General features: G+C 44.8%; 2 protein-coding genes and 1 non-coding gene across 4 annotated transcripts in view; 1 reads left to right on the forward strand and 2 right to left on the reverse strand.

Moving 5' to 3' along the window:
• Positions 1-66,247: 66,247 nt before the first annotated feature.
• HS1BP3 (HCLS1 binding protein 3) lies at positions 66,248-117,487 on the reverse strand. Of its 2 annotated transcripts, none has more exons than XM_032684116.1 (7): positions 117,148-117,487; positions 112,168-112,333; positions 102,772-102,994; positions 100,363-100,585; positions 78,426-78,577; positions 77,790-77,925; positions 66,248-67,990 (listed from the first exon to the last, which is right to left on the reverse strand). In XM_032684116.1, the coding sequence occupies exons 1-7, from the start codon at positions 117,189-117,191 to the stop codon at positions 67,768-67,770; spliced, it is 1,167 nt and encodes a 388-aa protein (XP_032540007.1). In that variant the 5' UTR covers positions 117,192-117,487; the 3' UTR covers positions 66,248-67,767. The 2 variants fall into 2 exon arrangements, with proteins under 2 accessions (XP_032540007.1, XP_032540008.1); XM_032684117.1 differs by having other exon boundaries at positions 102,772-102,979; positions 117,148-117,475.
• TRNAS-AGA lies at positions 117,332-117,413 on the reverse strand. The gene has a single exon. It is a non-coding gene; the product is annotated as a tRNA-Ser (tRNA).
• A 19,558-nt stretch (positions 117,488-137,045) lies between the features above and the next one.
• Positions 137,046-144,179, forward strand: part of GDF7 (growth differentiation factor 7) — a 7,156-nt gene continuing 22 nt past the window's right edge. The window contains exons 1-2 of the mRNA XM_032682888.1: positions 137,046-137,376; positions 139,809-144,179. The exon at positions 139,809-144,179 is cut by the window's right edge and continues 22 nt beyond it. Of these exons, the coding sequence (XP_032538779.1) occupies positions 137,046-137,376; positions 139,809-140,731 (1,254 nt within the window). The 3' untranslated portion in view covers positions 140,732-144,179. The remainder of the gene's footprint in view (positions 137,377-139,808) is intronic.

Here is a 144,179-nt window from a genome sequence, read left to right on the forward strand (position 1 = left end):
ACCCGTGCCCTACAATCTGTTTGAAAGCAATTCCTGCTTTTTATCTGAGAAACCGATGGTGGAAAACATTGCTTGCATGGAAAATATTGTCTCGGTCATCTCTTGCCCAATGGTTTGTTTCCTAACTCTGATTAACCAAGCTAATACTCATAGTTCCTTGGCACTACCTGAGTGTGAGTCCCCAAGGAGCTGTCATCGACTGTTTGGATGGGTCTGCACTGATGAGTCAGAGCCGACATGTCTGTGATGGACTGATAAAAGGAGGATGACACTTGAGGCAACAGAAACCATGAGAGAGCCCCACATATCAGCTTTTTTCACAATACTTTCACCAGTGATGGAGGAGAAAAGTGGAAAAGGGAAATACAGGAAGGAGAAAGGCAATAGGAAGAAAAACAGGGCATGAATCAGACAGGACACAGAAAAAAATATTTCCAAAGCAGAGAAAAGTGGCACCCACACAGAAGTCTGCTCTGCTTTGTCCTGCTTACTTAACAGAAATGCTGCAGGCTTCCCACACCTCTCTTTGTTACTGATGACTGTGTGAGAGATCCAGGCTGTTTCAGCATGTTGTTCCTCCTCACTACTGGACTCAACCTGCTGCTTGATCTTCCCTTGGGAGAGTGACAAGGTGGAGGCAGGGGACTGGGGGCCCAGGACATCCTTCCTGCAAGGTGAGGGAAGGCCAGCAAGACTGTGTGCATATAGGAAGGGACAGGCTTGACCAAACTGTTGTTGCTCTGTTACTGCCAGGGTCTGATGCTATGAGCAAGGCAGGATCTGAAGGGGAGGAAGGAAAGTCTCTCAGACTACCAGAAGTAGATCCTGCTGTTTAATCTGGTTTCACTCTCCTCTGAGGTTTGTAGGCAGGAGTCAATGGTACCTGTGTGGGAGCAAGGGCATTGCTGCACCTGTGATGGGAAGAGGATTTTGCTCAATTAGTCCAAGAGATTAAATACCTCTTTACAAACCTGGCTGGAAAAGGAGAATAGCAACTCATTTCACACACTTTGTGTTTCTCTGGGGCTGAGGTCCAGCAAGCTCCAAGAAACCCCTCATCAGGGAGAAAGCTTTTGCTAGTCTGTGTCTTCCCAGACATTGCTCAGCCCAGTTAGCCCCAAAAACTCATGGAACTATCATTGCAGACCATTTGCTGGTCTGGATCAGTGCCTGCTTCTTGCATATGTATTTGTCCTTTGATCCATCCCTAGCACCATTGCTGCCAGGACCATAACTGGGCTTTCTCCATTGTTGCAGTTACAAAAGTGATTAAAGCTGCAGAGGATGCAGAGCTAGAGCCAGGCCAGGTTGTTTCTCCCCTGAGACTGGTTTTTATCTGCATGCTATTTTGTTAGAAATCTGCATTCAGGAATATATTCTTTGCTGGCTATGCTCTGCCTACCTGCTGCTGGCCAAACATATTGCTCCCAGGACATGACAGCTAAATGGGTGCCAATTCAATTCTGCTGCTTTCATTTCTAAAGCACTGATGTTGACCAGCTCTGACACAATCAGTTGTCATCCTCACCTCCCCAGGTTCATGCCATCACTGCTGCCCTACGCAGGTTCACAAGCCCTGATCCACTCTCCAGACAGGTGTGCTCTCAACTCCACTGTGCAGAGCAGGACATCATGAGGCCACCTGCCCTAGAATGGCTCACCCATCACAGCTGCACTCTTGTCCTAAAAACAGGGTAGAAACACAGAAAGTGCCTGGTGGGGATAGTCCTTAATTCATACCCTATTCAGCAGTTGTTTGTGAGAGTGTTATACGGTTTTAAGACAAAAACCATGCTGGCAATGGAGCAAATATTCTATTGCTATGGCCTGTGCCCTGGTCCTATTTATTTGCTAAATCAGACATGACCCAAATTATCTAACTTCATTAAGCTATGTAGGGAAAATATCAGGCTAATTCATTGTAGAAGAGAGGCCCTCACTCTGGGAGTGTTGCAGATCCTACCCAAGGCTCAATAAAAAGCCTTGGGTCTCTTGATGTTGGAGGGAAGACAACAGGCTATATTCCCTGCCCAGCTCTGTACCCCCACGAGGGGTGTTCGCACCCACTGGGCAGCATTTGTGCTGCTACCTCTGTGGTCTCTTGCTCCCAGATGTTTCACAGACACATCAGTTTACAACTAAGCAGTCACATTTTTACCAGGACATCTTCTGTCTCACTGGTTCTTACAGCGCAGGATCTGGGCAGGAAACATCTGCTTCAGTGACTGCAGCAAAACAGGGAGTAAACACAACCCGTGCATAACAAAGTGGTGTCCGGCAACAAATTTTTCTATCAGAAAGAGAATTGAATCTACTCGTTTCCCTGAATCCTGTCTGTTTCCCAGTTAAGCCCCAACAATTTCAAGCATTCCTGGCATGCAAGGAAACACTGCTGACGTCAGGCAGCCAGAGGCTGGGAAGGGGGGATGGAGCTCAGGAAGTCTGGGCCCCTGACAATGAAATGTACACTGTGTGGAGAGTATATTCTGCATCATAAAAGGGTTTCCCTGAAGCTCAAGCTGTCTGAGACAATTTTCTATTTTAAGTCCCCAGCTGTAGCCTGAGGAAGGGGCAGCGGAGCACCAAGTGACTCATCCATCCTGTCCAAGAGAATCCCAAGGTGGGTGATTTCCTGACTTAGGAAAAAAAACAAGACACACAGTTGCTACTGTTGCCAGGGGGGAACCCAACACCATCTGACAGGGACCTCAGTGAGGTCATTCAGTAACCCAGACGTAACGTTCATCTGCCATTGGTGCCTCATGCCATTGGTGCCCGTGGGCTACGGGCTCTCTCACTGATGGGTCCATTATGCTGGAATAGGTCCACAAAACGGGTGCAGGTTGCCCCACCACAAAGACCAGCTGCAGTCAGGTTGTGCCAGTGGAGGAAGTGGTTCCCAGTCACTGGCACTGTGCTCTTCCTGGCTGCTGGATGCAAAGGGAGCCTCCCATCCGAGCTCTGCCACTCCTGAAGGCAGAATGTGGTCAAGGCGATCAAGTCCATCCCCGCACTGGTTCATGAGCTACATAGTATGTCAGTATCTGCTCACCTCACAGAGAGAGTTCTACAGCAAATTTTTCAGCAGAGAAAGGTTCAAAGTTACAAAACACCATCATTCACTGAATCAACGTTGAATCATGTCCATACTCAGCATAAAGGCAGACTTTAGCCACAGGAGTGCTTAAACTGCTGACTGTGATGAGCAAAGGTGTGAAGGTGATAAAATATAGGGCAGCATTAGCTTAGCTACCTCTATTTAAACCCAATTATCAACAGCATTCAAGTTTTACATTTGTACTTCAGCCTAAACTTAATGTCATTTTGTATGTTTAAAATGGGATTAAGGAAGGCATTTTCAAAATTTTTTGGGTCTCATTTCCCCTTCATTGAACCATTCAGTGTTTCAATGGAAGCATCCCAGAGAGCACAGAAAAACAGTAAGTTTGTATCTTACCAGAATCACTGCAGTCAGACATACAAAATGCTGACCTGCTAAAAATTCAGTGCTCTGATTCAATCACACTCACATCATATTAATAACTTAACTTTTTACAGGAAGGTTTCATATTGGATGAGACAGTTTTTATTGTGTCACTTCAGTTTCATGTCAGATGGAAAAGATGCAGTAGGTCACCTCATCTGTCAGAGACAATACAGTTTTTGAGAACTCGGTCTACTTCCTAGTGAGTAACATTTGCAACCATTTTCTGTAGCAGATTATGCTAACCTAAAAATCATTTCCATTTGTTTGACTAGTTTTGCATTAGCTCTGAATTAAGCATTGTATTTAACTATGCATTCCACAGCGAGTCCTCTTTTCATTTTATTCATTAGAGAAGTAAATTTCTACTTGAAATATTTGGTAAACAAATAAGATAAAGTACCTTTGTCTGCAAGTGTGCTGGAGATGCATTCCTCACTAATGGTGTCTTTATGGAAGAAGTTTGTAAATGTTTGACAGAAGAGGTGGGATTTGTCCCCCCAACTCCAGATGTTCACACTGTAAATTTCTGCCTACGAACAAGGAGTCTAGACTTTTTATAGTCAATGGAGATATACAGGCATTTCAGGATGCATTTTCCCTTAACCTAATGTCTGCAATGGCTCTGATATTGCACCCTGAAAGTACCTGTTTCTTTCCCCTGGCTGCAGAGGGAACCTGAAGTGACTGATGCAGGTGTTCAGCCTATGTCTGCACTAGAAAGTTAAAATGCCAGGGATCATTCTTTGGCACTGAAGATGAGGGGCAAGGAATGGCATTAAATGCTCTTGCCCTCAGAAGTAGTGAGGTAGTCCCAAAGTGACTGTTACTGGCCTGACCTGAACCTACCAGGCCTTTGGGAGAGCACTAGGTGACCCACATTGAAATAGTGCTGGGGACTGTTCAAGCAGCTGGGATGGCATAGCACTGTGGACACCCACAGGAGGAAACCACGGTAGTTGGCCCAGGAACAGACATTTATGTTGTAGACACGCCAAATAATAGAATTGAATCCTACCAAATGTCTTCAAGGTGTTCAGGTCCTCCTCTGCTGCCTTCACGGCCTGTAATTGTGAATAATTTGGTTGCTGCTTAGATGCTATTGGTGTTTCTTCCTCACAGACTATGGTTGCTAGTTAATATTTGGCTGCTTTGACCTTTCCTCTTATTATTCCTGAAGCATAAAGGTATTTTTGTCAGCGCCTCCACCTCTTTTCACAAACCATGCAGGAAGAGGATGGCTCATTTACGTCTGTAGAGGTTTCCCTAAATGGATTTCCCACTAGCGTATTTGTGCTGCTGGAAGGATTAAGCTTTTCACTTACTATGTGGTGACTACTAAAATAATGGGGATAGGATTGCAAGATCAAGCAACGCCTTTGCTAAACCCGAAGGACTTCCTGAGTGAACTTTTGCTGCTCCTTTGATGTCAGCACATGGCTCTTCTCATCCACACCAGAGTCAATTGCCAACTGCACCCACCAAAGCACCAGCATCCTTTTGTGAACCCTCAGTCTAGTTGGAACATTAGTTACCAATATAGTGGAAAAAACTAATCCTTTTTTTCTTCTAGATTTCATAGTGGAAGCACACTCTTTTATGTTTACTTTTCACGCAGTAAAACTGGCTTATCTGTAAACTGTTTCATTATTTTGATGTAAAATTTCTCATTTTTCATCTTTCAGTAGCCCTCTCTTGTGTCTACAAGACAGAAATGTCACTGTCACAAAGAGCTATTGCTATGGGTTTGTACCATGTATGCTAAATTATCAAAGACAGATTCAGACCACAGTTTTAGCAGTGCAAGAATAGTATGACCATGACCAGAGTCTGTCTGCTGGGGAAATAACACCTGAATTAATTTCATACAGCTGGGGTACCTGACTCTTCACATTTTTTGGCTTTATCTCAGCAGTTTCAGTGAGACTTCTTCACACAGTAGCATAAATGAGAGGCAAGTCTGACCCCAGGCAGTGAGGACAGACAGAAATGAAAAATAGAACTCAAAACCAAGGAATTGGTGTTTCAGTTCAACTGCAACATAAAAAGTAATAGAAATGAGATGTGAGAATCTGAGGGGAATCTAGAAATCCTGACATGGCATTGCAACTGTTTCTTTTTAGCCTGAAGTCTCATTCTTTGATGATACATTACTGAGTAATTTTATCTATATGCCTTCTCTTACATGTAAAAATATCAGTATTCAATTAAGGAAGCTTATTTTTATGGTGAGTGGTTAGATTTTATTCCTGAAGCTTTAAAACGGAAGAAAAAATATTGATAGGAAGAGTGCTCATATATATCACAGGCAAAATTCCTAAAGACAAGGATTTCTTGAAAATTGGTCTGCAGACCAATTTTTTCACAAATGAGAAAAGCCATGAAAAATGATAATCCATATTAATTAAATCTTTTGGTGTTAGAGAACAAATGGAGACACATGTGAAAGCTGAAGGTATTTGTAATGTGACTCAGTCTTTTTGCCTCTAGGTCACAGCTTCAGAGTTGGTGTGGGCTAGTAGCAACTGAAAGTCATTATTCTCTGACAGCTGTTTGGAGACCTCTGGGAAATGAGTTTGTGCTATCCTGCTAGCAGTGGTAGTGACTGATGCAGCATCAAGTAATCTATCCTCCCTGTAGGGGGTAATTGGTATTTTCCTCCATGGTAGCAAACAGAGAGTCTGTAGCTAAAAGAGGCATAGAGCAAAATTACCAGCCTCTCATTGTATCACCAGCATCAGCCACGTTATTGTTTTCAGTCCCCAAAGTGCTAATGCTGTGGGCACCTTGTCACCATGGGATCTGGACACCGAACACAGGCACTACCAGCAAGATGCTCCTGTGCCCCAAGGAGTCTGGTATTGCTTTCCTTATTGGTAGTGCTCCTACAGAAGGAAGAGCCGTGGAGGGGAAGGGATATGAACCTCTCCAACCTCCCTAAGTTCTGTCATTACTCCATCCCACACGTGAAGCCTGCGATGGCACAGCTTCTGTTCATTTCTGTATGTGGAACATGGGCACAAAACACTGTAAATGACCTGTTGGTCAGCTTCCTCCTGCTCACCGCCTGACTCCCCTGCCAGTCACTCCTGCCGTCCTGATATTTTGGCTTGGTTTCTTGACTGGCAGCATCAACTTGTGGGCAGCTAGCTCTGGTGCACATCTGAGCGCACAATCATGTTAACCAGAGCGCCCAAGGCAGCTTTAGATGGGTTGCTGAAGTTAAATATCAACAAACTTCGGATGAGGAAAAGCTGGCAGAAAGCATTTGGGCCTTGTTGGCATTTTATATTATTGTAAATATTTTGCAATTTTTTTGTTTGCAAAAATTTGCTAAGAACATGTTTCCATCACATGTTGTGGTCCAGTACTAACACTCCCCAGATTCAGGTTTCCTGTCCCATTGAGCTTCAATATTAGAGACACTGACTCACATCACAGTTGAAGCTATCTCAGTTTACTCTGAGCGTGTACAAAAAGCTGTGGTCCAACCTCCACCGAGGTTTCCTGGTGGAGGCTGACTGATGAGGGGATGTGCACCCAGAGAAACTTTCCTGGCAGACTTTTCTTCCCATGTTTTTTCCGTCTGCCTCTCCGTGCTCTCACACTCACTCTGTTCCATGACTGACATAGTCTCCTACAGACAGTGGTTCACTTAATTCAAAAAGAAAGGTTCAAGCCAGACGCATTGCCCTCTGGAGAGGCCTGTCTCACCCCACTGACTGAAAGCTGCTTGGAATGATGTGGGTCTTTGAGGTGTCTAGTAGAAGGAGACCTGCATCTTAGCATATGCATTTCTAGAGAGAGTCAACAAAATAGAGCTAATATTCAGAAGAGGGAAAAAAAAATACTTTGAGGACCTGGAAAAATATATTTAAAGAGTTAAAGTGATCAGTTTGATTTATAAAGGGAAAGAAGATTTAGTGGCAACTCAAGTTACAGTCAATAAAAAGGTTACAGTGTTAAAGAGCTTTTTAAATCTAATGGAGAAGGACATGACAAGAAGCAGCGGCTGGAAACTGAAGCCAGACAAATTCAAGTGCAGTCTCATAAACTGTAACTCCTATAAAGCACTATGCAACCAAGGGGAAATTAAGTTTAATGATGATCCTGACTCAGAGTAGATCATTACTGGGAGGTGGCAGCTGTGCCACCATCTGCAACAAACGTTTAAGCATTGAGACTATCTGGATGTTGTGATCAGACTCAAAAGGTGGTCAATTGGCCAATGTATGGTCTGAGCAGCCACAGCCCAAACCTGGGATCCAGTTGCGTATTGATAGGTGCCTCATGTCATTTGAGGAGTTCTGGGCAGTCAGAAATCCACATGGGACTGGCCAGACATGGCACATGGCCTACAGAAGACCCTTTGGGAGTAGAAGCTATAAACTCGGAAGGATACATTATTAAATCTGCAGGGATGCTGGACTATGAAAAGGAGGTGGCTGAATCTAGTCCCAGTTGAATAGAATCCTCTTACAGACAGAGGTGAGCTCTAAGTAGGTTGTCCAAAAATGGGGGTCTGAAATAAATCTGATTAACCATAACAAGAAAACACCTATTTATCTCCGTACATTGCAAAATGAGAGCAGGGAATTTGGGTCAGATGTTGATATCTTACTGTAAGCATCTAATGCAATATGACGTTAGTCTTCACAACAAATTAGCATTCACAACAATGTCTTTAGATATCTTGGATTCTAAATTGAAAGATTTTAGCCTTTTCATCTGAATTTTGGACAGTAATAAGCAACCAAAGGCCAGAAATTAAATGTTTTACTTTAGATCAAACTAAACGAATAAGCTAGATAACAAAAGTTATTCCAGTGTTCTCGGTGAAAGAAAACCAAAACACCATACAGCCATTGAAATCAGAAGTGCTCATTTGTCTCCCAGAAACAGCCCAGGCTGACTTGTGGAGTTTGATGAATAAGTACTGATGTGATATGTATTGCTATTCCTCAGAAATCTCTTTGCTTGAATATAGATTCCCAGCAGTTTGATGACAATCCCATGCCAACGTGTATGCAGTTGTGCAATGTCCAAGCACAAGACTCTGCAAGTTGCTCAGCAATACACAGCGAAGCAATCAGGAAAGAAAAGTGGAGGAAGAAATAAACCAACCCACTGTAAGGGAAAGATCAGAAAAGATCATTTGCTCCAGTGGCCTTTGCCATTGTGTTGACACTGTAGCTAAGGCAACAATAACCTTCTGTAGCCCTCTGCTTGGACTCTTCGGCTGTAATAGACAATCATCTCCTTTGAATAACAGCACTTTCAACCACTCCTGCACAAGATTAGTGCATAGTCTGGGACTGAATCACGAAGAAAAGTACAGAGAAGTGGAAGCAAAGACAAACATCATCACTAAGGCTGGTAGAGGTGCAGGACAGTGAAGTCAGCTGGGTCTGGGGAAGCAGTACTTTGCCCTGTGCACACCCAGGGCTGTGGAAGAGCTGTGTGGTGCCACACCCTGCAAACACAGTGCTGCAGGACTTAGAGCTGACAGTTTGCAGAGGTACACAGAGGTCAAGATTATTTTTAGAGGCCTAAAATTAATGGTCTTCTTTTCTGAGTCACTGTTTGTTTGGGGGTGGTTTCTGCTAAGAAATGCACGACACCTTTAAAGGTGTGTTTACTTGCTGTACGTGCTGGTTGGGCTTCAGAAGGCAGACATACTCAAAGAAAAGGCAGTATCTGAATCAGTCACATTGTCTTTTAGGACAAGCAGATTATCACATTAAATTGGCCAAGTGCTGGAGTCCAAGATGTTCTATTGTCCACAAAGGAAGGTGGGCCATGGTCTGTGCCATGCCATGGCATCTCCTCTTGAAGTGGTGGTGAGGAAGGGTTTGGGTGAGATCCCAAAGTTCATGCCAGAGACAAGGGGAAGATGCAGTGTAGACTCTGACTGTAAACAGCAGTATCAGGCCTTTGACCCGGGCACTGTAACTGCACAAGCTGCACTTTCAAATTTCTAAAAAGTGCTAGTTTAGGTTTATTTGAGGGTAACCCGTTCTTTTCAAACAACTCTCAGAACCTCAGGGTCACCAGGAGCCTAGGACTGTACCCTTCTGTTTTTAAGGACAGTGGGACTAGGTGGTCTGGACCTAACCAGACCGTGACAGCTGTCCTCAGGAACAGAAAATGTGCTCTAGATTGGTTTGTTTGCCCTTTAGATGAAACTGTGATGTCTGAACAGCACAAATGAGACTCACAAAAGTTTGTCAGTCAAAGCTCTGAGGAAATATGTGTGGCTTTAAGGTGTCAGCAAAGCCTATCATTGTGTTAGCAGGTGTTGCCTACAAGTCCCTTCTCTCTCACAGGCTTCCCCTAAGCTGATTAACTATTTTAAACCAATGTTGCCTATCCTAGGATTTTAATATTTCATCATAACAGCTGGAGTGTGCCTGGAAATTGAAATATCTCCCAGTCAGAAAGAGATGCTCTCCTGACCCTAGCCTCAGAGGGGATGGAGGGACAGGTGGCAGTGTGAGGTGGTTGAAGACACTCCACTGGAGTGCTGCAGAGTGGACTTAAACCCTTGGAGCACAGTGTCTGGGTCTACAAGTGCTCCTCATGTGCTCTCACCTGAGCTGGTCCCAAGCTGAGCTCTTTATGGAGAGAGTGCAATTGCACTTAGGTTTGGCTACTGAATACACAGGGTTCTTGTGAATCCCATGGCGTCCAGGTCTTGACAGAGTCAAGAAGATGGATGTGTAACTCGTGCCTTAGCCCCAGGACCTGGAGCCTCCATGAGGGCTCCCAGACTCTGGAAATAAGGCAGGAGTTACAAATCCACTTGACTCTATCAATATCAGAGCATTGAGTCAGCTCCCACTTAGATACTGCAAAAACTCAGAAGCTAAAACACAAGTGGAGTTTAAACGACGCAGATTGAGGCAGAATAAGAGGCTGAAGTTCTGGATCTAAAAATTCCTCACTTCTGGTGAACTTTGGATTGCATCTACCCTTGTTAGAGTTGGTGCACTGCAGAGTGTCCTTCAGCTAATGCCACAGCATCTCATCATGCCAAAGACCACATCTGAGCCCTGTGACTGAGTATTCTTCCTTTGCCTTCTGATGATGGGAGGGCTGCTGTCTGGATCCTGCCCAGCTAAGGATAGAGATCCTGGCTGGGGCACATGCCCAAGCACTAGGAGGAGAAGCATCTCGCATAGGCTATCATCCAACCTTTCAAAGCAGCAGGGCCAAGGGACTCATGTGAAACCTAAGCACTGAGTCAGCATTTAAAGGGCTTCAGTACTTAAATCATTGGCAGCCATTGTTTAAAGTAAAAAATTAATTGACCCTGCTAACAGCTACCTGATGCACTCCACCAAAAATGTGCTGCTTGCCTTTTTTTTTTTTTTTTTTGGTGGGTTATGTTACCTTCTTAGGTAAAAATTTAGGAAAAAAATGTCCACAAACAGCCTAATCTAGCAGAATGAAATGACAATTACTGTATAGTCAGACAGCATGGGGCCTGTGCTTTTAATACAATTAATTTTCTCATGGCTTAAGAAATTCATTACACTGGTGTAGTGGAGACTGAAGAAGCACAGTAATGAGGTTTCTTTTGTTTTTAAATATATAAGCATTCAGATTCTTAAAGGGAAATTTTGCCTCCTCTGAGGCCTTGGCTGCTGCATTATTGAAGTAAGGCACCTACAAAAATATGTTTCTTTTCTGACGTGATATTTTTGGTTTTTTTGCTTTACATATGCCTCACAAAATTAGACTGATTTGTAAAAAATGTAAATGAAATTACCTGGACCTTTAGATCCTGAAGTTCTCTGAAAACAAAAAAGGAAATCTGCTTTGCTGTGCCTCTGTGTGTCAGAAGAGCAGGGCTTTTGCAGGTGTTCACCACACCTTAAAGGAGTGAGACACTTGTATCCCTTGTACAAATGTGCTCCCCATTTTTCAATACAGGATGATATGTTGAAGGGTTCAGAGGAGAGAGCAGGCAGTTTGGGCCAGAAGCAACCAAATCACAAAAAATTTAGTCAGCATTAAGTTACAGTCATTGTGAAAGAGTGGCAGGCAATTCTCACCTTCCCTCCCCTGGCTTTGGCTACTCACTCCCATTAGGTTGCGTGTGACACCTCAGGGCCCATGCAGTTGTACCATCAGGGAAAAGATCTGATCTCAGGTGAAAAGAAAAAAAAGAGTTTCCTGCTGGTGGATCAGTTCTCTGAACTGACTTAGTGCACACTTTTTCTCTTTTAAATTCCTCTAGCATGAATAATTTTTTGGTGGCATGGATTTCTCTTCATTAGTCAATACTGCATGGATTTCTCTTCATTAGTCAATACTACATGGGCTTCTCTTCAGTAGTCAGTGCTGGCATGTCCAGCAAATAGCTCTTCCTTTTGTTTTGGAGCAGAATGGGATTACCAAGGCAGAGAGGCAGAATGACATTCCAGGGTCCTCGAGGACCAGTCTGTGCTTCTCAGCCTTGTACTGGGTATGAGAGCTTGGCTTATTCTTAAGGGACTTGTAAAGACTTTGCAGAGTGAGCTGTTTAGAATATTCCTTGCCCACACAGTCTCAGTCCAATGTAACATCTGCAAAATTGATAAAAGCCTCTTGAAACCCAGCTTCTTGTGGCTGAGGCACAATCTCAGATGCCTCAGTGCTCATTTTAATTTGTTAACTCTGAACAGCTAATGAGCGAGGTGAGGGATGTGCCAGCAGCAACAGCCAATGGATCCACACAACAACTGTGACTTTCATGCTGAGGGTATTTATTCTTGCCTGCAGTCCTGGTGAGAGTGCAGGCTGCATGGTCCTTCTTTATGATGGTGACAACTTTGAATAGTGTCATCCCTCAGCCACCTTGTTCTTCAAGGACTGATCTCAGTGACAGCTGGAGCACTGGTATTTATCAGGACTTGGCTGGGGCCTCATACGCAGTTTGGTCACTGCACTTGCAGAAGGAGAAGCTGGAGGTGTTTCAGGAGGGAGCAGCACGAATGATTTAAGGTCTAGAAGACAAAGTTTGTGGATTCAAAGGACTTGGGGAACATCAGTCCAGGGGACAGGTGACTGCCAGGGAAAGACAAGCGTTTGACACAAGGCAAAAATGCCCTCAGAAAGGAAGGGAATAATCTGCCTCTGGGCCTGGAAGAGGGTTAGAGATTGTGAACATGAACTGCAGCAAAACAATTTCTGTTAGAAATTATGAAAAACTTTCTCAGCCTAAAATAACGAAGCACAGAGTTGGACGCCCAAGGCAAGTTGTGAAGTCTTCACACCACAGTCTTTTTTTTTTTTTAACAACAAACCAGAGAAGCACCTATCAGGATTAGTTTCAATGCTGTCAAACCTGTCTTGAGGCAAGAGATCTGCACAGTGACCTCTTGAATTCCCTTTCAGTCTGATTTTCTCTGATGCTATTAACCCATGGAACTTTGTCACAGAAAGTCATTTCTTCATGTCAAGTGAGATGCAGCCACAGGGTATTTCTGGTAATGATGTGGCACCTTCACAGTGGACAGCTGTGCTGCAGAGCTGCTCAAAGCAGGAATGCAGAGCTCACAGACACAGCATAAAAACGCAAAGCTGGAATGTGAACGAGAGCCTTTAATTAATGGTGCAGCTCTTGAGAGGGATGTCCTGCAATTTCTAAGGACAGCAAATGGTCAAGACCTCAGTTTAAGTGCCTGATCTGAAAGGGGGAGGGAGGCTGTGTATTGATTTTGGCAGGGAAACAAGTTACATGTGAGTTGTGCATTTCTCCTAAAGCTCAAAGCCATTGCAGACTCCCAAAGGACCATAAACTGTGTGCCTCGATGATTCATTTCTGTACAAAGAAGACTTGCTCCCTAACAAGACAGTGGAAACTTGTCCACCTCAAATGTGTACCCGAGCCGTCACCAGCAAATGTAGTTTTGCTCAGTAAACCTTGACCCATGATGTCTGTAACAGTTTGGGAACTCTAAAACCAAATGCATTATCTGCTATATGGCTTTTCTTATTTGGATTCCATGGAAATGCATACTCTTTATTGGGGTCTTGCACTTCGTTTGCCATCTCTAGAGGGATAGATCCTGTCTAGGTAATTTGAAAAGAGCATGCCAGGAGTTTTCTCATTGTAAACGCATTAGGAGCTGAGATAAATCTTGGACAAGCCGAGCTCACAGCAAATGAAACATAGTAGGAACAATGCAAAGTTTTCTAGTCCCACAGAGGCAGTAGAGCTGACTCTTCCATTCAAATACACATGGAAAGACTTCCATCTCTACAGGTATACACAGAAAATGGGACCATTTTAGTTTGGTATCAGAAGACTCCCCAGTGCAAAAATGATCTGGGTTTATACGCACATTTTTCAAGGGGCGCTAACCTGGTAGACAAAAAAGGGACATACGACAACCCTGAACTCTCAAAATCACACCAACTGCTTTCCCTCTGTGCTCAGTGATGCACTGCCAATCTTCATTCTCACCTTGAGAGTCACAGCTGGTCATGCGCATACAGCTGCTGCTACATACAGCTCTGTGTTTCAATGAGCCCCTGCTTCACAGAGCAGCTTTAAAGAGGCCCTGGGTGAGCCTGGGTGTTTTGGGGTACCTCTGAGAATCAAAAGTAATAAAACTTCCCTTTATATCATCTGTCACACCACTTGATGTTAGCAACTGGTATGTGCCTTGGCCACAAACAATTTCTGTAGAGTAAGAGAACTAGCCAAGCCTCAGTGGCATTTTCACCAAATAATTTTCACTAATATTTCTCTGGTTTTGAGGCAGTAAACAAAGCTGTTATATGGCAAAAAGCTGTGGGAAGAAAGACCATATTTCCAACCAGCCAAGACCGACATCATCATTTCCAGGAATTTCTTCTACGCAGGGAACACAGAGCAGCCCCTCTTTGGAAAGTCAACAGGTTACTTAAACTTGGGTAGTTTTACACATCTTGGCAAATGAATCTGGCAAAACCAAGGTGGCAGAAATCTGTGTCATTGAGACTAGAAGGGATGAGAGGTCAGAATAACTGTCTGGAGCTACGAACCACTGCTAACAGACTGTTCCCAGTTGAAATAGCTGGTCTGATGGTGTCTTTTCCAACGAAGATGTCTGCAGCCTCTGTTATTCATTACTCACTTTGAGTGGGAGTATATACCTGACCAAAAGGCTACCCAAACCCAGTGCCTCCTATCTGTACCATACACTGGGGAATAAGATCGGGAAAGCCTTAGGAGCCATTCCTGAACTGCAGCATGCCATGAGAGCTCTTCCAGTTAGCAAAGGTGGTATCAGAGTGCTCATCCTGAAAGGAAATTGCTGGATGCCGGGCAGGGAGCGGGTGCCGTGGGAGGATTGTGCCCACTGCAGGAGCAGGGTCTGGTTGCACATTCCTGAGCCCTGAGTCACCAGGGGCTGCCTGCTGACCCCTAACCCCACTCCTGCTCCAGGCACAATTTTCCTGCCCTGCTTCTGTGGGAGAGTGCCTTCTCAAAGAGGAGTGATGAAAAGCAACCACTGAAGTCTATAAAACTCTGCTTCTCTGAGGCAACACTGTTCTGGGAGGATTCGGTTGGAGGGGGCTTACAAAGGGGCTTTTCTCCTTTCCCCCCTGGTGTGGAGGGGTGGAGAGTGGCCCAAAAATTGTTAGTTTTGCAGGACATGTGAATGGCATGATGCAGCGATGGCAGACATCTGCAGAGCATGCAATGAGAGGTTTCAATCCTCATAGTTCATCAGGGGCTAATGAATGATCAATAGATGATCATTAGCCAGATGCTCCACTAGCTGCTGGTCCTAGACAGGCAGCTTGGTATTTTGGAGGCTGCTACAAGCCCAGGAATGCCTCACTGAAATGTTTCTAGCAAAAGTTTCTGTAAGTAGAAAATGAGATGCAATGTTGACAGCAGCTTCATGCCAGCTCAATCCATATGTCTGATGTGACTGCTGGTTGCAGAGAGTGCACACATGAAAGGAGTTTCCAGCCTCAACAAGGTGATGAAGGAAAGGCCAAGACCCAACTCCTGGCTGCAAATCCTGGGGCTATTTTTGGTATCTTCCTCCTAAGTTAAATGTTGTGACCTCCCCTGCAAAGTGAAATCCATCAGGAGGGGCTGATCTAAAAAGTTGTGTACACTGAGCTGTGTGGGGTTTGCTTAACAGTCAGCAGACAGACCCAGACTTCCCAGGGCTGATATAGTGTTTAGAGCACTCAGAGCTAGAGCACCCAGAGCCTTGTCCCACTACCCCACTGATCAGAGCAGATGCTACAGCACAGCAACACATAAGGCCAGGAGGGGAGGAATGCATTTCACCTAAATCTTGATGCCTACTCCATCTGAACTAGGAACCATAAATTCCCTTTCTGGTTCTTACACAGAAAAAGATACTTTTAAGATTTGGTTCATTTTCCAATAGAAGTGTAAAATGAGAGAAACAAATTGCTCTTGCTGAGCCCTGCAGCTGACCCCCGGGAGCAGAACAGGCCCATAAAACCATTCTCTATTTTCCTAGCTCTCATCTGAAAAACTTCTTGTTTTGGATATTTTTATTAAAATTACAAAACAAACAAACAAACAAACCAAACCAAACCAAACAAACAAAAAAGGAAAAACACTCTTTTGCATTCTTGTTTAAACAAGTAGTAACGGAAGTAAAGAGAGTTGATAATTACCAGATTGGCTGTCCTGCTTCAGGTATATGAGTAGTTAGTCTTGTAAAAAAGGAGCAGATGTTGCTTATTTCCAAACGACTCTGCCTGGGCTCAGGTGCAAATATAACATTGTGCAGTGATGGTGACAGGGAAGTGATAGCAGCAGGGCTGTATATGTGCAGGACAGTTAGATACCTGCTTAAAATGCTCCAGCAACCTGCAATCCCAACTGACAGGTGAATGAATTGGAGCAAAAAATAAGAAAATTTAGATCGCGTTCTTCCAGAGAAGGGGAGCTTTAGTCTTCATCCTTCCTTTACTGGCCTAAAAGGATGTAATTGTCTCAGAAGACAAGAAAACCATATTCCAGATGTCCAAAGTATTTTAGAAAGGATGTTTATGAACGACCTGGGAACTGAAGATAAACAGGCTGCACAAAAATAAGCCCCACGACACAATGGTGGAATTAACCTCTGCATGCCAGACGTCTGGGTATCCTGGGGAGCAGGCAAACAGGGGTGCACAGGCTTTGGAGTCAGCTTTAGGTGCCTGTAAGTAGGGGTTCTACTTATAGGTGGTAACAAATTGCAGTGCTGCAGAGGATGAATGCAGATCTGCTGGAGAAGTGTCTTCTGCTATTGTCTGCTTACATGATCAATTATAATGAGAGAAAATTGTGGCCTCATCGCTCATGTCAAAAGGGGCAGCCAATCCATCTTTGTGTAGCAAACACCGCCACTAGAACAAAGGGAGGTTTTACTAGTCCTTCCTTTTGGACACACATAATTTATAAACCCGCAGCAATATTTTTGCTGGAACAACACCCATGTGAAAGCAGCAATCACAATAAAAGAAATCCTCTTTACTCAGCTTCATATCCCCCCATCTAGCACATAAAACCTCTCTGCTCAAGATCAATAATATATGTTCTGAGCAGGCTGAGATCCAGCTTCCCCCTTCCGCAGACACATATTCCCATAGGGAAAGGCCCAAAGACTCGAATTCCACTTCTGAACTGTATTGCACACTCTGAAACTCAGTGAGTCTGGGCTCCGTGATAACCACATAGGAGAGATACTCATGTCAAGGACACACTGCTAAATGTCCTTCCTGCCAGCCCGGATTAAGCAGTGTCGGCCCCAGCTGACTACACATACCACAGGTCTGTGCAGGAAAAGCACAGCAACATCCACCTGCCCTCTTGGGGTGGATTTACTCCATCTGTTCGATGGTTCAGTTGGTGCCCAATGTCCAGGGACGGAGCAGTAAATTGCCTCTGCTTAAAAAATTGTCTCTGTCTCAAGAAAGTTTATGTAAATAAATAAATAAACTTATATAATATAATCTATTAAAAATCTATAATAATAGAAATATGTAATTAAAAAATAAAAAACATTTATGTAACATAAATAAAGCTTAAATAAACTCACAACCACAAGGCAGTGTGTTTAAAATAAACTGATAGCCAGGTGTTGTCCTTCACTGGGACGCTACAGCTCAGTGATTGCTGAGACTTGGGGCAATTAGCTAGGCGTGGATGAGGCTTCCATTTGGCTCTGCCTGCTTTGATGTGTCTGGCTTTAGTCAAAATCTGCACTGCTATGGGTTATGTGCAAGGCACTCTGATGTGTGAGGGCTCAGGACTGGAAACAAACCCCTTCTATCACCTCTGGGGACCTCCCATCCTAGCCAAGCTCCCTGTATCAACCTGGTCCCAGCCTATATCTCCTGCCAACCTCGGTCCCAACAGCTAATCTCCTCATTTGTTCTGTTCTCCTACACTGGCCTTTGACATCTTCCTTTCTTATCCATTACTCACACTCAGCAACTGATATTTTGGATATGTGGATCAGGACTGGAGAGACTTCTTGCTTGACCTTGCCTAAGCCACCGAATTTCTTCGTATCAGTTTGTAAGATGCAAAATTGAGTCATAATCCCTGTGGCAAACAGTGCATCATCTATTTAGGCTTCAGGGTAGGTCCTTAAATCTCTCTAGTATACAACTCGAGAACACAGTTTCCAAGTAACATGGAAGACCTGGGCCAAAGCTCTTTTCTTACTACATGTGGATGTACAAATCTCTGGGGTATGTACAAAACTTTGTGAACCTTGGTCTTAGCTGAGACCTATGCCAAGCACTAATAATGGTTGTACAAACCAGGAATTCCATGGAGATGTGTCAAAACATTCATCCTGCCCACCCATAAGCAACTTCTCTGGCTTATTGTCTTGTTCTCCTGTTAGAAAAGGGCTAATATGACCTCTGTGTTCCAGACATGCTGACAGTAAGATCTAGGACTTTTCAATATATATAAAAAAAATAAAGGTCAGGTAAAAATAAACTGACGGAAATGCTTGGCACATGGCAAAGTACAATGGAATGACCCACTTGGGAAAACTGCATATTTGACCTCTTCAAAAACGTATGAAAAATACTTCCCTGACTCATCAACTCTTTGTCTCATTTACCTGCTGTGTGCAGTTCTTCCCAGGCTAACAGGAGTCAGCTGGAATTTGGCTGCATTTGCAAAGCTGCTGCTGACAACTAACCTAATAACTCATCATTTCTGCCAGTGCCTTTATCTCATCCAGGAGAAACAATTTCACATTTAGCTGGAGTAAGGGCCTGTTGATTCAGAAAAGCCCAGTGTACCCAGTCTGTTTGTGCATTGCCAGTGGAAGGTCCCCTCAGCAAACATGCCACAGTGTCTGCAGTCTGCTCAGTGTTTACCCAGCCCATTTCTAGGGCTCTCCCCAGAGGAAGCATCAGGCATTATCATCAATTGACACTAGTTAACTCTTCTGCTCAGTGCATCCCCACAAGAGATATTGCAAACACACACATATCAGCTGGCATTAAGCTGGAAAATGACTCAGGCCCCCATTACAAACCATGTCCAGCTGCGTGCATGCTTTACTGTGGTTGCTACCTTGAGGTCAAAAGCTGAAATAAAAAAGTCTTCTTAGTACTGTATTTATAATGTTCTTATTGGCAATGAGCTAAGCTGGCTGGATCATTGAACTAATCCTTGTATTCACTGAGTGGAAACTCCAAAATGTTGACAAAGTGCTGCTATTTAATCTCCAGGAATGCTTTTTGTTCTAAACCAGAGGCGCCTAAGACATTACAAATGATACCAAGAGGCTTTGAGCTTATCACAGCATCCTGATGTTTGGAAGAGAGAAGATCCAAAGTGGAGCTGTTTGAAAATTTTTCACCTCCTGGTTTTTAACCATTGCATATCACCTTTTTGAAATAGAAGCTTTAATGGAAGTATTAGTTTTGGTTAAATACAGATTTGTAGCTCCACAGTAGGCTCAGTAGTCAGTCAGTCCTGAATGAATACACTGTTCAGTCAGAAAACTAGCTATTGGGATCAGATCTCTATTTCTGTTATTCAGAGCAAAGATTAAGCTAGTTCAAGCAAGTGTTTCACTAACTACTAGCACAGGCTGTTTTGATCTGCCTTTCTCTTTTAAAATCTCAAAAAATATCACCAAACTGCAAATGATCCTCTTCTCCATACACTTGGCCTTCATCTGGATACCAGACAAGCCAAAGGATTCCCCTTTCCATCCAGGATGTCACTCAAGAGCAAGTTCCCACTGCCCAGGAAGGTGGCTTGGCAGGCTCCTCTCACAGGGCTGTCTTCTCCTCCTGTCTGGGTAGTGCTGAAGAGGATGGATGAAGAGGAAGGCTTAAGTACTGAAGCAGCAGAGGAGCAGCCTGGAGTGAGTCCATCCTGTCTGCAGGGAAATAATTTGCTTGGTTCATCAGTGGCTACCAACATCATCCCCCAGTTCAGGCCACCAAGCAATCTGCCAAGTGATAGTTACCATTTCCTTGTGGTCAGAACCCAGGTGAGGCACCATTGCACAGTGCAGCGACCACCATCCTTTCCAGGTTCACGAGCAACGTGCTTCTGATGGGATACACCATCCTAATAGCCATAGAATCATAGAATCAGCTGGGTTGGAAAGGACCTCAGAGATCATCGAGTCCAATCCTTGATCCACTACGCTATGGTAAATGGTGTTTTTGGGGATTCTGATCAAGGGCTGAGGTATCAAGAGGGAGCAGTGCTCGGACAGACTCACTGTGCTATCACCCAAGGAAGTACTCAAGCACCTGGCCAAGAGCGCAAACTCACTTATACGAAGGAAGCCCCAGCTGCATGTCTACTCTGTCCCTGGCTTTGCTGAAACCAGCCAGAATAATTCAAATTTGGGGGTTTCAGGTTCCCTGTGGGCTTCCATTTTCCTTCTAGTACTCAGTGTTGTGTGAAAATGAGTATCATTGTTTTGAGGAGCCTGTAAAACTGCCACTGGGGACCTGGTTGTCCTTGGAAACAGATTGTGATCTCCACATGTTTCCAAATGAACAAGAAATATCTGGAGACTGAACTGAATTTGTGGGACAGAAAGAAAAGTCACTAGCCCTGTGCTTTAAAGCTGCCAAGGAAAATTCAGTTTCCTGAGAAAGTTAAGGAAAAAGCCTTTCTGATGAAACAAAGAAACCTAGCCAAGAACATTTGCAACCTCCCCAAAAGGATATGAGCTGTTTTGTAATTAAGTCCTTTCTGGATGCTTAAAGATGTGCAAAGTAAGAGGGTCCCTGGCATGACAGTAGCAATGCATTTTGTTTGCCAAAATGCCACCTTCAGTGTATTTCAGCTCATAAGTGATTATTTTCCCTGCAGGCATCTTTGAGCCTTGATACAGCAACCTTCAGCACACAGAAAAGGGGGCACCTTTCCTCTGAGCAGATTAGCAGCAGTTAGGAAGGAAACACAATGAGTTCGTTGAACAAATATTTTCAGCTCATGGCTGGTTTCTGGAACCTAAACAGTCCTCTGGAAGGGGAGCACAGCAAGGCTGGCTGTGTTTACAATCCAGATTTAAATATACTGACATACTGCCAGGTTTGGAGCTGTGTAACAGGCGAAGGTCAGCGAAAGCTCAAACTCCTTCTGACAGGTTATTTTGAGCTTAAATAAATTCAGATAAATCGTACAATGAGTTTATCTGTAGCTTTCAAAAGACTGACGTGCACCATAACAAGGCTGCAGGCTGTCAGCCAGCTGGTATAGGTGATGGTCAGCACAGCTCACGACAGAGCTCTATCAGAGTACAAGTACCTGTAATGAGTATCTTTCCAAAAAGATAGGAAGACTCACGATAAGGAAAAGTGCTGGAATATTGATGATATTATTTACACTTGCAACATAAGGCCTGCGAGTGCTTCCAAGTTCTGTCCAAAGGAGCCCAAATATGGCCATATTTTCTCAAATTATTTTCTGTCAGTGGCTGGCAGAGCCTGCAGAGGAAATGGTGCTCTGCTCAGCCTCTGCATATGGTGATCAGACCCATTCAGCCCCACAACCCCATGTCTGCTCCTGCAAAGCACCAAGGTACTCTGCCTCTTCAAAGCCCATGCACAGAGCGTGGCTGCACAGCTCAGCCATTTGCATGCTTTTCACTCAAAAAATGAAAGGATTTAATGTACCAAACCTACTTCCTGATAGTGGTGTGCAGTTTCAGTGGCACTAAAGAGGCTAGTGTTCAGTTTAGAGCTGTTTATGCTTTGGCCAACAACCACCTAGAGACCCCCCTCCACCAAATATACTCACGCATGCAAGGAGCAAATCAGGTTTACAAGGAATTTGTTAAATTATAGTTCTGCTCTATCAGGTTTATTAACTGAGATGACTACTCTAGTGTAGCAAATTATAACATTAATTATTCATCTTTTCACTCCCTCCTCTCTGCTTCTTCCATTTTGACCTGTCTTTCTTTGTCTCCTCGATTGCTTCAATATCAGCAACATAATCTTCCCCCTGTTTTGCAATCCTTTGTAATTACACTTTTACCATCATGACCTCATGAAAATCCTTCCACTGTGAGCAAAAGGAGTCAGTGATAACAGGGTTATATATTAAGCAGAGAGAAAATCTTCATTTACTTGTGTCTTAAGAATAACACTCATCAGAAGATAGGCAGACATCAGAACTGTTAATCATCAGAACTTCCCTTCTATTTAAGGGAAGCAATGATGAAGCAGTAGGAGTAAACTGGAGAAAAACCCAGCAAGGATCACACAACATTTGTTGCAGTAGAAGGCAGTGATGTTGTGTCAGTGATGTTCAGCTCACTCATTTTTAATTTCTACTCGTTGATTTACAGAATTAATTTATACTGCCATTAATCAGAAGTAAGCTGTTGCTCTACAATTACATGACAGGGTTACTATTTCTCCTGGGAATCAAAGGCTGCCTCTGTCTGCCCTGCAGAATAGACCTTGGTAAAATACCGGGGAACCTGGGCTGGAAGAGCAGGTGCAATGTCCAGCAGCACTGGCGCAGCACTTTGAATCATAGAACACTAGAATCTTTAAGTTTGGTAAAAGTCTCCTAAGATCGTTGAGTTCAATCATTAATCCAGCACCACCATGTTCACCACTGAGCCATATCCCCAAGTGCCACATCCACGCACACGCCTTTTGAACACTTCACCGCTTCCCTGGGTAGCATGTTTCAAGGCTTAACCACTCCTTCAGTAATGAAATTTTTCCTAACATCTAATCTAAACCTCTCCTGATCCAACTTGAGGACATTTCCTCTCATCCTGTCAAACTTGTGCCCTTGGTTTGGACACAAATCTTCCCATATAGAGAGGGAGTCCTGTTGGGATAGGAAATGAACTCCCACACCTCCTTGGACATTGCTTCCCCTCGGGAGGTGTGTCCTGCTTTTCCCCAAACCCCAACACTGGCAAAGCAACAGCAATTCTCAAACCCGTCTGCTTTTCTAGGCACTGACAGGGTTAGCTGCAATGAAGGCTGTCTCTCTTTGGAAGACATGCTTTGGTGTGGATTTTGTAGTGTGGATTTTCACCATTCCTGGTACCTCTCATCAGGTTAAACCACGTTAAAGCATGTGCTTCTCAACACCAGAAAATTACCTGGAGAAAGCCCAACCTGCTGACAAAGGTGTGAAAAAATTTATCCTTTTCCTCTAATGAGTTCAGAAAATGTCCTGAAGCTGTGGGATTAAAGAGGGGTGACCAAACAGTCCTGGCCTTGCCCATGAGCAGTTGGGGTCACTCAGAGGCAACCAGCCTTTCAGAGGGGAAAACAGGCATCTTTTACAATAGCTGCCTTGGGCACTTAAATCTGATATCCATGTTCAGTCACATTTCCCACTGGGACAAAGAAACCACCCCAGAATGGTTCTAAAAATTACAGCTTTTTTCTCATGTTGACATTTTGAAACAATAGAGTCAGAAAGCTGGGAGGGAATGTTCTTCTGAAGGTGAAATGTAAGACCGGCTAATCCAAACACCAGGCCCTATCATGAGGCTTTTTTAATGACTTAGCACTGTTCCTTTAAGTCAAACATGTTTCAGTTCACAGCACTAATAACAAATTGCATTGATGTTTAAAACTGTACCAGTCAGTGTAATTACCCTGTCATCCCTTGTGGCTAAGTCCTCCTCCTGACTCTTTATGAGCCATCCATAAATACAAAATGATTTATCCAAGTACCACCATGTTGTAAACTTGGTCACGTGGAACTGTTGTTGAGGGACATCTGTAAAGTTTAATTATGCCATTGATTGTTGCTAAAATATTAGCTGGCTAAGGGTACTCCAATCACTTGAAATCAAATGAAAGTATAAAATGTCCTGTACTTTAAAGATGTGCAGCATGTACTTTTCAGGTGGTGATCTACAGGGAAAATCTTTCATTGCCTGCTATAAAGATAACCTCTTGTATTAGGATTTAATGTGAAGAGTTATAAAAATCAGAGCCAGAAAGGATCTATTAATTCGCGTCCTGTTTCTCTGCCAACATAAGTTTGTTCCAAAAAAAATGTATTATTGAGTGTTATTGGTATAGCAAAGCTTTCAAAAGGGCCGACTAATGGGAATTCCGTAACTCTCTTTGGACAATGTCCCTCAGGCTAACAGACCTCGGCTTTGGAAAAAGCAGTTCTGACATTTAATCTGCAGCTTCTCTTTTTCAGTTTCACCTCACTGCTTCCAGCTGTACCTGCTTGAATCAGCTTGAATTTTGGCTCTCCGATGCTGGTGTTACACAACCTCCAACACAGAGCCTTTCTGCTGTTCTCTGAACAGCCTGGATGCTTGGATCAGTTTTTCAAAGCAGGCTCAGAAATTCAGCCACAGCTGTAATAGAGAAAAACAGGAACAGACTAGAAGATTCAGCCTTAGAACTTTTCACTTATTTTTGTGGGAGTTATATAGTTGCCACCCAAAATTATCTTTGAAAACCTCAGCCTCTCAGGTTCTTCCTGTCATTCCACAGAGTGGACATCCCTCCCAGCCTCCAACTTGATTTTCCAAAGGTTTTTTGACTCCCCTCCAGTGTTTAAGTATTTCTTTAACGTTACTGTCAATTCAATGACTAGGCCAGCTTCCAAATAACTTAATTTTGACTCTTAATGTATTGTGTAGTGTGCATAAGTACTTGTATGCACAGACATATATGTAGACAAACCCATACATCTACCAGCACAAACCCATGGGGTTGGTCTTGTCTGTGTCTACAAGCATGTTAAATTTCTTTGGACTCACATTTTATGGGGGGATCTCTTCAATTCCACAAAATGACTGGGTTTTTTTTTTTTTTTGAGCAGACACTCAACAGGCTATGATGAAGTATCAAAATAGTAAGCCAACAACACTGAAATGGTGATATTTCTGCCTGTTTTGCTTATGAAAAATCCCCACAAAGTCAGACTGGCCATTGCTCCTTGAAGCAGATCAGCTTTGCTTCTGGTTTGTTGCTTTCCTTTAATGTCAGTCTGTCTTCATTTGTAGGCTGTCTTGGAAGAGCCATGACTGTCTTAACAGTGAAAAAAACAGATTGGTTGGAGGAACATACACAAATGATGAGCAGCACCCAAATGCTGACTCAGGTCTCACCTGATCCTGGGGAATAAGCTTTGTCTTTCAGTACAGATGACTCTATTACTTTGGAAAGCAGTAGAATAGTCATAAAGAGCTAAAAAATCTCTAACAAATCAGGATTTTTTTTTTGGCTCAGGAGTTCATGTCCCTGGATCAAAACAGTAACACTTTAAATTGCAGATTTGTGTTCCTTTACCAACTACGAGAGGAGTGCTGAGATTCAAGGCAGCAAATCATGTGAAGTAACCTCCAGAGGTAGTTCAAAGCAACCTGAACTAAGAGTTGAGCTTGTCCATCTGAATACACAATTAATTTATCAGGTAGTCACAAACAAGGTCATAAGCTGTCATTTCTAATTCCTCTCTCATAGTACCATCAAATTTGATGACATGTGTTCAGTGATGAACTTGATGCATCCCAGGCAGCTGGACAGCCAGCCAGCTGTGGCTCAGAGATGAAAAGCACCTCTTCTCTCTGATGCAGCAACATGATCAACAGAGGTAAGTGCCACAGCAAACAAGAAGACAAAAAATAGGAATTTGGTGCTCCTGAAGATTCATTGGGTGTGACATGTATATGAAACTCAGCTGTAATAATCTTGCTACAGACTGTAACAGCACATCTGTGCTCTTGGGAGATTCCAATACTGCAGTAAAGCATCACAGACATAATTCTGATCTATTTAGACTTGTATTCTTGAGTTTCACCTCAAGAGTTGCAATAATTTCCAGCAACCAGGGAGGATGCACTGCAAACATGAGCTGTTTGAATAAGTCCTCAGCAGCTCCTGCTTTAATGACTTATTCATGAAACTAAATTGGCAGATGACAGGCCCCCCTCTCTGGAACTGAAAGGTTGCAACATTAATTAAACTTTTTAATTGCCATGGCCATCTCCTCCCACCAAGAGCAGACACTGAACAAACATAGAATGCCACTGCATCCTTCTTATGTAGAGGCATGAAGCCATTTCAGAAAATCAATGACGATGATTAAGAGAGCTCTCATCTCTTGCTCCTACCTACATTTTACTTTCCACATGAAGTGTATTGACTAAATGTCTCCTCCCAGAAGGTTATGTATACAGGCTTTCAACAGAGAGCACCAGCAAAGTTTCTTGTTAGAGGCAGGCAATACTGCTCAAATTCCTAGCAAGCACCTTCTTCTGCTTTTGCAGTACAGGTTCTGTGAGGTCTGGGCACTGTAGGAGCCTAGCAAGAGATATTCTGTCCACAGAGATCCTCTGGTCTCTTAGTCAGACAAAAAGTGGTCAGGGATGAGGAAGTGATGGAAACTTTTCCTGCACAGGGAGCCAGGCAGTACCACTTCAATCCCTTCCACCCCTGTGGACAGGACAATGACTCTGCCTCTCTGCTGCCCCCCAGTGAAGGGGGCAACTACTTCTGTGATGTAGACACACTGCTGAAGTAATCTCCTCAACAAATATGAAAGCTCCCACCCCCAGAGCCACCAAAGTATTTAAGAGCCTTTATACTTTTGAAATCCATCATGCCTAAAAGACCTTCACAGTTGTGGAGCCTGTTTGTAAAGCTCCAATCATTGTAGCCTGAACCTCCTGTGTTCTTAAGCACATTTTTCCTTACAGTGGCCCAGGATATAGGAAAAAAAGACTAAACTGTCTGTCCCTGTCTGAGACACAGCAGGGACAGGGACAACAACTTGCTTCACCTGAGCCCCAGACCTGAAACATTGGTTTGTTTCCCTCTCTATTCCAGTATCATGTGGAACAAATTGTCAGCTTTAATGAAAGGGAAGTTAGGACATGCACATGGCTTCAAACTACAAATATTAGAAATGGATTCAAGCTCTTGGGTCCAAATACACAAACTCTGCAGCTGGTGCCTAAGAGATGAGAGGGATTTGTAAATTCTGTCTCAAGAGACATCTCAGAGCTACTGACCACTCCTACTGGAGGATTTGAATGGTGCTGCTGATTTTATCATCAGGTCATGACTAAATAACAGATAAAAACTAAACTATTCAATGTTTTGACTGTTGCATATGGGGGCTGAATGACTTGGCCAAAAGGCAAGTGCCTGAAAAAGCCCTGAAACAGAGCAGCTGCTGTACTTCTGCCTTTCCTCCTCCTCTTCCTCCTCCACAACAGTTGGGGCTTCTCAACTGCTCCCCAAATCCCTGAGAGACATCTCCCACTGTGAGAGCACAGGAGGTACTGCAGGGCAAAATAATTCAGTTTTGCTGCCTTTTGACATGTAAATACCCTTCTCCCACTTCTCTCACCATGTGGATATCTGTTTCCCATCCAGCTGCAGGCTTCGTGCACTGTATATAAACGGAATCATAGAATCAGAGAATAGTTTGGGTTGAAAGGGACTTTTTAACTCCTTTGTAATGAGCAGGGACATCTTATGTCATGGAAACAGTGAGGGTGGTGTACAACACCTCTGGGCTACTTTAGAGAGAGGATATATGCATGGATGCATCCATAGAAGCTGGATGAGTTACAGTTTGTGCTGGACAACATATAGATGCAGTCCTGTTCAGACAAAGTCTGGGGACAGTTGAGCTCTGATGGATAGGAATTGGATTACAGAGTCTCTGCAACAGAGACTTCTGTCTAGCAAATGTAGGGCTCCTACCACAGATTTCTTAATTAGTTTTTGCATAACTGCTTACAAGTAGCCCAGAAACCTTCCACGATCTGTAGGCCACAGGTTGAAAAGCAGTGGTTTAATAAACAGAACACTACTAATAGTTGAGACAAGCAAGCATGGAAAAAGCAAAAAGAAGTAAATTGGCTGTTCAGAGTTATTAGCCAGAGCAATTACCACAATTTCTTGCTTTCTCAGCCATCCTCAGGTGGTAGTTTATTACACAGGCTAGGAAACCTCTATTTTTTAATTTACATTTCTTGATTTTTTACATCCTTTCATTTCTAATAAAGTGTGTGAGGCCAAGTCTCTCAGGAAGCAACATGCTAAAGCAGCAGTACAGGGGCAAGCACAGTGTTTGGCACTTGTGCCTATTGTAAGGCTGGTTTCCATTAGAGCCCTGCCTCATCTGATGTACACAGGGGTGTGGTCAATGAAAGAGCTTGATAAGGATGGGAACAATTAGGCTAAACATCACTTCTGGTGGCCGTTATTGTCAGACTTTCCTATGAATTACTTAGAGAGAGAAGAAGCTGGAATGGGGGCCTTTGTGGGTCAGTGGGGTTAGTCTCTGCTGTCACAAGCCACCATGTCACACATATTCCCAGGTGTGTAACCATTACCTCCCAAACAAAGTTTCACTCTTGCCTCCAGTCTTCCTCCTGCATGGTTGCATCGGAAGCACTCTCCTCCAGAGATTAAAAAAAAACCTTTTTATTTCAAGCCCAAAGTTGTCTGTGGCTGGCTGACATACATTTGCACTGGTGCTAACAGTTGCCTATAGCTTACATGGGTTTTTTTTTCCTTTCTCTGGTGTTTATCTCCTTCATGTATTAATAGACAGCACAAGTGAAGCACAAGTGAATTACTTCTTAGCTTTCGTTTTGTCAGACTAAACTGGCCAAATTAATTCAATTCCTTCTCACTGGACAGGTTTGCTGTTCCCTTCAACATTTCTTTGCATGTCAAACAGTTGGGACTCTGGGCTTAGGGGAGGCCACATTTAAACACTTTTTTATTTTCAGAAAAGGTTGTAAAAGAGCAATGGGATACCTTCAGAAGCCTCTCTCCTTATGCGAACTGTGGCTGTGTTTGCTGTCTCGTCCAAGAGTGCCACAGAGATGCTCACATTTTGTGTTTGATCAGCACACTCTACAGCAAAACACTTCAATTTCTTAGGCCACATTTATGGCAAGCCAGTACAGTGAGCCAGGGCCTGGCAGCATGGCATGGCTCGAATCCATGACTCTCCTAATCTCCAAACCAGAGTGACCTCATCCCAACAGCATGTTGAAGCAGTCTCTGGCCGGCACTAATCCCCAACCCATGCCTGGGCATTGTCTTGTAGGGAGTTGGTTGGCCCCACTCAAACAGTGCCAGGAAGCACATAAACATTTATCCTCCATGATGGTCACAGGACAGTTCATAAACCTGCCCTGGCTCGATTTAATTAATTAGTGCAGAGGGAGCCTCAGTGCATGACTGGGACTTTGAACTCTTTGCTCCAGGTCAGTTGTCCCAGCTCCCAAACCCAGCATGTTTTTCCTTTATGTTATTCCCAAATCACCGATGCCTCCCAACTGTGTATTGTCTGCAAATATCATTAGTTTTTCTTATTTTTTGTTCCAGAAGAAAACTATCTAAAACTGGCTCCAAGGAATTTCACCCATTATGTCCCTCTGCTCCTATCATTTTCCTTTCAGAAGAACCTGTTGTGTTTGTTCTTGGCTGTTTCCTGACAGACCTCCAGCTCAAATACCAGTCCTTGCTTCTTCCAACACAAACAATAATTTCCCATGTGGCTCTTTTATCAAAAGTGTTGCTGAAGTCCAGACAGATTAGATCTAAACCATTTCCCTTGTCTAAAAAAGCCCATGGAGAACTTTGTTTGTTCTTTTTTTTTTCTTTTCTTAACAAGTTAGTCTGACTCAAGTGACCTTGGTAAATCCTGGATTTATTTTTATCATATTTTGTCCTTTACTTCCATGTCTTCAGTCCTTCCTTCAAAATTAGTTTACATGTTATCCTAACATCCAAACAACATATCCATCCCTTTTTCTCTGAATTCATGTGAATTCAGTCCCCAACCAGTCTGTATTACTTACATATTCCAGCCTCAGGAAGTCTGAAATTCTCCCTGCTACATGAGCACCCTCAAGAAATGGGTTTATTTTAGAAAGTCTGTGGTAGACAGAAAGAAAATTCAAAGCTGGAGCTAAATCAGGCCTATTGGTGCTGAAGATGCTCATTACCTCTGTGGAAAAGCCCCAAATTTCAGTGGGAGCAAATGAGCTGTGGAACATCCCTTTGTTCCATGTGCTCAAGTGGCATGGCAGTGCACATGCAAAACAGCAAGCACATGGCACAAGGGTTGCCCACTCCCCACGACTTTACCCTGCCTGTGTCAGTCTACAGCACAGTGCAGTGTGGGAACACTCAGCCCCACTGGTATTGAGCTAAAAGGTCCAGTTGAGGCAGAAAAAATCACTTGTGGGCTAATCCCCTTTGTATTTAACATTTAGGTAAATGCTTCCTTGTTTCTCCCTGGGAGGTTTGAATCACATCCTGAGTCCTCAGCTGCTGTTCCTGCTTTGCTGACCAGTCTGACCATGCTTTGCAGTCCCAATCCACACGCATTCCCCCCATGACAGACATCAACGGGTTTGCAAAGACAGATGTGTGAGCACATGCAGGGCCAGCACTGACACTGCTTAGCAAAAGGCAGGAAAAAGGACAGTGCCAGATAATTTGATGTGAGTTTTCTGGGAGACTCATCTGGAAATAGTCTGTTTGGTCAGGACTTGTGGTCCCTTTTCAAGGGATTTGGTTGCTATACCTGGGGGCTCTGTGAAGTGCTGCAAAGGCTCCTGCTGGATTTATTTCAAGTTCTCTTTACTCAGGTTTCACCTCCTTTGCTGGCAAACCTGTCCCTTAACCACCACTATTCCACAGCCTTTTTCTCTGTATATATATTAAAAAATATATATACATGTACATATGCATACATACATATATATGTATACAAAATCAATTTATTTCAAGCAATCCCCTATCTCCCTTTCTGCCCAGCCCAACACACACACAACAGCAATGCAAAAATCCCAGCAGCTGCAGACAAGCTCCTTCCCCACAGTCTCCATCAGGCTCTGATCCAAAAGTCTGCTGGTCTTAATCTGGGACAAAGGAGCTCTTTCCCTATTTAGCTGGAGGGTAGCTATGGCAACATGGCACAAAGACATCTCAATAGCTGGCTAAGGCCAGACCAGCCCCCTGTCTAGCAGACAAACACTGTTTGCTGGTACTTTAACTCTGCTTTTCTTTGACAAAGGGAATGTTTATTACCAAAAACTGGGCCCCTGGCTCAGAATGTCCAGTAGCTAGAAGTGAAAGCAAGCACTGAAACCCCCTCGACAAATGGGACATTTCAGGGGATGTCCATGAATAGGTCTTGCAGTGGATAATGAAAGAAGCAGCGGAGAGGGAGGGGAGGAAGTGAATGAACCGAGATTGCAGCAGCTAAAGGGAAGCTCGATGCAGGAGACGAGGAAAGGGCATTCTGAGTTATGGTTTGTCTGTCTGGGAAAGTTGCACTGATACAGCTTTCCTTTTTGTCTCAAATGAGCTGCCTTGTGGCCACACACAAACTGTCTCACATTCTTTCATCCTGTCTTTCAATGGAAATGCTGCATTTTTGTTTTCTGTGCAAGGGCTGTTTCCCTCCTTTGTGTTGTAAAGACGAGGGTGCAGGTACAGCAAATCACTCTGTCCGGTACCTACCGGACTGCACATGTGGCCATTGCTGGCTTTGGGGCTTATCAGAGGCACATTTAGGAAATCTTTTGGGACAAAATGCCTATGAATACCTCACATGTAGCACTGCACAAGGAAGGTCTTCTAAGGAACACCAGCACTGTCACAAAGGAGCTGCATTTTTGTGCCCCCACATAAAGCTCCACTTCTGCACTAGCCCCCCGTGACATTTTATCTTCCCTCCTATTTTTAACTTCTGCAGCATTTTGGGGGATGATCCTGGCAAAATTAGACACTGTTTTGATCTCTAGGCAGTGGTAGCACAAAATGCACTTGACCACTCTCTGCTCTTACCGTAGCTCTAGCTGGACTGATCCCAAACATACCAGTCCAGAAGACCAAAGGCAAAGGGTGGTGCAGATGCGTGCCTTCCCAGCCATATGGTGTCAGATGCAGATGCCTAAACCAGCAAGCAATTCTTTCTTCTCCTACTAGCCACTGGTAGCTTTTCTTCCTCCAAAATCCTACTGTGCCCTGGACTACGAAGCTGCCTTGGCTTCCGCGTGTGGGCTTGGCCATGCAGTGTGGGGGCATGGCCATGACATGTGCCCTGTGGGGCCCTGTTGCCTTGACCTCATCCAGCATGTGCTTCAGGCAATCCCACACATTTGTTTAGGAAAGCTTGGGGAATCTTCTGCTCCATCCTACTCCAAAGTGTTGGCAGTGGTGGCAGAGCCACAGGCAGGCTTATTTCAGCAGCCATCGTTGCTGGCAGGTGGCATTAGGGTTGTGGCATCACTGCCAGTACACACAGACACTTTCCTCACCAATTAGTTTCCTTAAAAGCACCATGGAGGCTGCAGAGCCACCAGCCCCTGCACAGGGCCATCTGTCTGGCATTTCTGGCCCTGTCACCTCCTGATGACAAGTACCTCAAGAGTGGCAGGACAGCTGGTGCACGGCAGTCATTGCACTGACAGCGGGGGCGTCCTTGGGCACTCTGCATGCTCCCTGCCTCCACCTGCTCTTCCTGGTCACACATGTTAATCATAAGCCCTGAAGGTGGGAGTTGACTATGCTGCAGGATGAGCCTCACCTCCCCATGCCCCAGCTCAGCCGGAGGCTGGAAGCACCAGGCAGGGAGTCAGGGAGCTGCCACATGGCCCTCATGCCATGCCAAGGTGGGCAGCATCAGCTGGCAATCAGCCTTTGCTGATTATGTCCACGCACCAAGCAGCACATCCATGGTATGCAGAACCCTCTCTGCTCGATTGAAGGGGAGCTGGAGGCTTCAGAAGATGGCCATCACCTCACGAGGCCAGCAGTTCAACTCAACCTTCTGCGGGTGTGAAGGTGATACACGGCTTGCTCCACATCACTGGGGAACCACACAGGGGTGCAGGAGGCGCAAAACAGCCTGAACATGGTGTCAGCAAATAGCTCATGTTGTATGTTTACTGCTGCAGAAGGCTGATGTAGCAGCAAGATGTTTGCAAGGGCATGACCATTCATCACTCAAACATATGCTAATGTATTGGATTGGGTTGTTTATATTTCATCTATTCTCCTCTGTATTTCCATGTGTAGCATCTCATTTTGAGCCCAACAGACTGCATCCTTATCTGAAATAAGGAATCAAATTAACTCTCTTAAAGTGGAAAGTTGGCTGCTACAAAATGTCTAACACCTTGTTTGGTTCCACTTGGCTAGCAGCACTGGTTTTGGGACCAGTGAGGATGCTTATATACACCCATGTGAGAGCTGCTGGCACTCCTGTGTCTCACAGTTGCTGTGGTGGTTCCCCAACCCTTTAATTACTGGTTCTCTGGGCCTGCCCTCTGCTGTACCCCAATAACTCAGCACCATCTGCTCCCATAGACCCATGCTCCAGCTTTCACCACAGCCTGCTTGAGCCATTTTGGAGTGCTAATGCCATTGCAAGCTATTCATTTGCTTTGCTGGATGAGGGTGTTGAGCACCCTGATGTGCCTCAGAGCTGGGGTGAAGTCAGGGAGAGGAAAGGGAGAAGGACACCTATGAGACCCACTCAGGCTGCCATGAACCAGTCTGCAGTTGTATGAGAGGTGAAGTTCAGCATTGACTTCACCTCTTCTGGCTCCTAAACTTTATGCTTTGCCCCAGGTATATTCCTGCTTGTCATATAGGTGAGGATAGTTTTTTTCTGGACAGGGGCAACATACTTGTTATGTTTTTTCTCTTGCTCCCTATGGGACCAGGACCTACGTTTTTTGAGACCTTTGCCCAGCGCCTTCAGCCACATTTGGTGCAGAGGGACTGAAGGTGCTAATTTCCAACAAACTCTATGATTGCAAAGCAGCATAAGTGAGGGAGAGCAACCTTCTGGAGAGAAAGACCATGGGAGGTTAAGGTTGAAGGCATACCAGAGGGCAGGATGGGGTCCAGGACGCTGACTCACAGCACAGGTGTGTATGTGTGTGTTTGGAGTGTCTGGCATCCAGAGAGATCCTAAGATATGCTGCATGAAGGAGGATGTGTACCCTTGCTGCAGGTGTCTGGTCTCTTGGGATGCCGGCACGGAAGTCCACAATAATTATCCCAGGTGTCTGATGGGATGGCAAAGAGACACCTACATGCTGCTTTTTGAATGACCAAATGTGTTTCCTACCCCTTCCTGGCAGATAGGATTTTCAGCCTCCTGGAACCCCTCAGCTGAGCCTCCCAGGGTGTCCAGGGTGCCCAGGGACTATGGACACTCACATTTTTAGCTTTATGCATCAGATACCCAAGTGATAACATCAGTGTGACTTTGTGCAGATGGGATGGGGGCTCACTCCCACTCTCCACATTGCTGCTGGTGAAGAAGCCCAACATACTGGGGAAGTGAAGCCTTAAGCTGCAGCTCACTTCCAGCTCAGGCATGTCTGGAGCACAGACCTTTTCCTTTCCGGTGGCCAGAAGTGGAGAAGGCTGCTCTTATCTAAAGGTCAGCAAGGAGACAGCTGACAAATACCGCTGTCTCTGGTCTGTCACTGTGCACTTCACACAGATGTTGAAATAAGGCTGACTGGGGGTCAGCTGGGGGGGTTTGGAGGGGCTCTGATTTGTTCTAGAGAGAGGTGCATTAGCTTGTGCTAAATCCTGAAGTTGTTACAGCTTTTTCCTCTGCTGGTTAGATGAAAGAGGAGGGGAGAAGGAGGTCTGGAACTTGTAGCCCCAAATAACTTAATGGTCATGATCTGTATTTTGAAGCAAGATAATAAAAGACATCTTTTTATGATATTCATTTCAGAAGCCTTTACTCTTCAGCCAGGATTTTTCTGCCTGCCGGGAATGGCCTGATGGAAAAAGTTTTAAAACTTTCAGAAATCCCATTTGAGACTTTTACTTTGTTCTCTACCTCTGAGGTTTATGTAGCATTTCAATGGCCTTATCTGTCAGACAGGACAATAAACATCAAGAAACTTCAGGTCACACAGGGACCCAGTTGCCAACTCAGAGCTCAGTTGATCTCTCATAAGTCCCAGATGTTGCACCAGAGCAGTTTAAACACCAGAGTGTTCTGGAACGCCATGGAATCTTTCAGATTTTGCCTAGCTCCTGAAGGTGCCAAAACCCAATAGGAAGGACCAAACTGAGCATCCAACAGCAGGCCTTGTGTTGGGCTGCTCATCACTGCTGCCACCTGCTGCAACATCTGATGGTGAGTTCTGGAAGAGATCTAGGGACCTTACACATATGTGGGAGAGCTGAGTCCTAAACTGGGATTTGAAGTAGCCTGCATGCCCAAGAAACACTAAAATGAGACATTGTCAGGAATTGTCTTTTAGGTGTCAAAGATGGGCAGCATGATCACAAGGTAATTGTCAGCTATGCCAGCAACCCCCAGTACCCTGAGACAGCCAGGGAGGGCAGGATCACACAAACGGGTTTGGGCATAAGGTGGACTGAGCCCAGCTAAATTCACGTATCTATGCACTTCATGAAGAAGTTCTGGTTCTTCAGGAAATCTGAGGTAAAATTCTGAGTTGCCCACGCAGTGAAGGAACCTCCAAGACACGCAGCATCTGTGGATATGTCTGCAGATCTGTAGGTCTAAGCTTGACTGAGACTGAAACCCCACATCTGGACTTCTACACCTTTTACTGGGTTTTTCTCTCATCTCATTAGTCAGTTGGAGGCTAAATCCAGACCCTCTCAGCTCTCTTCCAGACATACCATTATAATAAGCTGTTCAATTTTTAATGAAGCCAAGAGACTGCTTTTCTAAAGACCTTCTGAAAATCAATAGTGCTCTTTACAACGACACGACTTTACAATGGTAGGTCAATAAGGAAGGAAAATGCAAAGCCTCTAGAGGCAAGGCTGCCTTCTTACCTGAATTGATGAATTTTACGTGACAAATTTCAGTTACATGTATGAATGATTTGAGGAACATCACTTGTTCTTTAGAATTATTAAGTTGGTTGTTGTTAACAATTCATTATTCAGAGGTCAGAGATGGTTTAGTATTTTAGAATTTTACCACAAGAGCATTACTGGTCTGAATTTCTTATAACACTTCCTAAACTGTTGGGGTTTATTATAATTATTATTATTATGCTTAAGAGTAAAAAACAATTGCTGAATAGGAACCCTAAGGCATCCTTTAGGTAGCCTGTTATTTAACCTGACTATCAGTATTCAGACTTGTCATGTCTGAATAAGTAATCATCTGGAAAAAAAAAGTGAAACTGTCCGGTAAATTCATAGTAGTAATTAATCTTTTGGTTGATTGATTCAGAAATGCTTTTTTTGGGAATTCATATAAAAGTCTTACCACATATGTCTGCTTCTTTTGACTTCAGTGAGACTGAAAGAAGTGCCCAGGGTTCTTCGTAAATTTGGATACTTTCCCAAGCTGAAGTATGCATGTGTGAGCTGTCGTTCACTCTGGCCACCCTCTGCTACGTGTAGGCAGGAAAAGCAAAGAGGAGAAGCACATTCGTGCTGCCACTGTTTGGACACCTCTGCTAGAAGCGATTTCCTGGTGTTCCCCACACCTTTAACGGGGAGAGCTGGGAGCTGCTGATCAAGGATGCAGAAAGCCTGGATTTGCCTTCTGGCACCAGTGAGCCTCCCTTCTCCAGCCCTTCCCAATGTATTTCTGCAAGCTTCAGGATTTTCTCCACTGCTGCTATTGAACAGCCTTGGCAGCTCTTGGTGCCTTTGAGTCATCTGTGTTTACTTGGTCTGTCCCCAGTGAGGGGGGACGTGTGACCTTGGAAAAATAATCTACTGGACCTCTCCCCATCTCACCCCCACTTCCCTTTGCACTCTTGGACGGATGCTGTCTGCACTTAATGCCTTGTCAATAACAAGAGGCTCGGAGTCTTCACAACCTATTTTTGGATTTATCTTGCAGACTTCCTTATTTTCCTGCATTTCTCTCTCTAGACGTCTTATCATCAATTTAGGTAAAAGTCTGTCCTTCTAAGATATGAAAACAGAAAAACAATGGCCCAATAACTCTGTTATAACATTATTTTGAGCTTATATTTTCCCCTATATCATTCCTGCAAGGAAAAATCACTTCTCTGTTAGTGACATTAATCATAAGCTTTCATATCTTTTTGGTTAATCCTGCTGTCCTGGGACACTGGCTCTTATTTTTGTCATTTTTCTTTGTCTGCATTTTGTAACTTTGTTCTAGTTTTATTCCCCTTTCACCTTTCTCCAAAGTTTTTAGGCAAAAATAGGTCTCACACACTCGTGGGTTACCCTGGAAACTGAAATACAAGGCATTAGAAGCTGAATTGAAGGATAACACTGGATTTGGGTGCTTTGGATTTTTACCCAGTTGTAGCAGAGTGGGATCGATAGCCAGGAGCAAATCACTCAACAAATCCATCTTATTTCAGCTGTCTTTGAACTGGGAAGAATTTTTGCCAATTTCTTATTGCAGCTTGTTTAAAATATGACACCTTGGTCAGCCTTGGGCGAAGGGTACTGGAGAGGTCTCAGCTGAAAATGTAGCCAGGCCCAGGTAAAACACTGTGCAGAGAAGAGACAGTGAGATGGGCAATGAGCAGGACCACGGAACCTCTCAGAAGAAGGCCCAAAGGAAAACTATGTTAGCACAGCTCATGGGCACAGATGTGGCAGATACATCACAAGTCTTCACAGGGGCAATACTGAGATGAACAAAAATAAAGTAAATTGGACCTTCTGGGGTGCATTTACTTTACACCAAAATAATCAGGTCCTCTTTTGATGACATTTCATCTGTGAAGGGATAAAGCCTCTCAAGGGAAGTTTTCAAACCTACTTGAGAGATGCAGTAGGGCTCAGAGCAATCTGCAAGTCCAGGGAAAAGCACAACCAGCAAAGTTGAATGAAATAAATCGTTATTGATCAAGCATGAACTCCTAGGCAATTGCACCAGCCAGTTGTGCTACAGCCTGAGGTGTCATGTGTCCATCCCCAGCATCAGAGAGGGCTCCAGGTAGCTGGCCTAAGTGCCACCACCTCCACGAGGCCCAGGAACAGGGCCAGCTAAGTCCTGGAGATGAGGAGCTGGAAGCTCAGATGTCCATCTCAAACTGGTCTTGATCTGTCATGGCCTCCTCTTCACTCTCATTCTGCTCCTTGAGCTCCTCCAGCTTAATAAGGAGCTGAAGAGGAAATAAAATGTTGAATCTGGGGAGTTCAAATGTGCAAATACAAAGGAGGCAGAAAAACAACACCCACTCTCCCCCCCCCCCCCCCCCAAAACCCCAAACAAACCCATGAGTTTGTATTAGAAGACAAAATGTTAAAAAAAAGGAAAATGCATTCTGGGTTGTATTGGTAATAACATCACAGGCTGTGAGTTTGTGCTGCTCTTTGTTGATGAATCTTGGCCTTGTGCACTAAATCCAGTTTAAAAAAGGTTGGCTACCACCCAGGATGGGCAGCTGTGACAGAGGTTTAAGAAATGTGAGTCCGGAGGATTGGCAGACGAGTTCCTCTGGAAGAGAGGACAGAGGGGAGTGTGCAGTGGTCTCTCTGAAAGTGGCAGGGAGGACAGCAAGCAGCTTTTTCTGTCTTGCTGGTAGCACTAGGCAAAACATGTTTTATGGAAGCTGCCACAAACCACATTTGTATGAGATAGAAGGAATATATTTCTAACTGTAAAGTGGTGAAGCTGTGGAATGAATGGCCTGGAGAGTTCCTGAACATCTTGCTCTGGGGATCATACAGAGCAGGTCAGACAAGTCTTCACTAGTGATAGTCTAGATATGCTTGTTCCTGCCTTGAAACTGGCTGAGAGGTAAGTGCTTTTGCTGTCACCTGTGTTGGATGGTGCCTGCATGGGAGATCACCATGAGAAGGTACAGTTCTCCACTTCTGTCTGAAAGTTTTCTTCATACTCAGTGGAGACTTTTCTGTCCAACACTCAGATGACAGCAGAAGGGATCTGGAAGCAGAAGAGGTAGCAGGAGAATGTTTTAAACCCTAGGTTCACAGGCTTGCCCTGGTGAAGTCATCTTGATGTAAACTCCCCGACTACGCCATCAAAGAGCATCTGTGCCTCTCTTTAGAGCTCAGCTCCTACACCCACAGTACATCATTCATCCTGGGCACCAGGCAGACTGATACCTCAAAAAACCTAAAAAGGCCCTTTTAATTTTCCGAGCCGTTATTACCTGCCTGCTTCGAGTATATATTTATGTACTCATATGCTTTGATGTGCAGAGCCCAGAGGAAGAAAAGTAATGCCAGGAGCAGAGTTAAATTTACCTGAAGACTTCCTGAGGCATTTTTCAGGATTTGCCTGGAGTTTCATTAGCAAAAACACCTCCTTCACCCAGGCAGGCTCTAAGCCTCTAATCTGATCCCATCAATAAACTACAGACTCAGCTATCAAGAATCCTGTATCATGATGCTGTAATTGCTTATTCTTATGCATTTTTACACTTCCACTGTGCCCCTCGGGCAGAGCTACTGCTGAGGTGAGCAGACTTTCCTGCTGTAAGGTGATCAAGGCTTATGCAAAGGGATCTGCTGGGAACATGTGCCCTGTGTAATCCCTGATGTTAAGCGACAGAAAACAGGACTTCCTGCAGAGCCCATTTAATCCAGGCAGATGATATTAATTTTGGGTGGTTTCTGTTTCTCAAATAAAAATAAGTAAAGGAGGAAATGTTTTATCAGGTTGTGGAGAACATCGCTCTCTTCTACAACTTTTAGAAACAGACACTGTCATATTCACAATGGATCTTTTCCTTCTAACGTGTTTCTTCCTTTTTTTTGTAAATTTTCAGGCTTGTCTAGGAACGCTTTTTAAATTCTAATCCTTTAATCTCAGTGTGATAGAGTCTTTCCTAAAAGCTAGCATTGGAAGTGCTCTTAAAAGTTGTTTGGAACGCACATAGGCTTTCAGAATTAAAGACTCATGCTTGTGTCTTCTTCTCACTAATTTAGATCATGTTGTCTATGCAAGGAGGCTACAGCCAGGATAGTTATACGTGAATCAGGAAAGCTTACTCTAACCTAAAGTTATGTTAAACTTTCCTGTTTTGTGATAATAGGAAACTGAGGTCTAAATGCTTTTCTGGGGGAAAAAAAATTGAGTATGTGGCAGAAATGTGGACCAGATTGGTTTTAATAACAAGACCTTGAATTCATACATTATTTTGCACTCTTCAAGGTGCAGGAAATCCATTAATAGGCTACTTCCCATCGATAGCAGGATGCAGTTCTGGTTTAATCAAAGTTTGGTACTGGCTGAGTTCAACCAAAGCTCAATGGCTTTGAAAACTAAAATAACATTCTCCAGGGATGTGGCTGTCCTGGCTGCTGCCTGCTCTGGGTCAGCGTGTGCTACTCTTTCCCACAGGGAGTTACTGGGAACAATGCTCAGTGCCAGAATCTTGGGGAACAGGACACCTCCCACTCTGGGCTGGTCAGACACATAACTTCTTACCCAGCTGTTTCCTTGGTTAAGGAGATTAAGCACTTCAAAAAGGGCCTCTGGGGAGTAGTGGGTGCCTCTCACTGGGATGCACAAGCACTGGGATGTTTGCTGGTGGGATTTCAGGCATTGCTCACAGACCAACAGCATCAGTAGGCTTTGGTACCCAGGCATTTCCCTGCTGGTGGGACACTTGCCACTCCAGCCTGCTGCTGGAGGTTGATCATCTCGTGAAAAGCCCATTTTCATTAAACAAAAAGAGCCTACTTCAGCCCAGGATCATTTTTTGATTCTCAACAATGATTTTACCTTCATTGGATTAACTTCACAGCACAAAACCTTGGATCTAGTCTTGACAGATGGACACTTTCACTGGACAGAAAACCAAGTTCAAGATGAATCAGCCTCTCCTGAGCTTGCAGCTGAAGGACCAGCATGAAAAGCAGAGAGCACCTGCCTCTCTCTTCCCTGCCACACTATTTTTAAAAGTCAGCTGGCTACCGAGGCATCAGCTACCACTGCAGACGTGGATATGTGGCACTCCCTAACATCAGCCTCCGAGGCCATTACTGGGACTTGCTCCTGCCCAGTGCTGCAGTGCAAAGGGAGGTGAGAGTCTGGTTCTCTCCCTGTCTCAGCTATCCCTTGTGTCCCTGCCCCTGCAGGCATGGCCACCTTGATGAGACTGTAAATCCCTGCTGCTCCCAGCATCAGCAGCAGGAATACCCCTGTCTCTCTGCTCCAGCCATGCTCAGCAAGGTTTGTCCAGCTCCTCCTGACCTTTAGTTTTGTTCTCTCTTGCTATGAGGCTTGACCTCTTTAAGGGCTGAAAGATTTCCAGGCCTTTCATATTTGTAGGCTTTAAAGTCCAGTGGTGATCCTTCCTTCCTCCTCATGTCTGAGTTCCGCCCTGCTGGGATAAGAGGGAAAGCCTGTGCTTCGTTCACCTTTGGTCATCACCTCCTCATTTTTGAGGATAACAGTCTCATAAACAACATTAGATTCTTATGTTTCAATTTTACAGGGAAGATTAGTTTTTGTGCTGCAACAGCTGAAGACTGAAGGTAGAAGGCGTTCACAATCAATTCACCAATTTGAAATTGCTTTTACCCATCTTCCCTTTGTTTGCAATACTTACTTAGGCATATTAATAACTTGAATAGAAATCAAACTGCTCTCAGACAGACTGGGACAGCAGTTCAATAACAACAAAGTATTTAATTAAAAAGAACTTAGTAAGATGAAAACACTTCAAAACCATCTTAGAAGAAAAAGGGCAACAAAACTTTATCCACACCAATTGCAAATCGGAAATAATCAGCATTTGCAGAGATAGTCATTTAATCACTAATTGAAAGGACTATTGTTCTACAAACCTCCAGGCAGGAGCAATGTTGCTGTTGTGGGATCCAATCCCCACCACAAGGGCTGATGCTGTAACTTCCCAGCACCACAAGCTCCACTCCCGGCGTGTGGTCTGCAAGCAAGGGGGACACGGGGGTCCTTCTTGGCATGAGAGGTGTCACACCTTCCTCCTGTGCCTCCCTGAGTCCAGAAAGTAAAATACCCAGGCCATTTAGCAGGGTGAGAGGCAGCCCTGCCATCTGCATTCATAAGCACTGTGTCTGGTACACCTCGTTCTGGGGATGAGTGGATTTCTGTCCACTGGGTTTTGGGACAATGCTTTGAGTTGAGAGGCCTTTTCCATAGTCACGGTCAATTCAACCCTTCCAGACCATTTTTGGTAAATGGGATGCCGGGTTTCACATATTCTGAGGGGGTAACTGGAGCGTCACATGGGAAAATGCCAGGCACCCCTGTGTCTTTGTGCCACTTGTGCTGGTTTGAGCAGTGTCCATCTGGATTTAAATGGGAGCCTTTCAAAGGCAGAGTTTAAATGGAACATTTATGGCTGCTTTGTCCTGGAATGGTAAATGTCAGGGACTGTAAGTTCATTGCAGCAGCCTGGCTCAGCTGATGGGTTTTCTTTGTGCAGCTCAGATTTATGTGACCTCGTGTCCTGAGATCTTCTATCCGTGGCCAATGTTTATGTGTCCCCTGGGACACGGAAAGGCAATACTGCAATGAGACTGTGTATCCGGAGGTGGCAGCTGGCTCTTTGAGAACTCTGACAGTGGGATTTTGGTCACTGATTTAGCTTCAGTGCTACCCAAAACTGCCTGTTGGGTGTTCTGTAAAGCTGCCTGAAGTAGAATCCTGCGCAGTAATTAAATAAGTAGGTAAGGCTGTACCCTCTTGGGACACATTTTATTTTTACCCGAGATAACTGAGGTTAAACTGCAAATTGCCTTACCAGGAGAGACATCTCTGCTGTAGGCCGGTCTGCTCTTATCCCCACAGACCACAGCGGGACAGCACAACTCATTAAGGCAGCAGGAAAAGGCTCTCAACCCCCACTGTTGACAAGGCAGGTGTTTTCTCATTCTTCTCTCCAAACTCAGAGTTGAAGGTCTCTATCATTCACAAGCCTAGAGCCTTGTCTCCCAACCTTATATCCCCATGGGGGTCATGGGGAGGTTTTTCACCTGAAATATCATCATACTGTTAAGGGTTAAAGCATTCCTGTATACAGGAGCTGTGGGTGCAGGTTTTGTGGAGTAGGGGCCAGAGGAAGAAAAGAAAACAGGATTTTTTTCCCAAGTGAAAGCTCTGACTGCTCTCATGCAGAAGATGAATAGTAGCTTTGCTGGTATGCTCCTGAACACAGACATTGCACTACAAACACTGCTGACAGCAACACATTTGTTTTGTGCCAAGCATGCACAGGTGGCTGCTGCTGAGGCCTTGGATGCAGGAGGACATGGAGCAGTGTCAGCAGCCGGGGTATTATGTGTCACCTGGGCAAGTAGTCTGGTACCTACAACTGATTATTCTATGAATTTAAGCCCAAAACTCAGTGTAAATTGCACTTTAGTTGCATTAATGACATTCTGCTTACACCTCTTCCCAGAGTTCTCGCTTTTCCAAACTGGAAATTGTATTTCCAGATATTAAAACACCCATTTATATGCTTTCCCTTAGTGTAAATTACCTGTGAAATGAAGTTATTTAACTGGTCTGGAATAATGCTGGCTGTTTGCTTACATCTCAGAGACTACAAGCAAGGATAACAGTGGTCTGTTCATCAGGTGCTGGCACTTCTGAAAATGGTTGGCAGTGTTTGCTCAGAAATTGGGAAGGGATCTAATGATCCAGAACTAATCTAATTTGCAAGGATATTTTACCTTAAATGCCACCTTGAACAAAATTACAATTCTGCAGAAGTATTTAGGAAGGTAGATGAGACTGAGAAAATGGAGACAAACAGAAAACAATACATATCTTAAGAAGGTTGAATTATCCTCTGGAAGTTATGGGCTCTGCTTGTGGATTCTATAGAGAGTCTGATAGTGTTCAGGTAACCAGCTACGACTATTTTTAGCACCCGATGTGTCAAGAGTGCTTCTTTCTGAGCATCAGTGTCAATTGCTCTTGAACCCAGCGTCTGAATATGATGTGCTGAGAGCAAGGCCATCCTTTAGTTCTGCTGTTGTGTGATGTCAATAAAGGCTTGGTTTAACAGGCCCCTACTCAAAGTTTGAACAGTTCAAGATGTGGAAATGAGGCCTATTTGAAGGCAGCAGCATACTGGAAAAGCAACAGCAGAAACTTATAGGAGGTAAAAAGGAATCAAAATAGAGGATAAAGCATGTTGAAGTAGAGGGTTAGGCAAGGTGAAGGCAGTGAAACTGCAGCCTGCCTGCTGAAAAGAGGAGATTCAGTTCCTCTTAGAGAAGAAGGATTAGAGGAGTTATTTCTGTCACTGCTTTTTGAATTGGTTGCAAAGTAAGCTGTTACTTGCTTTCAGAAAGAAATGGGACTTGGCTGAACTCCTGTGGAGAATCAGGAGGGATGGAGCATAATAGAGGGGATATTGCAGCTTTGCTGAGACTCTCAGGCTATCAGGCACTGGGGTGACTGCAGATGCATGTCTGCTAACAGGTCTGCTTCACGTTGTCTTCAGAGAGGTGATACCCCAGTGTTGCAGCAGCATTGTGCTTCAGAAAGGGCTGTGTGACCAGACTGCTCCTTCAGCTCCTGGGCCCAGCTCTGCACAGTTCTTCCACAAATGTTGGGGAAGCCTAGTTCCCTCTCTGGCCTCAGCAATTCCCTGAGTGGGGTGTGATGATGCAGAGGAGGAAGGCTTCAGTACCCTCCTCCTACCTAGCCTCTGCCAGGAGTGATGGCCCGGTCAGACTGTCTGTTGAGGTGGTGGTAATGATGGGGAGATCGCTGAGACAGCTTTGACATCTCTCCAATCCCGGCTGGTGAGTCCAGTCACAGCAAGCAGCAGTACTTGGTGGTATCAGGATCTATCTCATATACCTAATTTTTCTTTTTGTGGGGAGGAGTTAAAGGAGTTAGATGTTCAGTATCATCAGAGTCACCAGTATCAGACCTCATTGTTGTGGGTCCAGGAATGGAGGAGGAAAATAGCAGGCAAAGGCCGAGAGGCAGCAATAATCGAAGAATTGAGGAATGGATATTCCAATGCCCATGCTATGGACAGGAACAACTTTCACTAGACCAGATTGCTCAGAGCTCCATCCAACCTTGAACACTTTCAGTAGCTGTGTCTTCACAGCTGCTTCTCTGATGGTCAGCAGAAGTCCTTGCTGATGTTCTGAGTGACAGCAGCCTCGTTGGCTTTCCATAAACTTCCGTCTAACTCTCCTTTGATTTCTGCATCTTTCACCAACCTATGTTTAATTCTTCATTGCCAGAGTAAGTGGAATGAGGGCTGACTTCTTTACATAGAGCAGAGTTTCCTTATCTCTGGGACTCTTCTGATGATCAGGTTTTGATATTTCCCATAAGGGGGACATCATGGTCTGAGGGACACACAGTTGCAATGTGGGTGGGATGCCAAAGAGGTAGGCTGGGGGATTGAAAGCAGCTCTCTAGACAAGAGTGTGGGGGTACTGGTGGATGAAAAACTGGACATGAGCTGGCAATGCACACTCAAAGCCTAGGAAGCCAACTCTATCCTGGGCTTCTCCAAAAGCAGTGTGGCCAGCAGGTCAAGGTTGCTGTCTCCCCCTTCACTCTGCCCTCGTGAGACCCCACTTGCAACACTACATCCAATTCTGGGATCCCCAGCACCAGAAGGATGTGGACCTGTTGGAATGAGTCCAGAGTGGGTCATGAAGATGATCAAGGGGCTGGAGCACCTCTCCTATGAAGATAGGCTGAGAGAGCTGTGGGTGTTCAGCCTGGAGAAGAAGAGGTTCTGGGGAGACCTTAAAGCAACACTTCAGTACTTAAAGGGGTCTTATAAGAAAGATTGAGACATATTTTAGCAGACCCTCTAGCCTGGAACAGGTTGCCCAGAGTGGTGATGTATGCCCCATCCTTGGAAACATTCAAGGTCAGGTTGGATGGGGCTCTGAGAAACCTATCTAGTTGAAGATGTCCCTGGTCATTGCAGGAAGGTTGGCCTTCAGAGGTCCCTTCCATCCCAAACTATTCTACAGTTCTATGATTCTCTGGTCCTTCCTTTCCTCTTCTTGACTATATGCCTACAACATTTGAAGCATGATTTGTCCTCCTAGTTTTGGATGGACAAGGTGGGAGTAAGACCAGTCTATGGTGTTTTAAAGGCAATTTAACAAAGGTGGCCTATAAATCTCAAGTGCCCATGTGTGTCATCCAGGAAGGACCTCATGGCCATTTTACCTGCCCAGTATTGACTGTACCATGTTGGTGCAAGAACAGGTAAGAAAGCAGGCAGTACTGTGGGTGAGAGCAGCACAGTCATCCCAAACAAGTTGCAGGTGAGGATCAACAAGGACTGGCAGTCCCGGGTGGCCTGGATTCAGGTTTTCCCCATTTACACAGAATCAAATGTCACCTCTAGCTCACAGCTGAGTCTGGGTTGGTCATCATGTAATGTAGGCACAATACTGGGAACCAGAGGAAGGTTGTGTGTTTGCTCAAACGGCTGTGTGGACTCTGCTGCTGAGGAACAGTTAGCATTTAAACTCTTTGTCTCAGTATTTCAGAAAGAATCCATTGTTGTGTTTCTTCCTCTTCCTAATTTAGATGGCTGGAGGGTGCTTAAGAGTGGCTTATTGGTGTCCCTGCAGCTCACCAGCTCCAGTCTGCCCAGCATCCTGAGCTTTTGAGCTTCAGGCACTGGCATGAGTGTAAGATCTATCAATCACCACAGTGCTGCAGAAAACAAAGGAGATCTCAGCAGAACAGGAGCCAAAGATGCCGGAAAAACAGTTGCTCCTTGTTGAAACACGCAGGCTGCATCCATGCAAGGAGTCAGGACAGCCAAGAATAAAGTCTTGAGAAAGGGGAAGGATTTGCATTAATCTTCTTCTGATAAAGAGAGTGCCTGCTTTCTTATGAGCTGAAATTCAGCATTAATTAAATTACTCACCTTCCTCCAGAGAAAATAAATACACTGATACACAGCGTGGGCTTTGAATGCAAGTTGTCAGACTATGGTGGCTTAAGCGAAGAGGTCTGTGATAACAGGCAGCCTCTCAATCCAGAACGAAGCTGTGGCTAACACAAACAGTGGAGAGTCACAGTGACCAAAACTATGTGAAAACCCCAGCTTTTCTCCTGCCCCTGGTCCTCTTGACTCCACAGAAATGCTGGGGGAGCAGGCAGGGTGCTGTTATAGTTGCTGCAAGGAGGGGTAGCTGCGAGGGAGACTCTCCAGCACACGGGAGAGGGTGAAGCCAGTGAGCTGGGCTGCAGCATCAAGGGAAGGCTGACCACAGGGTCTGGTGGGCACTGAGTCTTCTGGGAATTCATCACTCTTGTTCTGGCTCTGAAGCTGGGTTGATAAGATATTACCTTCACCAGAGGCCATCAAAATACCTCGGTATGTGACTGTCCTGCTGCTGTGGGTTAAGGATGGAGACACCATAACCTCCCTGGGCAACCTGTGCCAGTCAACCTTACAGTGAAAAAGTGTTTCTGAATATTCAGAGGGAATCTTTTTGTTTCAGTTTGTACCCATTGCCTCTTGTCCTGTCAGTGGGCACCACCAAAAAGAACCTGGTTCTTACTTCTTTGCAGCCTACCTTAAGGTATTTATGTGCATCGACAAGATTCGCCTTGAGCCTTCTCTACACACTGAAAAGCTCCAGTTCTCTTAGCATTTTCTCATAGGAGAGATACTCCAGACCCCTATTCTTTTTCATGAGCTTTTGTTGGAGTCTCTCCAGTATGTTCGTGACTCTCTTGTACTGGGAAGCCTACAACTGGACCCAACACTTCAGTCGTGACCTCACAAGTTCTGAGTAGAGTGGAAGGATCTTGACCTGCTGGCAATACGTTGCCTAATGCAGCCCATGTCTCCTGTTCAACTTAGTGTCCAGCAGGACCTCCAGATCCTTTTCTGCCAAGCTGATTTCCAATGGAGTGTCCCCCAGCACATCTTGGTGCATGGGGCTGTCCCTCCCCACATGCAGGACTTCACAATTCTCCTTGTTGAACTTCTTGAGGTTCCTGTTGGCCCATTTCTCCAGCCTGTTGAGGTCTCTGGATGGTAGCATAACCCTCTGACACATCAGCCTCTCCTCACAGCTTTGTGTCCTCTGCAAACTTGATGAAGGTACACACTTCCCCCTCATCCAGACCATTAACGAAGATGTCAAATGGGACTGGACCCAGTATAGACCCTGCACTGCCAGTCACTACCTTCCAACTAAACTTTGTGTCACCCGCCACCACCCTCTGGGTCCAGCCATTCAGCCAGTTCTCAATCCCCATCACTGTCTGCTCAACTAACCCACACATCAATGGGGATCTAATGTAAGACAGTGTTGAAGTCTTCACAGATGTCCAGGTAGAAACTATCCACTTCTCTTCGCTCATCTCCAGGCCAGTCACTTCTTCATATGAGTTTGTCAAGTTGGTCAAATATGGCTTCCCCTTAGTGAAACTGTGCTGACTGCTTCTGGTGACTTTTCTGTCATGCACACACCTGGAAATAGTTTCCAGGGATAAAGTTGTGGCTGGACAGCCTGTTGTTCCTTGGATCCTCCTTCTTGTATTTCCTGAAGGTAGGAGCAACATTTGCTTTTCTCCAGGCTTTAGGCACTCCTCCTATTTTATCAGAAAATATGTCAGTCCTTAAAATCTGCAGTAAAACAGCATCATCTCTGAAGAGACTGCATGTGAGAGAGCGTTTTTCTGGCCTGGCTGTACTGGCAAACACTTCAGAGATAAAGAGTGCCTAAAAGACCAGAGGATTAGTTTGACTCTAACCTTCTGTGTTTCAATTCCATCTATGGATTCACAAATAACATCTGGCATGCCTCTGCTTAGGCAATCTTGTGGGCTATAAAAAAGTTGTGAGTGCAAAGACAGGGAAACAGAAGTTCAAGTCCCTGTGGGCATCTCTTCCTAGCGATTCACTCCTGGCATGACATGGAGCTTGCAGCGCTCTCAGTGACTGGTCTGTGCTCAAGGGTCCCAGCTCTGCAGTGAACTGTGTCAACCATTCCCCACCTGGCAGAGGAAATGCCTTAATACTCATCCACACAGCAAAGGAAGTAAGAACATCAACAACAAAAAGATAATTAGGGAAAGATATCCAATAGAGATGCAAATTAACCTCCCTCCACAAAGCCCTTTATAGATCCTGGGATTTTGTGTACTTATTACTTCTATTAAATGTGACATATTTAAAGCTTCCCTTTGCCAAAAGTGCTTTTTCACTCTTTCTCTCTGACCTCACTTAGCTAGTTCATGAACAACAAAGCAGATTAAAGGGGTAATAAAAACAATCTATTAAACACTTGGGACCACTGGAAAAAATGCCATGTATAAAATCTTCATGAAACACACAATATTTTAACACATTTTATTTTGCTGAAGGTTTTCAACTATTAACTACCAGTAACATTCCAAAATTCAGTGTTTCTCCATCAACCATTCCCTTGCTTGCTAGGAGCTTAACAAGCTCCCTCCACACCACTCCTGCTGCTTCTCCTGTTTCCTCTTTGCATCCAAGCTTGTAGAAACCACTGTTTGACCTAGGTGGAAAAAAAACCCCCTCATTAAATGTACCTTGGCTCTAGGTCATGGCTCAGCAAAGAAGGGCTGTTTCTTGAAAGAGGACAATGTGCTTGCCTAACATGGAAGATTCCTGGCAGGCCATCTCAGAGCCAGTGCAGTTTTTTGGTCTGCAATCCCAACATGCAAGGTGAGGCTCTGGGTTGTTAGGAGCTGAGTCAGTTACCGGGAAGCAGATTTTGCAGAGTTGAAATGATGGGTTAAGCCCACAGGACAACAGCTGATTTCTAACTATTTCAAACAGGCAGCTGCAACCACTTCCCTCCACAGCTCATCTGTGGCTTTGGTCTCATCTCCAAAAATTGTCATTTGTTGCTACAGGGCCCCCGGGTTTCAGCAGGAACACCTTGTCCTTATACACACCTGGCACTGGATGACGATTCTGGTGGTGCAGATCTCTGAGGAGGCAGTGCCACCACACAGTGCACCACCAGAGGGTGCACAGCAATCCCATGTGCCATCCCATGTGTCAGCTAGCTCTTTCCAGCTGCAATGGCTGGAGACCAACATCCTCAGAGGGCATGGAGTTACTGATACAGCTAAATGGCACAAGACCTTGGTGAGAACTTGACCAGTGTAAGGCTCCAGGTGTATCCACGGCAGGACGTGGAGCTTGGCTGGATCCAGCATTGCTGGATGAGAGCAGAGACAACATCCTAAAATAGCCAGGGGCAATGATGAGAGTATGGGGAGCATCTTGAGGCATGGAAGGCATATTCTGCACGGTAGAAGGTCAGACACGTTTGTTCCCATGTGTAGTGGTTGCCTGGACCAACATTTCAGCCTTCAGGAGATATGAGGCAATTCAGGGCAGCTGTGTCCTCTCTCACTGCAAGCTAAATGATGTCATACCTAACTTCTGCTGCCAGAGGCTCAGATCAGGCACTTGCTGCTGCTGAGGAGCTGTGTGATAACCTGCCAATCTGCAATCATGTGTCTGAGCCTCTTAATGGGTGCAAATCAAGAGCAACTCCATAAAAGTCAATTACACTGGTGTAAAACAATGGCAACGAGCCTTCTGTGCACTTATCAGTGAGGCTGGGCCTCTTAGTCATGAATTACTCAAAACTGCACAGAAAAAAACAAATGCCTGGCTGGCACTACTGAAACAACTGCTTCAAGCTAAGATTTATGGGAAATGGGCTGTGTAATGGGAAACAGCTCTTTCCTTCTGAGTTCATGTGCCACTACATAGTTTACTATCTTCCACGTGTCCTTGCCAGTCATCTTTTGTCACATTGAGCTTTTAGTAACATCCTTTGGGAAGTAATGGCATTAGGAATTTTTTAATGTAGAAAACATCTTCCTTGAAAAAAGCTCATGTAGCAAGAAAAAAGGCAGTTCTGAGAACTGCTGTGCTCTTGCTTCGCGTTGTGACTTCCAGTAAACGCCTCTGCAAAACTACAGTCCCAGTGCTTGGGTTGGACCCTTGGGAAAAGTCAACTGCACCAGCCCTGAGCTCCAGGCACCAGAAGGACTTTGCCTATGAAGCTGTTATGAGGTTCTTGTGAGTAGATCCCTTGGGGCACATTGGAGTGAAAAGACACTGAATAACCGGTATATATGGCAGATTTATTTTAGAACAACTTTATTGCAATGGAAAGGAGGTATGTAGCTGTTTTGGTTATTATCTATAGAAATATAATAATATAAAAATATAATTTAAGAAAATACATAAGCCCCCTAAACAAAAAGTTCAGTGGGTTAATATACATTGAGGTCTAGATGGGAATACCCAGGTACCTCCCCTAGGGTGGGAGTTTTACACCGTCTGACGCAAGACTGTGGATCATACTCATCCACTGGTGGAAGGCCCCCAGAAATTAATCTGAAGGCACTTTGGAGGTCTTTGATGTTTTATAACCCCTTCTAAGACCTCATATCTGAGTAGCTGAGCCAGTTATGCCTTATCAGAAGGGATAAATACCTTCAGGCCGATGTGAGAATGCCCCAACACCACCCCAAGGGGGGAGTTTTACACGTGAGCCTTATTGGGAGGGAAGACACTGGCTAGATAAACATCCCACATCACAGGATCTGCTTGCTATTGGCCTTCTCCCTTATCTGGTTCAAAAAACAACTTGTTGCTAAACAAAAGGTTGGTTTGTCGTGGTCGTCCTCCAGTGATGGGTGTTCATCCCCTCTGCACCTGGGCTGTTCTTTTGCAGATCAGAGGTTTCACCATCACACACCGAAAAACTCCCCTCTTCCCCTTGGTTGGGAGGTGCAAGCCTGACCTCAGCAAAGCACCTGCTGCTTTTGCAAATGGCCGATTGTTTGAGCCACTAACCCTTAACATTTCAGTTTCTCAGATGCTGAGGTGGTTGATGGTCCCCAGCACACACTGGCCCTGATGGTGTTCCCAGGTCTGGGAGCCAGCTCACACCATGGACCACAATAACATGATCCCCCTATGCCAACTGGTCTCAGTACTGGAGGTCCTGCAGGGAATCTTCTGCCAGTAGGGTTGTAAGATGTTTTTTAATAAACACCTGAGCATGTCCTGGGCCAGCAGAGAAAGGACATGAGTAGTCTGTGGCAAGAAGTTAGGCAGCACTGCTGGGGGCTGAGAAAGAGTGTTCCTCTCATGGTAGGAGGTACTTTCCACATGTCTGAGCCTTACAGTTCTGTGTCAGGCTTTCCTCAACAGAGGCTGAGATTTCCAGGTGGGAGTCCTGGAGAATGTACTGTTGAAATGATGTTTCCTGGGAGAGGGCAACCAGACCTGCTAAGGAACATGGCCATGAAAAAGTGGCAGGAAGCACCAGCCAAAGCAGGGGTGTTGAAGAAGAAAACTCTTCTGTACTGGTTCCTCCACCATATTAGGTGGTGATTAAGTGCTGCCACCCTCAGCACCAGCACCTCTGCTGGGACACCCAGTGCCATGATCCCCATGATATGGCAGCAGTGGCATTTGCTCTCCCAGGGATGTGCTGATGCACCCTGGCTGTTCACTGTTCCCCCAGCTCTGGGTTGATGTGTGGTCCCAGGCTAGATGTGGAGCCGAGGGTTTTGTAGCTTCAGGAGAGAACATGTTCATCTCAGCCTGACCTTTATCTTTCAAATCCCAGTGGTAGAGGAGTTACTCAGATTAGGGATAAAATTGGCAGAACACAGCAAAGATTTCTGAAAGGTTTCAGTATCAACAGAAATTTCAGCTTATTGAAGCAATTTCCTGAGTCTTTTAACCTAACTCTAAACCCAGCAGTTTTATTCTGAAGGGCAAGGAAACATTTGGAAACCTATTAGGCTCTCTACTGTTAACTGTTCCTATGGGAAAATGGAAGTTGGCCGTAGAAACAAATGAACAATAGTAATACCCTGCAAGTCATTCCCTGCCATTTTTATTGCATAACAGTACAGATCACACAAGTATTGTGTCTGTCCACATGGGGGTGGGGGATATGGACTCTGGCATTCCCCCAGCCCCTGTAATGAGAAATATCTCAACACTCTCAAATACTTAAATTAAAATAAAAGCCAATCCTTCCTATATGACATGAAGGCAATGCCAAATAATCACTTGACACACAAAAGCCCCAGAGTAGTAATCCCTTTAAGGTCAAAATATCTGTAGAAATGTTTTTCAAAAGCAGTCACAGGTTTTAGGGTCCCTTGACACTTCTGCTCCCAATTGCTGGATTTATTTTGTTGGGGGTGTCAGGCTAGTGTCAGAAGGGCAGTAGCCAAGTATTGGTACAGCAGCTCATATTCACATGTGTTGAACTGGAGAGGGAAAGAAGGTCCTGCTGCCCACAGCACTGCATCAGCTCCACAGCCACATGGCCAGGTCTGCCCCACAGACCACACCAGCAGCTGCTTGTGCTTAAAACATGCCTGAGAAGGATGTGTCAAGACCTGTGTTTTATGCTCTAGGTCACTGGTTAGGCAGCTGCTGGGGGAAACGTGCACAGCTGTGCCTCCCTTAGGGGAGAGAGACCTGTGCCTCCTTCCTAATAGGCAGATGCTCTAACTGTCCAGCCAGCAGACACTTTGGACAAGGACACAATAAGTTTTCCTTGTGAAAGGCATTTTATTTTGTGTTCACTGGGAAAAAAAGGGTGTGAATGCTGGGTACCACCTAGGAGTAGAGAGACCTGCTATCAACCCCCACTTCAGGGGATAACTTGTGTAAAATTACACATCCTTCCTTTCATCTTAGAGGGGCACTAAAATCAGATACATACCCCCATGTCTATATTATGGAGACATGATTATTTATGTACACTCGATGGACTAGAGAACAATCACTCTTCCTATGCATACAAAAAAGATGAAACATGCAAATTTGCTCCCTCGTCACCATGTTCATGAGCAGGCTGTCCCCAAGCAGGTAATGACAGTGGCAGTCACTAAAACCAGGCAAATAACTAAGGAACTAGTGATTGCTGTCACAGATAAACAAGTTGCCAAAGCAATGCCTATGGCTTCCTAGTCCTAAAAGCCATGGGGAGAAACAGCTTGTTGCTAACAGTGGTTCAGCCTTTTTATATCAAAATTGAGCACTGCTATTTTCCACCTCTGTCTCTCCCATGGTAGCACTGTGTTTGTGTTCACAGCAGATTAATCATTAAAATGTTATCTATCTCATTCCATACACAAAGAAAACACCCAGTCCTTAGAATCTGCATCCACTGAACTAGCAAAGGAAACATGGGTGCATATACCTGAGTGCTTTGCCTTGGATGAAGTGTGAACTTTTGAAGTTCCCTACCTACTGCTTCAGTTCACATCAGGGGAAGGTCTCATCTCACAGGTCAGCTGCAGGTACAGTTCTCTTTCATTATTCCTGAAATATTTATCACTCAGCCTTTCCAAAATACCCTGCTAATTCGATGGATTGCAGAAGACCAGAAAGTGTTTTTCTCCTCCAGTGTTCCCTCCCTCTGGGTCTTATAATATTCTTCACTTGAGTTTGAAAGGAACTTGTAGTAAATACAAACTGTGCACAAGAGCAGGGTGACAACCCTCTGCAAAGGTTTTCCAATCGCCTTCATGCAAGCCTGAAAAACTGTAAAGCAACAAGAGCTTTCCACCACACAACTTGGATGTTTCTCCTCTGTGTGCCACTGCCTTATCACATCTCCACTTCCAGACACACAGACACCCTCTCCCCTTGCCTGGGGTAAAATGGTACAAGAGGCAACACACCTGGGTTTGGGTTCATCCCTGGCACAGCACTTTCATGATGGGCAATAACCTGCTGACATCATACCACAGACTGGTTGCCACATGATGAACAAATATTTAAAGGCTTCACAGCCAGAGAATGTAATTTTTTTTTTCTGCTGAGAGGAGGTCTCAGAGCCCTCTGCTCTTCTGCTTAGGGAGGCCGCTCTTCACGAGTCGCCATTCTCGAGGAGATGACGCTTGGCTCCCTCCCTCCTCCCAAAGGATGATTTAGATCTCTTAAAGAATCACCATAAAATGTACTAGCAGAAGTGGTTTTAATATAATGCTGTAAAAGTGCACCTTAACAGAGTTTGATGGCAAGGTTCACTCTATTACTGCCCGGCACAATCATTTGAGCAATTGTTTAAAACTACCAAGGCACAAACTGAACTTACCACGACAAAGTCAAAGTAACCAAATGTATTTGTGCTTAATTAGATGCTGCTATTTTTTGGCCTGTGGTTGGCCCAGCCACCTGTGAGAGCCTATTCTTTTCCTGCTGAGTTATGAGGAAACAAGCACTGATAAATGAGAACTTTGTCCTTGAAGGAAGCATCCTGTATAAACTATAATTAATTAGTACCTCACTATTGGCTGATGGCCCTTCAAGGGCATTTGAAGAAGAAAGTGAAGAGGAGGGTGATGAAGTAAGCCCCCAGACCCATTTAGGAAAGAGCCCCAAGGTGCAGCACGCAGGCGTGGGGAAATTCCAGAATACCCATGCATGCGCAGAAGAGATACCACTTGCATAACGGAGGGAGGGACCAAAGGCCTCTAGCTGGGCGGTGCTGGCCACACCTGCCCGGGTAGACATCACCAATTAATTGTATAAAAAGCAGAGAGCTTGAGCTGGGAGTGGAAGCCAAGTTTCACATAAAAGGACAACGTTGCCTCTTGTGGGAACGCCTGCTATCTTGTGAGCCTGCCGACACTCCAAGAAGGCAGCTTCTGCTATGGGTAGTTTTAGGCATTCTGGGGTTGGTAAGATAACTTTCTAAGCAACATCTGAGCGAGAGGGGGAGTCATACTGAGGGCTTATTTTCCTCCCCTTTCCTCTCTCTCGGGTTCTCGTTTTGTTGGCCACCTCTTGGTAATAAATATTGGTTTTGTTGACCTTTCAACGGTGTACTGGTTTCAGTTTCAGCATCCTTCCTCGCTACACCAAGGTTATGTGTGATACGGGTCACTCAGTAAAGATCTGCCACTGGTAAAATGTCTCTCTGCCTTGAGGATTAACCTTGAGAGGTGTCCCAGCTCAAGGGGAGATCACCACCATGCAGCCAGGCTGCCTGGCCAGGAGACCACAAAGGTTTCCTGAGGATGTCATATTTATGGCATAAAGTGGTTGGCTCATAGTCAAATTGCATATGACGGGGAAAGTATGCACGAGACTCCTTATATCCACAACCTTCTTTGTTCCTTGATAAATGTGTCTTGGAAAAGGCACTGGCTATTCACAAGTTAATGGCATGATCAGTGTGCCAAGCTCATATGCATTGGTGCTCCCTGTGTCACTCTGCTCCTTTGTGGATTTTCAGAGAACAGATTGAAATTAGGGAAGTTCTTGGCCCAGTTGTGACTCAGACCTTTTTCTCCTTTTCAGCCTGTACCAAACCACTGCTAGTTTGGTTAAGGGGTGCATCCATCACAGGTTAGCAGCCATATCTCTCCAAGGATGCAGTGGCACAGCCCAGCTGAGGTCTGTAGTGGGGCAGAAAACACCTTCCATTTTAACACCCCAAACTGAACTTCTATTGAAATAGGGAAGTATCTTTCTGAATGAACTTCTGGTTTTCAGAATTTTAATTTTATTTTAAAAAGCTGTGGATGTCACAGACATCCATATATCTCATCCTTGTGTTTTGGTTCAAATTTAAAATTAAATTATAATTTTATATTTTTAGGGGGAAAACGATACTCCAGATGAAAACCTACTTCAATTGATTCTGGTTCTTTCTTGTATGGTTTTTCTTAGAAGGTTTTGTCAGTCTGATTGAGATTCTGCCTTTGTGCAGTAATTTGAAACTGAGATTTCTGAGGTTTCTGAAACCTTCTTATTTCCCTACAAATAGACCCACCACCACAACACTTCCAGCTACAGCTCTCTCAGGATTAACATGTACGAATCAATTTTTTTAAAGAGTCCCTGTGAAAATGCACTTTTGCCACGAGGCCAGCCCATGGCAGAGAGGGACAGACCTCTGTTCACCCATGGAAGATGGCTCTTCATGGCTTGAGAGGAGACAAGTCCCACATGGGACAAGCCACCCCCTCTCCACTTTCCCTGGGCTGGCTGACATGAACTGACTCACGTACCCGCTGCCCGTGCCTGTTTTGGCTGCCTTGTCTGATAACAAATGACCCAAAGCACATGTGCAGAACCAGGGCCAAAATAACGCTCATGGCGTGATTCCAGCCAGCGGGTCCCAGCCCGGAATAGCCTCCCGGCAGCTGGTGGGCAGCAGCGGCGCCTCCTCCACTTACAGCTCCAGGGAGACCCAGCATGACTTTTGGGGATAAGGGCTCCTGGGGCAGGATCCCTTTCACCTAAGTTTAGATGCTTACAGCCTGCAGCTGAGGCACTTCCAGAGGGCATGTTACTTCACCCCTGGTTAGGTGAAGGTCAGATGAAGCAGCCTGGAAACACCAGTTGTTTCACTGTCTATAAAATGGTTCTCAGTTGCCAGTTCTAGGATAGGATACACCATTCTTGAGGTTTGGTCCTTTGCCTAAGTGCAGATGTCCAAGATCTGCTTTGTCTGCAGCTGCTGACCCCCAAAGTCTTCCTTGTCCCCAGCTTCAGGTTGATCACGTGCCACAATTCCTTCCGAGCGGGACACTGGCAGTTGAGAGATGTGCTTGCAGGGCAAGTCTTGCTCAGACTCCTCCTGCACTGGGCTTTGGGAGGAGACATATGTCCAGTATACAGTTTAAAAAAAAATAAATTGTTTTTTCTTTCTTTTTTCCTTTTATCATACAGATAAATTTGGGAAAGTTTAGGCTTTATTTTTCTACTTCTAATTAATAAACCAAAAGGTACAACTCCTGAAATTCAAGTGATTCCCAAACACTTCTTTCAAGATATGAGACCATAAAGCCTTCTCATCCACACAGTTTTGAGAAAAAATATACAGGCTAAAAGAACTTTCTACAACTTCTTCATCGAAAGAGTACTGAACTGTTTGAGCTGAAACTTTCTTACTATCTCTATGGGAGCCAAATAATGGAGAATGTGAAATGTTATCCTGTACAATTAAAACCTGGCAAAGTTTAAGGAGCTAAAATCAGGAAAAAGAAACATAAAGGAAATGGCTAGACATATTTATCTGCAGCAGGAATAACTTGCCACTTAATACTAATAACCATCATGTTCATATTGGTTTAACCAGGTACCAAATGGGATTATTGTCTCATTTGCAGTTTGTAATCAATAGGGAAAGAACAGCAGGAATTCTCCAACGATTAGCAACAACTCAGATCCCAGGAAACTATGCTTTTATTCATACTCCAAAATCTCACTTCTCACTCTGCCTGCAAGCGCCCTGCCCCCCCCCCCCCCCAACATGTAACAAGGTGCAGTGATGGCAGAAAAACCTGCTGTCACAGTGACCCAAAAGCTTCTGGGTTCAATCCCTGCCCTTGCTTTCCCTTTTAGAGAAGTGCACAGTCACACTCCTACGCAATGGCTCGTTAGTCAGCATTTCCTCACGCTGTGAGAATTTCCATAACTGTGTTTCTAAGGAGCAGGGCTGTCGTCAGCGTGGTGCTTTCAGGCTACAACCGAACACTCTGCTCAGCCATTTCCATTTCAGGCATGGCTACACCCCTGCCTGTGCTGGAGGGGCAGCAGCCTTTCTCTGTTTTGTTCAGAGAGCAGCCTGGGAAACTGAAAAAGCTAAAAAAAAAAAAAAAAAAAAGGCCTGTCCCATATTTATATCCAGTACCTATTTTTCTAAGAAACCACAAAGTCTATAGTCCTAGTGCTTAATCCTAGGGAAAGCCACAGAGGTAGTTTTCTAGTGTTTATGCCTCTCAAGGCATCTGTGGGTTTTGCTGTGACAAGTTGACTATGATTTAAAAAAAAGTTTCTCTAAAAAGTTTTGTCCCACAGTGTTCTGGCACAAATCTAGTAAATGCTTTATTTGCTCCAATTCTGAGCAGTCTGTGGTGACTGAACAGTGACTGGAGACTGAAGGGGAAGAGAAAGGTGATTTTTGAAGGAATTTCCAATTTGGGCCTATTTTGTTGACATAATAAAGAAAATACTTAAGCCTTTCCTCTTTTATTTTTAAAAGTCAGTCATTTCCTTCTTATATTTTATCAGGAAAAAATAGGAGGAAACCCATATTCTCACACCCTTAGTATTGGGAAAACTCATTAGCAGACCTAACAAACATTGTTTTTATCTCAAATATTGTTCAAATATTGTTTATAATTTTAAAATGAAACAGGAATTCAACTGGAAAAGAAATTAAAACTTGTAATACCAAAACAGATCGTTTTTCCTCCCTTTCATCTGTTGCAAAGTCACCAGCTCACTGGCTATCCAGCAGCCAAAGCATCTTCATGAATTTGTAACACAGCAGGAAAAGCAGGCAAAAATTTTTTAGAGGAAGAATATTTCGAGTCATCCTTATGCACATCACAAAAATGCGAAAACAAATCTGAAAATCCCTTACCCCAAAGATTGTTTGGTTTATATTTTTAGTTCAGCCTTGAGGTTCATGGCCAAGATAGGAAACCAGACAAAACTTTTGCTGGCTCTGCTACAAGTCCCTCTTTAACTGTGGGAAGATTAATGAACCTCTCTGATTTTCCATGTTCTCATATGTACTATATACATACATATTATCAGACAGAGAGAAACATGGAGCCTATAAATGACTCCAAAGTCTCAAATCCCAGTCTCTACTGAAGTGTCTAAAATAACCGAACGTTGTTTTCATGAAGTGGCTGTTATTAAAATAGCCACAGGAAAGAAAAGGAGGGCAGCAGACAGTGCATCCCCTGGGCAGGAACATGGTGCTGTGCTCCCTCTGTCACCCTTTGGTCACCCTTACCCAGCATCTTTTGAAATGTCCCTGCCAGACAGCACAGCCTTCACAGCAAGGCAAGACAGCAGACAAGAATGATACCTACTATCCCAGGATCTCTTACTGGATCTCTTACTGCTGTCCTGTGAAACTCCCTGTGTGGATCTCTGGAAGAGTTAAATGGAATTCGTTATTGAAACACAGCTCAAGGAAAACTTTTTTTTTCCACTAAACTCTCAGTTTTTCTCTTTTTCCTCTTGTCATATGGCTGAATCATAGAAATGCCATGATTTTCTTTTACAAAGCTGGTAAATCTGCAGGCCAAGTTGGAAAAATAAAAATTAAAAAATAAAAAAAAAAAATTAAAAATTAGCAACTGAAATTGAAAAAAGCTGTGGTAAATGAAGATACCACAGATTTCATCCACAGTAATTACAGGATGTGCCACTGCAGGCCAGTACTTTGAAGGGGAAGGCAGTCAATCTGCTAATTACTGCATAAACGGAAATGGGTCAGCTCATGGCTACTCTACAAAGCCAGTCCTCATGCACAAACTTGCAAATAGCAGACTGGAGCAAATACCAGACTGTGCATCTAGCAAGTGTAACATTATTCAGGACAGCCTTTGCTTGTCAGTCTCAGCCAAAAGCACACCTCTGGGCAGAGCCATCCCAACCCCCTGACACCCCATCCAGCCTGGCTCTGTGGTGCCAGCTGGAAATGGGAGAAAGCAACAACATCTCATAGTGACCCCCAGTGACTACTTTTTTTGAGCCAGGCTTGGGATTGAGTCTCCTGTCTTGTTACTTAAGGAAATCTTTATTTCTTCTAACTTTTTCCCTGGTGCAGTGCCCAAAGTACTCACCCAAGGAGGGGAGAAATGTGAGCCTTTTGCCTTTCGCAGCCACAGGGACTTTCGAACTCCATTTCTCATTTCTCCAGGAAATATGAAAAAAGACAGTGCCAAAATCATACATTACCTTCCCAGCAAAAACTGGAAAGAAACGGGATTCCTAAAAGAAGAAACAGGAATTTTATAGCAAGTAGGACATCTACTTGGGAGTAGGAGGTGTGGGAATTTGTTTTGTCTCCTGCCATCTCCACACAATACAGTTTTTTTCCTTTTCCTTGAGCCAACGTTTGCTTAATACAAAACTTATGAACAGCCTGGAGAGCAGAGACAGATGAGCAGAGATAAAGCTGTTATAGGCAGGAGACCTGGCTGGGTATTGCGAAACCCATTCCAGCACCTGCTGATCAGGGAACTAGGTAGCTTTGATTCTCACCATTCAAGGTAAAAAAATGTTTGATTTTATTCACAGTAAGAACTTGTTAACATCCCCAGACATTACCAAATGGACTATTTCTTCTGAGGTAAAATCAGTGTCCTTAAATTATTATTGCCAACAAAGTAATCTGAGAATTTTGTGATCACTAGCACAAATTCGCTGGATGAACTTAAAAAGCAGATAAATTAGCAGAGAAGTAAGAAAAGTGCTCAGTAAATACCTCAGGAATTTTGTAATTTTATTTTGTTTGCTTATATATTCACCGGAAAACCCCTGGAGCTCCTCTCGCCAAAGAACCACTAAATCAATTGTTGATTTCAGCCTCACAGTCATAATATTTCAGCAGAAGTGAAAGACTCTGGAGCTGTGTGTATAAATCAGGCAGATGCCTTCTTTCATTCTGTCCTGTCACTGCTGTTTCTCAGTGGTGCTCTCCAAGTTGATCATGCTTGACAGTGGTGTCACATCCTATTCCTTTGCCTTCTCTCTCCAGCATCAGCATCACCAGGCTTCTACTGATCTGCGTGGGATTCTGACAGCTTAGATTGACTGCATGATCCTCCCAGCAGCCACAGGAAACAACCCTTCGATGACATCAATGGCACAGAAACATTGCCCTCAGCAGAAAATAGCTAAATCATATTTTGAGTGTACTTAATGAGTTCAAGGAGAGACTGGTTTGCACCTTTTTTTCAATCAAAACCCAACAAAATGATGGTTTGTGATTTGTCAGGGTGACTAGAAGTCCCCCATTGAGAGGCCACACTGACCACAATGCTTCCCCACAGCTTTAACAGCTCCAGACCTCCAAATCCGACAGTATGATTCCTTGGTACTGGTTAATAAAAACAATATATCTCGGTAAAAAATTACAGTGCCTGTTGATGCAGCAGGGGCCAGTGGGCTGTTAGGTCTTTCTGTATTTGGTGATGACTTCAAACTCTGAGGTTCCTCAGCACCTCACTGAAAAAGATCATGACGTAGCAACAGATGGTCTGTTTAGGGGTTATTCCACTGCAATTTGCTGGGTGTTGTGATGATGCCTTTTGTTGCCTGGTTGCCTTTGGTAAATCTCCACCATCTGACATCCTAGGCAACTTGCAGTATCTACTAACCTTATCATTCAGGGTGGGATCATAGAATCACACAATAGTTTAGGTTGGAAGGGACCCTAAAGATCATTTAGTCCCAACCTTCCTGACATAGGCAGAGATACCTCCCACTAGACTCGGTTGCTCAAAGCCTTGAACACTGCCAGGGATAGGGCATCCACAGCTTTTCTGGGCAACCTGTTCCAGTGCCTCACCACCCCCACAGTAAAGAATTTCTTCCTAATATCTAATCTCAACTCTCTTTCAGTTTGAAGCCATTTCCCCTTGTCCTGTCACTACAGCTCAAGCCCCTTTCTGGCTTCCTTGTAGGCCTCCTTCGCATACTGGAATGTTGCTACGAGGTTTTCATGCAACCTTCTCTTCTTCAGGTTGATCAGCCCCAACTTTCTCAGCCTGCCTTCATAGGAGAAGTGCTCTAGTCCTCTTATCAACTTCATGGCCTCCTCTGGACTTGCTCCAACAGTTCCACGTACTTCTTATGTTGGGGACACCACAACTGTAAGCAGTGTTCCTTTCAGGTGGGGTCTCAGAGCAGAGGATCTGGATCTGGAAGAGCATGTAAGAATGGTTGAAATCTCCCTCTGATATCATCAGGACTTTTACTGCTCACTACATGTCAAAAGTGAGTTTTGAAAAAGGTATATATTGCAAATCAAAATTTCCACTGACTTCAGGAATCTTTCCTGAGTAAGTAGGAGAAACGGCTTTGTTGTTACAAGGATCTTACGGAGGATGCTGGGAAGCAGGATGATAAAGCACTGATGTTCTTTCAGTCACCAAATTCTTCCTGAGTAACTCATTTGGTGTGAGCTTTGAGTTAGCCCAGAACAGAATTCCTCACAACAGCCCACAGCAGGTCACTATAGAGAAATATCATAATACTTGCTTGTTGAGTATTGTCCTTGTTCCCAGCAACTTGTAGCTCAAGGACTTCCCAAGCTCTAAGTGGAATAACCACTAATTGATTTCTCTTCCATGAGTCTAACCTTGAGTCTGTATAAATATTAAGTATCCATAACATCTTGTTATGAATAAAACTTAGTCCCTAAATATCTATGACTAATCAATCCTTTAAGCAGCTTCATTGACTTCTGAACTCCTGCAGCAGCACTTAATTTGACTATTAATTTAATTTACCACCGTTCACTGCTAGTATTTTAACTCAAAGCAGTGCACATGATTTTCCTATTACTTGAATTCTTCATTAGGTTCAATGCATGACATGAAATACCAGTATGCAGGAGGCCATAAAGGAAGATCAGTTATATGGTGAGGCCTGAAAAAATTGGGTCAGAAGGGTTTAAAGATGAATCAAGGAAGGAGTGGGCGCACTACAGAAAGCAACTGAGTGACTTTATTCAGTCCTGTTGTTAATGTTGAGATGAAAAGTTATAATATAGATATAAGAAGAATACAGATAAAAACTCACAGTGAAAGCCTTCTCTCCTCTTGACTTACAAAGGTTTAAACTATCACAAATGTGTGATCACATTGATCGATATGAAATGTGGTTGATGCATACACACACACAGATTCAAGAATCCTTGGTGACATTAGTTACAGTCACATTTTTAAGTGAAATATCAGTGCTTTCTGGTACTCTATATCAAATCTAAAAACCTCAGGGTTTGCCCATTTGCAGTAGGTAATGCCATGAGCATGCTGGATTTTCATGACCTTAAATCACAGGCTGACTTATTTATTCTGCTGTAGCAAGCTCAGCTTCTCTGTAGAAGCTAACATCTGGGAAAAACTTAGCAGAAATATCAGTTTCAATTAATATATTTCTTTTAGAACTCAACCCAAATTGTCACTGACAGAACTAGGCCTTAGGTGCTACGTGGGAATTAGCTTTCCTAAAAATTCAGCAACTGAACAGACCTCAGCAGATGACCCACAAGCTATCTGTGAAATACTCAGCTTGGTGAAGTAATTTGTTTAACTGTGACCTGAATAATGAAGTATACAGTGTTATTTGTCAATTAGTACTGTACCACATAGCAAGCAGAAGGTTATGCAAAACAAGAAGCTGCTTGTAAAGCAATAGAGATACCTCTTATGAGTGCTAATCACTAAAACCCTCATCTTTTCAAATCTTCTGATGAGCTGTATTACTCATGTTGGAAGGTGATACCTGTCAGCCAAGAACAACATTAGAGACCATAATTGAATTTCAAGAGTTGTCAAGAGCAGGCTAATCAAATAGCTGCTACTAGAAGTGATACATGAAAGAAAGAAAAAAAGAAAGTTCTAGTCTGCTAGGATGCAAAGTATGTTGTATGGCTTCCCTATGGCATTTCAAATAATATGTTCAATTTCTCTGGGCTACATTTGTCTGACATTCTTCTCTTGTATAATAATGATTCATTATATATAATTTATTCAAGGACTGTAACTCACCTCTAAGTGCTCACAAATATTATTGCAGCTAGATATTTGCATTGTAAAACAAATGCATAACACCAGGGTTTATGAAGGATCCTTTTATATATTAGTTCCCTGACAGGAATGATAGATTTTTGGAAGCAAAACATTGACCTTAAAATAATCTTAAAAATTTAGCACAGGAAGCAATTAACAGCTCTTCCTTCCCTCTGTTTAGGTAATTTGAAAATTTTAGGGAGGCCCCGGTGGCAAAGTTTCCTTGGCCATTTAGAATGGATACAACTGTAAGGCTGTTACATCAGTACTACCAGGAATGTTCCTATGATTATGAAGGTAATATAAAATACACACCCTCCCACTGCTCTGCAAAAGCATAAGCCATTTCAGAGTGGAGCTTTAGGGGTGGTGGAAGGTAGATAGAGGACATTGCTCTGAGTGAAACAGTGAAAGAAAAACAGTCCCAGCTGGAACAAAGGCTGTGCCTTGTGTCACTGCACTGAGCGGTTTTAATGACAGTGTGTGGGATATTGGCATCCTTTACTGCCCCTGGTATACTGGTATGTGGATATGTAATAATTCTCCAAAAAACAGAGGAGAAATCCAGTGCAGGAGGACAATATTCATCCAGGGCACATCAGGTTGTGAGAAGCTGATACCACAGTGGTGTCCTGACCCCTCTTGCTGCCACCCTCACTGGACAGAGTTGTTCAGTCTGGAAAAGAGACTGCAAGGAATATACTTTTCTCTTTTTCTGTGGTGATGAGAATTAGAGGTAACAAGATTAGCTGCAGGAAGGAACAGTTACGTCAAACAGTAGCAAACCATTTCTAAGAGGATGGCAAAGAACTGTAATGGCACATCCAGGGAGGCTATAACATCTCCAGTGCTGCTTTCCAGAGAGGCAAACTTTTAAGGGCAGGTTAAAAAAATGTCTATGAGAGATAGTACCAGCATAATTACTGTCACTGCAGGAATAATTCAGTGCCCATGTTCAGCTATGTCTCCAGCCTAACCGTGCTCAGCCACCATGTCCTGCTCTGGCACCTACCTATTCTTCCAGTTGTGGCCTCACATCAGAAACACCTTATCCCAGCCAGTAAGACCTGTTACCAGCAGGACATAGGACAGATGTTCCCACTCAGGACAGGATAGTGGACAAACTGGTCTCCCAGGGTGCTGCCAGCTCTGTTCTTCATTGATTTCTCTAATGCACTTAAAGAAATCTTAATCCTTTTCCCTTGTTGATCCCCCACAGAGGTTGAAGATCTGCACTCAAGTTCACTGATCATTAATGGCCTGCAGTGTGGTGGTTTTAGTAGTGTTCAGGCTGTGTGATGGGCTGTAGGCCAAAAATACAGGAATACAAGCAGCATCCACACATAGTGCCAAATAAAATGGAGATGATGATTCCTCAGCCCTCAGTTAAATATACAGTGGCTGTTCATGACAGCAGGTACTGCAACAGGAAGGCTGCCCTGAATTAATTTATCCTGCCTGCTGCTCCCTGCCTGCTCTCTGGTAAGTCATTTATTTTCTTCCCGCTGCTTCTGTTCCCCTTTTGCAGGCCAGGATAAATAGGATTCCTAATTGCACCAGGACTCTGTGGGAACAGACAGGATCAGGTACTACCTTTGCCCATACATAGTTCTACCTTTAACTGCTCTCAAAGGAAATGTGAGTGCAGCTACACTCTTGGTTTCATACCTATTTACACTTTAATACCATGTAACACGTCTCATGGGTTAAACGGAATCCATCCTTTAACTCTGATTTGTTGCTAATGTACAACTGAGAGAACAACAACAATAACACCTGTGGGTTACCAAAATGCTTTATTATAGTAAAACATAACAGACATAGACAAAAGCCAATGGTTATATTTTATCTGTCCCATCAAACCAAAATACCTTCATAATATTTTCCATTGGCTTAAAAAGGAAATACTAATAGAAATAATTTCATTATTAAAAATATATATAACGCTTTCTATTAATTCTGCTCTATATTAGAAAGGCAAATATTGGGATAGTGATATGGCTTAAACATATTAAAGATTTCCCTCTGGGAAGCTGGTCTTCACCTCTGGCTAGACCACACGTGGAGCGAGTTCAGGAATCTCTGCACGATGTCAGATATCAACCCACATTAGAAGCAAATCCAGCATGTTCAACCAGAGTGGCTGAGCCAGACAAGAAGAGGGAGTAGTCTGTGATGCCTGTTCTACCATGGTTTTCTTTTCCTGCATATTAGAAGTTCTTCAGCATATTTTCTTTTTATTATTTTTCCTCTGGATAATCCCAAGTTTGTCCTCCCTCTTTTTATCCATTGCATAGTAAGGAACGGACCGCTGTTTTATCACAAAAACTCATTTTACCTTAGTAGAATCAACCACCATGGCTGGTTCTTTAAGTTCTGGGTAAATTGAAGGAACAGGAGAGAAACAGTGACTCCAGAGAGCAATTCAGAGTTCTTCCATTAAGACACCTGCACTGAATCACTTCCTGGAGAAATCTCTGTCTCTCCGCTAACTACAGTGTAAGCCCAGGAAGACTTGGCTGGAAAAAATTAGTTCTTTTGAATCTGGAGTTCACAGGAGTCCTACAGCATCCAAACATCCCACATACTGCAAGCTCTGTATATGTCTGGAGCTGTGTTCTTACCCACCTTCAGTCATTTGCAGTTCTACCCAGGAGTCAGAGATGCATAGTCTGGTGTTCGCAGGCCTAAAGTTCTCTTACAAGTTGGCATTTGTGCAGCAACTAAGGTAGCAGGTAGTCAGGCTTAGCTGGGATTTCAGTGCTTCTCTGAAATACTGAGGAACTATTACCTATACTCAACAGTTCCTATTATAAACTACTGAGATACCAGTCAGGCAGGAAAAGGCTGCTACAAAAATGAACTGGAGAAAAGAAAAATGGCCTTTCCAGTGAGCTGAAATACACTGTCTAAAAATTACAGGAACAGCATCCCATTCTGCTTCAGACCATTTGTTGGACATTATTCACAGATACCATATGTACAACATTCTTACCATTTTCAATCAACTGGCCAAAACTGTAATATGTTGAAACTAAACCAGCAGCAGACAATCTGTAGTGCTACTTCCTTGTCCACATTCCCTGTAAACCCTTGAAAAACTAGGGCAACATTATACCACAGATGCACTGTTTTGAAAACCTCATGTTGAGGTTCTTCTACTCAAACTTGCTGCTCTCTACGTCCTGGGACACAAATAAGCACTGCGACAGTAAAAACACCTGGTCAGCTTTTGCTTCTGTCACTAGAGCTCACCATGAGTTAGGGCCAAGAAGGCATCATTACATTTTAAAAATACCTATGTTCAAAAAAGACTGGTATCTTCATTGTTCATATTTTCCTGGATATACTGGAGAATGTCCACTTCATTCATTGTCTGAATCCTGCTTTCATTTGGCTTTGTCGGCGAAGATGAATTGGTGCTCCTGGGGGCAATTGCTGGCTTCTGAGACAGCAGTGGTTTTGGTGGTACCTTAGGTTTTGGTTTAGAGGTAACTTCCAAGAGTTTCTCAAAATCATCTGCAACTCTGGAATGAAAAGAAAATATTACTAAAATCTTGGGATTTTCTGTATTGTTTCGTAAGAAAATGCAATCTTTCAAAATATAACTTTCTGCAGGAAAGAATCTACTTTGATGAATTTCTCTTTCCACAGAACTTTCCATAAGAACTGTCTTTTATAATGTGGCTTCTCAGTTCATTGTACAAGTTAATTAATTTTACAGCATGTTTTCAAATGTCTAAATTAAAAGCAATTTGCAATTATCAAATGAAAAAGAACTTTATTTTAGTTTGGAAAACAAACGTTTTTAATTTGTGACAGGATGATTTGCTTCCCATAAATTTTCATGGGAAACTAAAATTTTTCACATTCAGCTCTGTTTCCTCTTCATTCCCATCACCCAAAATTGAGACTGAGCTCAATCATGAGAAACTGGAAACACTAATGGATTTAAAAATACCGTGTTCACATTTGCTTCCGGGAAACTGAAGAAGTTTTGCAATCTGTGACCATATACAACAACTCTTTTTGTGACAATTTCCCTCTATTTCCTAGTGAAATAACCCAGAGCACTTCAAACAGTTCAGGATATTTTCTACCTGCATTGTTTGACCTTATCAGAGATGCAGCAGGCTGTGTGTGCCAAACTCTGTTCCCACATGAGCTGTTAAAGATTTTGAGAGAGCCCCTATGATAGACTGCCTTGTAACTCCAAGGGCTGTCTGCCTTTGAAAAGTGAATATGTGGAGGAAAAGAAAAGAAGGATGCTCTCCAGCAGCTCCACTCACTGGAACAGGATAACACATAGGAGTCTAAGGAAGACACCTTTTTAGTTTCCCCTTCCACATGCCCCATAGGTATGCAGTCCCTGGAGCATGAATGAGTCATTTCATGTCAGGTATTTTTTGGTTCTTCCACTCTTTGCCTTTTGTAATTAGAATCATAGAATCACAGAATATCCTGAGTTAGAGGAGATTCACAATGATCACTGAGTCCAACTCCTGGCCCTGCACAGGACACCCCAATAGTCACACCATGTGCCTGAGAGCATTGTCCAAAACGCATCTTGAACTCTGTGAGGCTTGGGGCTGTGACTACTGCCCTCAGAAGCCTGTTCCAGTGCTCAGTCACCCTCTAGGGGAAGAACCTTTCCCTGATATCCAGTTAATATCTTCCTCACTACCAGACAATGAGGTCATCTTAGGGGAGGTATTACCCATATCCCTGTGAAACCACTAGGATAACTTCTGTTGACTAAATGGGACACTGATTCCTCCCTTTCTCTCTTTATTTGCCAGTAGTCTTAGGAGAAAATGCCTCTGCCACATGGCAGAACAATTGGTAGGGCTTTCTGCAGACAATTAAAGCAAAGCTCAGCTTTTCCATAATTTGGGAAGCAACTGATGAGGGCAACTGTCCAGGACCATGGGGAACATGATCAACAGAAGAAGCAACCTCACAGAGACACTTTACTCCTCCATCTCCAGTGAATATTGTTTGAATGTAAAAACCACAGGTACTTCAAGAGCTCCAGACCCCTCAGCTAAGGATCCCACTATTACTAAGACAAACTGTATGATTTCAAGGTTTTCTTTTTTGTGTTGACTCTCATTAAAAGCTGTGAGGAACTTACAACTGTTCTGCCCAGGCTGAGACAAACTACACTCACCATGAATTGGCCATAAAGTCAACATGGATCAGCCTAAATTTTCTGCTGTACAGTCAGTCAGAACCTTTTAAGGTAAAACCATTCCTGAAGTCAGACAGGTCTTTCTGTGAATCCCAAAAGGAATCTAAAAAGACTCAGTTTTACCCAAGGTTACTCTTTTAAAATTAATTGCCTGAACACTGATATCTAAAACTGTGAAATATCTAAACAGACCAACTGATGGACAGAGCAGTCCACTGACCCAGAGCTCTGCACCTTGAACTCTACCTGTGGTATTCCAGTAGCCAGCTCCTCAAATTTCATCCTCCAAATAACTCTGGAGATTATATTTTCCTTTGTTTAGATAAGATTTCTGATGTCTTTTAGTTTTCATGATTCCCTGTGGATGACACGTCCCACTTAACTTACAAAACACACTCTATGTATTTCTGAATTTCTCATCTACGTGGAAGAAATTAATTTCATTTAAGACCAGGCTTTTCTGTTTGCTGCAAACTCTGATATCTCAGAGATATCACACCTGTGATCACATTGCCAAGACATGTTCTTGTTCTCTTTGGTCTGTAATAAACAAAACGTGTTAGGGCTGGTATTTCTGAAGTCTCACTAACTGATCTGATGCCTCCTTTCCTGGCATAAACAAATACTGACTGAATCAGCGTCCATGTCATAAAGTTCTGGTCATAAATAACAGAAACCATAATAACCAGAGAACAACACACGATATACATACAGACCCTATAGAGGAAGCATGATTTTGAAGTAGGTGCACTGCCCAGAAGGAACAGCAGTAAATCCAGCTCATTACTTGATCAGATGGTACAGATTCCTGAATTCTATACTCCTGTGTGGCTCTGTACTAATTTCTGTGCTAACCACAGCAACAAAACTACTCAGCAAGCCAAAATTACCCTCAAAAGGTCGAGTCCAGTAGGCTGTTGGGTTTTTTAGGGAGTGAGGGTTTGGTACAGTGCTTTTAACCCAAAGATTCTGCAGGGGATGATTTTTCAAAGTCTGGAATCTGTTAATGTAATTTCCTTTGTCCTGGATTTTTTCAAGACTTGGGTTAGACAGAAGTCTCTTACAGAGAATACAGATAATATGTGGTCTTTGTCTCAAAACCTGCTTTTCAGTGCTGCAGTGGCAGGCAAACTGTTTGATCCACTGCTGTTTGATCATGTGAGACAGAACTGTCTTTGCAAAACTAAAGAGGTAAAATGCAAAATGCCTCAGGCAGAGATAGAAACAAGGACTACTACTTCTTGAGAAGCAAATGAGTTGTTACAGTGCATAACTACTACCATATTTAACTCCAGGCCAGGAGGAAGAAGAAAAAAATCAAGCAACTATTCTGAAACAAGATTAAAGGAAGAAGCTTCCCATTCCCATCTTTTTATAGACCACCAGGCACACAATCCGTGTAATTAATCATTCTTTAATTAGTCTCTCTCATTTTCTGTAATGGAAAAGCAGTGCCACATTGTTTAAAATTCCTGCCATACTGTTGTGCTGATTCACAGACTCTATTGGTGCAAATTCTCTTTGTTTCCAGACACGGAAAGCAATCAAACCCCTTACTGAAGAAAGGCTGTCACAAAGCCCTACAAAATGACCGATGGCATGTGGTCTTCAGGAGAGCAAATGAGTTCTGACTTGGAGACAGACACAGTCCCCATCCAAACATCAACATTTTAGATGCCAGTTCTCTGAACTCTGTCCCGTCTCTCTGGACAAAATCTTTGGGACAGGAATGACTATGTGCATGTACAGCATGATGGGAACAGTGTACTCTGCTTGCTGGGAATGCTCTAATGAGAAGAACCAGTAATGAAAGCAAGAGACAAAGACTCCCATAATTTCCTAAAGTATCCAAAAAGTCTCATGCTGGAAGCTCTGTTGTGCAACTAACAGCAGTTCTTGCAGAACAGACTTTTATATTTCCCTATCTTATTATCTTTATTTTGTCTGGTGTTAATTACACGCACAAGAGATACCTTAGTGAAGCCTTGGGGAGTGGTGTAATATCACATCTATAACTTTAGAAAAGATTTGGGCCCAAAAATAGGCAGGAGGTTTCAAAGTATCTCTGAACCATCACTACTACCATGGTCACTGGAGACAGTGTGGTGTCTAGCAGGGCCCAGGGAAACACACAGGCTGGAGTTAACCACAGGAATATCAAGCACTGGGGTCCATGTAGAAGGTATCTCCCTTTCTGCTTCAGCTTTCCCCTGCAATCCACTATAGGTAAATTCATAGTGGTATTTTAACCAGGACCAGGAAATATGTCTGGACACTAGAATGTGTGAATTTGTACTGCTGAAATGCTACAAGAACCACTGGCACAGCTTTAGTCTGGAACAGATCAGCCCTCCTCCTAAAAACTCTGGCACAACTAGAAGCTGATGCAGGACAGGGACCATTCCCACGAGGCAGTTGTATACACTCACCTTGTTCTGAAGCTGGAGAGAGTCCCAACAGCATGGATGCTGCCTGGCCAAGAGCCAGAGAATGGGCTCATTAGCACAGGTAAGTCCTACACACACATGCCCACAAGCCCTCTGAGGAAAACAGCCTGCTTGTTACATCACTCACCCAGGAAATGAGACAAGTCAATTTTTCCAGTCTGAAGAAGTTCAAACCTCTGTCTCCTGCTTCTCTAGAAAGTTCCCTAATCACCAGACAAAGGTGCAGCTGGGGCATGGAAAAGCAGGCAGCTTTTGCCCCCTGAGCTGACAATGTCTGTCAAAAATGCAAACAGCCTGGGACAAGATCCTTGAAACGTGGTGAGTCTCAAGTCCAGCAAAAACATTTCTTGCTACACTAGGAGAGGTCAGGACTTCAGGCCACCTCTCTGCATTATTCTGTACAACCTATACATGTTCCTAAGGGTGGGGCAAGGATTAATGTTTCCTGTCTGGCAAAAGCCTTTTTATTCTGTTGGCCAAGTTTATTTTATAGCTGTTCCAGTGTTTGTAAATAGCAACCCTATACATCACATGAAGAATTAAATGAAGAAAGTAAATGCTTGAAAACCATCACAGAAGAATGTATTTGTTTATTGTAACCTAAATCAAAGACCTTTCCCCACAGTTATGTCACAACAAGCGAGAGAAACTGCTCTGGAGTGGTCAGGAGCTTTCTGACTCAGTTACTGCAATCTCCTCTACCACCTGCCCATTGCCCAAACAACCCTCTGCCCAAAGGATCTACATTAAAACCCTCTGGAGTTTCTCAAAGCTCTTTTTCCAACTGTGGTGCTGTTCTCATACCCCCAGAACGAGGCAAAAGTGCTGGAGATGGTGTGCCACATGACTTCTGGCCAGTCTGAAGATGTAACTATTGTTCTCTGAATTCAGCATCTGCTAATGCCTGCTCAAAGATGATCACACAAACTTTTCTGCCTCAGAGGTGGCAACGGCTCCTCGGCAAACCGGAAGCTGACAAACCTCTAGTCATACAATCACAGAATCTTCTGAGTTGGAAGGGACCCACAAGGACCACCAAGTCCAAATCTTCAGTCAACAGCCCACATGGAGATCAAGCCCATGACCTTGCCATTATTAACACTATGCTCTAATCAACAGAGATAACTTCAGGGTTTGTATGGACTGAATGGTTAGAAATGTGCAGTGTTAGGATGTGGTTTCACAAACAGCTTCAGTCTCTAACACTGCAATGCTTCTGAAAAGGTCATCAGTGTAATCCTAAGAAAGAACACATGGTCTGCCATCTCAGGGCAGCAAAACTGGGATCCTGCTGCTGACACGTTTTTAAGCACTGGAAAAAGACAAATGTTGTGCTGACAGCTGCTTCCTTCCATCTCAGCTCCCTATTCATTATCAAAGGTGAAGCTAATTAAATCTCTCCTAAAAAGCTGCTCAGACAACTGCGATAATTACTTCAGGCTAGGAAGTGTGATAATTTATGTAATTCTGTGGGCCCACAGAGCTGCTGCAACATTCACAGGATCAATTCTAGCATTGGTTTTCCAAAAAAACCTGATCCATCACACCAGACAGGCATGATTCAGATTAATGAGGTAGAAGAGCGCATGCCTGCAGGGCTATGATCTCACTGGCATAATGGAGACATGGTGGGAAGGCTCCTATGACTGGAGTGTTGGAATGGAAGGATACAGGCTCTTTAAGAAGGACAGGCAGGGGACACAAGGAGGGACTGTCATCCCCTATGTCAATGACCACCTGGAGTGCATGGAGCTCAGCCTGGGGATGGATGAGGAGCCATCTAGGAATTTATGGGGCAGGAATAAAGCAAGGGCAGGGACGGGTGACATTATAGCGGGAGTCTGCTACAGGCCACCCGGTCAGGAAGACTGAGAGGGTAAGGTCCTCTATAGACAGCATGAGACTCATGTTCACAAACCTTGGTCCTCAAAGAGGACTTCAACCACCCCAATATTTGTTGGAAGGACAACTAGCAGGCCATAAGCAATCTAGGAGGTTCCTGGAACGTGTTGAGGTCAAATTACTTCTCCAAGTGATAGAGAAGCCAACAAGGAGAGGTGCTATGCTGGACTTTATTCTCACCAACAAGGAGGGGCTGGTGGAGAATATGATGCTCAAGGGCAGCCTTGGCTGCAGTGACCATGAAATGGTGAAGCCTCTTAGGGCAGTGAAGAGGGTGCACAGCAAGCTCAGTACTCCGTATTTCAGGAAAGCAGTCTTTGGCCTCTTCAGGGGCCTGCTTAGTAGAGTACCATGGGAAAAAGGTCTGGAGGGAAGAGGGGCCCAAGAAAGCTGGTTAATATTTAAGGATAACCTTCTCCAACCTCAGAGCAACACACTCCAACAAAGATAAATCAGGCAAAACCATCTGGTTGCCTATCCCTCTCTTTCTCAAAGCACATCCTATGAAGGAAGAGTAAGACATGATCCTGTTTTCCCGAAGGCAACGCAATGGGACTTGACCTTGCTGGTTCCTACCACAGCAATTATCTCTTTTCCACAGGTTCTGGAAGGACATGAAGTATAGACAGACACCTTACTGATGTATTATGGCAGACCTAATGGTAGGAAACAGTGCCTGCATCTACTAAGCCAGTGGTTAGGATGAGGTAGCTCAGCAAGATTTCCCATCACCATCACTTAATATCTGTCAGTAGGCCAAGAAATTAGTAACCAGTAAAAGGTCAATGGACAGGAAGAGGGAAGATATTTGTTTGAACGGACATGGGTATTTTTCCATAAAAAGAAACCCTCCATGACATTTACAGAGAAATCGGTTCTTCTCTATGCTTGTTAATGTAAACTAGGTGATTCTATTTAAAACAGTAGTTCTCATTTCATATGAGCAGGTATTCAGAGAGAGCAGAGTCTTCAGTTTGCAATGAGAATATTTATCATATTCTCTTCTCCCTCATGTTGTGACAAGTACAGCCCACGTACATTTTGCAGACTCGTTTGTCTCCCTAACAGTCTCTGCCTCAAGATTTACAGTCACTGCTGAGGATTCACTGCTGTGCTGACAGTGCTGTGGTGCTACTGCTGCTGCAACCACCCAGGTACCATAAAGATCACGAACGATTTGGCTGCTCCTGTGTTCTGCTCTGAACAATATCTTTTTCCCATCTCCCCTTTGGAAGAAGAAGGTTCTGCCTTCCTCTGCCTTGGGCAGCGCTCTCCTAACTCTTCCCATGATTCACAGTGAGTCAGACACTTCTCAGATCTACCACATGCACATGAGCAGACTCTGTAGTACATGTGAATGTTCGCTACATGAGTGAGGAGCTCCCATATCTGCATCATTCAGCTAATCCACTGGTGAACATGTCCAGGTTTCTGACCTGGACAGACCTGCTGGAGCATCATAGCTCAGGATGGTCTTGGATCTTAACAAAATGTGTCCAGGTAAACTTTCTGTGTGGTATAACAGAGTATGTCCAACAGACCCAGACGTTTCTGTTTTCCTCTAGCAGCTCATACAGCTTGAGCCCACTGAAGGAATGGGTTGTCACAGCTACTAATTTGATCTGAAGGCTGGGGAGACATTTCTTCAGTCTCCTTTGGGAAAGGAGAGTACTTGTCAAGACCTTCAGGGCAAAGGTAAGACTTATTCTTAGGCTTCAAAATATGCTCAAATCCCCATGCCGGGGAGATTGCAGGGTTCAGCTCAAGTTGAACATTTCCTTTCGCCACAAAGGGTCACAGCCTGGAAAAGAGACTGTGGCACTGCCCTGCAAGAATATGTAAACACCAGTCCGGTGGTAAGGGAATGTGGGAGATAATTCAAATGCTGCCCCTAAATTTATGAGACCTGACAGTTCTGCTGAGGCTGAACAGAAAAAAAAATGTAATGTGCTCAACCATTTGAGAAAGTTTAGATGTGGGGTTTCAGGTGACTGCAAAGAATTGACATAGAGGCGAGGTGAAGTGTTGGTTAGGTGAAATGAACACTGCCACTCCTCCCGCCCCATTAACAGCAGTTTCTCCTTGAGCCCCAACTGCCCTGCATTAAGTCCACCAGCTCTCTATGATGTGCAGATAACACCATGAACTGGGGTTACTAGGGGAATTTCAGAGGGTGTTAGGCACCTGAACAGATCAACAGATCCTGACCTATCTGCCTATACCTCTTGCACAGCCAGGAGTTGCCTCTGGATTCCCATAGCAACTTTCCCATTGGACCACTGGCATGATTTTCTGCTTCATTATGTGCATTCATTTCCAATTGGATCTTGATGACTTGTCAACTGTTGAAAGCACTGGGACAAATCAAGGATAAATGAAAACTACTGGAATTTAAAAGAAATGTAATCTTTTCCCATGAGTTTCCATAACCATCTGGGTGTGCTGCTGTCACTGATGACCCAAAATGATTTAAAACCATGGTCTATTGGTCTCAGAGCAGACTTCAGAGACCCTTCTCTGCCACAGAGGAAAAGAACATACATAATCCAGAACACATTAACATGACAGAAGGAAAGGCTCTCTCTAGAGGATGAAAATGCAAGGAGTGCATTGGAACAGGCACTTCTAGCTGAATGAACACTCTGGATCAAGTGCTGCGTGCTGAGATTGCTAAAGCAAACATGAAAATATAGCAAGCACATACGTGTCTGCTCCCAGTATACCACTGCACCAAATCAGGTCATGTCCTGCCCCATCAGCTTCTATAAACATCAGGTGGGCTGTCAGAATGTAATGCAAGATGGCACCCAACCCAATTTAACCTTTGTTTAAAGTAAGCCAGGTATTGCTGTTAAGGCAGACAGCACTTCTACATGCATAGAAAGCAATAGCTGCAAAATTACCTGCTTCAGGAGTGGTTGGAAACCACACACAGCTTCTCTCTCCTGGGCTTAGTACCTGCTGTGGAAGTAATACATCCTAACAGGAGCTGGCTGGCACGAATTAGCACTGGAAGCAGGCTGGCCTCATCTTTCAGATGCCAGCCTAAGATCCAGAAGGCATGAATTTGACTCATTACTGCAGCATAGATTCCCTGGTGATGCTGGTCTCTCTGAGTATTCGTTCCCTGCTTGATCTCTTGAGGATTATCAGTGCAGGCAAACTAGTCTTGTGAGAGAGAAGTCAGGGATAAAACACATGTGCTGTTCCAGTGCTACACTATCAAGGGGGAAGTAATACATTATTCCCTCCTATAATTCTGAGCTCCAGTCCTTTCCACTAGATTAAAAATTAAATGCAGGGTGATAAAGATTTTAATGAGAGTCCTTTACTGCTGTGGAGGTATGCATAGGATTCCTCCTGGAAACATGCACAGAGGTCTGTGAACCATCAGCAGAAAACCCTTCCTCCTGTGGCAAGAGCCCCTGATTTCACCTCCCTGAAGCTGAACTGTTCTGTCTCTGGGCTTTGTTCCTCACTTCTCAAAATGGAGGTCAGGTTCCCTGTGGATCATTTGCAGAAAGCAGAAGTGTCATGTTAGAAAACAAGAACTAGACAGCATGCCTGGGGCCTTCAAGTCATTTCCTTCGGAGTCAGAGAATAATACCTTGCACCTTACCTTTCTCAGAGAGTCTTCCTACTTTCCTTTCTAATGTGTTTGATTTCCAAACTCCATGAACACATCTCACATTTCACTTATCAGTACAAGTATTGATTCACAGTTTGCATTTGAAGTATTTAAGCTTTTCTCTCATTCACCCCACAGGACAGATTTAAGATGAGTACCTCAGCAGTTCCTCAGTGTCCTCCTCAGGACCCCTGCTCAGCACATACTTGCTGTTCCCACAGGCATCTGGCAGCAGCAGCGAGTCACCCAGTCTCACCACCCCACCAAGGTCTGGATCTTCAAATAATTTCAGATCTAGAAAGGGGAACCAGAAAATGCTGTAGTTAGATCACGCAATGTAACACGATGCCTGGACTAACACTAGCTAGTAAATGTGGCTACTGGGCTAAAAAACCAGATCATGTAGACAATTATGGTTTTAACAAAGACTTCCAATCCACAAAGTGCAGTGATACTCTGCACTCTCAGGACTTGGTAAATCTGCTTTTTCCTTGCACTCAGCAGTAGGTCACATTACTCTTGCTAGTGTGGCATGAGTGACTGTGGGACAGACAGCTCCTACACAGACCTTAATATCCCAGTTCAAAATGTTTACAGTGAACAGCTATGGTACCTGTATAGGTATTATTCTTTCTGAATGATTTAAAATGATTCTGCTCAGCTGAAGCTTTACCTTAACATTCTCAAGTCATTATTTAGCTTGTATATTCTGTACTGCCCTAATTTAAAAGCTCTATTACACACATTTTTTAGATAAAATAATCTGTGTATTTACAAATATAGAACAGATTTACTCTCTTTCATCTTCTTTCTGGGACCAACTGATGAGAAATCTTCTTCTGGACCAAAGAGTCCTTCATCTGGATCCACTTCCTCTTCAAAAAGGGTTAATTTGGGTTTCTCTTCCTTGGTTGGAGGAGCAGATGCCTTTTTTGCTTTTTTAGTTCTAAAACACAAGAGGAAAAGAAAGTCAGCTCCAATTCTTCATTTAACAAGGAAGATTTATGTTTAGAAAGTCTCCTACGCTGAAAATACATGGCAGGAGGCTAGGAAAGGTCTATAGAAAGGTGCACAGACACCTCTTAGTCACTGGCAGGAATGGGATACTGAGCTGGAGGGACTGTTGTCTGATGTACTGTACATATGCCTATGTTGTGTATTCCTAAGAACTGTCAAGGAGCCCAGTGGGAATGGGAAGAGCAGGGCTAACAATGCTGTACTGTGCAAACTGCCACTCAAACCCATTTATTTTAAGCAGTTATACTCCTCCCACACAGAAAGCTTAAAATAAGAAAGAAGGCCAGTTTGAGCAACACTGTCCTAGATGGACAGAAAGGGATGGCTTGAAAAACAAAGTGCAGGTTGGTCCATTGCATGATTCCTTTGGACAGGATTTAAAAAATCTTTTTGGCTCCATTTCCCCACCAGTTCCTGCTGCTGTTTCTGATTGCTGCATACTTCCTTCATAAAGGTGTTAGACACTCCCCTCATCCCCAGAGGAGATGTACTATGAGACTACACCACCTTTAAGCTGAAGCAAGCAGGAACTGGGAGACTTGGTGGACAGGCTGCTATTTGCAGAATTTACAAATGTAACCCATACTTTCTTGAACCACAGATAGGATTAACTTCCTCTAAATTTAGTCCTCTAAAAATTTGACAGTGAGACAAAGTTAATTTTTAGGCTTCTTCTCTACTCAGTGGACAGAGACACACATCTCCATAGGGTAATGAATCCCACCTATTTTTAACACTGGATATCTGGATACAATACATCTCTGAAGATCTCCTCCTCTCCCCACACTCTGGAGAAAGAAGCTAAAACCTAGTTTGGATTAGAGGCCTCATTTGCACACGGCTTAAACAAGGAGAGTTGAATGCCCTTCTAAGAGCTGAGTGAAAAGTTTGTGCTGCTTACTTCCACACCCAGGACTCATGCTCCACTGGCTGAAAATACAAGGCCACTCTCACAAGAAGGCAACTTGAGCTATGAGCAAACCCCAATCTGTTCCTAAGCCCCCGCCTTCCTTATGCTCAAGGGTGCAAAAAAGAAAATTTAGAGAACAGGACAAAACCTTTGGGTGAAAAGTCCAATTCAAACTAAGCTGAAAGAGAAGCATTCCTCAGGACAGCATGTCCTTCCTAAGTAATTGTCACATTTCAGAGACCCTCAGAACCTTACTCTCAGCAGTCCTGGCCTTGCAATTTCTCAGGTAGACCCTTTGAGGCCTCTTACAATAGAATATCTGATCTTCTCCTTTGCATAGAGCAGGTCAGGTTTCAGCCTAGAGGAAATCCAGTTATCAGCACTTATCATGCCACAGTCATCAAAAACTAAGAACAAGGTCAAAAGATTACACATATATTCCAATTACATTAAAGAATCTTGTAAAATCCTCTTCCGATTACAGCTGCACACAAAAGAGTGGAGTCCAGTTACTTTCAGTTATTTTCAAAAGTTTATTATCAACAAGAACTCATGGATGACACTACCTTGCTACCACCACTTTGACTCAACAATGGCAAATGCAGCACTTTGGAGGTCCAAGAACAGGCCCTATGGAGAACTTAAGCATGGCTTTATTTGGAAATATACCCTATTTGATATAGTAAAGGTATCTGCAGTTGTCAGCATACTATTTATGACATAAATCTTCATTTTAAAGCAGAAGAAACTTCCATTTTTATTTTTTATTTTGCATTCATATTCATTATGATATGCCTTGAGTGACTTCTGAATTTGAGCTACTTTTGAAAGCTCAGCTCCGAGGAACTGCTTCAGACTGAAGCATTTGTAAAAGACCCTTCTTCCAAAACCTGTCAAAATCTAAAGGTATAATATGTACAAATCAGACAGCTTTCACCCAGGATTTCTACACAAACTCAAATTCTTTGCTTTATTAACTGTGGTAAGGAATCTATCACTCAAATGAATCTTAGTATTAAAGTAAAAGGTAAAAAATGAGAACCATTATATTTAACCACAAAATCAGAAGAACAATAAGACAGTCTTTCAGAGCTGACAAACTGACTAAAAATAGAATTATTAGACACAAATAAATCCAACCTACTGGGGAAGAAGCAACCTTTATTTGCATAATTCAAGCCTCATAAAGTAGCTTTTGAGAGGTGAATGACAAAATAAATGTGGATTTGCCAACCTACAGAATGCCAAAAGTCTTTGACAAGATCCCTTGTCCATTCAGAGGGTTACAACAGCTCCCTTGATGCATAAGAACCTGTTATGCCACAGATACTTATATCCACGAGCCAGTACATTTCCAAGCAACTCCACCCCAGTGAAGTTAAGGAGTTTACTAGCAGTCAGCTGAACTATTTGCAGTAAAGTTTACCAGTGTGGTGGGAAATATCAAAGAAAGGGAGGAGAACCATAAAGACTGTCAGAAAGAACAGCATGTAAAACAAAAATAATTGAACTGAAAGGTCCTAGTAACAACCCTCTGTTTAGTCCAACCACCAAACCAGCCCACTGACATGGGCTCACTTTCTGTTTTGCCAGGAGACTCCACTGGCAGTAACGGCACAGGGCCAAAACCCCAGGGCTTGACCTGCTACTGGTAGGAACATAAAGAAGTTGTTTTTCTGCCTTCAAGTTGTTTCCCCTCACTACCCTCCTAAGGAAGTCACAGCTGGACTGCCAAGTAATTCCAGCATATCCATACAGGGACTCTGTTGAGGTCAGGCTCTAACTGGGAAACAGGATTCCCACGGTTCTGTATTTAGCTGTGCCAGTCCAGACTGTGCACTGCTGAGCAGAGGTCAGTGGATGAGAACGGGTGTGTTAAGAAGTTTCAGAGCCTGTCTGAGTTCTGGTTTCAGAATCAGCTGCAGCTGGCTTGAGTGTGCATCTGCCTGCCCTCTCATTCCCCCCTCTACATATTCCTGCTACCTCCCCATAAGCAGGGACTTAGCTGGAGCTGAGCTGATTGTGAAGCCACAATCAGCTGGTGGCCCTTCAGAGGAGAACCTGCAAGGACATTTAATTTGATGATCATGATGTGCCAGGGTGCAGTAAACTTGTGCAGGAATGCAGAGGCTTTTGGGATGACAGAAACAAAGTAACATTTGGTTTTCCAAAGTATTACTGTACTCAAGCCCTGCACTTCATTAGAACTTTCTTCATACATCACGCTCACAACCCTGGGATCTGACATTTTGAAACTACCAGCATGCAGCTGGTGGAAGATGACCCGTGTCATTGCTATTTCTTTGTTGCTGAAACAAGCGAACCTTCGGAACATCACTCTAGTGAATTATTAAAAATATCAACAAACACCAAAACCAGCTCTTAAGAAGATGTATCCTTTATTCAGTGAAACTACTTACCCAGTTGAGCTGATTGACTTCCATACAGAAAGAACTCTGAGAATCACAGGACTAACACTGCTGTCTCCTGCTCTGACTCCTCCACTGGCTTCCCACCTGACATGGACCAAAACTGGATGGTCAAAAATTAGAGTATATGAATCCAACTAGTCAGTCTGCTGGCACACTTGAAAGTCCAGCTGAGACTCCTGGCTCCCAAATGATTCTCAAATCACCCAAGAAAATGCCAACAAAACCCTGCATGCAAAGACACTTTCAAACTTAACCTGTTTTGTGAGCACAATTCTCTTGTGATTGTTTACGAAACACAATGTAGGTCACTGATTTGGCAGCCTCCAGGTCTCACTGGCACTGTAATCATGCAAATACGCTTTCTGGTCAGCTGCAGAAAACAGCAACAAAGATGACTAAGACACTCTAAAGTCAGAAGATTTCCAGAACTGTATGTGTGATGACTATATTATGAAACATGGGATCTCCAGATCTAACACGTGGTGACACGTGGCTTAAATCACAGAGTATTGTGCTCTCTACAGAGGAGTCCCTAACCCATGATCACTGCTGGGTTAAAACAGTGAGTGTTGTTATCAGAGTATGTGTAATCTCAGCACACTGACAAAAATTTACAGAATTTATTGTTCTGAAAATGTGACCATCTCTTTTTTGTAGAAATAAAATTATGCTCCAGGAAAGAAATGTTACAGTAATATATATATATATATAAAAAAGACTTATTCAGAACATACATACTCCTATTTTAAGTATCCATGGGATTTTACATGGGAAGAGATCTCTAATATAAATGGACACCCCAACTTCTACAAATCTACAGAACAAAAGAACAAAAGAACTACAGCTAAAATAGCAGCAATACTAGCACATCTTATTGAAAATCATTTCTGAAAAACAAAGAACCCATACACTAGTTCCTGCAGAAAACAAAATGTCATCTGCTGCTTTCTTTTCATTCAACAGTGCTCATTTTCCAAAGCTGCTTGATAATAACAGACAGGACAAAAGGGGTCATTCTCATCCACTTTGGGCAAGGGATGCCCAATAGAAATTGTAAGCCCGTCAGCTCAGCACAGCCTGACTGCTAAGCATTAAGCAACCATGACAAGTGTTGGCCACAGGGATACTTTACCTCACACAGTAATCCTTTTCTTGTGGACATCACAGTAACATACAGTATTTTAAATGCCTCTGGCATATTCCAATTTAAGATAATGCAAAATAGATGGGATAAATTTCCTATTAGAAATCATCTGGAAGAAAAGCATTCAATTGCAGGCAAAGTTTCTCTGCTGCAGCTCCAAGATTAGGTCAGTCTTGGACTACTGTTCCAGCAGAGGAACAGATGGAAAGAAAGCCTGAAGGAACAGATTTTCAAGAGTTCAGGTCCCATCTAGGGACCTGCTTTTGTGGAGAGATTTTTCTGAAGGGCTCAGCACTGAAGAGTACCTCTTCTTCCTAAATGAAGCCAAGCTGGTTTTGTAATCTGTCCTTAAGCTTTCTGATTACATTAATTTTCAATTTAATTTGAAAACAGATGAGAAGACCACAGATGGACTTTTGTTTAGTACACAGCTCATTAGCAATAATCATAATACAGAAACATTTCCTAAAATGTTTTCAACTAAATAACTAATAAAGCACACAGGCACTCGTATGGCTGGCAAGGGAACTAGGGTTACAGAGTAGATTGCATAGAAAGAAAATTAACATAAAGGAAATTTATAATTTTCCTCTGATTTTCTAGACTAAACCAGAACATGAGACTTGCTGAAATAAGGACAACAAAAGACAAATTTCAAAATACAATCATGTCTGAATGAAACCACAGTGGTCCAGAACAAGACAGGCATAATAAAGTTGCCAATAATGATGTGAAAGAGCCAAAAATGCTCACTAGAATTTGGGGTTTCATCTGCAAAGCAGCAGAATGGTACTTTCAGGGTTTCTGCAACAGTGAATTTTTTCTTATCCTAATGCTCATGGTAATGATGCACATTTTCAAATATGCAATACCAGATAACACATACTAAGGTGTTTTGGAAAAAATTGGCCAGGTATCTTGGACCATCCTGGATATAACAACTCAACACATTTGAGAACTCCAGGAAGGTTACAGAGGAATAAAAATGAAGCCATTTCAGAAATCAGAAAAGTTAGAAAAATACAACATAAAGAAGCACAGGCTAGTGAGCATTGCCTTGATGCTTGGTAAGATTATAGAAAGTCAGATAATCAGATGTAATCAGCAAGTAATTAAAAGAGCATTCATTATTAAAATCTAGCTAGAATCATGCTGCTATTTTCTTTTCATGAGTCTACAGTAATGGCATCTTACCCAAGGACTGACACAGCAATCATGAAGTTCCCACTGTTTTCTTCCAAAGCAGAAGCAGGATGATGGAAGCTCCTATCCTCCAGGTGCTGCAAGCAGGGATCTCACTGCAGCATTGCATGGATCTGCTTCTCTACAGAGAGATCTTGAGCTATCTCTGCATTAACTTGGACACACACACGCCTCAAGGAAGAAGGGATGAAACCAGAACACTGTTTTTGGTTTTCGTCATGTATTTGGTAGGACAAGGAAGAGAAAATATTGTCTTTCTGTTCAGTCTATGAAGTAGTAAAAGAGCTACAATTCTGCCCAATTCCACTCTATTTCTCCTTTTCACGCCTCCTCAATAATTTTCCCAAATTTCTGGCCAGCATCAGATATCTTCTTGCTCCGCCTCCAGTGCTGCCTTATCCTCTAGACTGCTAATTGGGCCTCCTTGTCATCTTCAGTGCTCTTCTTCACATTATGCACCTCTTACCTTCTAGACCTCTGTTCTGGACTCTTTCTGTTTTAACCCTAAAGATTATTATCATGATCAAACTATGCTTTTGAAGAAGACCACAGGCAGTAACTGAAGAAGAAACAGGAAGCTTCAAAGGGAAAGTGGGAAAATGCAGATGGGAGGGTAAGTTAAAAAAAAAAAAGTATAAAATCAGCAGAGGTAACAGTAGGTAAGTTAGCAAAGCAAGAGAAAGGGAAGAGGTTGAAACTGATAAAAAAAAATAACCAGCTATAACTGCCAACCACTGAAAATAAACAACATTTACTAATCATTTTTTTTTTTTTTAAAAAGACAAAATTCATGTCAAATCTTAAATAAATGCAAAATCTTTCTGGAGAAAGGAAGCTTTATCGCAAAAAAATTATGCTGAACAGTTTGAACCTAAAAAATTCTGCAAGAAATTATTCCTTAATTTATTTCCTTTAATGTCATTATTCAAACTAATGGAGTTACTTTCAAGAATAGGCCCTAGCTTTATGTTCTAACCCTATAAAAATTACAGTCTAAGAAAGAAAATCCATTCTCTTACACTAATTACTGATTGTTACAGGTCTGTAGCTCCAAAACCAACAACTTCTATAGCAAGTACTCTGTTTCATGCCTGTAAAGTGATGCCTACATGCGGTATAACTCAGCAATAAAATGTGCCACATGACAAGAATTTAAATGTAATGAAATCAACCTGCCAACATTGTGCCTTTATGAGACATTCTTCACAAAACATCCTGAGCAGCTTCACAACCCGAGTCAACCATGCTGAAACAAAGAGGGTGTGAAAAAACTTGCTAGTGAGCATGTTAACTGTCACATGCACAACAGATTCAGGACCAAACTCTAAAAAAGAAGGCCTCACAAAGAAGGAACTGAAGGTACTGAAAGTATCCACTGTTGTGGTTAAGAATTCCTACAACTAACCGAGTAAAAGCAAAAAAGAGCAACCATTTTGGAGAAGCGATTGGCTTCTTCAACACTGAACCACACACACGCGTGAACGTACCACCTTCTTGTTGCTGAACATGAGAATACCTGATGCCTCATTTTCAGAAGTGTTGGGTGTACCTCTGAGTCACAGAACTCTAGTGTCACAAAATGGCTTGGGTTGGAAGAAGCCTTAAAGATCACCTAGTCCAACCCCTCTGCTGTGGGCAGGGACACTTTTCACCAGACTAGGTCGCTCAGAGCCCCATCCAACCTGTCTTAGAACACTTCAAGGGATGGGGCAGCCACAACTTCTCTGGGCAACCTGTGCCAGTGTCTCACCGCCCTTATTGTACTTACATCTCATCTAAATCCACCCTCTTTCAGCCTAAAACTGAAAGTTTTAAAGTTGTCCTCTCACTACAGGCCTCAGTAAAGTCAAGTCAGCATGACCTGCAAGTGTTTGGTGCCTCCTCCCAAGGACAGGCAGCCTGACTGTTCCACATCTACTTCATACAGTTTTAACTTTGTGTTACCTAATCTTCAGCTCTTCACAACACAATGCCATCACAGCCAGCGGCATCTCCTGCCACCTATGTTTGACAGCCTCTTGGCCTCGCATTGTGCTCTTCAGGAGACCATTTCCCCTGCAGTGCTGCCTCACCTGAATTCCCTCCTCACTGCATCCTAAAGTAGAATGGGTAAAGGAGCTCAGACTGCAGGCACAACTCTAATTTTCGTCTGTCTGTGAACAGAAAAGCCTCAAAGAGATAAAAGAACAAGAAAGGATGCTTGCATCAAAATAGTCAGGCCTTTCTAATCCCAGATACTCTGTATAAAACTCAGTCTGAAGGGTGCCTTTCCTTTTTTTTGCCTGGTACCTGTACAGACTGACCCTCAACCTACAGAAAACCCCTAGCAACCTGCACATGATGTTCCAGTCTAAAATTCTGCCTGACATACCTGTCACACCACATCTAGAGAGTTTATGAAAAACCTGAGAGGGGCTGGTTACCAGGGCAGTGAGCAGAATCCAGCAGTAGCCAAGCAGGATTTGGGAGTAGGGGCAGATTGCTTCCAAAGCACAGGGTCTTGACTGCCTGAGGAGGGACCATAGGGTTGAGCCTGGCTCCCTCACTCACATCATGCTGTTCACAGAGGTCACTTTTTCCTCTTGACTACGTCATGGGTAAAACAAACCTATCACCACAACTCAGAGACGGCTCTACAGGAACTACAATAGAGAAGGACACAGTGAGACATTGTCAGTGCTAAATGACAATGCTGTTGCAGACATAGCGCCCTGCTCCCGCTGCTGCCTCTCCTGATGATCATGAGATCAAATCCCTTTCCACAAAAAGAGAACACAGCTTTCCTGCCTAGAGGTTTCATGTGCTGATTTTGTTTTTTAAACAGAGGTAAGATAAAAATTGCTCTGGGTGAAATATTCCCCAGGTCATGGATATACCTACTGCATGAAGCAACTCCACTTGTGATGTTGCAGACACTGCTGGAGGTCAGACTGTAGGAACAGCCACACCAGGGAGCACCACAGCCAACAAACTCTCCCTCCTAAGCAAGACACCGAGGTTCTGCAGTGGCAGCTTTTCTGACATAATTCTGCATTTTTTAAATTGGACTCCTATTTATGTTTTTATCACTAACTGGCCTGAATTCACAGCTCAGAAGCTTCTGCAACATAAGTAATTTCAGGGGCTGAGCACTGAGCTCAGCGTGTTCCAACAGCTGGCTGTCAGGACGAAGGGAAGGTCCTGCTGGGGAAGCACCAGGAGCCCTTTGTGGAGCACAGTGGGGCCAAGCACTGAATTACAGAAACCTGCTAAATGCAAGCAAACCACAACACATGTTTAAAAGAAGAAGAAATAAGTAGTGTGCACAAGTGCACAAGTATTCTGCCTTGTGCATGAGGTCCAGTGCAATGCAGGTGTTATTTGGCAGACATGATAATACTGTAAAATCATAACCAAAATCATTCCCCTCCTATTGGCAAAAAACCCCTCAGAGCTCAGCCCAGTCAGAGTGACACTTGCTATTCTCACAGCATTCTAAAGAGATGGTAGATGGATGATCTCAGCAAGGCCTCCAACTAGCATCTCATATCCCCAGAGAATTATGACTAGACACAAGTGACACAAGCCTGTAGATCCACACATCTGATTCACTGCAGACCCTCCTCCTCACTCCTGCTCAGCCACCTGATGATCTACTGCCCACTGGCCCCCTGGGGCTGGCTCCATTAAAAATACTGACAATTCCTGTGCTGCAAGGGATGCTGTAGGGAAAATGGATCAGGGAACATAGCCTGTGGTAGAAATGCTGGTATACATCTCAGGCTTTCACATACCAGATGACATGAGAAGTCAGGCTTGCATGGCAGCAAAAAGCACCAAGTGTGTAGTGCTCTTTGAGCTCCTTCCAGGTTTAGCTGCTGTTGACTCACAGTGTGAGCCTCAGCCAGTAATTTGATCCTTTTGGTCAGTTTGCTGACTCAAAAATCCTAAATGCACTCAAAGAACATTAAAGTTATACCATTTTACAACAGTGAAGAGTCTTGTGCCATCTAGTAAGATGGAGGCATGTGAGAAATTACCTGAGGTTTGGTAAGGGGGATCTTTGGTTGAATACACAGAAGGGGGAGCAGAAATCTGACACTGATCTGTGTCAGGAGAGGGACTCATGGAAAAGTGCTGAAACGATGCTGATGACAGCAGGGGAGTAACAATTACAAATAACTGCACGATGTTTTAAGCTTTTACTCCCTGGTGTTACAGTGGGTATGGCAGCGTTAGAGGAAGAATGAGGAGTTCAGACAGAAAACAGACCCAGGGCACTTCAGGATTTAGATCCATAAGGTAGAATGCTACAGCAACCTTTCACATGCCACATAGCTAGGACAGAGAACCAACGCTACAGGGTCAATGTGGTCATAATGTCCCCTGTGCTGCTGAGGGGAAGGAGGCAGAGAAAATGGGGAATGAAGTTGAGCCCAGGAAGAAGAGAATGGTGGGGGGAAGGTGTTTTATAATTCAATTTTATTTCTTATTATCCTACTCTAATTTGATTGGTAATAAATTCAATTCATTTCCCCAAGTGGAGTCTGTTTTGCCCATGACAGTCACTGGTGAGTGATCTCTCCCTGCCCTTATCTTGACCCATGAGTCTTTCATAATTTCTCTTCCCTGCCTAGCTGAGGAGGGCAGTGATAGAGCAGCTTTGGTGGGCAGCTTGTGTCCAGCCAGGGTTAATCCGCTACACCTGCCTGTGGTCTCTCCGAGGAAGGGAAGGGTTTTGAGGCTGCTCACCTTCCCACGACTGGCAGAATTCCACAGCAGAGGTGCCATGAGCACAGGAGGCAGCACACCCCCCCCCTGCTGAACAAGAGGGCTGGGGCAGGACTGTATCCATACTATAAAACACTTGGCCTTGGTCTTCCCTTCCTCTGTGTGATGTTCTGGAATTATTACTTATTCTGTATCCGATTTTCAGTTCAAGTGCTTGAAATGACATGAGGGTTGTGCTAGAGCTCTGCAAAGTCACAGCCTGAAACAGTGCTTATGACATGCTTTGGGCATGGAACAAAGGCACATGGGAGTGTTTGAAGAAGCAAAGGTTGGTGAGATACTGCCAGAGGACTGTATATGGAGGCAAGTTTGATGCAGCCTTCTCTGTGTCACCTTCTGGAAGTGGTCCTTGAGAGAGGCCCCTCCAAGGAAGAAGCGATAAGCAAAGAGCTGAAAGGAGACTGTCCTTTGCCATGTTGTCCATTTGGCTGCAGGGTTTAAGGACACCTTGGCATCCTTCAGTATCCATCAGTAGCACAGAACAGCACCATGACTGCATCCCTCCTGTGAGCAATGGTGCTGTGCTGCCAACAGCTGGAAAATGCCTGGCAGACCAAGGATGTTCCTCCATGAGAATAAGGGATACAACAGGCTGGGTAACATCTCCCATCACCTCCCAAGGGCAACTAAAACAATGCTTATTGCCAACAAACCGCTATGTTTTGCCAACAGACCCCAAACACCTCACAATCCTTCAGAATTCATTCTCTCTGCACCTCTGCATGTCAGGGCATGCCAGTACTGTTCTTTTACAGATCAGGAATAAAATGAGGTCCTGAAAACCAGAAGTGAGCTATCTGCAGCCTAAGCAGGATGTCTTTGAAATGAAGAATTGAAAATTAATTCTTCTGAGGCCTTGGCCAGCAGTTCTGGACCACATGCTTCTCCTTCCCATTTCAGCATCCCACATTGTGTGGCACTGCCCTTGTCTCTTGGCAGCACCATTGAACAAATAAAACCGAATAAACAAAAAATGAGGTCAGGGTTTGCATTAGCAGCCCCTGAGGGAGGAAGAGAGGGTTAGCCCTCAGGAGCTTCCTGAAAATGCATTTGCCTTTTTTCATATTACAGGACAGTAGGGGCCATGGCTCTGTCATTCACAGCCAGGAAAAGTAAGATGGATGACTTGGGAACAAGCTTCCAGGACAAGAGTGTTATACACAACAACAGCCTATGCTGGCAGATAACACATCACATAGATGAAAAATGAGATGTCTGTTGCAAATGGGTCTAGATAATGTTATAAGTTGGTTTTGAGAGCATGACACTATGTTTTGTGTTTAATGAAGCCTTGAAGTACGCCTCAGATACTATCACAGACAAAAAGCAATAAAGGAAGAAGAAAACTTGGAAGTGTTCCATCCAAGCCACTCCAAGCCATCTGTGCCTTGTGCCAATAAGCAGCAGTTATTACAGAAAATCGTGGTTCAGAGAGCAGACCTCAGAAAACAGCCTATACTAGCAAAAACCCAAGTCAAGACCTTTTCCAAGCCATCACAGCTCACACCCTCATGGCTGAACTCTGTTACAGTTCAAAAGAGGCAGGCTGCACCCATCCAGTCCTGGGTGAGCTCCTGAGCTGTGCCATCATCCAAAAGAGTGCCAGCTGAGAGGAACCACAGCAGCCAGCTCCACTCTTGCTGCAAAATGCCCTTGGTGGTTTATGATCACAGAGCATCCTCAAGTGCCAGGCATACACTCATCACTGCCTGCACCAAGAAAAGCCTCATTACAGGATCCCAATGGTTCCAATTCTGACCCCTAAACATGCACTTTCTTCAGGCTGCCCTGTTGGCAATGAAAAGCCAACAGGTATACCAGCAAATAAATTTAGTCAGAGCTTGTGCTGAGATAATGGCACACAGTAACTGCCCTGTGAGTTTCTATCATGCTTTCTGGGATTAACTTGGCCCAGGCTAATCACTGCTTTCCCAAATGATGCCTGGACATAGTTTAGGGATCATTACAAGCTTAGGGCCTTTCCTGTTTTGGACATGGCCAACTTGCTCTGAGGAGCAGAAGGATTTAGCTATTGGACAGAAGTTACTTTATTCCAGTTGGCAAAAGCAACACTACAGTTCCTGTTTGCTTTTATTTACTAGTTTAGCCACAGTCAAATCACCTATCACAGCTGTGTATTTTACTGTGATGACAGTCTTAGCCCCCTTATGATCTGGACATAACTGGGCATCTCAGGCAACATGGAAAGAAAGGTTTCAAGCCTTTCCAAAATTTATAGAAGGTACTGAAAAGCACTTCTTTCAGTTCAATGACAATGGTCATTAACGGCTATCCGAATGCCACATTTTTGTGCAAAGAAATGAAGAATTTCTTTTCCCTAGGCAGATCTACAAAATCAGTTTTATTCCTTTTACCAAAGGGATAATGGAGAGATCCAACCTTTTAGTATTGTGATATGACCCAAGAAATTCGAGTGCAAAATGAAGAGCTGCTGAGTCCCAGATGTGTGTCTGTCCTTAGGGACATTCCTCCTTTAACTGGCACTTCAGATGACTCCAGACCTGGCCAACTGCTGCAAGGGCAATAGGAAGAAATGTGATCCCCAGGTGTGTCAATTAGTACCAGTCTATAGTTACAATGGCTAATTCATGCATTTTTGGCAAAGTTTTACAGATTGCTTCCAAAAATGGTTTTCCAAAAGCTGATTCTTTGATCCTTTGAAACAAAGACAGAAGTGTCTGCAGCAGACCCAAGGGGAAAAGGGAACAATGATTTTATTAAGTCTGCTGAATTAGGAACCTGACAGCATCAGATGAAAGGAAAAGCAAGTCTCCCATCTCGATTTAAACTGAGCACACATTCACCCTACAGACAGCTTCTTCTATGGCAAACAATTCTGTTATACTTGGTGAACAGAAAAGCAATAGGGCAGCTCTGAATCCATCCCTCATTAGCAGTCTGCCTCATCTAGGAGCAGTTCCCTGCATCTGTTGATTAAAGATTCCCCCTCGGTGCCTCAGTGAAAGGAGAAGGCTCATCGATGAGGTAATGCTTTTCTATTCTAATTAAGGATTTGAGTCATCCTATTATTGTAAAGTCCATGAAACAAAACATGTTTAAATCTGCCCAATTACATCACATACAATCCTCTTCCAAAGCAGAGGTAAAAAAAAGACACACTTCTGATTCTGTGTAGTCATAAATTTATCCTATGGCCCTTCTAAAGGATCTCCTGCCTCCTACGAACCCGTCTCAGTTAAATAAGGACTTGCTGAATATGCCTGGAGAATGGCTCCTGCGTGCCTTCAGTGCTGCTTAGTTCTGCTACAAATGCCTGCACATCGCTGTCAAACAGGATGGGGAAACCAAAAGCCGAGAGTTCACTCAGAGGACTATGGGAATTATTTGAAAGCTGGTGCCAGCTAGTGGCAATGGTATTGCATTCCAGTTCCCTGATATTACTTTGCTCTACAGTTCTTCTGTATACATAAAAGTGTGTGGTAAGTTTTATTGCTTTAGTACATTGTAAACAATGAACCAGGTCTGTTAAAAATCCTGTGAAATCTTCCTTAAAAGTAGACTATCTACTTTAGCAATCTAGTCAAATTCCAGACTGGGTACTTATGTTGATGCAATTCCCTCTACGTTCCCAGCTGAAGTAAGTGTTCTTCACTTACAGTCTGATGTTGCAATGAAGTGTTGCACTAAGCTATTAGGTCCTTGCTGCATTTTACCCCAGGTGTAGTTACATTTGTGTTCTGCTTGAAAACACCACCCGATGGTACACACAGCTGTAACACTACACAGATTGGAGAGCTATTTTCAGCCCTTTGGGTTTAGGATGATGGCATAAACACAAATTAACTATTTATAAAACCCATTAAAGTATATTCTGTGTTCTAATCAGAAAGAAAATGAAGCACATTAAAATAATTACTTAAACTCCTTCCCAAAGGATCCTTGTGTTCCAGCTGTGTATGTACTGGAATCACTCAAGCCAGTCATGACAGAAACTTACCACTGAAGTATAAGCCAGGCAATTGCTTAAAAACCTGGGGAAATAATGACTGCATAATCTCATGGGACCAAAAATCCAACGCTAGACAGGAAAATATGAAAGTAGATAAGGACAATGCTGGCACAGGGAAGGACTCTCACAAGTTTTCCTTAGGTCAGGGAAATACTATTTCCAGAATACAAGAAAACACAGAGCAGACAACTTCAGATCTCTAAGTTATGTATCCACTCCTCTCCAAACCTCTCCCACAGTGTGAGTTGCCTAGCTCTGATCCCAAGGTACAGTTCTTTGATAGCCAGAAGCAGACATAACAGCAATCACCTGTCCAACATGCTCTCTTGAAGGAGTGGTTATGGATATAACACATGGCAACTACAAGCCCAGGAGTACCAGAACACCTCAGTTTTCCTGACTGCACTTCCATTCAGTTGGCTCTCCCAAAGAACAGCAATGAGAGAAGAGGACCAAGTCCTTCACACATCCAACTTGATTACATGTCTGGAAAGTGCAGCTAGGAAAGGTTCTCAATTCCACCCCTTGCAGTTACACAGGCCTTGGTAGAGTTCTTCCTAGAGAACAGGTTTATTCTAGTCAGAAGACAACACAGTATGAATATGGATTATTCTGTGAGATCCAGCAGCTAAACATGCTTTCATTTTCCAATGTTTTCTTTCAATCACCCTCAACCTTTCATCTGTGAGGTGACAGCAAGATTTCCATTAAACAAACACACTGGAAGCTGTGCTTCCAGGAGATGGGATCGGCAGCATAAGGGAAAGGAAAGCCCACTGCATGGGAAAACACCACTCACAAAGCACCTATAAACATAAAAAAGTTCAGGAGATAAACTGGAGGGACTGCAAGGAGAGCATCTCTGCCATCCCGCTTTACTCTCTAGCCACTCAGTTAAAACACCTTCAAGAAGAGGCTACAAGGTTGCCCCTGAAAAGGGTTGAGAGCAGGCAATTTATGAAAAATAAGTGAGGCTTATCCTTTAACTGGGAGAGTAATAAAGACTTCTTTGCTGTCTTTTCTTCTTTCTCCTCACTTTGACAGGGAAGAACACCATACCAGACTATGTCCTTGGTTTTCAGAAGAATTTCAAATGGCAGTAGAGGACCAGCGGGGTTGTTTACTGGGATTTTGTGAGTTGCCAATCTGACGGCAGCTGCATTGGAATTGCGACAAATACTTGTGTCACTTGGCAAAGTGATGGTTGAGCATGCCTTGCAACCTAAGCTTGTGACCCAACAACCAACAGAAAATAAAGATCTGCCTGTTCAAATCTCTGAAGGCTTCACAGCTGTGAGCGCGCATACACACACTGCTAGGAAAACAAAGCTCTGTATTCTCTCGTTCATTGTTTAAATGATCTGAATTAAAGAAAAATAACCTGTATCTTTTCTCTTCTCTGATGTTTTGACACCTTCACACTCTCTTGCCTGATCTAGACAAACAGACCAGCGTTTCTAGTGCTGTGTATGAATCCTACTGGATTCAGAGGGGAAGTCACACGCATACCTGGCTAGACCAAAAGGCAGCTGTGAATTTGTGAGTGGCTGAGGAGTAGGAGGATGCCTGAGGAGTGGCAGAACTACAACCCTGCCAACCAAGGACCAGAAGGCACAACAGCTGAACACACATTTTTACAAGTTTCCTCCAGACAATCTGTCCAGCAGACAGCAGCTGTGCCATGACACCACTCCAGCCTGCAGAAATTCTCTGCCTTGGAGGTGAAAATCCACCAGCAAGTACATTGCCCTCACCTATTACAGCTTTGGGCACTACATCAACAAAACTCCTTGGAAAGACGCTAAACACAGGACTCCCCTTAAGCTGATTTCTGCCTCTTCATCAGCCACTCTCAGCAGCCCAAGGCTTCTGGCAGAGGAAGCAAGATCAAATGTTGCCATTCATTTCTTCCCCAAAGACAAAAGGCTGAGGCCATCTTGGCTCTTTTGCCACGAGAGAGAAGAAAAGGCAAGGGAAGGGAGTACTGGGATGAACGGTCAAACTATAGCCTGGCTGCCATTAAGGGGCTGGGAAACACGACAGTGTAGGATACAACCAGGAACAACTGCTGGCTTGTGTGCCAACCCACCTCCTCCTGCAGCTTGCCTGGCTCTGCAGGGCTCTGGCAAGGCCAGGGCTGGCTCCTGGCTGCTCACTCCCTGCCAATCTGCTGCTCAAAGCCATCACCGATTTCATCTGCAGCCAGAAAAGGCCCTGAGTCCTTTAATAATCTCTTTACCAACTAAACCCAGCAACGGGAAACCTCTGGCACTGGAGGTACTTGAGCTTGACCCCAGCTACAACCAGCTACAAAGTTTTTAAAAACCTTTGGCAGAAGGCCCCCAAAAGGTCAGCCCTCACCAGCCCCATCCTTTCCTAACTATTGTCAGGACTTAGCTGTATCTGCATTTAAACACAAGAGATGCAAAGCTTCAACCCACCCACATGTCTGTCTGTATTCCTCAGGAAAGGCACAAATTTGGATGAGAGAAGCCATGAGGGGAAATCCTCTAACAATAGCAAAGGCAGAGAGTCGAGACAGAAACTCCCCAGGACTCATGAGGAGACAGAAAAACTCTTGCCTGGGGAATACCCACCTCTGGACCCTGTGCAGTCTGCCAGGAAAAACCTAAGGCTCAGGAAATATATGCTGTCACTGGAAGATTTAGAGAGGCAAAGGAAAAAGGACGGAAGGGAGGAACCATGTGGGGAGGAGAGGTTCCTGCAAGAGCTCTGGAGAGCTGAAGAAGACAAGAAAGGAAAGCACCGGAAAAGGTGGGTTCTCCCAAAATGGTGAACAAATATTACCTCAGAAGTTAATTGCAGCTGAAGAAATGCATGCACTGAAAGGGCTGCTGCATGTTTTAACCCATGAGGCAGTCACAGTCCTGCAAAATTGTTGCTGCTTTGTCCAGAGGAGCTGGTTCACAGCCATTTTAATCAGCTGCTGTCTGAGGTTTATTGGAGTAAACTGAACACAAACACTAAGTTGAGTTGTTTTAACTACAAAGTGAGAGAAGAGAGATAAAGCTAAAGCTAAAGCTCTTGGCTTCAACCTATAAACAATAAAACTCTGTATTTCATCCACAGTGGAAGAAGACAAAACCAAATTCAGTTGCTGTGATGTGTTTTTTAAATTGCTTTAAGATTCAGAACAGAAATGCTAACTTGATCCTGCTTGGATCAAGTAAAAAAATCCACAACTGGATGCCTGAATTCCCTACATAAAGCAAAACTTTACGGAACCTTGAGGGCAGACTGGGGCAAACACAGTGGCAGGCAGAAAGCTCTGTGGGCAGAGGAGCTCAGGGCCATACAGTCTTTTCTAGTAATTCCTTCATACCCCGGGCCTGAGCATAGGAGCTCAGTTCAAGAGTTCAGCTGTTCAGTTCCTGGTACCCACCCTGGCATGAGACAACCTGTCTTCTCCTAAGCTATCCTAATCACAGCCCAGGAGGCAGCACAGGCCAGCAGCCATTTCCAGCGGGGCATTCTGGATGTAGCAATCCACATTTGGAGGACAGGAGAATGTAATGGTATAGACACAGCCAGACACTGCTCAGTCAGGCCAAGCCAGGGCACCCCGGCACAGCTGAGCTGACTTAGCATTGGTGCTGCTCTGGATTCCCGCTTCATACAGCAATCCTCACTCCCTGCCAATCTCCCCTCAAACCACTGGCAAATTACGCCTCTTTCCACTGCAGAATTTTCAGCAGTACCATCAAGACCACCCTGGCTGCAGGTGAATAGCTCATCCAACTTGTGGCTGTCTTCCTTGCCTTTCCCTTCAGAGTATTAGCCTCTTTCAGATCTAGTGCTCTTGCTTTATTCATCCCTAAAGGCGTTCCAGTTGGAGAACCCCCTGCAGTTGTGACTAGACTCACAGTACTACTTTGCAATTTATGAGGAAAATTTTTTAAAACACAGCAGTGCTAAAAGGCAGTGCACCTCTAAAAATCCAGATGTATTGCCAAAGCAGCATGGTAGCCTACCAAGGACTTGAAAATATGTATATGCAAATGTTGAGATAGATGGATTTAAAGAAGAGCGATAAAGAGTGGTGAAAAAGATAAGTCACTATACCTAACATTGTCCCTACAATATGGAGTTAAATATATATCTGATTTCCTACTTGTAAAGGGAATTAAAACATTTTAACAGAAATATTATAATGTTTCTGATTTACCAGAAAATAAAATGAGAAAAAAAAAAAGATGCTCACTTTAAAAAAAAAAAAGTTTGCTATGAAAGCTGATCTTTTCTACAAAGGTCCAGGAGAACTTGCAGAGTAACTGGCGACAATACATTGGAATGATAATACTCCAAACTATCAAGAAAGTCAGAGGATGAAGAAGAGAAAACATATTTCAAATGATTTTCAACACTGCACCCCACAAATGTAACATAATTTTGAGCAACCTTTATTCTAGGAAGAACTAGGCCTGGGATAAAAAATATTAAGGAGAAGGGGTGTTAAAAGCTGAAAACTTAACCACAAGCATGTATTATGGTTTTTGATATGTTCCTGATTTGGACAAGAAAAAATCCAGTCTTTCTGTTGTGAAGAATCCCAAGATCCCCTTGCTAACACAGATAGAAAGCTTTGAGGAATGAGAATCATAGAGCAAAGAAACACAAAGTTTGTAGATCATCATTAATACCTACAAAAGCTGAAGAGCTGAACTGGCAAGTGAGTTGCCCACCTGACATCAAAGAGCAACTCAGACAGCCTTGAATGCGGGACAGAGCATCAGCACAACTGGGATGTCTCCTCCAGGCAAAAGGAACCAGGCCATTATGAGCTTCCACCTGGATGATCACCAGCAATACAAAACCAGAAAATAAAGGCCCTAGATTAGCATTTTACCCCTAAGGCCAGTATATTTAACTGGATATCAGGTGGTTCAGCAGCACAGCAGCAGCGCTGGGCTAAATCCAAGTCACAGCCTTCTGGCCCAGGAGGAGAAGTTGTTATCAAATGAAGCGTGCTGACAACATATGGAAGCCTGTCCTACTGGAGCAGTTTCATCCTCATCCAGAAAGCAAAAAACCTATAAGATTATGCCAAACACATGATTTAATTTAGGTCTGAGCTCTGCTGCTCACAGCACTCTGGCCACCAATACTGTATGGGATGGACTGTCTTGTTTCAGTGCTGACTTTACATCTTTTCAAAGGTTTTCAGAGAGAAAAGGTCCATGGATTATTTTTTTTCCTTTTTATCCTGAATTTACTAGGCATTAGAGAGTAGTTTACTACTAAACACATCTATCTGTGTCATCTCCTGTTTTATTCATTTCCATCCCAAAGTAACTTCAAGCACATCTGAAGCACTCAAGCTGTGAGGCCTGCAGCTCCCTCTTCAAAGCATGTAAGCACATAACACTTTAACAGGCATAGAACACAGACTAAAATGGTCCTCCAAGAACTGCCCATCCTCTGACAACTAAGCTCCTGCCTTTGGCCTCTTACCTAGACACCTACTGCTAGATGGCACAGAGCTGGGACACAGTGCTTATGTACAGTCTGATCTCCATTGATGTCAACTGAAAATAACTTCCATGGAAGCAGGGTGAGCTACATGAGAACAGAGACAATGTAAAATCAGATCCAGGATTCTCATTTCCACTTTCACGTTTCTGCCTCAACACTGTACATGTGAGATTTACAAAAATAATAATACATATGCAGATTTCTTTTCTAGATAGCCAACCACTGGTTCAGAGTAAAAAACATCTGACTGCAGAATATGTCATGCTGCAGCTCTGTCCCAGTGAAGATCATACTTCTTATACAAATTAAGTTATTTTGATTCAGTAAGAATTCTGTTCTTGAAAGGAATGGAAGCAATAAACTAAATGAGGATCAAATACCAGATCTTGTCATCCTTCAATGCATTAAAAGACCAAAATAATCAAGATTTTCAAATAGTATGTCAAACTGTTCAGAGCAGAAAAGCAAACTTCTTGCTTGTTTTGGCATAGCAAGTTCTTTATAGCTTCTACTTGTTTTAAGTTGGAAAATACAACATTGCATTTGCTAAACCAATAGATCATTTTCCTATCCAAAAAAGGACAGCTTCTTTTGTAAACTTACCAACTAAGGACCATTTTATGGGAAGTACTGCTTTATCTAACTTCTCCCTGTAAATAGTTATTTAAATTTTTAAACTCTTCTTCTACAAAAGAATGATTTTGATGCTGAGTAATTAAGTACATTTTGTCAAAAGAATAATATTCGAAGTTTTCTGGTGATATGCAAATTACTAAATACTTCAAGTAAAAAAGCTTAGAGACTAGAGTGAATGATCTCTGGAAATGATTCAATGTAATTGAGAAATACCAAGAGTGGGCTCTGGCTTGTTATTATCAGTTACTGCCTATTGCAATGAAGAAGCACTGTCTGGATCCAAGACAAAGAACATTCAGTAGTGGCTCGTGGTTGAAACAGTTCAGTTGAGTCAGACAGTGCTTACCGAGGATCAAGAACAGCTAAGCCTTCTGTACTTGGACATCTAAAGCCTGAGGCACCCTAAAAAAAGTTGTCGGTACTCATGATCCCAGCCGCCGAGAAACTAAATTTGCTTCCAGGCTTTAATAGAAATGGTTTAGGAATTCAGTGAGAAAATCCATCTTGAAATGAAGAAAATAACTGTCTGAAAATCACTGGACAGGTAAACCAACCCAGATACTAATATCAGGAAGCTTTGATTCAATTACTGTTTCTTAAGCTGTTATTGCTTATGCCTTAGTGGTATTAAGAATGTGACACCTTCAGATAAGAGAATAAAAAAAGAAATGCCTATTTGTGAATATTATTACTGAAATGTTAGCTCTTTTGGTCTTTAAGATGCTCTAACTTTACCTCCTTGTAGACACAACTGAGCTCAAAAGCAGTTTCAGACACTGTAAACACGAGTGTACTCCAGAACAGCACATCCACTGGATGCTGATGCATTGATGCTTTGTGGTAGAGCCCTGCAGTGCCCAGTAAAGTGCCTCCTGTAGTTGGGATTGTAATCAAGGCATTCAGAATGTCCCACTCACTAGGATTTCCTGAAGAATGCACTGAAGAACAATTACAAACTCTCTTCCCTCTACCAAGGCACTTCCTTTGCGAACTGCAGAGGCCTCTCCTCCTCTGTGAAATTCAGCTGAAAGTGGTCAATGTGATAAAATGTTGGGATCAGGGGACAGTGACACAGAACAGCTTTACTTAGAAAACTAGGCTAAAATCTAAATAAAAAAGGCACTAGCAGCCATACTTGATTATACCAAGGGGGTCTAGAATTTCTTCTTCCTCGTCTTCCTCTTCCTCTTCCTTTTCTTCCCCCTTTTTGACATTCTGCACTGATAAAAGCTGCGAGATTAAGTCAGGTGTCTTCTCCTCTTTGAAAAAATCCATCACCTCATTTTCTTCATCTTCTTTATCCTTGTCATCAGGCATGTTTTTACCCTTGAAGTCAATGGCACTGGAAGATTTTGTTCCTGCAAGACACAATAACAGATGCAAAACTGAGTACACAGGATAACAACTAGTTTATTTAATACCTTGCAACTGCTCTTGATGGTTTTGTTTGAGGAATGAAGGACACGATCAGCTTCTGTGAAACTCTTTCAACATTCCCACTGTTCCCTTTATCCACTATGTGTCATGTGTCCGATCTGTTTACTGATTTAAAGTAGTTAAGTAGATAAAGACAGAGGAAATGAACCTTTATCTGAGACACAGTAGTGCATGTCAAATCTGCTTATTTATGTTCCCTCTATATCCAACACAAACAATAGATTTTGCATGTGGTTATTCATCCCATCCAAACAAAGTCTTACGAGAAGTTTCTCTCTGAAGTGCCTTTTCCTCTCCACTGGCTACACAGGGGCTGTAAATACTCTGTTCAGATGTAGATAGCCAACTTCCACATAGCTAGTTGAGATGAAATCCACTTTTTGACATTCATTTAATTCATTTGGGCTAAAATTAGAGTAGTGGACAGCATGAAAAAGTTTCTACAGCAGCTCTTCAATTTACACTCAAAAATGACGCCTGAAGTTCTAACACCCTTCAGAATGCAAGATCCATCCAACTGAGCAAATTCACGCAACTGAAACATGAAACTAAGTCTTCTCACCATACTTGTCATATGCAGAGCCCAGGAGAATGAGGAGAAAACTCTTCCTCGCTGTCAAGTCTCTGGATGTCCAGGAAGTAATTTAAAATAATTAGACTAGGTAAAAAAAAGGCTAGTGAAAACTGTGATGGATAAAGTTAATGGTTTCATCCTTTTGACTTTTCAACTAACATGGCATGGGAAATTCATCTCACCCAGCTTTTCTGCACCCAGATTTGTCTGCATCTGCCAAATCACCCAGGGCAGACTTCACTGACTCAGTGTGGGTGTCCATGCTCATCATGTGGTCTTATGCTCCCCTTATAGGCAAGAGAGCACTGGGCAGGGTAGGCAGTGAATGTTAGGATGCTGCTTATCTTATCCCCACAGTTATGTGTTTTACCATGTTGATTCTCCCTAAATATCCCTGACTATATCAACCAAGTCTCCAGAAAAGCGTACAGAAGTACCCTGAGGATCTGCAGTGTACGTACTGAATTCCACCTGCTCTGGTAGGGTGGCACTTAGACTATTCTAAGGCAGAGTTCGATGAATGGGTCACATTACCTGTACCCAGTCTCTCCAGATATAAAGACAGTCCAGCCCAGTTTACCTGTAGACATGTGCACCACAGTTAAGTTAATCAGCATGCCAAGATCAACCGACATGAGTTCTGAATTCTCTGTGCAAGGGGTCTACTTTCAAAAGAACACTGCCAGAGGAAAATAACCAAACCCAAACCCAAACCAAAAGCACTCCAAAACCTTATTAGCAAAAGGATTTTACCCAGTATTACACAGCTTTGCCCCCCTTGACTTTAGGAAGCTGCCAGTTTCACAGAACTTCTAATGAGGCCACACCTGACACTTTTGCAAAATGGGCTGTTCACACTTGTTAGCACCTTGCAATTTCACTTCCTTAAAACTAACACTCCACTAAGAATCCTGCACAGCACTGGGCTGGAGTATTCCCTGCTCAGCAGCTTTCAGCTGAATTAGAAGCAGAGAGCCCATATGTTCCATTCATTCTGTGACTCCCTTCTATCCCCAAGGGACATAAGGAAGAAACTACATGAATCACTGGAAAAGGTAACAAGACAAAAAACCCCAAAACAACAGAGGGTCAGAGAATGTGTTTAGCTAATAAAGAATCTGTCTTTTATTTAAATCTTTCTCAGAGTCAATAATTTGCATGAAAAACAGAAAAAACATGAAAGAGTTGCTCACTAAGGGAGACCTGTCCCTTTAGTGTCCATCTCTCCACTGACAATATATGATTATTTAGCCTTCTAGAGTTACATATTCTGATTCACAGCAGGAAATCAGAGACAGGACAGCACAGTGCTTGCTTTGAAGGTATCTATCAACACCTCAGAATGAGGCATGTGTCCAAACAGAGGAGGGGAAAACACTGGCAAAGACGACTATGCAGCACTGTAAATGATGCACATGAGGATATTTTCCATGACAGCCTCTATTCTGGCATTCTCTAGTTTTTGAGTACCTGAGACAAACGCCTTCATCAAGCACATTCATGGGAGAGGGGACACTCACATCTTTTAGTTACCTAAAAATTCCAGTAACTCAGGACTCGTTGCTAGATCCGCGTCTTTCGAGATGGATTTCATGATATCATTGAACATAGCTCTTCGTTCACAGATGTCAGATTCCCCCACGAAGAGAACTTTTCTAGGCAAGAGTGGAAGAGAAGCCTGTGGATATCGTGCTGTCAGCCTCTGGTAGAGCTCCTCTATCTCGCTGTACTTCTTGGAAACCTGCAATGAAATGTGCTGCCTGGGTATGTTTCTTTACAGGGGAGACAGGAGCAGCAAAGCAGCAGTTTAAGTGCTGTGAAACATTAACCATGGAAACCGAAGTGGAAAAACATGTATTAGCAAGGAGCTTTCCAAAAAGCCCAGTCAAAGCCTGTTATGTACCCAGGGAATCCCCAAGCATTGTTGCTGGTCTTCTAGTTATTAAAATCTACTGCCTAATGGAATAGGAGTTCATTGCCAGATACCTAACATCATTTGTCTGACTCATCAATGAAATACTGGGGGGGGTCACTGCTCCAGATACTCTTCTGACAGCAGAAATCCTTGTCCACTAAAAGTGATGCTCAGTCCTGAGAGATAGGAAGAAAAGCCCTGCCAGGTAAGTATGTGATGGAGAAAGCTACCTGAACCTTTCCACCATTAAGCCAGACATCCCATTTCTCATTCCTTGTGGCTACAGTGCCCTTTGGCTGTATAGGCCTAAAAATCTGGCACATTTGCTGACCTGCAGAGCACATAACACAGAAACCTAAGGGCAAAGACCTCAGCTGATCCCTGACTATTCAGTTTATCCATGAGAAAATAAAACCCAACAACTTGGCCATGGCCTACAGGTTCTCATACAAGGAAAAGATGCCAACAGTGAATGGAGTCATTCCTTCTGCACACAAAGACAGGAAGCCTGAGGAGAAATAAGGCTCAAGATACTACAAGGAAAGCAACAGCTATGGGAATGTTGGGTTAGAAAAGGTGTGGCTACTATGTCACATTAGGTTTTAAATTCAGTACCCTAAAAAAACCAATACACAAAACTCACACACAAACAAAACACTATCTCTAAGTGATGCTACAGATGCAAAGGAGACTGACTCTCATGCTGTGTGGTATTACACAAATAATATATTCATCAAGGCCTTCTGTGCATGTGTTTTAATGAATACAGAGATGAAAATAAACAATCCAAAAACCTAGTGCTAGTAGACTGTATACAGCCCAGGTCCTCTACTAGGGCCCAGCTCTTACCCTCCTGTAACACGTTGGTGAACTCTAGCGAAGTAAATCCTCATTAATACTGCAATGTGTGCAGTATTGCATATACTGAGATGGATATAGAGAGACTCAAGCACCACATTTTGGGATGGCAGAAGGCAGAGTTCTTCCACCAGATGATAAAAGAAAGTGATAAAAGAAAGTCAACCTAACAAAAAGCACAAAAGTAGAAGGGAAATTAATTATAGATTAATGCAGAATCCCTAAACTGCATCTATACCAGCAAACTAAATCGGAGCAGGCATATTCTCAGGCACTGGAACCTGACTGTGTCTACTAGAAACCTTAATAGTGTCTATGGGAACCTGACCACGCCTGGAATAGTTAAAAGGTAGTACTCCCCCAGACAACTCGTCAGCCCAAGGTTTGGCCTGGTGCAGGGACTCCACAGGAGCCAGTTTGGGTACTGACACCCCCTGCAGATGGGTCAGAGTTTCATACCACAGATGAGCCAGACTGTGAGAGCTGCCCTCCAGGCCAGAGAACAGGCCCTGACATTACCAGACACACCTCGACTAGTTTACTAAATCAGATTTAGGCATAAAGAGCAATAACCACCTCAGCTTTCACACTTCCCTGCCTTTCACAGTAATTATCAACCAAGTTGGCTGATTCAGCTGTACAATGTTCACTGTGGGTTCAGTGTCCAGCCGCCAAAGGCAGGCAGCCCTGTAACAAAGACCTGAAGGAGAAAACCCAACTCGAGCCCTCAGGAGAATGAAAAACAAGTATTTTAGACTTGTCTCCTGAAAGCAGTGAAGGTGTCAGTACCACTGTGCTCCACACACAGGATCTGAAATACAATTCACCAGCCAAGCACTAAAGTGAGGGCAATAGAGGATGTTCCAGAATACAGCAATCCTCCCTTCAAAAGATACCCCAAAAAGAGTGAGGAAAGCAATTCCAGAATTCTGAACTGCTGTACATTTCTACTTTGCTAGGTCCCAGTAGCACTCTGAAGAAGGTATGACATCAGAGCCTCTCCCAACAATACCACATAAGCACAAATGTAAGGGCAGTGAGGAATTTACTAGTACTTTTTCAGAAGAATAAACACTATTACCCTCCACCCAGGAAAAAAAATTGAGTCAGATTTGTGAAAAACATTTAACGTCTAATTAATTTCAATAATAAATACCAAATTAATGTCTGAAAGTATTACAAGACAGCAGCCAATCAAGATTATGCCAAAACAGTTTTAAAATACTCTTAGCATTAAGCTGAGACACACAAACTTATTTCTTTCCCCACTTAATTTTCATTCCTTCTCTATTAAACTCTGTAAATTATTCATAAATCTCAATTTATGTCTAATTACACCACTGAACCTAAAGCAAATGTACACCCTAATTGAGCCTTTGTGGGTCTGCGTGGGCTTTGAACAACACCAGCAACCGTACACACGACACAGCATACCAAGTGTGACAGCACTATATCCAAAGCATACTAATGTGCTTCCCCAAAGCCTGCACCACACCATGCAGGCCAATATCTGGCAGTGCCGGGATGCCCTCTGCTGGAATAACCCACAGTACCAGTGAGATGTCAAAACTCCAGCTGAAACCATTCCCCACTTACCTAAGCCCATTGCTGGCCCCTGCAAGCCCTGCCAGCTGAGGCTCCTTGCCCGCTGCTCCTGTGCCTCAAACCCCAGCAGCCACTGGCTCCTCAACACCTTTGCTCAACACTGCTGTCAGCTTTTCCTTGGGTTTGGTGCTGGAAATGCAGCAGTAAGGCTGGCTGAGCCCAACAACCTCAGACTGATGCATTTAGAATCACAGAATAATTTGGGTCCTAAAGATCATCTAGTTCCATGGGCAGGGACACCTTCCACTAGACCAGGTTGCTCAGAGCCCCGTCCAGCCTGGCCTTGAACACTTCCAAAAATGGGGCATTCACAGCTTCTCTGGGCAACCTGTGCCAGTGCCTCACCACCTTCACAGTAAAGAATTTTTTCCTTTTATCTAATCTAAACCTTCCCTCCTTCAGCTTAAGTTCATTCCCCCTTGTCCTATCACTCCAAGCCCTTGCAGAAGTCCCTCTCCAGCTCTCTTGTAGCCCCCTTAGGTACTGGAAGGGGCTCTAAGGTGTCCCCAGAACCTTCTCTTCTCCAGGCTGAACAATTCCAGCTCTCTCAGCCTCTGTCCACAAGAGAGATGTCCTAGCCCTATGACCACTTTCGTACCATCCTCTGGATCTGATCCAACAGGTCTTTCCTGTCCTCAGGACCCCAGGTCTGGATGCAGCAGCACAGAGGCAATGCAGGGGCCTTCTAAAGTGCTGGCGAAGTTCCATGGGGTGTATTTTCTCAGGTCAAGTCCCACACATCACCCAGAGCATTCTCACACCTTTCCAGTCAGGCATCACTGCTCTGCCGTGACAACTTTGTACCCTTTGAATTTGACATCCTCTGCCAATTTTACAGGAGAAAGGCATATCATCACGTAAACAAAATCAAATCTTGCTTTTTCTGGTTATCACTCACAACCCTTTGAAATTAGTTGATGGATCATATGGCCCAAAATGTCAGGATAAAAATAAACACTGCTCTAAACCCTGTTTTATCAATCCAATTAAGTAAACAAAGTCCCATTTGATTAATATTAAAATATTTTGCTTCCGTTGCCTGTAAATCCTGCAGGTTACGATCCTGCAGTTATTCTCCCCCCCTCCATGCCTCTAACTGAACTCTGTGAACACTGTGGAGCTAAACCCCCACCACCTGTAAGTCAGCCTGAATGTATACACTTCAAGGAGTTCTGTCAAGTCACAGTATCAAAGGCTCAATCTACTTCACTTCAAAAGAGTTAATCATGCAAATACAGCAAAGCATGTGCCTATTTGCCAGGTCAAGACCCTATTTGCCTGTAACAATTAACATTCAGCACAGAACTTAAAGAGAGACAGCGATGGGCTGAATATTTTTTTTTTTTTTTCACCAGGAACAAATAAAGTTGAATGTGATCAAATATAGCTGCAAGGTTAAGAAAACCACCAAGAAGTTCAAAGTGAAAGCCTGAAGTTTGCTGCTAATCCCTCAAATCTCATGCATGTGCCTTGTCCCCCTTCTTCACAAGAACCTCATGCATGAAAGTGCACACACCGGAATGCCTGTAGGATACGAGCCCAGGACTCTCAGTTGTGTGCAGAATTTGATCCCACTCAGCATTAATGGGATTTCATGCGCCCTTTCCCTTCAAAGCTCCTTTTAATGCCCCATTTCTGACCTCAAGCTTTTCTTCATATGCTTTGTATCTACTGCAAAAGTTTCAACAAAACAGAGATTTCAGAGCTAACTCGAACCCTTGGCCAGCCAATGCAACCCAGCCAAGAGCACTCTTGATTTTATAGTATTTCATGAAAAACATGGCTATTGTGACATTCTTTTTACAAAGCCCACTTCTTAACACTGTCAGAAAATGGAGATCCGGCAACACTATCCTTTACAACAACCACTAGCTTTGGGTACAGGACTCAAAAGCGTCCCTTCTCCCAGACAGCACAACCCAAGCTTTCACTTGGACACTCCCAATTCAAGCCATACCGGAATTAATGTTGCTTGGTGACCCCATGGGTATGCATTACGGTGGATTTTAATTACATGACCACATGCTGTTCTCCCCATCTGTTTTGCTCAGCAGAAGAGCAAGCACTCAAATATTTCTTTTTAATCAACATGAATTCTTAATGGCTCCTGAACCCATCGCTACGCTGAGCATTGATTTTTTTTTCAACCCCTCTCACATCACAGAGATTATAAAGCGAAGGAATTTATCTTCACAACACACCTGTGTGGTCAGGAAAGAGCAGCTCCAATGCACAGATTTTGAGGCCCACAAAGAGAAGGCCAACATATGCAAACAGGTAATGATGAAAACATAAATGAATACACACCCACATACTTATACTCCCTCATTTTATGAGAAGAAGGCAGTTCTATAGTAAATGCCTTCCTAAATTATGCTGTGCCTGTCAAACACCGGTAGTTATTTGTTCAGCTTTGAAAAAGAAAGAACTTGACTAACAAATGTAACTTGTAAAAAAGCATCAATTAAACTGGATGCAGATAGAAAGAGAAGGCACTGAAGGCTGGGTGGATATTTAACAAGGCTGGGAAGACAGAAGTTAATTGCTAAAAAAGGTAAGGTGTGACTAGAAGAAATGTATGCAAGAAAAACAAAACCTTTTCTTCTTCTCACAGAAAACTGCAGATCCATAGGCAGTAATTAAATATCACCCTGGCAGCAGTACCAAAGAGAAAACAAATTTCCCTCTTTCGATGGGGCAAGAGTATTCTGACCTTTGAAAGAAATGCAGCTGACTTTTCCTTCAATTACCAATTATAACCTCAAGGTTAAGCAGTTCTACAACTCATTTGCCCTATTTTACAATTAGCATTCTTTAAAATTGAAAGATCTCTCCAGTTTCTAAGAATTTAGATCGTAAAGTCATCACAAAAGCTAATTTCTTCTTCTGTTAATGTTTCGCAAACATTTCAATTAGAAATGCTATGGTACTGATTTTGCATAGTCACATAACGGCTGGAGTACAGGGAACTCTGGATTGTTTAGACCCACAAGTCTAGTAAAGGCTCCACAGGTCAAATCTGGAATATCTATTTGATGTTCATCTGGTTTTGGTCATAGGCCCTTAATATATCTCGATCTTGACAGGACGAGAGGACATAGCTTCAAACTGCACCAGAGGAGGTCCAGGTCGCACATCAGAAGGAATTTCTTTATGAAAAGGGTTGTTAAACATTGGAATAGACTGTCCACAGGGAGGTGGTGGAGTCACCATCTCTGGAGGTGTTCAAGAAATGACTGGATGAGGCACTTACTGGCCAAGTGGTGATTGGTCAAAGGTTGGACTCGATGACCTTAGAGGTCTTTTCCAGCCTAAATGATTCTGCGATTCGATCCAGTGTGGCCCAAACAGCATACCACACATCACAGCTAGCTTAGAGGGCGCTTGTGCCTTGCTCGCCATCACTTTCCGGGGAAAACAGAAGTGCTGTTGGAGCAGCAAACGCGGGTCCGCCCCTCGCTGCTGCCACCTGGCGCCGGACAGGGAGCGAGGCCGGCACTGCCACAGGGAAGGGAGAACCGTCGGACAGGGAAAATCCACTCACCTGATGCTTCAGGGGGAGGCAGAAGGGTAGGAGGAGCTCTCAAAACACAGACCTGGCTCCTGAGGTGACCAAAATTGGACTAATGTATGCAGAGCCAGTGAAAATCCTACCACGCCTGCCTGTCGCCTCTAACTTACCTGCCACCTCAGCACTGTGAGGCTCCTTCCTCTAACCTTTCATATTTAGCAGCTTCAACAAAAGCAAAAAAAAAAAAAAAGTCACCTCTCCCGTCCTGTTCCAAAGTGTACACACAGTAGTTTCTTTTTGCTCCTTCAGGTGTCTCATCTCACTCTGCTTTCTGATATAAATTTGATATGTTAGATCTGCTGCCCAATGTAACCTCATTCTTCTCTACTGTTCTCCAGCCCCTTGGTTCTCTTACACATCTCACCTGCAAGTCCCTCGGAAAGGGTGGTGGTTCTTGTTTGTGCTGGTACAGCATCCAGCAGAGTAGATATCCACTGCAGACACTGTGGGTGCAACTCACCTCTCCTGGAAGCACAGGGTTGAGACTTGTCTCCAGCTTAAGCAAACTGCCTACACGCAGGAGAGGTGCCCCAGCCCTCATGACAGACAGATACAGTCCCTACAGTTTGGCAATATGTCACTGAAATTCAACTCACCTGAATACAGGCAGCTAGTGTTACCTTGGATGATGCCCTGTATCTCACCTCACTCTGTTCCAGGGCAGTGCCAATGCCTTTATTCCCCCTGTCACACCTGCCAGCCCTGTGCACACACCTCAGATAATTGAGAGTTTCTCAAATGGTACCAGCCGTGTATGTTATGCAAAGTGGGTTCCTCCACACCACAGATGCTCAGTTACATCCTTCCCAATAGCACTGCCCTGACTGGGATGGGAGTTTAGATATCCACCAAACGCAGACACCTAATCATAGAGAGCAGATTTTTCTGCCTAGAGACAGGCATCCCATGGCATCCAAGGGGCTTGTGTGGGGCAGGCAAATAATACACAAGATCTATGGGAGACCCACAACCTTCTGAAGTTCAGGTGGAAAATCCCAGGGCAGCTCTGACTGCACACATGATTTGTGTGACTCTACTGACCCTTAAGCATTTCAGCCTGGAGTTGAAGCCCCCTGCTGCAGCTGTCTAAAATGTAGATGCTTTCCCTTTATGGTCAAAGAAGAGAGACATTTCCAGAGGATGAGTCACCTCATTCCCCTTCTCCCCACTGACCATAAAAGCAAGGACAGTCTCAGATTAAAATATCCAACTTAGAGAGATAAGTTAGGACAGGTGAATCCCCTTGTTCCTTCCAGTAATACATACAGACAAAACTCACTGGAATGAATTGATGCAAAGTATCCATCCTCCAACCTCCCAGCTCATGGTTTTAAATTACTCTCACAAAACAAACTGTATAATATATCAGATTCAGTCAGCTGAAAAAAATGTAACTGCTGAGATAAATGTTATTCCTGCCAGGTTCCACCAGTTTTCTTCTTCATGAAGAATGAAATATCAGGAGGTCTAACCAGAGGAAAAATCAGGAAGGTTCATTTCACTTGAGTGCTAAAAATCCTCCTAGAGAGAGCAGACATGGGAACAGACAATTCCAGCAAGCAGGGGGGCCACAGTAGAAAGTCTGTTTATCCTCTTTATAGACAATCTGATTTTATCAACTTATTCTTAAGTTAAGCAAAATGAATTTAGATGACAATAGCCCAGTTTAACACCTCTGGATTAGTCAGATCCTTTTTTTCACAGAGCTGTGTGGGAATATTACATAACATAAACAGGCATTGCTGCACAAAAAAAAGCAACTGCACATCCCCTTCTCCCATCTGCCCATGTCTGGCCCTTCCACTGTCTTAAAACAAACTTTAATGGGGCTGTGCAACTCACAGGCTCAAGAAATATGTGTAACTCAGTACTGAATAACAACCCCCCAAACACCCATTTTTAGCCAGGACGTTCAGCTGACGTTATGGAACAGCCACATGACACTGGCACACAAAAGGAAACACTGAGGGAGTGAGAACAAGCAGTCAGGGACCAGGAGGGAGAACAGAACAGACTCTTACGCCAGCACTGCTGCTCTTACCATAAAGTTATATATAGCATAAGGTGTGGAATAAATGAATGAGCTCTCCTCATCATGCATCTCTTTACAACACTGACAGATGTTTATCTGCAAATCATACTGTGTAAATAACCATTTATCAACTATCTTCTATGGAGTGTGAGTTACACTACAGGTAATGGTCTACCAGGTAACCACACACTCACATCACTGTGACATTACAGTTATTGCCAAAACATCTGAAAAGAGCACATGTTCACAGCATGCAGCAGAATGGGTCCCTTTATAGTTAATGGACAGAGAAATGCACTTCTTGGGAGCGGTTCAGCAGGCCGCTAAAGAAGATCAAATAAAACATACCCTAAATGCACCTTTTTCCATCAACTTAATAGACAGTCCCAGGTGAAACAGCTTAAGTGGATGTGCATATGTTATAGATGAGATTAATTTCACCTGGTTTAAGTCATGTGCTGTGTTTTCAAACCTCTACTCTGCAGGTATAATGACAAAGACAATCCAACTCAATAATGTTTTATATGGACGCTTTCTTGAAAAACTCTCTTACTAAGGATTTTAAAAGCCATGCCAAGGCTAATATATCCATTCAAATAAGCTATTATATATTTATTTCAAGTTTATGTACCAAGTCCAAGAGCTTGGAAGAAGACAATTTTGTAGCAGGACTTATAAAAAGCTTAATTGGTTTCTATTTGTTGACCCATAATGCCAAATGCCTTTAAGGCAACAACAGTCATTATTGCTTTGAGCTCCTGGAATAAAGAGTTCAACTAATACATGTAGAATACTCTATTGCAGAAATAATACAGACTGTGTTGTGCTACCAAGGACCTTGACCCAGAGAGGCTGTGATTGATGATAAACTATCTGCTACATCAGGACAAAAACAATCAAAGCTGATTAAGAAAGTGGTCACCAACACAGCTCTGATTAAATACTTACCATAAACTGAACTACATCTTCAGGCTTGTGCTTTGCTGATTTGAAGGCAGCCAGTCGTGTGACGACGACGATGTGATACTCCACATGGCCAGACATCATCTTCCCACGGATTTCCTGGTATTCTGGCACTGACAAATCCAGCCCTGTGTGCATATTCTGAATTTGCCTAAGGGAAGAAAATACACGCAGAGTTCAGGCATTGGCACAAAGACTTTTAACTGACCCTCTCCAAGGATCCAGTTCAAAGCACAAGAAAGTCAGTGCAAAGACTCCCACTGCAACAGGACATCAGACAGACCCTGCCCCAACAGTGCTCCTACTCTGCATCAGGACAAATTTAGACATGGCTTGCTTCCTATCCATGACTTTCCATCCCAAAGCACCTACCACTGGCCACTGCAGGCAAAATGTCAGGAGCACAGCATTTCTGCGAAGAGATGATGTGGATTTCTTCAGGACTTCGCTCACAGGAGTTGAAAGTGCTCTTACTCAGCAAGGCAGGTAAGAAGATCCCATGATCTCTCATCACAGTTTGTTCTGAGGCAAAGGTCTCTTCATCACAACTCATGCCAAGCCCTATCCAACTCTCCTCTGCCTAAGGACATTCCCAGAAATGGTAGCAACAATAAGCTAAAAGGGGCCACAAAAGGAAGAAGGAGCTTGCTGGAGCACAGGAACAACTTGAAGTTTGTGAAGAGGCAACAAGGGAACTAGATAAAAGCCTGGAATACAAAGGAAGCTGCTGGAGCAGACTGATGGGCCAACCACAGTTTCCATCTGCGAAGGTCATTGAGGAAAATCAGACAAACATCTATCAGGACTGAGTAAGTTAAAGGAGGACATGATCCCTTGGAGCTGCCTTCTGGTTTTGACTGCCTGACATAGTCTTGTTGCCAAACACCTAAGGGTGCACCGGCTAAAACATCTCAGCTTTCCCACAGAAAATCTTACTGGAAACAAAACTACCTGTCCTTTCATATCCAGTTAAACAGACAATCACAGCATTAACCTCTGAATGTTGCCAACAGTCAGAACCACCCAGAAAGTTAGAACATCTCCTTTTGGGAGGAAAATGCAACAGGGGAGCGAGCTGCTGCAGCAGTTTACTCAATGCATTTTTTTCTCCTGTCAGCTTCAGACCCACGGAACCAGGGTGTCACCTTTCCCTAGATTCCCATCTGAGGAATTATTTATGGTATTTTTGCAAGAGGAATGCCAGAACTGTATTATATTTCTCACTCATCAGGAGTAAGACCAATCAGTTGCTGTTGGGGCACAAAACAGTGCTGAATGCTTTTTAGTGAAATCAGAAGGGATCATTTATAAAAAACCAAACTAGAATCATTAAACATTTTTTCTGCCTTTTTTAAGCTTAACTATATGGGGAATATCAAGTCCCATCTTCCACAGACTTCCGTTGATTGCAGAGGTGTCTTATGGAATTTACTTCTTTCTTTAGGAAGTTTAGATTCCTTAACACAGGCACCTTTCACCTAAGGATGCACAATGCATAGAACTTAAAATGCAGTTTCAAGAGGTTTAAACAATCTAGTTTCCAACAAAGTTTCAAAAAACTCCCCTCATCATGTTAAAACTTGACCAGTTCTTTTGAAACTTGAGCTTTCCCAAGAAGACAACCTCTGAATCTCCAATGCAAAACTTTAATAAAAAGCACTTTAAAGAGAGTATCTTGAGAGTTCTTGATAAATAGGACAACAACCAACAAGGGTACAGTCCCAAATTTTGTACCCAATCCTCTCTGCAAGACATGTTTAAAACATTAGGGTTTTAACAACAGCTCTACCATCACCAACATTTTATAGTATTTACCTCAATGCTATTCTGTCTGCTCTGATTCTGTTCTCATTTTCTGCCAAAATGCTGACTCAAAGGGCACCTGCCAGTAAAATCAGCTGGATATGGAGTTTTTTAGAATAGACCTGCAGCAGAGGAAATGCTCTCCAGATGTGTAGTCACTCAGAAGCTGTGCCTGCAGCTTAGGCAGCAAAAGGGCTTGTTAGCTGGTACTCAGGAATAACACAGGGAAGAGCTTGAGTCACCAGTCCTGGAGACATTTAAAGGTCATGCAGATGTGGCACTTGGGGACATGGTTTAGTAGTGGACCAGGCAGTGCTGGGTTAATGGATGGACTTAATGGTCTTAAAGGTCTTTTCCAAACTAAATGACTATGATTCTAATTCTGTTAACACAGAGTATAAATAGCAAATTAACCTGCTTTTCTCCTGATGTAAATAAAACAAATAACCAGCAGTGAACCATCCTGAGTGGTTCTCACTCAGCTGAAAACACACAGATATTCCGAGATGACACAACAACTTCACCTTAAGAGGTGTTGCCTCAGAGAGCCCTAAAAATGTCATGAACCTAATAAATACTTTATCTATACCCAGGGGTTTTCTTTTAAAGTTGTTAAAAGTCTGACATAAAGTGATGGTAATGGGAAGCAATTAGAGGGAGGGGGAATAGCTACATTTTTGTTTGTTTGCTTTAGGCCTTGTGATCACTTTCATTACCACCTCTTACAGGAAACCCACCCCTATTACCTCTTAAACAGCAACAGGATTTTTTTTAAATATAAAAATGATTCTAAACAAACAGAAATCAATAGGGAGGCTGTGACAGACAGAGTGTACTCTCCAAAGTGCTCACTGGTTTTTGTAATGCCTTAATTTCAAAATAAGCAGCCTCAGTGTTTTAATTCATTAAATACTGCTGTTGTTGTTTAAACAGAAGCAGCACCTGCAAATCCCAAAACAGAATATAGTTTCATTGCATTTTTCACATCAAACACAATTATTTTTACACTTGTTCCTTTAAAAAAAAGCAACAAAAGGAGAAAGCTGGTTGTTTAAATTGGACACACAGGTTTATTGCTTCTACTCCTTATTTAAATCTAGCTTGTTTATCCCCAAGTTACACTTCTGTCTACAATACCGATGGTTCAGGGGAGACCTGGGCACATGGCTAACCTTCCTAAGACGAAATCACCTGAATACAAGGAGACCATTCATACCAGTAACACTGTGCTTGCACAATCAGATCATGAGTGGCTGGCAAGGGACAGAGGAAGTGGAACTTATGTAAGGGTCAGCTGAACAGAGCAGCTTCCACAGCTCATGGAAGAGACAGTTTTTCATTCCTGTCTTTTGATTTGCATGTAATAATTAAATTGTACTTTAATTAATCTCCTTTCTGTGCTGAAAGGCTAAGATGGGGAGTGGGGAATACCCACTGCAGGCAAGAAAGCAAAGTAAAAGACAAAGTGCTAAGACCAGAGAAACTTTATTCCAACGTCTGTGCACCCAGGAGAGTGGACTCTGCACTTCCTGCCTCGATACAGTCAGCCTTGCCAGCAGTGCCCAGCTCCAACAACCTCTGCCTTAAGGGGGCCAAAACATGGTGTTCCAGGTCATAACAAAAGGAAAAAAACTTGTACAGCTAGTCTATTCATTAAGTGAAGGCAAAATATCTGACACAAATTACCCCCAAACATTTTATTCCTCTGTATAGTCTAAGTACAAGTATACAGATTACAGGCTCCCCAGGGCAGTGGTCACCAAGCCTGTCTGAGTTCAAGAAGTGTTTGGACATTTTCAGGCACATGGTGTGATTCTTGAGGTGTCCTGCGCAGAGCCAGGAGTTGGATTCAATGATCCTGATGGGTCCGTTCCAACTCAGCATATTCTAAGATTCTATGATTTTTATTACCACAGCAACTAGGAGTCCCATTCTCAAAACCAGTATGTATAAAGAGTGGAAAAGGTCACAACTGTAGAACTATTTTACCTCACAAGATTAAAAATATGTTTATTTGCTAAAGTCTTAATCCCACACATACATACATATCTGATTTTATCACTGAAAGTATTCCAGTATCAATGGGACAATTTGCAAGTGTGTCTTTTACAGTCTAGAGACTGTAAAATGAGTCCAGGTGTTCAGATTTCCATTTCCAAGGCTAAACCTAATATCAAGTCAGTCCTACAAAATATCTATTAGTCAAGTCAGATACATTTGAAGGTTCAAGGCCACTGCTCCAAAGGAAGCCAGATATTAAGGGATTAATATAACAGCTTTGAAGTTAATGAGACTGAAATAACTGTTATTTATGTCCTAGGAGATAAGGACTTTGCTGAATCAACACTTCTTCTCATGACTCATCTGACAGGAAACTGCTTTCATGTGGTCTCAAATATTTTGTGGGGATAAAAGAAAAAAAAAAAAAGAGATCTCTATCATTTTTCTATAAAGATTGCCAGAAGCATTTTCTTCTTGAGGCATTTCTCGTGAGGGTTCCTTTATCAGATCTAGGAAAACGCAGGTTTTAAAAGTTTAATGCAACGGAAAACAGCACCTCTGCACCCACCTGGGGCAGGTTTACAAGAAGGTGGGAAAAGAGAAAAAATCCATTTAGCCCATCACTGGGCTTCCAGCCAGAGGGGCTCCCGGTGGGCACGGGGATCGGGATGCAGGGCACGGCAGCGGGGAATGGGCATCAGCCAAACCACTGATGAAGCCAAAGCTTCGGGATAAATTCTAATTCCTTCTGACCCACCTCGGAACCACGACAAGGAAAAGGCGTTTCCGCAGGGCGGGAGCACACGCTGCGTCAGCGTGGAAGGGAAGCGACCCCAAGTTATCACAGGAGGAAAGGGCCAGTGAGGGATCTCTCCCGGCTGGGAAACGCCAGAAAACTCGAGGATCCGCACGTATCCCAAATGTCCCGGGGCAAACCCACGCAGCAGCCACCCGGCTTCCCCTCAGCTCCGCCACCCCGCGCTCCTTCCCTTCCCTCCCTCCCTTCGCTTTCCCGGGACGGCTCCCGCCACCAGCGCAGCCGAGGCACGGCTGGCCCGGCAGGGGCATCCCCAGCATCGCCAGGGGCATCCCCAGCATCGCCAGGGGCATCCCCAGCCCCGCTGGGGCCGATCCGGGTGGCGGGGCCGGTGTCCCCGGTACCTGGTGGTGACCAGCACGGCGGGTGCCGGGCCGCGCTGCTCCATGGCCGCGGGAGGAGGTCCCGCCTCCCTTCCCGGGGCTGGCCCTGCCGGATATCGGGCGGCGGCGGCGGCTCCCGTGCAAATCGAGCGGGGGGAGGGAGGAAAATGTCCGGAACGCGGAGAAAAAAGTAGCGGCCTTGGCTCGTAGTCGGCAGGATTCGAACCTGCGCGGGGAGACCCCAATGGATTTCTAGTCCATCGCCTTAACCACTCGGCCACGACTACACCGATGGGCGAAAACCTTTCCACGGGAACCCCACTAACTCATCCTCTTCCCCACGGGACCAAACCATCCCCCGAGCTTCGGTGCATCTCCGCGCCCTCCTCTTCCTCCTCCTCCTCACTGGAAACAGCTCGCACGCGTCTCTGCCTTAAAACAATGGGCACGGCACTGCTCCAGAGCCCTGGCCTTACCCAGCCCCATCCCGAGGCAGCGCCAGCCGGGAGCAGGACACGGCCACACACCTCGGCTGTGTGCTCCGAAATTTTGGGAAGGAAGAAGGAAGCAGCTGGTCCCGCTGCTGCCCCTCATGGCACCCGCGGCCAGTCTGGGCAGACCCCGTTGGTTTGCAGGTTTCTGGGCTCTCGGTTGTCCCAGCGCTTTCTCTGCACTGGTGCCCAGGGCTTCTGCAGGGAATAAATTTTTTTTAATACTCAATCTAAACCTCCCTTGGTGCAACCCGAGGCCATTTCCTCTCCCTTCACTTGGGAGAAGCGATCGACCTGCAAATGTCGATAAGGTCCCCCCTGAGCCTCCTCCGGTCTAAACACCTCCAGCTCCCCGAGCTGCTCCTCATCACACTGTGTTCCAGACCCTTCACCAGCTCCGTTGGCTTCTCTGGACAGACAGATTCCCACTAATATGCAAGGGATTATTAGAAAAGCAACAGAAACCAGACTCTGAGACTGCATCAATGCAGCCAAACGAGGTCTGCACACCAGTGGGTATGCAACAGGGTCCAGGGGTGTCCCCAGAGAGGAGCAGCATCTGAAAGAAGACCGAGTGAGTGGATTAGGACTTTTCACCCCTGAAAGGAACAGCTAGAGGAGTTTAGGATGGGATGGAAATCTGTAAAAATAAAGAGAGGTCCAAAGTGGCATACATAGAACAGTCTTTTTTGATGCTTGTGAGACAAGAAATCTGGAGCATGGAACTCAAAACAAAAAGGGGAGACTTAATACGTGAGCTTCTTTTCTAAATCCCAGTTGTTTTCTCTCCCTGCCACTAAAAACCTTTTGTTAAGCAGAGTGTAAACACCATCCCCCAGCTGCAGCCTTTCTGGCACAGGAGTCCTGGTTGCCAGAAATGCTACAAGCCACCAGAAAGTGTTTTTGGAAGGTGAATTGTTCTCATGTGGCCTCTGACAGGATAAACAGCTCTGGGCTGGAGCTCTTGAAAGCACTGGTATATCATGAATAGTTTTATGTCTAAATGAATTGCTTCTCTAATGGCATTTTTATCCCCATTTGGCTTTCTGGATAATCCAATTTATTCAGATAGTAACAAGGAGTAAGCAGCTGGCAGTTAGCTGCCTGAGACAGCAAAAATAGAGCAGGACCTGAGCCATGAGTTCCCACTGAGGCTTGTCATGCTCACTGAGCACTGTCCTTCCAAATATTACCAAGTGCCTGTGAAGATGCTTCAAAACCTGAGGCTTTTCTCTCTAAACAGAAGTGTTTGCCTGGCCTCAGTATGCTGCCTCTCTTTGTCCTGGAGAGGTTGTGTGCATTATATCAGTATACTCATGAAGAAGTCCAAGGGCTGCCTGTTTATCTGATTTCCTAAGAAGTCTTATACTTATTTTTATAACTCCACAGCCCGTATCATCGTAATAAATGAATAAAACAAATGCCTCAGTGGTGCTAAACTCTGAGGTTGTGGAAATCATCAGCTGACTTTCCTGTGAGGTTAGGGCAGGGTCTCTCATCAGATGGTGACTGTGAAGAGTGAATCTCAGCATAAAAGGTGCACGTAAATCAAATCTGACAGGAAAAGACTGTAATGTGCTGATAGAGCTGCCTGCTGGAGCTGAGCAACAATCTTTCCTTTTTCAGAAGCAACTTCCCAGAATACTTGAAGTTTGATTCTCGTGTTACTTTGGATGCAACAGAGAAAAGTTCTTCCACTGAACCTTTTTTTTTCCTTTTTTTTTTGTTGCAGAAATGAGCCCATTGATGAGCGTTGGCCAGACCCTGCACCTTGGCCATCAGTCACGGTGGCACTGGGATTTGTCTAGTGTAGCTGGTTGTCAACTGGAAACCTGCAGGGGAAGGCTTATGGGAGAATGTGCAGAGAATCTAAGAAGCAATACTACTAAAAGTCATCACTAATAGAGTTATGATTTCCTACCAATACTTGGTGGGAAATCAGCTGCTCCTCTCACCTTTGTGGGTCTCCTTTGCCTCAGTTTAGTTGTGTATGAGTGAAGGAAAGATGAGTAAACTCTTGAAGTTTCAGGGCTATTTTCTTTGGGATTTTTTTGCTTTTTTTTCCTTCCTCTTAACTCTCCAGTGCTGACTGGTTTGGTAGGTTGCTTCATTTATTTTTATTCATTCATTTTCCTTTTTTTTTTCTCCCCCCTCCTCCCCACCCCCTTTCTTTCTGGACCCTCAACAAACTGAATCAACATATTTGTGCAGTCAGTATTCAGCAGCCTAACATGCATAGCTGCAGCATCTCTGTAACAAAACTGTTAATGAATTTGCACGGAATAACTGCCCACATACAAACCCATGTTCTTTTGCTGCAGGTACGTGTGGTACTGTGGTAGAACCTCAGTGGTTTCTGACTAGATGAGGCAAGGTCAAAGAAGACTGCTCCAAGTGAAAGAAGATGCTCAAAGAAAAGGAGGCAGTCGGATTTCAGTCAAAGGCCTCTAGAAAGTAAAGGGAAAGCATGAATAGGAGACAAGTAATTCAGCTTAATAAAAAGTTGAAGGAGTTTTATTTGTGTTCAGGATTTCTGAGCATTGGTAAGTGTCCATATAAGAGGAACTCTTGATGAAAGGCGGTGTCATCCTGTGTTACGACCCACCCCAGAAAAAGGGGAGGGAGTAACCCAGGTTCTTATCAATAATTCCCTTGGGGTGGATTAGAGTGAAACGCCACTGAATAATCGGTGTTTGAAAACATATATAGGTAGGGTTTATTTTAAACATATATAGGTAGGGTTCATTTTAACAATTACGTTTCAACAGGTCTGTTAGCATTTTGGGTGTTATCATCTATATCATCTATAGCAATATGGCATAGGGATAACCTCTGGGGGAAAAATTCATAAGGGAGAGAAAGGAAAGACAGGATAAGGGTAAGGGAGAGTAAGGGAAAGAAAAGCTGAGAGTGGACAGATGTATATAGTCACCACCCACGGGGTCCAGCGATGACACTTGGTAGTTGTCTCTTCCATGTCTGTCAGTTGAAGTGGTGGCCTTGATGCATTGGGGGTGAAGGAGGGAAGGCCCCACATTCCAAGAAGTTATGAGTTGTTATATCCATGGTTAGTGTCAAGAGCCATGCCACGAGCCTCCAACATCTCCTGGGTCCGTGCTGAGTTCCCGTGAGGGGCCTGGCCAAAGGGTTTTTCCCGCCTTTCAAGATTGGCAGAGGGGGGATGGGCTTTGATGGGCCATCAGAAGTACAATGCAAAAGTCCTGCAGAAGCCTGCAAAAGTCCCTTGGCAACCCTAGAATGCATAAATCATTAACTGTTTCAGTCTCTGACATCCTGGCAACCTAAGATAATAGCTCCCACAACACAGAGGTAATGGAGAAGTCAGACTTTAAAGAGTTTAAGGAGAGATGCATATAACCTCTGTAGCTGGTGTAACTATTTCATGAGTCAAGTGGCTGTTTCTGGTTTTAATATGACCATCATAAAAATCTTTTAGTTGTCACTTCACAGAAATAAAAGGAAAATGCAATGAGTTATTCTCAGAATTCAAAACTCAGATCTCATGATTTTCGAGCACCTTTTGAACATTTGGGTTCAGTAGTGTAGTTCTGGTTATCTGGGAGCACCCACTACATACCACTTCATGGTCTGTGTCCTGAGCTGACTTCTATAATAACCTTCTTGTCACACTGAAGTAGTTTGCTTCCGCTCTATCCAGTGGGTTATCACTTTGTGCTATGAAACAAGAGCTATTTTCCCTCAGAGTGTTTATGTTCAGCACTAGCAGGGCTCTCAGAGCAGAGGGCTCCTGGAGGATCATCAGTGGCTGGTAAATGAGTTGATATAATTTTCCCCCACTTCCTTATAAAATCCCACGACCAGTGTTTCTACTGTCCTTCCACAGTACCTCTGTGCTCTTCTACCCACTGACTGCACGTGCAGGAACAGGTCCTTCAGGTGTTTCCTTCAACACAAGGAGAAGCACTGAAAAGCTGTGTCGATGGGAAGGGACTGGGATGTTACCTGTGAGTCAGCTCTTACCAGACAAGGTCTGTGTCCTCTGCCACCCTGCACTGCTCCTGCATCAAACCTCTGCCCTGCAGCCTCACAGATCAGGAAGACTCAGCTTTGAACTACCTTCCCAAACCCTGCACCCAGACACTCAGCACAGGCCCGTGGTGCGTGGATATTACAGACCCAATGCCTGACACCCAGGTGAGGGTGACTGAAGCTCAGAGAGAGCATCATCAGCTGTGTTCACCTCTGAACTTGCTTTTCTGTCCACTAGAGAGCACTCAAGTACAACCTATAGACCCGGGATGGGCTGCTGGTGCTGACTGCAGTCCTCAGCTGTGTCTCACTCTGCTGGTTTTGGCTGGGGTAAAGTTAATTTTCGTCCTAGTAGCTAGAAAACCATGACACTCACCTTCTTTGAGTCAATGCCCAAAAGGTGCCTGTCTGGCACCGTTCACTTGCACACCCAATCCCACTAACTCCAGTCTAACCCTCAGCTCATTCTCAAAACCTGACTCTGGGACCAGATACACTGGGATTTGCTACAGAGCTGAAGTCAGTCAGTGATATGACCACATTTGCAGTCAAGACTGATGTTTGTATTTGTTTTTGTTACTGTTTCATGTCCAATAGCTAAACTTTCACTGACACATAGAGAAGTTTTCTCAACCACCTTCCTCAGCATGAAGAGGGTTGTAGGGGACCAAGTGGGAGTAGAATGAAAAAGGGGGAGAAGAAAGAAATGAAAAAGATTGGAAATCAGCAGCCTACAGCTCCTATTGTCTGTGAGCTCTCTCAACATTAGCACAGCTCTTTTCTGCCAAAGAGTAGATAATTCTCCATCCACCAGCCTGTGGCAGGACAGACAAGAAAATACAGATAGACATGATGGAGATGCAGCAACCACCCCCCTCCTCAGAAAGGGGCACAAACACATTTGCTGTCCTACACCAGATGTGGCTCAAAAGCTCTCCCCTTGGCCCTCCTTATGGCAACGTAAAAAGCATGTGAAAGAATTTTGCAAGGACTGGGGCAAACCCTGATGGTCTGGGGGCTGACAGGTGACTGCAGAGCTTGTGATCTGACAACTGTTGGGTATCCAGGTCCTCTACAGGGCTTATGCTCTGATGCCTGTGAAATAGCTGACAACCAGGTCCTGGCCTCCTTGGGGAACAGCTTGATGTCAAATTGGGGAACTGTTTGGTGAGCGGGCAAAGGGAAGCACTGTTAGTGAGGAGTGTGTTGGAAGGCAGTTGTAGTGGAGATCCCAGACCTGAGAGGTAAAGGGGATGGTCCTCCCTCTCCTTCAGCCCCAACTGGGACATGGAAAAAGTAGGTTTACACCAGGTAGCCTTTCACCAGCTGTACTGGAGGACTACCCACCATCCATCTTCTGCAGGCACTGAGGTCCCACAAAGGGTTAAAGTGAAGAAGGAGAACCTCTCAAAGCCTGTTAAAATATGGAGTGATTTGTGGCTGGGGTCTGTTCATTCCGTCCATGCAAACGGACTGCAGCCCTGCAGTTTAATCCCTCCCTGTTCCTCACAGGGGCACAGGGGGACGAGGGGTCTCCGTCAGGGTCAAGGTGTGACCCCATGAACTCATCCCAGGGTCATGTCTGTCTCCTGTACACTGAGCAGGGACCAGCTCTTGCAGCACTGTGTCCCTGCCTGGGTGTGATTCTTGGCAGCTCACGGATTCGCTTTTCATCTCCCCCAAAGCAGAACGGGAACAACAGTGAGTTTATAAGCCCAGGGGGTATTGTCCACCGATTTTTGAATCCCTGGCAGAGGACTATGCCTGTAATCATGGCAGGATGAGGGGAAATCAGAGCCCTGCTTAGAGTATAGTAAATAAAATGAGAGGGGAAAAGCAAGGGCAGAGGAACATATTTAAAAACAAAATAAATCAGCTATTGAAACACAGTTTAAAAGCTGAACATGAAACTTTTTTTCAGCCTTGATTCATATGGGGAGAAATACAATATCATTTCATTACTGAAAAAGGCTGCACTAGGATTCCAGTGAGATGACCACTCACTTATCACTCCTAACACTCCTTTCAGATGACAATTACAAAACCCAGATGTGAACCACTAGGAGATTTTATATTAGGACTGGGCTTCTCAGTGAGTTTCAAAGGTAGCCAAAATGGTAGATTTAAAGTTCCCTCTTGTTATATGATGTGGTAAGTTTGTTGATAGCTTGTCAGGACAGTTTTTTAATCTATGCACCTCCTAAGCTCAGTATGGATTTATTCTGGGGAGAAGGGAGGAGAGTTATATAGCTGTTATTCATTATGCCTCATGCTTTCCTCCCCCCTTTAAACATTTAACCTGTAATATGATGAGCCAGATGTCAGGAATAATCTAGTAGAAACCATAGGTAATCCCTGCTGAAAGATAAACCTGGCTCTTGACCTGCTGCAGCCCTGGAATTCAAATTCCACCTCTCTTAAGTTTGGAGACCCTAGGTAAATCGGGGATGAATTTCATCGTACCCAGTGAGGAAGAAAAGATGAGATTTTCTGGTTTGCCCCAGTTTAATAAAATCAAGCCTTAAAGTACAGAAAATTGTCTATATTATTCAAAAATGACATCTACAGTAAATAGATAGAGTAGAATCTTTTTTTTCCCCCAAAGGAACCATAGTTTTTGGGTAGTTGACTCTTTACATAGGTTCAATGAAAAGTGTTTCCCCAGATCCAGAAAAGGTGAAGGAACAGTCAATAACTGCACAAATTTCCAGGTAGACTCCCAAATATGCTGCCAAGTTTTTCAAGTCCGTCTTCACCACATGCCTGACTAAAGCTGTTGTCCAAGTACTTTGCCTTGATTTCCCTCACTCCCACCAAATAAGCTCTGGAGGTGTTCATGTCCATACTAAGTTATTTGGTTGGAGATGAGCAAGAGCCCGAGGCCTGCCTGGCTTTGGTGCTGGCTCCTGGTCGCTCATTACCTGCATGAAGCATAGAGGTGACTCCTTTTATGAAGCTTCCTGCCTGCAGGAGTAAAGACTGAGACTCATGGAGACCCAGACTTCTCTGCTGAACTACCCACCACAGCACAGTGTGAGCCAGTCAGGTTAGAGCTGGCCAGATTTTTTTCCTGGATTTCTTTATAAAATTAGGAAACCTTTCCGGGACATTGTTGGAACAATTCCTCCATTTTTAGGAGTGATGCTGGACCTGACTGAAATTCTCCCAAATGGAAAAATTTCAACCCTCTGAATTAGCAAAAAACTGAGAAGGGACTGGGAGAAGAGACGGTGTTTTTCTTCATCATCTCTTCCTAAATAGAAAGTGTATTCAATTGCTCTGTCTGTTGCTCCATGTATCTGCCAGTCTAGCTGTCTGCTCCCCACTTAATAACGTTGCAACAACCCGATGACCAATTTTAATCAAATACAACAGAAGAGAAGATGGCTGGACAACTTTCAGTTCCTCCAATTATTGTAAAAACCTAGCAGCTCAGTAGGTGAGAGGCCTGGATTTGTGTCCCTCTAAGGGAAAGGCTGAGGCATAGACTTAAGCAGATACCTGTTTGATTTGGCTCACCAGTAAGCCAGTCACTTCTGGTGTATCGCCAGTGTGTGATGGAAATAAAAGGGAAGTAAAACGCAGGGGTTTTGGTAAACTGAGTTGCATTAGTTCTGCTGCACTCTTTTCAGTCCAAGATAACTGATTTGGCAGATGCCATGAGAGAGATTGCAATCGCCCAACCATTTCTTGGTGACAGCAAGCCAGGATAGAGTTGCCCAGTTGTGCAGGGAGATCTGTAAGTGTGCTTCTGTCTCATAACACAACCAGTACAACCCATCTCATCAAGCAATCATTCATACACAGCTGTAGGAGGAAGATGAATATCTTTCCAGGTCAATGCTGTTTCTTCCAGTAGCAGAGTTTTGCTCACAGGCGTTTTACAACAAGCATTTTAAGTAAAATGCTGTGATTCTTACTTGGAAAGTGGCTGACAGTCAGACTCTGGGTTTCACCAGGCCATGACCACACGTTTCTACATCCATGTTTTTTAATGAAGATATTAGTATTGCAATTGTAAAGGTGTTATAAAGCAGTAACAATTTGCCTATCTAGCTTCATGGAGAGATATCATTCTTACTTAAAATTAGATTTTTGACCTCCTCAATGTCTTACTCTGTGCTGGTCTGGTAGACTGGCTTTGTAGTCAATGGAGAAGAGGAAAATTTCGGGGAGCACTGGGATCTGCTTCAGGTGCTCGCTTAAAGATTTGTGCCCTAAAAGGGCTTACTTTTTCTCCAGTGGCTATAGGGGAATGGTAACAACCCTCAGCTGTGGTTTAGTGCCCTTGAAGAGACCTTGGTATATCCCGCATGGCCTCCAACTGCTGCCTTAGAGGGTTTCAGGTCTTGTGCTGGTCCTGTGCTATGTCTACGTGTCCAGGCAGGTGTCTTAGATCTCTGTTACACCCCAATTTACAGTGTCTATGTGTAGAAAACAGAATGAGGCCTAAATGGTTGAAATTCATGACCTTAGAAGCAGGTGTTCATGCCGTCATGTGCATTAAATATATATTTATTGTAGTAATAGAAAATCAATTCAGTGCAATCTTTGGAGTCCAAAGAGTGGTACAGCTGATGCATGTCTAACAAATTTCACATTCTAGATCAAGTGAAATGAATCCACCCTAAATGCTTCCTTATCACACTCCTCCAAAACAGTAACTACTAAAATAGCTCTATAAGGGTGTTGGAGGTTTTATAGAAATGAGTGATTGTCCTTCAGAAAGACAGAGGAAAATACATCCCTAGAGACCGATGTAGCCATTTATGGTACAATGGTGTAGCAACACTTTGGATATTTTTCTCATGAGTCAAGTTCTCAGCTTTCCAAAATGCAGGAAGAAGCAACCACCACCTGGTGAGAAAAACAATCAGCCTGAGGAGAATGGAAATGAAGTCTCCTTGGGAGACCACATTTTTCTGTCTGGTCCTACAATCAGCTGTATCCATTCCCACTTCATATGACTGGTGCCTCTGCTGAAATCAGTCACTCGGGCGTTCAAATCTACAATTACAAAACCATAATGGTAATTTCTACCCAAACGTTACACAGTCAGGGGAGTTGGTCTGGGCTGTGATGAGCTGGGGAGGGGAATGGGAAATGCAGGACTTGTGGAAAAACTCATTGCAGGGAAGGTGCTTTTCCTTCCTGAGACTCCATCAAGAACATCTGTGTGCAAGGTTGAAAATACACCTCTACTATTTCCTTAATCCTTTTCCCAAGCTGCCCTCAAGAGCAGGCAGGGACCTGTTACTACAGAGAGGGGAAAACTAATATGTGAAGGACTGTGGCTGTCCCAAGCTCCCACCCAGTGCTGGCTTAGGTCTATCCCCAGGATAGCACTCTTTATTGCTCTTGCTGCCAAATTCTCAGCTCCCCACCAAATACCAAAGGGCTGGACCTTTCTTTCTTCAAGAAAAGCCACTGTTTCTTGGCTAGCTAAGGTTCACCCCAAACATGCTGGAATTAGCTTTTGAAGTAAAGAAGGCAAGGCTGCAGACAATCTTGACCATGAGCTAGGTTTCCTACACACAAGCCCATCGGGTAACTTGGCCTGGTCTTCAGGGTCTCCAGCATTCCATTTACACAAGTAAATTAAATAATGCCAGGGAGCCAGTGAGTGTTCCTACAAATATTTAATTTACCTGTGTAGATGCAGCCTAAGAGTCTAGCTCTAGTTGCACAATTATGTCTACCTGGAGAGCTCATAGGGCTCAGCCTGGAGTGATGAAACAAGGAGCTGCCAGCCCCTGTGAGGATCACTGGGTGACCAGTGGCTTCCAGGCCACCTGCTGTCAGCTGAGGATGAGCTGCCTGCTCTGGGATGAGCCCATCACATGAGATGCCAACCAGTCTGGAGCACTACAGCACAGGTAGGACATGATTTGGGGAAGGGGAGGAGATGGCACTTTCCCCCCCTGTGCTGTGGGGCTTGGCAGCATCCTTGGGTGAAAAGATGAGCCTAAAGCCCTGCCATGCTCTGTTGTCCTGTGCGTCCCCCTGGTCTCCTTCCTCCTATATTTAATGCTGATGGAAAATGGATTGTGGGTACCCAGCAAACCAGCAGCAATGGGAAAGGAAGGGAAGGAGCTGAAAATGAAGGAGGAGAAAAAAGGAATACTCGCTTTTATCAAAGCTGAACTTGGTTCTGCAAGAAGCTGGCATCCCGAGCACAGCTCCAGCCTGAGGGAGGGAAGGACAGAGAGGCTCAACCAGGGGCTGGCATGGGCTTGGGATCCCACTGGGATGAAGCTGGCTGATCACTGTGCTACATTTTCCCCAAAACTTAAACTGTTCAGCTACCACAACTCTTTTCTCTGAACTACCAGCACAAGCCCTATTTCTGCTCCTGGGATTGTGGCTTTTCATGAAAAAGCCAGAGGAACTGCAAAACTTGGAATAGTGGAGGAATAAATATCTAAATTCAGGGACTATGGTACAAGGTGACCATAATTGTTGTTGTTATTAGGTGCTGGACTCAATGATCCATGTGGGTCCCTTCCAAGTCTGGGTATTCTATGGTTATTCAATCATTATTATTTACATTCACAACCTGTCTTACACATACTGTGTCCACAAGCCATCACTGTACAGAGGAAAAAAAAAGTGGAGAAGATTTAGAGGAAAAAACTATGGAGAAGATTCAGAACTGGGTTCACTTGCAGTTTCCACATTGCTAAATCATCAAGGACCAGGACAATCTTTCACAGTCCTTGTGCCTTTGGTTCTTATAAAAACTGTCAGCCCAGACAGAATCTGCACTGCAGAGAGAACAGAGGTAGAATTTAGCATCTCCTTGTTCCAAGTGCAAAGTGCTTGTTAGCAAACCAACAGGTGACCACTGGACCATCATTTTGTTTCATGCGGGAGTCAGTCATATTAAATAATTTTCAGCTGCACTTTTCTTCTGTACACAGAACAAGGAGCCCAAAATGGCATATTTTGACTTATGAACCTGGTGAGATCAGTATGTGAACCACAGAAATAGGCAGAGCTCCCTGTACACTGCTGAAGTGACCCAAACACAGTGCTGTGCTCTTCAAGGATTTCTTCAGTATCAGAAAGTCCCATCTCATTTATTTTTTTCCTACTAAATTCTGATGATCTTCTCAGAAGAGCAGGTGTTCGGGTGCTAAAAGAGGCAGCTGGGAGCTCTCTTCAGACTGCAGGGCACCCAAGATGTTCACATGGAATCATAGGATCTTTTAGGTTTGAAAAGATCCGTAGGCATGGTGCTGGTCAATGAGGCTGAAGGGGTAGGATCACCCCCTTTTCTGAGGCAGCAGCTGGAGGTCTGGATGTCTCAGGTGGCACCATATGCTCACATTTAAGCATGTGAGATGGTCTCAGGTGCCTGAACCTGCGCATGAGCGTTTTGGTGTGTAAGAAGAGACAAGCTGGCAAAGCAAAGCAAACATGTTCCCTGCATCAAATATAAATTATAGAACCATGGAAAAGTTTGGGTTGGAAGGAACCTTAAAGATCATCTAGTTCCAACCTCCCCACCATTGGCAGAGATGCCACCCACTAGACCTGGTTGTTCAGGGCCCCATCCTGAACACTTGAACACTTCCAGGAGTGAGGCATCTACAACTTCTCTGGGCAGCCTCTTCCAGTGCCTCAACACTCTCACAGTAAAGAATTTGTTCTTAATATCTGATCTCAATCTCACCTCTTTTAGTTTAAAATTTTTCTCCCTCATCATATCACTATCTGCACGTGTAAAAAATTGCTTTGCCTCTCTCTTATAAGCCCCTTTTAGAGTACTACAAGGCTGCAATGAGGTCTTCCTGGAGCCTTCTCTTCTCCAGGCTCAACAACCCCTACTGTCTGTCTCCACAGGAGAGGTGCTCCATCCTTGTGGTCATCCCTGTAACCTGCTCTGGATAACAGGTCTGTGTCTTTCTTGTTAATGCAGAAATGGATGTTACCTAAATACTGATGTCAGCACGGCCCACACCAACTTGCAGTGTTGAGCAAGAGAGTTGATTTGAGCAAAAGAGCTGAGGTAGGAAGTTGTGAAGACACACCACTATAATGCATTAGGAAATCAAGTTCATTGCTAATAGGGTATTTGACATCCCACCCAGCGATGTGTGTCAGTGACTCTGTCCATTGAGCCCAGAGGCATGGCTTTAACTTTGGTGAGAGCACTAAATAAATGTACAAGGACTGCAAGATTTAGTACATTGCTTTTATCTCCTTCAAATGCATCTACTAAGGAAAAGATATGTGGGCAGAAGGCTTGTTCTGACTTATATAGTAATACTATGCAAAGGACCCTTAAGTGAGGTGTGATTTGTTCTTTATATTAACTCGAGGGCGCTTTGAGACAGAGAAATACAAAGTAAGATGGAGCTTCACCTGATACACCCATAGTAAAACTCTGTAACAACTGATCCTGCACCTCACACTCAATTCCATCTAATGCACAGCGCAAAGGAAAAGGGATGTGCCCACATAACATATTCCTGTTTTCCATCTCTCTGTCTTGTATACAGGACACACTCATACTGGGTTGATTTACATCTGTTTCACAGCCTAAGGGGAGAGAAACAAGAGTGAGTGCCTTTGAAACTGCTAGTGCCTTCCACATTTCATAAGTGCGACAGGAAACACGTTACTCAGAGGCTCAGTGCTATAAATCCCTTCTCCAGGAGATGGTGCTCCTGCCCTGGGAGAGATTCCTGCCCGCCCGTTTCCAGATGATGCTCGGTCCCACCGCAGCCACTCGACCCCTCTGCTGGGCTGGGACGCGATGGTTCTTATCCTCTGAGCTTCTCTTGCTGCTTAGCAGCTGAAGGAGAAAGAGACCCAGGGCATGAAATGTTTTCCAATAAAAGTTGGAAAAGGCAAGATGGAAAAAGAAAGCAGAAATTGTTAGGTTAAAATGCAGAACTGCACAGGAGACCAGAAGGTACAAGTGGTAAGTAGTTCATGAGCTGCTCAGTTTACCCTATGGTCTGTGCTGGTTTCTGTGGGGCCTTTTGGGTGAGGGGCATCTCTCCTGAGTGCCTGGCCCAAACCACCCACATTCATCATGAAATGATGAAACGCTGCCCTGGCAGGAAGGTCAGACAGACAGAATCTTCAACAGAAGTGATCCAGACCATGAGAAGTTGCAATCAAACAGGACTTTGGACCACATCCCTTTCCCCACTCAGGCACCCACCTTCCTCCATTCCTCCTCCTCCTCCTCACAGCCCAGCACAGCAGCTGGCACAGAGGAGTGAAGGGAGGAGGACTGCGCTGGAGTTGAGGACTGGCGGGTCTGCTCTGACCCTCTGCACACCTCAGCTGACACCCATGGCTTGTTGGTGTCCCCAGAGCAACTGTCCAGGAAACCAAAGTTGATACGTCCAACTAGATATCTTGCATTGTCAGAGGTACTTTGGTAGGATCCATCCCCCTGTTGATTCTTAATCAGGATGATATCCCCAAAAAGGAGGGAAATCAGTTCTTGGGGAAAGGTCTTTCTTTGCCAGATCCCTATTACTGGTGGAGAATTATCGGGCTGACCTAAAAACTTCAGAGTTTATCTCCATTTGTCTGGTCTATGGAGGAAAACAAAAACATGGGATTAGAGCATTGAAGTAAATGAGAGAGAAAAGAGTGTCTGACAAGGAACAAACAATGCCAAAGGAAGGGAAGATAACTTAAAGGGGAAAACCCCCCCATTCTTCCTTCCATGTTCATAGTGGGGAACATCTGCATGCAGAAAGTTATGAGTGAGATAGAACTGGAGATATGGGTAAGACTTTGCGTTGGGATAGAAAGCAAAAGACTTCATAGGGAGAAATTCTGTCTCAAGTGGCAGAGAAATGAGATTGACAACAGTGGTGAGCAGCACTTCTTGGAGAGGGATGGGAAGAGGCAGAGGACTCTCCTAGGAATAATTGGGAACTGGAAAGATCGGAGTGAGCTACTGTGAGCGGTGTTCCTTTTCTGGTGCTCCCTTGGGTCTCCACTGTACTCTCCCAGCTGGGTTTCACCTTCAAGTCCTGATACCCACACGTCTGAGGAGCCTTTGCAAAGGGGCTGGGAGCTGGAGGACAAGAAGTTGGGGAGAAACACAATAATGTGGAAAACAGATGAGAGAAAAAAAGGACTGAGTGGAGATCAAAGGATTAAATATGTAAAAATAAAGAATCATGGAGCAGAACTTGAGGAAGGCTGTAGGAGAGCACTTCCCCTGGTGACCTCTCACATGGGCAGCCAGGGGTGGGTAGGAGGCAGCTGAGGGCTTTCTGCACCTCTGTAACAGCTGTCCCACCTGGAGTCTGTGTTAATGCTGTAAGAACTGCTTTCTGGAGGTACAGCTTACCCTGCAGTAACTAGTGATGGGAGGAAGGTGACTGAGAAGAAGCCAGAATGAAGTAAAGTCAATCCCACCCCTTCCAACCAGATGCTAGCCTATACTACCACCATAAGGACACTTGAGTGAGTCGTCACCATGGTCCAGCATCTGGGCTTGCTGCATAGACAAATTACCTGCTGACTCTGCACCCTTCAAAAAGCAAATGGCTTTTTTTTTCTTTTTTGAGCACGACTGAGTGCTCAACTGTGCTTTGACTCACTACTTTCAGGTGGCTTATGCCCGATCCTGTCGACCAGATGCTGAATAGGACAATTTGCCCTGAGGGGATTGGAAAGCCTGTTTCAAGAAGCTTTTATGTTTCCAGAAGGATTGAATTTTCAGAAAAGCATTTCCGTAAGTCTCCTGTCCTCTAGCTAGAGCACAGTGTTCAAATAGAAAGTGATGTGAGACAAGCACAGCTTTAGGCATCCAGGCTGTGGTGACTGGTCTCTGGGCCTGAAGCAAAGAAGCCCACGGGGTCCTTGAATCTGTCTGATGTTTCATGCATGGAGTTTGTACCTTGATTTGTCTTATCTTCTCTGGCTATCCCCGTGCAGACAACCAGAAAGAATTCAGCTTGGCTTGAGTTTAAGTACGTTTTGGAAGGAGTTGCTGGAAGATTTGGAAAGAAAATGATGCTGTTGCTTGGTTACTTGCTGAGCTGGCCTTGCTGTCACTTGTAGCCATCTCACTAGAAGACATTTGTTAAGTGAAGCCTCAAGAGGCTTCTTGTGTGGTCACTACATGAAAACACACTCTTCCAAATAGCCACTGGCATCAACATTCTGATCGCTCTGAACTTGCTCGAGACTTGAAAAGTTGGTGGAGCCCCACTGACTTAGCTAACAGAAACAGCCACTCCAGCTTTGAAGAGTGGAGGGGGCTTGTCACTGCAGTTTGGTTTTATTTCATCAAAAAGGGCTGATGATAGGAAAGGTGAGGTGGAGGTGCAGAGCTGTGGGAATGTGGCTGTGATGTGAGGTACGTGGTTATTATTCCTTGAGGATTTCCCTTCTGCCTCACTTTCCTCCTTTGAGAAGTGGCTGGTGGATTCCAGTTAAATTGAATACCCCCTTCTTTCCTGTGCCAAAGAGCATCTGTAGGGCAGCCCCTCTGCCAGGCTGGGACCTTGCCCACAGTTGCACAAGAGGATGCAGATGTGGTAGGGGAGTTCACCCTGCCCAGGACTCATGGAAATGAATCGGTGCTCCACACACAAAGGTCCCCAACCACCATGGACAATGCAGGACAAGCAGGGCAGTGCTGGGGACCAAGAGAGGGACGGAGACTATGTCAGAGGGACTAGCCTAAGTATCAGCCAGGCAGAAATGATTCCTTCCTGATCCTGAAGGAATCAGCATCCAAAAAATGTTCCCAATAAGAAAACAGGCTTAGTGAGTTGACTGCCCCCTTCTTTCCAAAAACCTGACCTATTGGTGAAGGGAGAGAGAGACCATAGTGGGACAAGGTGCAAGCTGTTATGGGAGTCAGGATCCATCCTGGGCATACAGCCACTGGCTTCATGTTGTCTGGGACTAGTTCTTAGGAAAAAATTAGAGGCAAATGGGGCCCTTTATCTTCAACTGAGGTTCTGGCACACTTCTGATTTAATACTTGGTGAACAGGGTGACAGGACAGTCTCAGAACTGTTTTTCAACCCGTGATGGAGGTACCCAGAGGATTTTTAAGTGTAAAAGCAAAGAGAGATGGAGCAAGTGAGCAGGTCTGGAGCCAGGATCACCACACTGGTTAAGGGCCCCCAAGGGCAGGAGTACATTGCTGTACCCACTGCAGTGGGGAGTGCCCTCGGGAGGAACAAGTCTATTTACTGGTGGAGCCGAACAGACATAAAATCTCCCTCAGTTATATGGGTGTTTTTTTTCTGTATAAACTTGCTAATTGAGTTGTAAAATAAAACTGCAGTCCTTCCTCTCCAATTTCTGCTGCTGCAGCAGCGTGCTAATTTGGTTTTGGAAGGGGGCTGGTAGAAGGTGGCTCTTTGCCAGTGTGAAATTATGCGCAAAGGTTTGCAGTGGGAGAGGAGGGAGCCCGTCCTCAGTGCAGGGAAGGACTAGGGGCAGGAGCTGCTGAGCAGGGCTGGAGCGGTCTGGGAAGGTCCTGCAGCTGGGCTGGGCTGGGCTGATGGAAATTCAAGAAAGCCCAGAAGGGTTTAAGTGAAGTTGCAATGGATTACAGATGGGAAAGTTAGCGCCTGTGCACCTCAGTAGATGCTGTGTGGTTGAGAGGATGAGCTGTGGGATTTCACATCTACCCTCTGGCATGGCTGGGCAGGATTTGCCTCTTGGGTCTGTGTACTCATGTGTGTGTGGTGTGTGTGTGTGAGTGTGCCTTTGGTGCGGGCATGTGTGCCTGGTGTGTGCAGACATGTGTGTCCATGTCGCTTGGGGTGGTGTGGGTATGCGTGTGCCTGTGTTGGGTCTCCATACAGATGGTGAGGACAGGGATCTGGCTCTCATCACCCAGCAGCACAAGGCTCTGTCACGGGGACAACTGTGCACAGGAACAAGGATGGTGTGGTGCAAACTGATGCAGAGGAACCCACTGCTCAGCTCTGCTGACTTGCACCAGGCAGGGATTTGACCCTGCTGCCCACACTGGGGGCTGAGAAGAGGATTGGTCTGTAGGGAAAAAAAAAACTGTGATAAAAAAAACCCCAGAAGGCACAGCCTGGCTGTCTGTTGCATCAATGTAACTTTAATTTTTGAAAAACACACAGAAAAAATGCAGTGACAGTTCCAGTCCCAGGGTGAAGCCTGGGGTTCCACATGTTTGGCAGGTACATGCACCCCAACATGCAGGTGGATGTAATGTCTCAGGGGACCCAGGGCATGTACCACATTCACCACTTTCGTATCTTTCAGTGTTTCACATAAAACTGACGGTGTGAAAACAATTCCAGGCAGCAGGCTCCAGAAACCATTGTGAGAAGCCCAGAGGTTTATGGATAGATTTGTCTGCCCATTTTCTAGAATTCAACAGTCCTTCCTGTCCCATCATCCTTCCATCCTTCTGCTGATCCCTTTGCTCCCTTCTCTGTGCAGCACTGGGAAGGGATCGCTGACATACCCTTCAGTGGGAGCATCAGGAACACTGTGACCCTGGATCTGCTGGTTGAGGTGGGATTGAGTGGGGCAGGGCTAGACAGTGTTTTTCAGCCTTCCCATCTTTGGGAAGAACTACCCTCAACATTCAGCCCTGCTGCCGCCTGCTATCATTCTGTGAGGGCACCCGAGTGGGATCTCAGCACCCTGGGCAGGGGGGAGTGATGCCTCAGGGGCTGGAAGGTCTTGTCAGATGCTTTTAAAAGTGACCTTTAGTGTCTGAAGAGCATCAGGCTGGATTTAATAAGGGACTGACAAAAGAATAACAATTACTAAAGCCTTCCTCTGCCTTCCCTTCCTCTGTCTCCTGCCCCAGCTGGGTTAGGGTTCCTGGTGGTCACTAACTGCTGGGTGGGTGGTGCCAGTGGCAGTGTGCAAGGCCTTGTGGTCTGTGCAGAGTGTGCAAATGCTGTGCAAGCCACACAAACTCTATGTAAAGGCTGTGCAAACCCTGTGCAAATGCTGTGCAAAGGCTGGGCAAACTGTGCAAAGTGTGCAAATGGCTTTGGGCCTGGCCATCTGGCACTGCGAGAGACAGGGATTTCTCGGGATGCGGATTTCTTGGGATGGTGTCATGGGAGCTGTGTCTGTGTCTCTGCACAGTGTTTGCGTTCATACCGAGCAAATCCGCTGGTTGGCATTAGAAACCCGCTCGTGATACTGTGACAAAGCACCTGTAAAATCACAGCAGAAAGAAATCCGAGAGTTTGCAGTGACAAATGCTCGTGAGAAGCAATTGTTTGGGGGGGGAAGGGAAAAAAAAAAAGCCATGTTTGTTTTGGCAAAACACCTACATTCCTTCAAATAAATCATCGCAGCCCTTGTTTTTGTATTTGCGGAGAAATCGCAACAGACATAACCAGGGACTTAAGAGACTTGAAATAACATCCTAGTAAATACCCCACTTTGTTATTTTAATCGAGACCCAAGGAAACATCTGAATTTTGCCAAGGAAACCCTCCGTGCGAGGGAAAACATCAGCCCGCAGCCCGGCCGGGGCTCTGTTTTGCTCCGGTGTCGGGCTCCCGAGGTGGAATTGCCGGGGCCGATGGAGGTGCGGGGCAGCCCGGGACAGTCGCTCCGGCTCCCTCGACGCTCCCGGCCCAGCCCCGCAGCCAGCATCACCCCCGCAGGCCAGTCTGGGGGTGGGAAGTCAGCCCGAAATGTGGGGTGACAGTTCCTCAGTCCGAAACAGAGCCGGGGTCTGCCCCACGTCCAGTGTGGGACCGGGACCCCCGCCCCAATACGGGGTGGCGGGTGACCCCCTCTAATACAGGGTCGCCTCCCATCCGCATCCCCCTTAATTAGGCTGGAGTGACGCCGCGTCACGGGGCTGTGGGACGCGGCTCTCCCCGACAAATGAGGGGTAGGGGTGCCCCCACGGGGGGCGCAGGTGCCTCCCACTAGACGGGGCCGGAGCCTGCGGGGGTCTCACCTGCCTGGGAAGGAGGGGAGGGGACCGGGGAGGGAGTGTCCGGGGTGGGGTCTCACCTGCAGACGGAGGCGGAGCGTGGACGGGGTTTCTCTCACCTGCCGGGGGAGGCAGAGCGGTGTCCGAGGGGACGGTCCGGGGGTTCCCACCTGCAGGTAGAGGCGGGGCGGGGTCGGGAGGGATCCAGGGGTGTCCCACCTGCCAGGGAAGGCGGGACGGCATCCAGGAGGGTGTCCTGGGGGGTCCCGTCTGCCGGGGGAGGAGGGGTGGGATCCAGGGATGTGTCCGAGGGGGTCCCACCTGCCGGGGGAGGCGGGGCGGGTCCCGGGGCGCGGGCGGTGCTCGGGCGGGGAGGGGCGAGCGGCCGGCAGGGGGAGCCCCGGCGGCGGCGGGCGAACGAGGAGCGGCGGCGGCGGCGGCGACGGCGGCGGCGAAGACGATGTTCAAAAGCGGGCGGGGAGTGGCGGCGGCAGCAGCTCCGCGCCGAGCCCCGGGCCGCCGCCATGCGCCTCCGCGCCGCCGCCGCCGCCCTCTGCCTCTGCCTGCTGGGCGCCTGCCGCCTCCGCCGCGGGCTGGAGGCCGCCGCCGTGCGCGGCCCGTCGGCGGCCGCTCCCCAGCGACCCTCGGCAGCCGCGCCTTCCTCCGCCTCCTCCTCCTCCGCCGCCGCCGCCGCCTCCCCCTTCTCCTCCCCGCCGCGGAGGGACGGGGCTCTCCGCAACGGCACGGTGGTGCCGCACCACTACATGGTGGCCCTGTACCAGCGCCTGGCCGCCCGCCGCGGCCCCGGCGGCCGCGCCGACACCGTCACGGGCTTCGCGGAGCGGGCGCGCAGCGGTGAGTGCGGGGAGCGCGTCCCCCCGGGACCCTGCCGTCGGGGATGCTTGGGCTTGGGGACGGGCTTTAGGATGAGGATGGGGTTTGGGAACGGAGACGGGGCTGTGCGTGGATGCGAGGATCGGGCTCCTGCGTGGGAGCAGGGATGGACGCGGGGTTGCGCATCACTTTGGGCGTGAGTTTGGGGACGTGGTGACAACGCGGAGAGGGAGCTCGCGCGTTGGTCCAAACGCGAGGCTGTGCCTGGGATGGGGTTGTGCGTTGGTTGGGGAACGAGGTTGTGCGTTGGTTTGAGCACGGGGTGGTTGCAGGGGCTGGCGGTAGCTCACGGGATAGAGCTTCGCGGGATAGGAGCTGCGCCTCCCGGTTGTTTAACGGGAATGGAGCCGTGCGCGAGACCGAGCGTGGGAATGGGGACGAGGACAGCGCTGGGAGTGGGGTTGTGCGTGAGCATAGGGGTGAGGCGACGATAGTGACAGCAAAGGGTTTGTGTCTGGAGCTGGAAAAAGGGATTGCCGATGGAGATGAGCGTGAGGTCGGGGGTGGCGATGGGGTTGCGCGGTCAAAGATGACGCTCGGGGCTGGGGCTGGAGTTGGGGACGGGGTGCGAGGTGCAGCCAGCTGGGCCGGGGCGGGCGGGGCTGCCGGCGGCTCTCGGAACCTCTCGCCACCTGATGCGGGGCCGGCGGCTGCGGCGCAGTTTTGAGGCAGCTTCTCTGCGCGGCATCCCCGAGACCGGGAGCGAGAAGACCCGACAGAGCCTTTGCAGCCCGAAAAGCTCCGCAAGACCTCGCGACGGGCCGGGCGAGGCTGGGGAGGGAGCGCAGCCGCGGTGCTCCGGGGAGCGCTCCAGAGCGGCTCCCGCCGACCCGCCGGCTGAGCTCGGCATCGCGCTCCCCCTTCTCCCTCTTCCTCCTCTTTTGCCCTCTTCATATCCGCGGATCTAATGATGATAACACATAAACGCATTTAACGATACATTTTTAACGCGTGCATCGCGCACTGCCGCCAAAGTTCGCTCGGCTAGGGAAAAAAAAAATAATAAATTTCCGATCGAATAAAATTAAAAAACAAACTGAAAAGCAGCCCCCAGCCTCCCCGCGGTGCCTCTCGCCGGCTGCCCCGGAGTGGGAGAGCGGCGGCTGGTGGTGTGGAGCCCCCCAAGCCCCATCCTCACACCCAGAACGGGCCGTATCCTGCTGGCAGCCTTTGGGGGGAAGGGCTGCTAAAAGCTGATGGGGCAAGGTCAGGGGAGCGAGGTGGGACGCGGGGAAGATGATCCGGTGGGAGGGTGGGCAGTGCCCGGCTTGGGAGAGCCGGGGGAAAACTGCGCATAGGTCCTGGGAAGTTTCAGAGCAAAACGAAACCAGATGAACTCTTCAAAGGGATCTCCTTATCTGCTCTTATCTGCTCCTCATAGGAACGTTAGATCTGCTTTTAAAATAGTAATTATAATAATGACTATAATGAATAATAATAATAAGGATAATAATAACAATAATAGTAGCAGCAGCAGCAGATGACAGGGAGGAGATTGTTTCCCCCCCTGGCGGGTGTGCAGACTGCACCCAGCGGCGCTGCCGGCGCGGGGCGGGGGCTGCGGTTGTGGGGATGTCGGGCAGGGCTCTGCCGGCAGCGGGTCAAGAGGCTCGGGCACAGCAGCGATGTTTGCAGCATGCTCAGGTCAGGTTTCTCGTTAACGAGGCAGAAAATAAAAAACAACCCTCGCAGAACTCATTAATGTCTTCTCCCTAATGTCACCTCCTTTGGTTTTGTTTTGTTTTTTTTTAATTCACATTGAATATATTTAATCAGTGTCAGAAACTGCACAAGTCTGTGTTTGGGCTTTGGATCCACCAAAAATAGTGACAAAGTGAAGCTGGGCTTGCTTTCAGCCTCTAGTGGTGCCTCTATCAGACATGTGTCTGCGAGGGGAAAATGGAAATTTTCACAGCTTTGTACTTGGAATGGATGGGGCTGTGTGTGTGTGTGTGTGACACTTAGGGCAGAAGAAATCAGTGACCACCTCCTGACTGGGGATGGGACTGCGGCACCGTTTCAGATGGGGCTTCCATGCCAAAACAGAATAGTGATGCAACTGGGGTCAGTGGAACACCTATGAGGAGGCAGAGAAGCCTCCTTGGGACATGGGGAAGAGTGCTGATGAGAAGCCACTTGATTCAATTGATGCCTCTCTCCCTCTGTACTTTCTCCTTGTTAGTTTTTGGTGCCGCCAGCCAGAGTGACGCTCCTGGATGCAGGACACACAGGCTGTGTCCTGCTGGGATGCTCGGCGAGCCTTGCTGCACAGCAAGGTCTTTCCTGTTAGTTCTGTGTCTCTTGCACCTCCATAATGAGAGCTTGGCTTCAGCTTGCTGGGATTTTAATTTTTTTTTCCTTTTTTTTTTCCCCTTCTGTGTTATCTCTTCCAGATGCCTCCCTATCCACCTCCGAGCAGCGATACCTCTTCGACATCTCCAGCCTGCCTGAGGCAGAGGAGGTGACGGGCGCAGAGCTGCGGATCCTGCGTGCCCTCCCCGAAAACCGGAGCTTGGCCCTGTCCCCCGAAGGCACCTTCCACCACCTCCTCCTTTCCACCTGCCCAAGCCAGGATGGTCAGGAGCCCCAGCTGCTGGACTCCAGGGCTGCAGACATTTTGGACGCAGGCTCCTCCAGATGGGAGGTTTTTGATGTCTGGGAAGCCTTGCGAGATCGGAGGGAGAGCTCTCTCTCAGGCAAGCTGCTGTGCTTCCTGCTGAGGATCGTCTCTGATCGGTCGGGGCAGCTCCTGCCCCCCCGACAACTGGGGTTCAACAAGCCCCAGCCCCAGCCCCACGAGCGAGCCCTGCTCGTGGCCTTCTCCCGCACCCAGAGGAAGGAGAATCTCTTCAAGGAGATCCGGGATAAGATCAAGGCCCTGGGCAGCCCCCCATTCCTGGAGCCCCCTGATCCTGGCCAGGAGGTGTATCCCAAGCGGAGGAAGAGAAGGACCACGATTGCTGCCCGGTCTGGGGGCAGAGGCCATGGGAAGAAGGCGAAGACCCGCTGCAGCAGGAAGCCCCTGCACGTGAACTTCAAGGAGCTGGGCTGGGATGACTGGATAATCGCCCCCCTGGATTACGAGGCGTATCACTGTGAGGGGGTCTGCGACTTCCCCCTGCGCTCCCACCTGGAGCCCACCAACCATGCCATTATTCAGACTCTGATGAACTCCATGGACCCGGAGTCCACCCCCCCGAGCTGCTGTGTGCCCTCCAAGCTCAGTCCCATCAGCATCCTCTACATAGACTCTGGGAACAATGTGGTTTACAAACAGTACGAGGACATGGTCGTGGAGACGTGTGGCTGCAGGTAGCAATTTCTGCAGCTCTCCTCCTCCCCACCCCTCCCTGCCCTGCCCAGCAGCCCTGCCCCATTTTATATATATAAATATAGATATATATATATATATATAAAAAAAAATATATATATACACATACACATTTTGGTGTGTGCCTTTCCAAAAGCCAAGCTCAGAGCAGGTGTCCCTTGCCTTCCCTGGGCCACTCTGGCCATGAGCCCCCCTGAGGCTGTGAGGCTGATGCCATCTCTGTGCCTTGCCGGCTTCCCACGGGAATGGGGGGGTACACAGACTGTCAGAGCCCCCAGGAAATGCCTGTTCTGCCTCTGAGCTCTGCCTGCTAGGCTTGGTTTTCCCAGGTGGAACTGACACTTTCCTTCCCAAAGGGTTTGGAAAATGTCTGGCCGAAATTGTCTCGGTGAGAATGATGACCTGGGGTTGGGGGGCAGACAGAGTGGTGGCTGCGGGAGATGTCAGCATCACCTTCTGGCTGGGGCAGTGGGATGGAGGTGAGATGGGAATGCTCATTTATTTGAGTTAAAGGAGTTTTTCTGTCTGCCTTCAAATCACCACCCCAGGTTTTCTGGTAGAAAAACGAGGGATCCCTGGAGGAACTCAGGGGGTGGAGAACCTGTGGCTGCTGGGGGTTGAAATCATTTGGTCCAGGCCTGCTTGTAGTGGGGAGAGATTTGTGAGTCTGCTGGTGGGGACAGGAAAGAAGGTCCTTGTAACTGGAGGCTAAAGCAATAGTCAGGTCTGAAGTAGAGCTCGTGCTGTCAAAAATATGGGAATGGTCCTGGGAGGTGTTAGCTGGGGATACCCTGGCTCCATGTAGTCCGAAGTGCTAGCCCTGTTGTTGATGTCCTGCAGGGGGTATTGGCTGGTGGGTCCCCTCCCTTTCCTGCACAAAACCCCATTTCCAAGGCATACTGGGAACCCGGCATCAGGCCCACAAGTCACATAGATGTCCTCAGCGTGTCTGGAGAGAAACAAAGGTCCTGAGTTCCCCAGGGAAGAACCATTTTGCTCGAGTTCTTCTTTTTCCAAATAATCTCTATAAAAGCACTAAGCTCCACCCTATCATCCTTTGGCACTGATTTCCCAGTGAGCTCCATCCCTCCCTGGAGCGCCGGCCTCCCCCTGCTCCATTAAGGGAGCCCAGATCCGCCAGGAACAGACCTTTCTCATGCTGTGGGCTGAATGTCATCCTTGGGGACTGCTACATAAAATGGGGCGCTTTGACCCGTGCTGAAAGGGCTGCAGGATTTTAGTAACTCAGGAGCTGAGTATAAATTATGCCTTTAAATCAGAGAAACCTCGCACCCATGACAGGGTGTGTTTTGGATGCTGGGAAGTGTTTCTGCTGCACCTCAGTGGCTTTTAGTACCACACTCCAGCTTCATGGCTGAGTTGGCATAGTCCACAGATGTATTTGCACAGACTTTGTGTTTGATGGTTTGTTTTTTTACTGGTGGTCAGAGTGTTGGTGTGTAAACATCAGTGCTTATTAGTGACAGCAGTTTGCTTTTGGAGGAGATAAATCCCTGCTGGAAAACGTGGCATTTTCCCTATATAAAATGAGTTGCCCTCCATGGCAGGGGTGTTCTTCTGGGAAGGCTAAGCCTGGCTGGGGCAGAAAGGGGGTCACCTCAAAGAACTCTATTGAGATCCAAATGATTTCAAGGATCAGAAAAGCCTTGGTGAGGTCCAACAGCCGCTTCCCCACAAGAAAATAGTGCATCAGCAGGGAGTAAATTGTGCACAATGATAATGGTGATAGATCCACTGGACTAACACCCCCCAGCTTCCCTCTATCCTCATCCGTAGAGGCTTGCTCTGCATCCTCAGGCTGTGGCTGGTGGCAACTCAGGAGAGCAAATGTGGTACCCATAAATCTCGTGTAACCCCCTTGACTCCCGTGGAGCTCCTCTGACTTTACATCCATGTAACCAAGAGGAAAACCCATCTCCCTACCTCAGCATAAATGTAAATATATATTAATGATGTAACTGTCCCCAAGGCGATGCTCAGAGATGGAGGTTGGTAGGGAAGAGGAAGAATCAGGTCCATGCAGGTGAGTTTTCTCCTTGCCGGTGTCTGGAGAGGCTGAGGTGCAACTAGTGGGTGAGGAGGGGTCGTAAGGAGAGCTGGTGTCTTTCCTCTGCCCTTTGGCTTTAGCACAGATGTTTTGGGAAGGAGAATGGCACAGCAGTGCCCGAGTTGCTTGCTCTGGAAATACCACACCATTTATAAAGTAACCAAGCTTTTGAAGTGCCTAATTTTTCAATTGTCATGGGTTGTTTGATAGCTTTTCTCACTGCTGAGACAATATTTTTTAATGGTTTTGTTTCTTTTACCCCCTCCCCTTCCTCCAAATATTTGTGGTGGAGGTTTGTGGGCAGTTCAAATCCAGGCAAGATATATATAGCTCCTGGCAGCCCCTGCTGGCTGGTGGCTCTTGTGAGCCTCAGCCAGAAGGTTGGCCTGAGACCTGCTCCTGTGGGACCGAGTCCAAGGGGGTGTTAATACCAGTGGCCCTCAGGTCTTGGGGCTTTTGTTCAGCCACAGCTGCAGGGAACAGACAGATGTCACGCACCTCAGGCCTGGAGATGGCTGATGGGGAGCAGGGCGATGGGTTGGGTCTTGCAGTGCTTCACCTCGACCCCAGTGCTGTGTGCTGTGCACTGTGCTCTGCTGAGGCTCTGTCCTGAACCCCACCATGGCTTTGCTGGTCCTGGGGGGAAAAGCAGTGGCTCAGTCACTGCAGTTTTGTAGCATGGATCACTACAGTAAATGAAAGGATTTGGTGAGAGTGCAGAGGCCGCTGCTGGCAGTGATGCCATCCGTGGTTTTGCCCATGTGGGAATCAGTCCTGGCTCTCCTGGCTGCAGGTACGTCTTCCAGAACGGGCATGTTTGGTGGGACAGCAAACTTCAGCCCCCTGAGGTGAGCCCAGCAGCAGTGGGGCCCTTTGTGCTTGCGCTCCTGGTGACACTGCTGTGCCAGCTGCTCTTTTAAAGGAGCACTTGTTCCTTTCCTGGGCAGACAACCTCTGGAGGACAACAGGAGGGAAAAGGATGGAGTCAGACCCTCTTTCTGTTTGCCTCACGAGATGGAAGGCAGCCAAGGGCTGCTCCAAGGTGATGTGTATGGGTGGGGCAAGGCTGGAGGGGAGCAGGGCTGGGGCTCTTGGTGGGTAACTGTGTTGCTCCCCCTGGGAAAGTGTATCAGCCGCAGTGCTCACCTGTTGCATTGCTTATTGCTCCCAGAGGAGTGTTTCCAGAGCAAAAGCACCACTTTTCCCTTTATGGATCCCTGCATGCCAGCTGTAAGGGCTGCCTCTCCATCCCTAGGTAGATTTGGAGATTGCACCCAAACACTGGAATGAGGCTTGGGCAACAACCATCAGAGCCATTGCAAATGTTTAGAGGTTTAGATTAGATATTAGGAAAAAAATTTCATG

This window comes from Chiroxiphia lanceolata, chromosome 3, assembly GCF_009829145.1.
Source record: "Chiroxiphia lanceolata isolate bChiLan1 chromosome 3, bChiLan1.pri, whole genome shotgun sequence".
NCBI lineage: Eukaryota > Metazoa > Chordata > Aves > Passeriformes > Pipridae > Chiroxiphia > Chiroxiphia lanceolata.

Bases quoted from the DNA above. Each gene is read 5' to 3' on its own strand.
- HS1BP3 (XM_032684116.1), bottom strand. From the start codon at position 117,191: ATGGAGCAGCGCGGCCCGGCACCCGCCGTGCTGGTCACCACCAG. The intron at 102,995-112,167 runs GTAAGTATTTAA...ATACCCAGGCAG, and splicing joins AAGATGTAGTTCAGTTTATG to CACATTTCATTGCAGGTTTC. The intron at 77,926-78,425 runs GTAAATCTGTTC...TCCCCTTTCTAG, and splicing joins CAGAAAGAAGATGAAAGAGA to ATCTGAAATTATTTGAAGAT.